The sequence below is a fragment of the Lathamus discolor genome, chromosome 4, assembly GCF_037157495.1.
Source record: "Lathamus discolor isolate bLatDis1 chromosome 4, bLatDis1.hap1, whole genome shotgun sequence".
Lineage (NCBI taxonomy): Eukaryota > Metazoa > Chordata > Aves > Psittaciformes > Psittacidae > Lathamus > Lathamus discolor.
Window position 1 is genome coordinate 97171701 of NC_088887.1, and position 144179 is coordinate 97315879.

The 144179-nt window shown below is 43.0% G+C and overlaps 2 protein-coding genes across 18 annotated transcripts; one reads left to right on the top strand and one right to left on the bottom strand.

The window, feature by feature from the left end:
* Positions 1-30294: 30294 nt before the first annotated feature.
* On the bottom strand, positions 30295-37178 carry CCDC122 (coiled-coil domain containing 122). The gene is made up of 4 exons (XM_065675825.1): positions 37065-37178; positions 34429-34827; positions 33093-33209; positions 30295-30459 (listed from the first exon to the last, which is right to left on the bottom strand). Exons 1-4 carry the CDS (start codon positions 37176-37178, stop codon positions 30295-30297), a joined length of 795 nt encoding a protein of 264 aa, XP_065531897.1.
* A 908-nt stretch (positions 37179-38086) lies between these two features.
* LACC1 (laccase domain containing 1) lies at positions 38087-100096 on the top strand. Of its 17 annotated transcripts, XR_010612378.1 has the most exons (11): positions 39292-39736; positions 42982-43578; positions 44913-45094; positions 45584-45749; positions 47618-47843; positions 48276-48454; positions 56942-57151; positions 58685-58817; positions 61274-61338; positions 63622-64418; positions 65223-66673. XR_010612378.1 is itself a non-coding variant. In XM_065678201.1 (7 exons), exons 2-6 carry the CDS (start codon positions 43011-43013, stop codon positions 48448-48450), a joined length of 1317 nt encoding a protein of 438 aa, XP_065534273.1. In that variant the 5' UTR covers positions 39292-39736; positions 42982-43010; the 3' UTR covers positions 48451-48454; positions 48549-50322. The 17 variants fall into 17 exon arrangements, 2 of the variants coding, with proteins under 2 accessions (XP_065534273.1, XP_065534272.1); XR_010612377.1 differs by lacking the exon at positions 58685-58817; XR_010612383.1 differs by lacking the exons at positions 56942-57151; positions 58685-58817 and adding an exon at positions 99410-100096 and having other exon boundaries at positions 39293-39736; positions 65223-65294.
* Positions 100097-144179: the final 44083 nt, after the last annotated feature.

The following is a 144179-nucleotide window of genomic DNA, read 5'->3' on the forward strand; positions in this document are numbered from 1 at the left end:
ACAGCAAGAGAGTTTAATTGCCTGCTACAAAGGACACTGACACAAAGTTAAGTGCTTGAGCCTGCAGAACCCTGACATTGGTTGCCCATGTAAACAAGGGTGGCTGATGACATTTCTTCCATTCTTTCTTCCATTCCAGGTGCAAGTCCACACAGGGAATGGACCAAGCATCGTGAAACCTTATAAGCAGCTAAACCAACACAGTTTAAATGCCTTCTACAAAGGACACTGACACAAAGTTAAGTCATCGATCCTGCAGAACCCTAACATTGGTTGCCCATGTAAACAAGGGTGGCTGATGACATTTCTTCCATTCTTTCTTCCATTCCAGGTGCATGTCCACACAGGGAATGGAATAAGCATCGCGGAACCTTCTAAGCAGCTAAACCGACACAGTTTAAGTGCCTGCTACAAAGGTCACTGACACAAAGTTAAGTCAAAGAGCCTGCAGAACCCTGACCAGTCTTACCCATGTGAACAAGGGTGGCTGATGCCATTTCTTGTCCTTCCTTCTGCCATTTCAGCTGCATGTCTAGACAGTAAAAGGACCAACCATTGTGAACCTCTCTACGCAGCTACACCAATAGAGTTTATACGTCTTCTACAAAGGACACAGACACAAAGTTAAGTCATACAGCCTGCAGAACCCGGACATTGGTTGCCCATGTAAACAAGGGTGGCTGATGACATTTCATCCATTCCTTCTTCCATTCCAGGTGCAAGTCCACACAGGGAATGGACCAAGCATCGTGGAACCTTCGAAGCAGCTAAACCGACACAGTTTAAATGCCTTCTACAAAGGACACTGACACAAAGTTAAGTCATCGAGCCTGCAGAACCCTGACATGTGTTGCCCATCTGAACAAGGGTGGCTGATGCCATTTCTTGTCCTTCCTTCTGCCATTTCAGCTGCATGTCCAGACAGTAAATGGGCCAACCATTGCGAACCACTCTACGCAGCTACACCGATAGACTTTATACGCTTTCTACAAAGGACACTGACACAAAGTTAAGTCATACAGCCTGCAGAGCCCTAAGAAGTGACACCCGTGTGAACAAGGGTGGCTGATGCAATTTCTGGTCCTTTTGCCATTTCAGCTGTAACCCCAGACAGGAAATTGACCCACCATCGTGGATCCCTCACGCAGCTACAGCAAGAGAGTTTAATTGCCTGCTACAAAGGACACTGACACAAAGTTAAGTGCTTGAGCCTGCAGAACCCTGACATTGGTTGCCCATGTAAACAAGGGTGGCTGATGACATTTCTTCCATTCTTTCTTCCATTCCAGGTGCAAGTCCACACAGGGAATGGACCAAGCATCGTGAAACCTTATAAGCAGCTAAACCAACACAGTTTAAATGCCTTCTACAAAGGACACTGACACAAAGTTAAGTCATCGATCCTGCAGAACCCTAACATTGGTTGCCCATGTAAACAAGGGTGGCTGATGACATTTCTTCCATTCTTTCTTCCATTCCAGGTGCATGTCCACACAGGGAATGGAATAAGCATCGTGGAACCTTCTAAGCAGCTAAACCGACACAGTTTAAGTGCCTGCTACAAAGGTCACTGACACAAAGTTAAGTCAAAGAGCCTGCAGAACCCTGACCAGTCTTACCCATGTGAACAAGGGTGGCTGATGCCATTTCTTGTCCTTCCTTCTGCCATTTCAGCTGCATGTCTAGACAGTAAAAGGACCAACCATTGTGAACCTCTCTACGCAGCTACACCAATAGAGTTTATACGTCTTCTACAAAGGACACAGACACAAAGTTAAGTCATACAGCCTGCAGAACCCGGACATTGGTTGCCCATGTAAACAAGGGTGGCTGATGACATTTCATCCATTCCTTCTTCCATTCCAGGTGCAAGTCCACACAGGGAATGGACCAAGCATCGTGGAACCTTCGAAGCAGCTAAACCGACACAGTTTAAATGCCTTCTACAAAGGACACTGACACAAAGTTAAGTCATCGAGCCTGCAGAACCCTGACATGTGTTGCCCATCTGAACAAGGGTGGCTGATGCCATTTCTTGTCCTTCCTTCTGCCATTTCAGCTGCATGTCCAGACAGTAAATGGGCCAACCATTGCGAACCACTCTACGCAGCTACACCGATAGACTTTATACGCTTTCTACAAAGGACACTGACACAAAGTTAAGTCATACAGCCTGCAGAGCCCTAAGAAGTGACACCCGTGTGAACAAGGGTGGCTGATGCAATTTCTGGTCCTTTTGCCATTTCAGCTGTAACCCCAGACAGGAAATTGACCCACCATCGTGGATCCCTCACGCAGCTACAGCAAGAGAGTTTAATTGCCTGCTACAAAGGACACTGACACAAAGTTAAGTGCTTGAGCCTGCAGAACCCTGACATATGTTGCCCATCTGAACAAGGGTGGCTGATGACATTTCTTCCATTCCAGGTGCAAGTCCACACAGGGAACGGACCAAGCATCGTGGAACCTTCTAAGCAGCTAAACCGACACAGTTTAAATGCCTGATACAAAGGACACTGACACAAAGTTAAGTCAAAGAGCCTGCAGAACCCTGACCTGTCCTGCCCATCTGAACAAGGGTGGCTGATGCCATTTCTTGTCCTTCCTTCTGCCATTTCAGCTGCATGTCTAGACAGTAAAAGGACCAACCATTGTGAACCTCTCTACGCAGCTACACCAATAGAGTTTATACGTCTTCTACAAAGGACACAGACGCAAAGTTAAGTCATACAGCCTGCAGAACCCTGACATTGGTTGCACATGTAAACAAGGCTGGCTGATGCTATTTCTTCTCCTTCCTTCTGCCATTTCAGCTGCAAGTCCACACAGGGAATGGACCAAGCATCGTGGAACCTTCGAAGCAGCTAAACCGACACAGTTTAAATGCCTTCTACAAAGGACACTGACACAAAGTTAAGTCATCGAGCCTGCAGAACCCTGACATTGGTTGCCCATGTAAACAAGGGTGGCTGATGCCATTTCTTGTCCTTCCTTCTGCCATTTCAGCTGCATGTCCAGACAGTAAATGGGCCAACCATTGCGAACCACTCTACGCAGCTACACCGATAGACTTTATACGCTTTCTACAAAGGACACTGACACAAAGTTAAGTCATACAGCCTGCAGAGCCCTAAGAAGTGACACCCGTGTGAACAAGGGTGGCTGATGCAATTTCTGGTCCTTTTGCCATTTCAGCTGTAACCCCAGACAGGAAATTGACCCACCATCGTGGATCCCTCGACGCAGCTACAGCAAGAGAGTTTAATTGCCTGCTACAAAGGACACTGACACAAAGTTAAGTCATCGAGCCTGCAGAACCCTGACATGTGTTGCCCATCTGAACAAGGGTGGCTGATGACATTTCTTCCATTCCAGGTGCAAGTCCACACAGGGAACGGACCAAGCATCGTGGAACCTTCTAAGCAGCTAAACCGACACAGTTTAAATGCCTGCTACAAAGGACACTGACACAAAGTTAAGTCAAAGAGCCTGCAGAACCCTGACCTGTCCTGCCCATCTGAACAAGGGTGGCTGATGCCATTTCTTGTCCTTCCTTCTGCCATTTCAGCTGCATGTCTAGACAGTAAAAGGACCAACCATTGTGAACCTCTCTACGCAGCTACACCAATAGAGTTTATACGTCTTCTACAAAGGACACAGACACAAAGTTAAGTCATACAGCCTGCAGAACCCTGACATTGGTTGCACATGTAAACAAGGCTGGCTGATGCTATTTCTTCTCCTTCCTTCTGCCATTTCAGCTGCAAGTCCACACAGGGAATGGACCAAGCATCGTGGAACCTTCGAAGCAGCTAAACCGACACAGTTTAAATGCCTGCTACAAAGGACACTGACACAAAGTTAAGTCATCGAGCCTGCAGAACCCTGACATTGGTTGCCCATGTAAACAAGGGTGGCTGATGCCATTTCTTGTCCTTCCTTCTGCCATTTCAGCTGCATCTCCAGACAGTAAATGGGCCAACCATTGCGAACCACTCTACGCAGCTACACCGATAGACTTTATACGCTTTCTACAAAGGACACTGACACAAAGTTAAGTCATACAGCCTGCAGAGCCCTAAGAAGTGACACCCGTGTGAACAAGGGTGGCTGATGCAATTTCTGGTCCTTTTGCCATTTCAGCTGTAACCCCAGACAGGAAATTGACCCACCATCGTGGATCCCTCGACGCAGCTACAGCAAGAGAGTTTAATTGCCTGCTACAAAGAACACTGACACAAAGTTAAGTGCTTGAGCCTGCAGAACCCTGACATGTGTTGCCCATCTGAACAAGGGTGGCTGATGACATTTCTTCCATTCCAGGTGCAAGTCCACACAGGGAACGGACCAAGCATCGTGGAACCTTCTAAGCAGCTAAACCGACACAGTTTAAATGCCTGATACAAAGGACACTGACACAAAGTTAAGTCAAAGAGCCTGCAGAACCCTGACCTGTCCTGCCCATCTGAACAAGGGTGGCTGATGCCATTTCTTGTCCTTCCTTCTGCCATTTCAGCTGCATGTCTAGACAGTAAAAGGACCAACCATTGTGAACCTCTCTACGCAGCTACACCAATAGAGTTTATACGTCTTCTACAAAGGACACAGACACAAAGTTAAGTCATACAGCCTGCAGAACCCTGACATTGGTTGCACATGTAAACAAGGCTGGCTGATGCTATTTCTTCTCCTTCCTTCTGCCATTTCAGCTGCAAGTCCACACAGGGAATGGACCAAGCATCGTGGAACCTTCGAAGCAGCTAAACCGACACAGTTTAAATGCCTGCTACAAAGGACACTGACACAAAGTTAAGTCATCGAGCCTGCAGAACCCTGACATTGGTTGCCCATGTAAACAAGGGTGGTTGATGCCGTTTCTTGTCCTTCCTTCTGCCATTTCAGCTGCATCTCCAGACAGTAAATGGGCCAACCATTGCGAACCACTCTACGCAGCTACACCGATAGACTTTATACGCTTTCTACAAAGGACACTGACACAAAGTTAAGTCATACAGCCTGCAGAGCCCTAAGAAGTGACACCCGTGTGAACAAGGGTGGCTGATGCAATTTCTGGTCCTTTTGCCATTTCAGCTGTAACCCCAGACAGGAAATTGACCCACCATCGTGGATCCCTCGACGCAGCTACAGCAAGAGAGTTTAATTGCCTGCTACAAAGGACACTGACACAAAGTTAAGTCATCGAGCCTGCAGAACCCTGACATGTGTTGCCCATCTGAACAAGGGTGGCTGATGACATTTCTTCCATTCTTTCTTCCATTCCAGGTGCAAGTCCACACAGGGAAGGGACCAAGCATGGTGGAACCTTATAAGCAGCTAAACCGACACAGTTTAAATGCCTGCTACAAAGGACACTGACACAAAGTTAAGTCAAAGAGCCTGCAGAACCCTGACCTGTCCTGCCCATCTGAACAAGGGTGGCTGATGCCATTTCTTGTCCTTCCTTCTGCCATTTCAGCTGCATGTCTAGACAGTAAAAGGACCAACCATTGTGAACCTCTCTACGCAGCTACACCAATAGAGTTTATACGTCTTCTACAAAGGACACAGACACAAAGTTAAGTCATACAGCCTGCAGAACCCTGACATTGGTTGCACATGTAAACAAGGCTGGCTGATGCTATTTCTTCTCCTTCCTTCTGCCATTTCAGCTGCAAGTCCACACAGGGAATGGACCAAGCATCGTGGAACCTTCGAAGCAGCTAAACCGACACAGTTTAAATGCCTGCTACAAAGGACACTGACACAAAGTTAAGTCATCGAGCCTGCAGAACCCTGACATTGGTTGCCCATGTAAACAAGGGTGGCTGATGCCATTTCTTGTCCTTCCTCCTGCCATTTCAGCTGCATCTCCAGACAGTAAATGGGCCAACCATTGCGAACCACTCTACGCAGCTACACCGATAGACTTTATACGCTTTCTGCGTAGGACTCTGACACAAAGTTAAGTCATACAGCCTGCAGAGCCCTAAGCAGTGACGCCCGTGTGAACAAGGGTGGCTGATGCAATTTCTGGTCCTTTTGCCATTTCAGCTGTAACCCCAGACAGGAAATTGACCCACCATCGTGGATCCCTCACGCAGCTACAGCAAGAGAGTTTAATTGCCTGCTACAAAGGACACTGACACAAAGTTAAGTGCTTGAGCCTGCAGAACCCTGACATTGGTTGCCCATGTAAACAAGGGTGGCTGATGACATTTCTTCCATTCTTTCTTCCATTCCGGGGGCAAGTCCACACAGGGAATGGAACAAGCATCGTGGAACCTTCTAAGCAGCTAAACCGACACAGTTTAAATGCCTTCTACAAAGGACACTGACACAAAGTTAAGTCATCGAGCCTGCAGAACCCTGACATGTGTTGCCCATCTGAACAAGGGTGGCTGATGCCATTTCTTGTCCTTCCTTCTGCCATTTCAGCTGCATGTCCAGACAGTAAATGGGCCAACCATTGCGAACCACTCTACGCAGCTACACCGATCGACTTTATACGCTTTCTACAAAGGACACTGACACAAAGTTAAGTCATACAGCCTGCAGAGCCCTAAGAAGTGACACCCGTGTGAACAAGGGTGGCTGATGCAATTTCTGGTCCTTTTGCCATTTCAGCTGTAACCCCAGACAGGAAATTGACCCACCATCGTGGATCACTCGACGCAGCTACAGCAAGAGAGTTTAATTGCCTGCTACAAAGGACACTGACACAAAGTTAAGTCAAAGAGCCTGCAGAACCCTGACCTGTCTTACCCATGTGAACAAGGGTGGCTGATGCCATTTCTTGTCCTTCCTTCTGCCATTTCAGCTGCGTGTCCATACAGTAAATGGACCAACCATCGTGAACCTCTCTACACAGCTACACCGATGGAGTTTATGCGCTTTCTACAATGGACAATGACACAAAGTTAAGTCAAAGAGCCTGCAGAACCCTGACCTGTCTTACCCATGTGAACAAGGGCGGCTGATGCCATTTCTTGTCCTTCCTTCTGCCATTTCAGCTGCATGTCTAGACAGTAAAAGGACCAACCATTGTGAACCTCTCTACGCAGCTACACCAATAGAGTTTAAACGTCTTCTACAAAGGACACAGACACAAAGTTAAGTCATACAGCCTGCAGAACCCTGACATTGGTTGCACAAGTAAACAAGGTTGGCTGATGCTATTTCTTCTCCTTCCTTCTGCCATTTCAGCTGCAAGTCCACACAGTGAATGGACCAATTATCGTGGAACCTTCGAAGCAGCTAAACCGACACAGTTTAAATGCCTTCTACAAAGGACACTGACACAAAGTTAAGTCATCGAGCCTGCAGAACCCTGACATTGGTTGCCGATGTAAACAAGGGTGGCTGATGCCATTTCTTGTCCTTCCTTCTGCCATTTCAGCTGCATGTCCAGACAGTAAATGGGCCAACCATTGCGAACCACTCTACGCAGCTACACCGCTAGACTTTATACGCTTTCTACAAAGGACACTGACACAAAGTTAAGTCATACAGCCTGCAGAGCCCTAAGCAGTGACGCCCGTGTGAACAAGGGTGGCTGATGCAATTTCTGGTCCTTTTGCCATTTCAGCTGTAACCCCCGACAGGAAATTGACCCACCATCGTGGATCCCTCGACGCAGCTACAGCAAGAGAGTTTAATTGCCTGCTACAAAGGACACTGACACAAAGTTAAGTGCTTGAGCCTGCAGAACCCTGACATTGGTTGCCCATGTAAACAAGGGTGGCTGATGACATTTCTTCCATTCTTTCTTCCATTCCAGGTGCAAGTCCACACAGGGAATGGACCAAGCATCGTGAAACCTTATAAGCAGCTAAACCAACACAGTTTAAATGCCTTCTACAAAGGACACTGACACAAAGTTAAGTCATCGATCCTGCAGAACCCTAACATTGGTTGCCCATGTAAACAAGGGTGGCTGATGACATTTCTTCCATTCTTTCTTCCATTCCAGGCGCAAGTCCACACAGGGAATGGAATAAGCATCGTGGAACCTTCTAAGCAGCTAAACCGACACAGTTTAAGTGCCTGCTACAAAGGTCACTGACACAAAGTTAAGTCAAAGAGCCTGCAGAACCCTGACCAGTCTTACCCGTGTGAACAAGGGTGGCTGATGCCATTTCTTGTCCTTCCTTCTGCCATTTCAGCTGCATGTCTAGACAGTAAAAGGACCAACCATTGTGAACCTCTCTACGCAGCTACACCAATAGAGTTTATACGTCTTCTACAAAGGACACAGACACAAAGTTAAGTCATACAGCCTGCAGAACCCGGACATTGGTTGCCCATGTAAACAAGGGTGGCTGATGACATTTCTTCCATTCCTTCTTCCATTCCAGGTGCAAGTCCACACAGGGAATGGACCAAGCATCGTGGAACCTTCGAAGCAGCTAAACCGACACAGTTTAAATGCCTTCTACAAAGGACACTGACACAAAGTTAAGTCATCGAGCCTGCAGAACCCTGACATGTGTTGCCCATCTGAACAAGGGTGGCTGATGCCATTTCTTGTCCTTCCTTCTGCCATTTCAGCTGCATGTCCAGACAGTAAATGGGCCAACCATTGCGAACCACTCTACGCAGCTACACCGATAGACTTTATACGCTTTCTACAAAGGACACTGACACAAAGTTAAGTCATACAGCCTGCAGAGCCCTAAGAAGTGACGCCCGTGTGAACAAGGGTGGCTGATGCAATTTCTGGTCCTTTTGCCATTTCAGCTGTAACCCCAGACAGGAAATTGACCCACCATCGTGGATCCCTCGACGCAGCTACAGCAAGAGAGTTTAATTGCCTGCTACAAAGGACACTGACACAAAGTTAAGTGCTTGAGCCTGCAGAACCCTGACATGTGTTGCCCATCTGAACAAGGGTGGCTGATGACATTTCTTCCATTCCAGGTGCAAGTCCACACAGGGAACGGACCAAGCATCGTGGAACCTTCTAAGCAGCTAAACCGACACAGTTTAAATGCCTGATACAAAGGACACTGACACAAAGTTAAGTCAAAGAGCCTGCAGAACCCTGACCTGTCCTGCCCATCTGAACAAGGGTGGCTGATGCCATTTCTTGTCCTTCCTTCTGCCATTTCAGCTGCATGTCTAGACAGTAAAAGGACCAACCATTGTGAACCTCTCTACGCAGCTACACCAATAGAGTTTATACGTCTTCTACAAATGACACAGACACAAAGTTAAGTCATACAGCCTGCAGAACCCTGACATTGGTTGCACATGTAAACAAGGCTGGCTGATGCTATTTCTTCTCCTTCCTTCTGCCATTTCAGCTGCAAGTCCACACAGGGAATGGACCAAGCATCGTGGAACCTTCGAAGCAGCTAAACCGACACAGTTTAAATGCCTGCTACAAAGGACACTGACACAAAGTTAAGTCATCGAGCCTGCAGAACCCTGACATTGGTTGCCCATGTAAACAAGGGTGGCTGATGCCATTTCTTGTCCTTCCTTCTGCCATTTCAGCTGCATCTCCAGACAGTAAATGGGCCAACCATTGCGAACCACTCTACGCAGCTACACCGATAGACTTTATACGCTTTCTACAAAGGACACTGACACAAAGTTAAGTCATACAGCCTGCAGAGCCCTAAGAAGTGACACCCGTGTGAACAAGGGTGGCTGATGCAATTTCTGGTCCTTTTGCCATTTCAGCTGTAACCCCAGACAGGAAATTGACCCACCATCGTGGATCCCTCGACGCAGCTACAGCAAGAGAGTTTAATTGCCTGCTACAAAGAACACTGACACAAAGTTAAGTGCTTGAGCCTGCAGAACCCTGACATGTGTTGCCCATCTGAACAAGGGTGGCTGATGACATTTCTTCCATTCCAGGTGCAAGTCCACACAGGGAACGGACCAAGCATCGTGGAACCTTCTAAGCAGCTAAACCGACACAGTTTAAATGCCTGATACAAAGGACACTGACACAAAGTTAAGTCAAAGAGCCTGCAGAACCCTGACCTGTCCTGCCCATCTGAACAAGGGTGGCTGCTGCCATTTCTTGTCCTTCCTTCTGCCATTTCAGCTGCATGTCTAGACAGTAAAAGGACCAACCATTGTGAACCTCTCTACGCAGCTACACCAATAGAGTTTATACGTCTTCTACAAAGGACACAGACACAAAGTTAAGTCATACAGCCTGCAGAACCCTGACATTGGTTGCACATGTAAACAAGGCTGGCTGATGCTATTTCTTCTCCTTCCTTCTGCCATTTCAGCTGCAAGTCCACACAGGGAATGGACCAAGCATCGTGGAACCTTCGAAGCAGCTAAACCGACACAGTTTAAATGCCTGCTACAAAGGACACTGACACAAAGTTAAGTCATCGAGCCTGCAGAACCCTGACATTGGTTGCCCATGTAAACAAGGGTGGTTGATGCCGTTTCTTGTCCTTCCTTCTGCCATTTCAGCTGCATCTCCAGACAGTAAATGGGCCAACCATTGCGAACCACTCTACGCAGCTACACCGATAGACTTTATACGCTTTCTACAAAGGACACTGACACAAAGTTAAGTCATACAGCCTGCAGAGCCCTAAGAAGTGACACCCGTGTGAACAAGGGTGGCTGATGCAATTTCTGGTCCTTTTGCCATTTCAGCTGTAACCCCAGACAGGAAATTGACCCACCATCGTGGATCCCTCGACGCAGCTACAGCAAGAGAGTTTAATTGCCTGCTACAAAGGACACTGACACAAAGTTAAGTCAAAGAGCCTGCAGAACCCTGACCTGTCTTACCCATGTGAACAAGGGTGGCTGATGCCATTTCTTGTCCTTCCTTCTGCCATTTCAGCTGCATGTCTAGACAGTAAAAGGACCAACCATTGTGAACCTCTCTACGCAGCTACACCAATAGAGTTTATACGTCTTCTACAAAGGACACAGACACAAAGTTAAGTCATACAGCCTGCAGAACCCTGACATTGGTTGCACATGTAAACAAGGTTGGCTGATGCTATTTCTTCTCCTTCCTTCTGCCATTTCAGCTGCAAGTCCACACAGGGAATGGGCCAAGCATCGTGGAACCTTTGAAGCAGCTAAACCGACACATTTTAAATGCCTTCTACAAAGGACACAGACACAAAGTTAAGTCATCGAGCCTGCAGAACCCTGACATTGGTTGCCGATGTAAACAAGGGTGGCTGATGACATTTCTTCCATTTTTTCTTCCATTCCAGGTACAAGTCCACACAGGGAACGGACCAAGCATCGTGGAACCTTCTAAGCAGCTAAACCGACACAGTTTAATTGCCTGCTACAAAGGACACTGACACAAAGTTAAGTCATCGAGCCTGCAGAACCCTGACATGTGTTGCCCATCTGAACAAGGGTGGCTGATGACATTTCTTCCATTCTTTCTTCCATTCCAGGTGCAAGTCCACACAGGGAACGGACCAAGCATCGTGGAACCTTCGAAGCAGCTAAACCGACACAGTTTAAATGCCTGCTACAAAGGACACTGACACAAAGTTAAGTCATCGAGCCTGCAGAACCCTGACATTGGTTGCCCATGTAAACAAGGGTGGCTGATGCCGTTTCTTGTCCTTCCTTCTGCCATTTCAGCTGCATCTCCAGACAGTAAATGGGCCAACCATTGCGAACCACTCTACGCAGCTACACCGATAGACTTTATACGCTTTCTGCGTAGGACTCTGACACAAAGTTAAGTCATACAGCCTGCAGAGCCCTAAGCAGTGACGCCCGTGTGAACAAGGGTGGCTGATGCAATTTCTGGTCCTTTTGCCATTTCAGCTGTAACCCCAGACAGGAAATTGACCCACCATCGTGGATCCCTCACGCAGCTACAGCAAGAGAGTTTAATTGCCTGCTACAAAGGACACTGACACAAAGTTAAGTGCTTGAGCCTGCAGAACCCTGACATTGGTTGCCCATGTAAACAAGGGTGGCTGATGACATTTCTTCCATTCTTTCTTCCATTCCGGGGGCAAGTCCACACAGGGAATGGAACAAGAATCGTGGAACCTTCTAAGCAGCTAAACCGACACAGTTTAAATGCCTTCTACAAAGGACACTGACACAAAGTTAAGTCATCGAGCCTGCAGAACCCTGACATGTGTTGCCCATCTGAACAAGGGTGGCTGATGCCATTTCTTGTCCTTCCTTCTGCCATTTCAGCTGCATGTCCAGACAGTAAATGGGCCAACCATTGCGAACCACTCTACGCAGCTACACCGATCGACTTTATACGCTTTCTACAAAGGACACTGACACAAAGTTAAGTCATACAGCCTGCAGAGCCCTAAGAAGTGACGCCCGTGTGAACAAGGGTGGCTGATGCAATTTCTGGTCCTTTTGCCATTTCAGCTGTAAACCCCGACAGGAAATTGACCCACCATCGTGGATCCCTCGACGCAGCTACAGCAAGAGAGTTTAATTGCCTGCTACAAGGGACACTGACACAAAGTTAAGTGCTTGAGCCTGCAGAACCCTGACATTGGTTGCCCATGTAAACAAGGGTGGCTGATGACATTTCTTCCATTCCAGGTGCAAGTCCACACAGGGAACGGACCAAGCATCGTGGAACCTTCTAAGCAGCTAAACCGACACAGTTTAAATGCCTGATACAAAGGACACTGACACAAAGTTAAGTCAAAGAGCCTGCAGAACCCTGACCTGTCCTGCCCATCTGAACAAGGGTGGCTGATGCCATTTCTTGTCCTTCCTTCTGCCATTTCAGCTGCATGTCTAGACAGTAAAAGGACCAACCATTGTGAACCTCTCTACGCAGCTACACCAATAGAGTTTATACGTCTTCTACAAAGGACACAGACACAAAGTTAAGTCATACAGCCTGCAGAACCCTGACATTGGTTGCACATGTAAACAAGGCTGGCTGATGCTATTTCTTCTCCTTCCTTCTGCCATTTCAGCTGCAAGTCCACACAGGGAATGGACCAAGCATCGTGGAACCTTCGAAGCAGCTAAACCGACACAGTTTAAATGCCTGCTACAAAGGACACTGACACAAAGTTAAGTCATCGAGCCTGCAGAACCCTGACATTGGTTGCCCATGTAAACAAGGGTGGCTGATGCCGTTTCTTGTCCTTCCTTCTGCCATTTCAGCTGCATCTCCAGACAGTAAATGGGCCAACCATTGCGAACCACTCTACGCAGCTACACCGATAGACTTTATACGCTTTCTGCGTAGGACTCTGACACAAAGTTAAGTCATACAGCCTGCAGAGCCCTAAGCAGTGACGCCCGTGTGAACAAGGGTGGCTGATGCAATTTCTGGTCCTTTTGCCATTTCAGCTGTAACCCCAGACAGGAAATTGACCCACCATCGTGGATCCCTCACGCAGCTACAGCAAGAGAGTTTAATTGCCTGCTACAAAGGACACTGACACAAAGTTAAGTGCTTGAGCCTGCAGAACCCTGACATTGGTTGCCCATGTAAACAAGGGTGGCTGATGACATTTCTTCCATTCTTTCTTCCATTCCGGGGGCAAGTCCACACAGGGAATGGAACAAGAATCGTGGAACCTTCTAAGCAGCTAAACCGACACAGTTTAAATGCCTTCTACAAAGGACACTGACACAAAGTTAAGTCATCGAGCCTGCAGAACCCTGACATGTGTTGCCCATCTGAACAAGGGTGGCTGATGCCATTTCTTGTCCTTCCTTCTGCCATTTCAGCTGCATGTCCAGACAGTAAATGGGCCAACCATTGCGAACCACTCTACGCAGCTACACCGATCGACTTTATACGCTTTCTACAAAGGACACTGACACAAAGTTAAGTCATACAGCCTGCAGAGCCCTAAGAAGTGACACCCGTGTGAACAAGGGTGGCTGATGCAATTTCTGGTCCTTTTGCCATTTCAGCTGTAACCCCAGACAGGAAATTGACCCACCATCGTGGATCCCTCGACGCAGCTACAGCAAGAGAGTTTAATTGCCTGCTACAAAGGACACTGACACAAAGTTAAGTCATCGAGCCTGCAGAACCCTGACATTGGTTGCCCATGTAAACAAGGGTGGCTGATAACATTTCTTCCATTCTTTCTTCCATTCCAGGTGCAAGTCCACACAGGGAATGGACCAAGCATCGTGAAACCTTATAAGCAGCTAAACCAACACAGTTTAAATGCCTTCTACAAAGGACACTGACACAAAGTTAAGTCATCGATCCTGCAGAACCCTAACATTGGTTGCCCATGTAAACAAGGGTGGCTGATGACATTTCTTCCATTCTTTCTTCCATTCCAGGTGCAAGTCCACACAGGGAATGGAACAAGCATTGTGGAATCTTCTAAGCAGCTAAACCGACACAGTTCAAATGCCTGCTACAAAGGACACTGACACAATGTTAAGTCATCGAGCCTGCAGAACTCTGACATGTGTTGCCCATCTGAACAAGGGTGGCTGATGCCATTTCTTGTCCTTCCTTTTGCCATTTCAGCTGCATGTCCAGACAGTAAATGGGCCAACCATTGCGAACTACTCTACGCAGCTACACCGATAGACTTTATACGCTTTCTAGAAAGGACACTGACACAAAGTTAAGTCATACAGCCTGCAGAACCCTGACATTGGTTGCCCATGTAAACAAGGGTGGCTGATGACATTTCTTCCATTCTTTCTTCCATTCCAGGTGCAAGTCCACACAGGGAATGGAATAAGCATCGTGGAACCTTCTAAGCAGCTAAACCGACACAGTTTAAGTGCCTGATACAAAGGACACTGACACAAAGTTAAGTCAAAGAGCCTGCAGAACCCTGACCTGTCCTGCCCATCTGAACAAGGGTGGCTGATGCCATTTCTTGTCCTTCCTTCTGCCATTTCAGCTGCATGTCTAGACAGTAAAAGGACCAACCATTGTGAACCTCTCTACGCAGCTACACCAATAGAGTTTATACGTCTTCTACAAAGGACACAGACACAAAGTTAAGTCATACAGCCTGCAGAACCCTGACATTGGTTGCACATGTAAACAAGGCTGGCTGATGCTATTTCTTCTCCTTCCTTCTGCCATTTCAGCTGCAAGTCCACACAGGGAATGGACCAAGCATCGTGGAACCTTCGAAGCAGCTAAACCGACACAGTTTAAATGCCTGCTACAAAGGACACTGACACAAAGTTAAGTCATCGAGCCTGCAGAACCCTGACATTGGTTGCCCATGTAAACAAGGGTGGCTGATGCCGTTTCTTGTCCTTCCTTCTGCCATTTCAGCTGCATCTCCAGACAGTAAATGGGCCAACCATTGCGAACCACTCTACGCAGCTACACCGATAGACTTTATACGCTTTCTGCGTAGGACTCTGACACAAAGTTAAGTCATACAGCCTGCAGAGCCCTAAGCAGTGACGCCCGTGTGAACAAGGGTGGCTGATGCAATTTCTGGTCCTTTTGCCATTTCAGCTGTAACCCCAGACAGGAAATTGACCCACCATCGTGGATCCCTCACGCAGCTACAGCAAGAGAGTTTAATTGCCTGCTACAAAGGACACTGACACAAAGTTAAGTGCTTGAGCCTGCAGAACCCTGACATTGGTTGCCCATGTAAACAAGGGTGGCTGATGACATTTCTTCCATTCTTTCTTCCATTCCGGGGGCAAGTCCACACAGGGAATGGAACAAGAATCGTGGAACCTTCTAAGCAGCTAAACCGACACAGTTTAAATGCCTTCTACAAAGGACACTGACACAAAGTTAAGTCATCGAGCCTGCAGAACCCTGACATGTGTTGCCCATCTGAACAAGGGTGGCTGATGCCATTTCTTGTCCTTCCTTCTGCCATTTCAGCTGCATGTCCAGACAGTAAATGGGCCAACCATTGCGAACCACTCTACGCAGCTACACCGATCGACTTTATACGCTTTCTACAAAGGACACTGACACAAAGTTAAGTCATACAGCCTGCAGAGCCCTAAGAAGTGACACCCGTGTGAACAAGGGTGGCTGATGCAATTTCTGGTCCTTTTGCCATTTCAGCTGTAACCCCAGACAGGAAATTGACCCACCATCGTGGATCCCTCGACGCAGCTACAGCAAGAGAGTTTAATTGCCTGCTACAAAGGACACTGACACAAAGTTAAGTCATCGAGCCTGCAGAACCCTGACATTGGTTGCCCATGTAAACAAGGGTGGCTGATAACATTTCTTCCATTCTTTCTTCCATTCCAGGTGCAAGTCCACACAGGGAATGGACCAAGCATCGTGAAACCTTATAAGCAGCTAAACCAACACAGTTTAAATGCCTTCTACAAAGGACACTGACACAAAGTTAAGTCATCGATCCTGCAGAACCCTAACATTGGTTGCCCATGTAAACAAGGGTGGCTGATGACATTTCTTCCATTCTTTCTTCCATTCCAGGTGCAAGTCCACACAGGGAATGGAACAAGCATTGTGGAATCTTCTAAGCAGCTAAACCGACACAGTTCAAATGCCTGCTACAAAGGACACTGACACAATGCTAAGTCATCGAGCCTGCAGAACTCTGACATGTGTTGCCCATCTGAACAAGGGTGGCTGATGCCATTTCTTGTCCTTCCTTTTGCCATTTCAGCTGCATGTCCAGACAGTAAATGGGCCAACCATTGCGAACTACTCTACGCAGCTACACCGATAGACTTTATACGCTTTCTAGAAAGGACACTGACACAAAGTTAAGTCATACAGCCTGCAGAACCCTGACATTGGTTGCCCATGTAAACAAGGGTGGCTGATGACATTTCTTCCATTCTTTCTTCCATTCCAGGTGCAAGTCCACACAGGGAATGGAATAAGCATCGTGGAACCTTCTAAGCAGCTAAACCGACACAGTTTAAGTGCCTGATACAAAGGACACTGACACAAAGTTAAGTCAAAGAGCCTGCAGAACCCTGACCTGTCCTGCCCATCTGAACAAGGGTGGCTGATGCCATTTCTTGTCCTTCCTTCTGCCATTTCAGCTGCATGTCTAGACAGTAAAAGGACCAACCATTGTGAACCTCTCTACGCAGCTACACCAATAGAGTTTATACGTCTTCTACAAAGGACACAGACACAAAGTTAAGTCATACAGCCTGCAGAACCCGGACATTGATTGCCCATGTAAACAAGGGTGGCTGATGACATTTCTTCCATTCCTTCTTCCATTCCAGGTGCAAGTCCACACAGGGAATGGACCAAGCATCGTGGAACCTTCGAAGCAGCTAAAGCGACACAGTTTAAATGCCTTCTACAAAGGACACTGACACAAAGTTAAGTCATCGAGCCTGCAGAACCCTGACATGTGTTGCCCATCTGAACAAGGGTGGCTGATGCCATTTCTTCTACTTCCTTCTGCCATTTCAGCTGCATCTCCAGACAGTAAATGGGCCAACCATTGCGAACCACTCTACGCAGCTACACCGATAGACTTTATACGCTTTCTACAAAGGACACTGACACAAAGTTAAGTCATACAGCCTGCAGAGCCCTAAGCAGTGACGCCCGTGTGAACAAGGGTGGCTGATGCAATTTCTGGTCCTTTTGCCATTTCAGCTGTAACCCCAGACAGGAAATTGACCCACCATCGTGGATCCCTCGACGCAGCTACAGCAAGAGATTTTAATTGACTGCTACAAAGGACACTGACACAAAGTTAAGTGCTTGAGCCTGCAGAACCCTGACATTGGTTGCCCATGTAAACAAGGGTGGCTGATGACATTTCTTCCATTCTTTCTTCCATTCCAGGTGCAAGTCCACACAGGGAACGGACCAAGCATCGTGGAACCTTCTAAGCAGCTAAACCGACACAGTTTAAATGCCTGCTACAAAGGACACTGACACAAAGTCAAAGAGCCTGCAGATCCCTGACATGTGTTGCCCATCTGAACAAGGGTGGCTGATGCTTTTTCTTGTCCTTCCTTCTGCCATTTCAGCTGCATGTCTAGACAGTAAAAGGACCAACCATTGTGAACCTCTCTACGCAGCTACACCAATAGAGTTTATACGTCTTCTACAAAGGACACAGCCACAAAGTTAAGTCATACAGCCTGCAGAACACTGACATTGGTTGCCCATGTAAACAAGGTTGGCTGATGCTATTTCTTCTCCTTCCTTCTGCCATTTCAGCTGCAAGTCCACACAGGGAATGGAACAAGCATCGTGGAACCTTATAAGCAGCTGAACCGACACAGTTTAAATGCCTTCTACAAAGGACACTGACACAAAGTTAAGTCAAAGAGCCTGCAGAACCCTGACCTGTCTCTCCCATGTGAACAAGGGTGGCTGATGCCATTTCTTGTCCTTCCTTCTGCCATTTCAGCTGCGTGTCCATACAGTAAATGGACCAACCATCGTGAACCTCTCTACACAGCTACACCGATGGAGTTTATGCGCTTTCTACAATGGACAATGACACAAAGTTAAGTCATACAGCCTGCAGAGCCCTAAGCAGTGACGCCCGTGTGAACAAGGGTGGCTGATGCAATTTCTGATCCTTTTGCCATTTCAGCTGTAACCCCAGACAGGAAATTGATCCACCATCGTGTATCCCTCGACGCAGCTAAGGCAAGAGAATTTAATTGCCTGCTACAAAGGACGCTGACACAAATTTAAGTCTTATTGAGCCTGCAGATCCCTGACTTTGGTTGCCCATGTGAACAAGGGTGGCTGATGCCATTTCTTGTCCTTCCTTCTGCCATTTCACATGTATGTCCAGACAGTAAAAGGACCAACCATTGTGAACCACTCTACGCAACTACACCGATAGACTTTATACGTATTCTGCAAAGAACACAGCCACAAAGTTAAGTCATAGAGGCTGTAGAGCCGTAAGCAGTGATGCCCGTGTGAACAAGGGTGGCTGATGCAATTTCTGGTCCTTTTGCCATTTCAGCTGTAACCCCAGACAGGAAATTGACCCACCATCGTGGATCCCTCGACGCAGCCTCAGCAAGAGAGTTTAATTGCCTGCTACAAAGGACACTGACACAAAGTTAAGTGATTGTGCCTGCAGAAACCTGACATTGGTTGCCCATGGAAACAAGGGTGGCTGATGCCATTTCTCCTCCTTCCTTCTGCCATTTCAGGTGCAAGTCCACACAGGGAATGGACCAAGCATCGTGGAACCTTCTAAGCAGCTAAACCGACACAGTTTAAATGTCTTCTACAAAGGACACTGACACAAAGTTAAGTCATCGAGCCTGCAGAACCCTGCCATTGGTTGCCCATGGGAAGAAGGGTGGCAGATGTCATTTCTTGTCCTTCCTTCTGCCATTTCAGCTGCATGTCCAGACAGTAAAAGTACCAACCATTGTGAACGTCTCTACGCAGCTACACCGATAGTGTTTATACGTCTTCTAAAAAGGACACTGACAAAAGGTACGTCATACAGCCTGCAGGGCCCTAAGCAGTGAGGCCTGTGTGAACAAGGTTGGCTGATGCTATTTCTTCTCCTTCCTTCTGCCATTTCAGCTGCATGTCTAGACAGTAAAATTACCAACCATTGTGATCCTCTCTACGCAGTAACGCCAATAGTGTTTATACGTCTTCTACAAAGGACACTGACACAAAGTTAAGTCATACAGCCTGCAGAGCCCTAAGCAGTGATGCCCATGTGAACAGGGGTGGCTGATGCAATTTCTGGTCCTTTTCCTTCTTTATCTCTAACTCCAGACAGGAAATTGACCAACAATCGTGTATCCCTCGACGCAACTACAGCAAGGGAATTTAAATGCCTGCTACAAAGGACACTGACACAAAGTTAAGTCAAAGAGCCTGCAGAACCCTGACATGGGTTTCCCATGTGAACAAGGGTGGCTGGTGCCATTTCTTGTCCTTCCTTCTGCCATTTCAGCTGCATGCAGACTGTAAAAAGACCAGCCATTGTGAATCTCTCTACGTAGCTACACCGACAGATTTTATACATCTTCTACAGGGGACACTGCCACAAAGTTAAGTCATCCAGCCTCCAGAGTCCTGGCCAGGGGTTGCCCATGTGAACGAGGGTGGCTAGTACTATTTCTTCTCCTGCCATTTCAGGTGAAAGCCCAGACATAGAATTGACCAACCATGCTGCATTCTTATCCTTCATCAGTGCACCACATATTATATTTATCCTACAAAGACACTGACACAAAGTGAAGTCGCTTAGGCTGGCAGAGTCCTGGGCAGAGCTGCCCAAGATGAATAAGGGCGACTGCTGTCTATATTCTTATCCTCTCTTTAACAGCTGACACTCCAACAGGGAATGGACCAGAGCGTGGAGCACTCCGGTCCTCATCCACACAGCCAGACCCTCACTTCCTTCTCTGGAGGACACTGAAACAAAGTTAAGTTACTGAGACCTGCTGAGCCCTGAGCAGGGGTGACCCATGTGAGCGACTGTTGCTGCTGCTTAGTTTGTTGTCCTGCCTTTTACAATTGCAGGCCAAGACCAGGACACGACCACACAGTGGAGCACTCTTCTCCTCCACCACTGCCAGAGGTTAAATGCCTTCCACCAAGACAAAGTCCAAGGCTAAGTCATCCACTCTGGCAGAGCCCTGGGCAGCACTATCCATGGTGAGTCAGGATGACTGCTGTCTACATTCTTATCCTCTCTTTAACAGCTGAAACCCCGACAGGGAATGGTCCAGACCATGGTGCACTCCTGAGCCACTTCCTTCTATGCAGGACAGTGTTCTATGGGAAACTGAGCATCAAACAAACTTCATAACTCAGTCAAAAAATTAGTTTATAAAACTAACCTTGTGAGATTTGACTGGTACTCAGATTCAGCATCAAGATCAGTACTTTTACACGTCTCTTTTACATGAATTGATGGATGCTGTCAGTAACGTAGACTGTCATTCATCAGCTGCTGGATCACGATGAGATTATCTGCTGACCGTGGAGGAATCTTCGGATTTAGGAACCTCACTTTTCACTTCAGGTTCTGTAGTATAAAATAAACTCAGTCAGTGTTCTCCTTTCCCCAATTTCTTTTACTTCCACTCATGGCAGGCTGTGTCTGTCTCCCATTCACACTCCCTTCACATTCTACTATCCTTGTTGACGTTTATTACCTACACTTCCAAATTCATCCTCATTTTCATCCTCAGCATTTTTCTGGTCATTAGGCACTAATTTTAAATGTTGAGTTTACACAGAAGAAACTGGAAATTCTCACTGATGTGAGTATTATCGGTGACTGGTCAGAGATTTCACATGACCTGACTCAAATGCTAAAGATCTTTGGATAAGATTTGTTTAGGGGAAGATGTGAAAGTAGTGAATGGTGTAGTGATAGAACTACAAAGACACTGCTAGCTGGTCTCCATATCCCAGTAAATCAGAAACTAATTGTCAGTGTGCTAAAACACGAAAGACAAGAAGAGAATACAGAAGAGTGGGAAGGAAGGAGAGTCTTTATAGACCATGAAACCAAACCAGAATTTTTTCTTATGACTTGTCTGCAGTGACAGGCAGACTGCGGGGGAGCAATTGTTTTGCCATGGGAGAATTCAATTTCAGAAATGTAGCATGGAGGTCACACAGCTTATTAGAGTTTCTAAAATTATTCCTTGTGATCCTTTAACACAGAAAGTATTACTGCTCTCAGTACAGGGTAACTCAATTATGGTCTCACTACGATGGATAGAGCTGTATTAATTCCTGGCCTGGAGTCACTGAAGGATAACCGGAGATGATAGGTGGGATTTATGTCATGTAATTCTAATCACCTGCTGTGAGTTTAAAACTAGTTGCCCTGGACTCTTTCTGCAGGCAACAGAGAGAAATAGGCACTGCTAGAAAGTGAATCATGCCACCTCTCTCGGAGCCCTAGGATGTTCCATCTGACTTCATGTTAGTTATTCAGAAGGCTTTTCCCTTCCCATCAAGAAGGGAATCCCATCCCAGTCTTCCCATCCAGATCCCCTCCATGGCCAAATACAAAGGGCAAGGCACCATCAGAATGTCAGTTATTAACTTCTAAATAGGTGTCCAAGGCAGGCAAGGTGAATCCCCTGCACAGTAGCTGATGCTGCAGCTTATTGAGAGAATCATAGAATAGTTAGGGTTGGAAAGGACCTTAAGATCATCTAGTTCCAACCCCCCTAGGCATTGTGGTTAATCTCCCCTTGTTGATAAAAACTGTGAGTGAAGCAGATAGATAGAAAAAAGCAAATGAAAAATGGGAGTTCTATGACAGAAACTAAAAAGATGCTTAAAAAGCAAAGAGTACTCCACCAAGAAAGAGGAAATCTTTAGTTAAAAACATATTCTGGTTCACTGGCAAATGGAAGTAGCTGTTAGAAACAACCACCCACTGCTCCCCAATGCAACATATGGAAAACAGAGATTGAATGTAATATATAAATCAGAAACTTACAGCTCAGGAATTCAATAGGGAAAGCTAAAGAAATACGAAGAAAAATATGTTGCCAGCAATAAGGCATTAAAGGAAAATAAAACAAAACAAAACAAAGGAATTTTGAGCATTTACTATTAATGCTGTTGTGGCTGTGGTGGTTCAAGCATATACTGCTTGGATACATCTTATTTAACTTTAGACATCATAATACAGTTATTTACATCTGAGCTAGTGAATTGAGAGAAATAGAACTTTTTAGGCCACAATTCCTGCCATCCTTATGCAACCATATAAAGCAGTTCAGATGAAACATTCCCTGGAAGTGCTTCTTTCCCTCCATGATGGCAAAGGAAGAACCAACCAATGTAACTGGGAAAAAAACTGAGATGCCCAAGCTCTCCCCTGCTAAAATGTTTGTTTGTTTCTCCAACTGCATCAGTTAACAATGCAAATACATTAGCAATTAAAGAAGTCTTAGCAACAGTATGAACTCATGATTTGGAGAGACAGTAATGATTTAGTAGAGATGCACAAAAGGTAGATAGCGTATTTGTACTGCACCGCAGTAGGGTGTTCCGTCCCTTAGTAGTTGTGACATATATGACAAAACCTGAAGGTAACATTTTAATTGTGAGAATCAGATAACTTTTATCCAAATTGGTTGAGAAGATTGCTGGTCTGCTGATGTGAATTATATGTGAATGTCATAAAGTCAGGATTCAATGGATTAGAATACTGTGACAATGCTTGAAAAGAGAAAGGCGATAAAGTAGATGATTACAGGATGGTTAGCCTGAAACCATCTTCCCTCTCCTCTCAAAAGCTCCTGCTAAAGTTCAATCATATGCTCCAGAGCACATAGCCATAAAAGGAACCTTTAAATATGGGTAAACAACAGACTGGCTGTGCTATTTCTGGGCTTATATCACACAAAATAGGTGCTTAATTAAGTCTTTTAAATTATGGGTAGTTGTTCTAGGATTCCTTTGTAGTGACTGGAAAGAGACAGACCCTGCCATAAGGCACACAAGACCTGAATTGGCTGTGGGATTCCTTTTTCTTGTCAAGTATATTGGGAGCCTCAAGTGATGACATTCATACCTTACGTTCAAGTTTTCCAGAGCACTGACCTTGAGACAGAACTGCAGTTTCAGGCCAAAAGATTCAGCTGAGGCAGGGTTATTTAAGAAGTCTGAAAACACGGGTTTATACATATTGTAAATCCATAACTGCCAGCTATCATCAGGTTTAGTCAGCTGTAAGCCTGACCTAATCTTTTTGAAATATATTCTTTAGAAAACAGTAGGAAGCTAATGACCTTGAACAGAATAGTTCTTACTAAAAAAAGGGACCTAAGGAGAAGTAAGTAGAGAGGTGGGGTTGTTCAGCCTGGGGAAGAGAAAGCTCCAAGGAGACCTGGGGAGACCTTAGTACATAAAAAGTACTAAAAGCCAGTACCTAAAGGGAGCCTACAAGAAATCTGGAGAGGGACTTTTTATAAGGGCATGTAGTGATAGGACAAAGGGGAATGGCTTTAAGTATACAGATGGGAGTTTCATATGAGACATTAGGAAGAGGGTGAGGATGTTGAGGCACTGGCACAGGTTGCCCAGAGAAGTTGTGGCTGGCCCATCCCTGGAATGTTCAAAGCCAGGTTGTATGGAAGGTGTCCCTGCCCACGGCAGGGGGGTTGGAACTAGATGATCTTTAAGGCCCCTTCCAACCCAAACCATAAGATTTACATAAGATCCTATGTAAAATACTGCTTTTAGTTCATAAAAAAACATTTTTGTAAGTATTTTTAAGAAAAAATTCAAAGTCCTTATAGTTGTAATGGACTTTACATTATAACTCAGAGCAAAAGGTGGGAGGAAATTCTCCAAATTCTTTCTCTTTTAAAAACAGATCAATAATTAAGAATAAATAAATTGAATCATCCAGTTGCCATTCGCAGTTGTAAGAAAATAGGCAGCATCTGCTTTTCAAACTGCCTTTTTTTAGAAATAAAATAGGAGTATTCATTATGTTCTGCGGAAATATTAACTATTCTCACGGTAAGTACTGATCTTCAAATCGAAACAAGTATAAAAGGTGCCTTCACCATGTAGAAAGACATTTCACCACTAGAGGGAAATAGCAGACTTCATTGCCAGTGGGGGAAAAGAACAACTGCATGTCAAACTGTCGGTGCTAGTTCCAGTTCAGAAAAGTCTTCGTAATTTCGTGGAAAACACTGCAAGTGGTATGTTAATTAATATATGGTGTAGAATATAGGATAACACTGAAGCTTTTATGTGACATTTATTCAATAAGTATAGAATATATGGTATACAGTATTTATAATCAAATGAGAGATTAAGAAGCTTGCTCCTCTTGCAAAAATGTAGAATAACACTGAATTATGTAAAACTAGACTTTGTTAAATTAAGAAGCTACTACAAAATGTAGAATCACTCATGTAATTTCCTAACAGGAGAAATCTCTGTTCAACACAGAGCACTGTCCTTTGCTCATTATTGTAGCAACCATATTCAACCAGCATTATATTTATGGACATGATGAAGCTGTTTCCTCTGTCTGCTTTCATCCAGATGGGGAACATGCAGGGCAATTATCTTTCTTTTGGGGGGGTAGAGATTTTGTTTGTTTATCTTGCTTTACTCTTTACAGTCTGTGGGTTTCATTTTGTTAAATGCTAGAAAAAGCCAAGTGAAAGAACTGAGTGTAGTACTTTAAGTAGGCTGTGGATTGGTTTTGCACAATCTACATTTCTGAGGCAGTTCATTGCACTGCCTTAACCCTGACCCTGAAAAAGTGTTTGCCTCCTGCAAAGTAGGCAATTAAAAGAAAAATATTTCAGCATTGCTTAGAATTCCTCAAGAAGTCACTGCCTTGACATGATGCAGGGCTACATGTCGCAGCTCCATTTCAACAAAGGATCTAATAATTAGTTGACAACGCTATATTAATGCATCTCAGAAAAATGGGTAAGAGTTCTGAAAGTGGGGTTTTTTTCACCCTCAGCAGCATGACATACCATTGATGCACGGTCTGTCCATGATTTCTTCTTCCTCTGAAGCATCATGCATGAACCATAGTAGAATAGCATGCATTACTTGCTGTCACACTCACGCATATGGATTCCTGCAACTGAGTTTCCTGAGGGCCAAAGCAAACTGCAGCAGAGGCAAAGCACCGTAACACTGGTGCCTAGCTGCAGCCAACCTTCCCTCCTCTGTTGTGTATTGCAGGTAGCGTTGATGAGAGCAGGATTTTAGCAGGTATGTCTCTATTACCTCACACATTTCCTCTGCTGCAGCACCTGAGGGTTTTGGGTCATGTGAAAGGATTTCATGTGGAACATCAGCTTACAGCAAGGGGAAATCCTTCCCTTCAGCAGCCACCAGTACATTTGCGGCATCAGATGGTGCAATCCAATGGCTCTATTGTTTCCCTGTCAAATGTGGATTTTCCCCAGTACGTTCTTACTCATACTATATTGCTGGAACAAATCCAGTTTCCTGTGCTCCAAACTTTTGTTAAGCAGTGGGTAGGACTGGTTGGTTGGTAAGTCTTTCCACTCTTATTTGCTTACACGCTTTGCTGTTCAGCATGGGCAGTCTCTTCCACTCTTCTTCCCACGGCCTGCAGAGTCCTGAAGCCAGTTCTTCCCTTAGCCCCACACCCATCCTCAGAAAGACTGATAAGGGTTTGGCAGCTTCTCCTCTGGGAGCTGCATGAGCCTTGTGTAATAAGAACACAAAGTGCATTCACTGAGTTCTTTCCCGAAAATCATAAATCATTCTCCTACTGTCTGTGCTTGCTTGCTAAGGAAAATAAAATGCCCTGAGATCAACCTACTACTGTTCAACATTGTACCAAGAAAAATCAGCCTCAGCAGGTTGCCAGGATTTGTTGGAATTAGACATTTTTATAAAAAGCTACATACATTTCTTTTTTTCATGCATTGTACAGAATGCTGGTAGTTTAGAGAAGGCAGTAATTTACACTTCCTTGCTTTGGCTGAGTTTTTTCCCCAATGAAGTTTTCTCCCAATTAAGCACAATTCACGAGTAAAATGTTTATGCCTTTCCTGTATTTATTATCTGTTAAATAATGAATGTTAAATTTTAAATGCTGCACCTGGGAAAACATGTAAATACTGTATGATATGAAGTTCTGTTTAATCAGGAGTGTGCAAAATGTATTTGATCCTGTAAAATGTGGCGTTTACCACATCAAACAGCTGAAAACAGACTTCAGGTGTACCTGGTGACTAAACTTCTACAAGTTTGGTGGAGACTGAAGACAATCAAAGCTTCAAAGGTCAGAGATGAATCAACTCAGGTGCCAAGGTAGTTGAGTTAAACACACAGATCATATGTTTATCTGGGATGAGAGACTGTAGTTGTGGCATTGAACTGAGACAGTGATGTGGGCCTCTGTGTAGAAGAGAACATTTCCTCTAGCACTGACAGGAGTATTATGTACACCTATTTGTACTCACCTTTATTGAATTACATTAAGCTATTTCAAGACATGTAAAAAGACCCATAAAAGTAATGTGAGATACTGAAACTTACTGAGATTTATGAAAAGGAACAAGGAAAATGTAGGTCCAAGGTACTTGTTTGTTATGACTCAAATCATGTCGTACATGTGTTGATGCATGGAAACTGCCCTAATACCCAGAGAAGTAATGAACAACTTCATCACGCAAAGAGTTGTGGTCAATGGCTCGATGTCCGGCTGGAGACCGGTAACGAGTGGTGTCCCTCAGGGATCGGTGTTGGGACCGGTCTTGTTTAACATCTTTGTTGCTGACATGGACAGTGGGATTGAGTGCGCCCTCAGCAAGTTTGCCGATGACACCAAGCTGTGTGGTCCAGTTGATATGCTGGAGGGAAGGGATGCCATCCAGAGGGACCTTGACACGCTTGTGAGGTGGGCTGATGCCAACCTTATGAAGTTCAACCACGACAAGTGCAAGGTCCTACACCTGGGTCAGAGCAATCCCAGGCACAGCTACAGATTGGGCAAAGAAGATATTCAGAGCGGCCCTGCAGAGAAGGACTTGGGGGTGCTGGTCGATGAGAAAATGAACATGAGCCGGCTGCAGTGTGTGCTCGCAGCCCAGAAAGCCAACCGTATCCTGGGCTGCATCAGAAAGAGCGTGACCAGCAGGTCAAAGGAGGTGATCCTGCCCCTCTACTCTGCTCTTGTGAGACCTCACCTGGAGAATTGCGTGCGGTTCTGGTGTCCTCAACATAAAAAGGACATGGAACTGGTGGAACAAGTCCAGAGGAGGGCCACGAGGATGATCAGGGGACTGGAGCACCTCCCGTATGAAGACAGGCTGAGGAAGTTGGGGCTGTTCAGCCTGGAGAAGAGAAGGCTGCGTGGGGACCTAATAGCAGCCTTCCAGTACCTGAAGGGGGCCTATAGGAATGCTGGGAAGGGACTCTTTGTCAAGGGACTGTAGTGACAGGACAAGGGTAACGGGTTAAAACTTAAACAGGGGAAGTTTAGATTGGATATGAGTAGGAAATTCTTTCCTGTTAGGGTGGTGAGACACTGGAAAGGGTTGCCCAGGGAGGCTGTGAGTGCTCCATCCCCGGCAGTGTTCAAGGCCAGGTTGGATGAAGCCTTGTGTGGGATGGCTTAGTGTGAGGTGTCCCTGTCCATGGCAGGGGGGTTGGAACTAGACGATCTTGAGGTCCTTTCCAACCCTAACTATTCTATGATTCTATGATTCTATGATCAGTCAAAAAGAAAAACAAAGGTGTGATATTTTTGTTATACCAGAAGGTTTGGATTGTTTGTTAGAGCTGTTTTCAACTGGTAATAAAGTGCAAAGTTAAACTGTGACATTATAACCATGGTAATAAGTATCAGCATAAATTTGGCTGAAGTAATTTGTGCACCTGATACAAAATGTATTTTAATGCATTAATTGTTCTGCTTCAGAAATAATAGAAATTAAATACAAAACCAAGACAATATCAGTAGTAAAAGGCACATATAAGGGCAGTCTTAATGCCCAGAGATTTTTGGATGTTGTACCACTTTTGGGAGGATAGAGTAAGCTAAAGTTCTCAGTCAGACCTGACAAGTCACTAACTTTGGAAGGCTTGATCCATTAAATTCAGCAAGAAGACAGTGCATAAGTATTTTTATGGAGAGATATAAAGTACACTCAATTCACTGGATGGCTGAATAAATTGAAATTAGAAATTATGCAAAAGAAATGAAGAGCAGTTAATCACTGAAACTACCAATAACACACAGTAAACGCTCTGAATTTTCAAGTCTGGATCACTTTCTAAAAGATACACATGCATAAAATGCAAGCTGTTTTGATGTGCGTGTGGATAAACAGTTGTAATGTTACGGTTATGAATTATATACTTGATAAAATGCAATATTCTGTTATTAATTTTAAGATGCCTTTGTCTTCTTTTAAAAGAAAATCAGGTTAGAAAAATTTTAACCCAGAAAATTATTTATATCACATTATTGTTACTATAGCAGAGCATATTGTGGTTTTCATTTCTATATTATCATTTTAACAGAAGTAGCCTGGTTGATAATGTTGCAAAGGAAGAAGACCAAGCCAAAACCAAACTTGAGAGTCTAACGAAGCTGAGAGCCTTCATGAGTCAGCATATTGTTTAAAATAACTTTATCTTAAGTGAAATAACATACTAAGGGAAATGTAAATATACATGAATATATGAATATTCTAACACAAGTAATAACAGTATTGCACTATAAACTTTGCTTTTCTCAGCTAAAAATTTATAGGCAGTTTAACATTTTCCACAGTAAATGCTTAATTTTCTTAAATCTTCATTTTATATTCAGGAGTAGAGATAAATCTAAATCATTCAAAACAATACCTGAAATTAAAAGCTACTTCCATAGAACAGATAAATGTTACAGGTTATGTTCAGTCAGACCTACTACCTGTAAGAACAGAGAAAGTACTGTAAATTCCCCAGATGCCAAGCACATTATGAAAAGAAGGCAAAGAAAAAAGCCTACTGTTCATTTCCATTTTAACAAGCACTTTTAACAGGTCGTCATTTCTGTTAAGAATCACCTTACTGAACATTAAGCACTTAGATGTCAGCTGTCTAGTATTAGTCAAAATCCAGTAAATTAAAACACAGTAAGTTCCTCTGTAATCAACCATCAATAATGAATGCACTCTTATTTCTAGGCAGCGAGCTGCTCCCTTTTAAAGGCAGACCATATGTAGTATGGTCTTTACTTACTCATTCCACTTTGCTATCATGTATTAGACCTGTTGAAGTCAGATTATTTGAAGCACAGTTTTGAGCATACTTCTTCCTAAGCCTTTTATAGTGGGACAGCCTATGTCCTCCTTGTCCCCCAAGTTAGGCCATCCTGGCAGATCCATCATCTGTATGAAGTTCCTACACAGCAAAATACAGGCCACCAGAGCTTTCAGAGTTCCTTAGTAAGTTGCAATAATAAGGGATGTGGATAAAAGATCTAGAATTTTGGTACCTCAAGAAAGCACATATACACAGATACTAATTTCTCTGTAGGAGAAAATGTAGATCTCAATCTTCAGAGAGCATAACAAATAAAAAGGAAGTCCTTAAATCTTATTTGGTTTACTTCAAATGACTTTTGAGATAAAATTGGTACATATTTTGAAAGCACCTGGAAATGTTAATGATTTTCTTCCTGAAGAGCCTCTGGCTACAGTCAAAAATAAAAAAGCAAACTTATTGCAAAGCATTACAAATTGAGTGCAATCTAGTTCAGGTCACAAAATCAAAGGGAGAAAAACTTTAAAGAGAAATAAATCACTGAGCCCTGGCCCAGCTACCAGACTACTTAATAGGTTTAGTATTAAAAAAAAAAAAAGAAAAAAAAAAAAAAGGAGAAAACTCCTCAACCCTCCTCTGTTGGGAAAAGATTACCCACATTGTAGTTTGGTTTACATGCTACTTTGTAATGCTGCTACTCCAAGACACTTCCTTAGTTCTGCAGCCCTCTTCTCCAACTGCTGAATGTTCCAGTGCCATTGTCTTTTATTTGAATGGAGTTTGTTCAGCTGGCAATGTAAACGTTTTAGAATAGCATCATATCTTTTATTCTGTACCTAATAAAATGGAATAAAGCTCACTTCAAAATTTGCTCAAGTGAAACTACTTACAGAGGTGAGTCCAGCTCGCCTAAGTGTAGATTCTGACATTTGACCAAGTCATTCCATGTTCACTTTACAACTATTGAGGAGATACAGACATCTAGGAAGCCATTCATCTGAGTTATTGCAGATACCTGCTTTAAGACAGTATTAATCATGCCCCTCCCACTAAGGGTAGAAAAGCTCTGTCCTGCTAAGAGCTTAAGTGGGAGTTCTATGTGGGTATCTGCTCTGCAGATGTCCAAAATTTAACAAAGTAAATCCCACCCAAAGAGCCAGCACCTCACAGCTGTGGCAAAATTTCTGCATGGAAAATTTCTGGCTCTGAGGTTAGAGGTGAGAAAGGAAGAAATTTTCATTCTTTGACAAGTATGTTTGGGTATAAATTAGAAAACAAGTGAGGTAACCTAGATGGCTGCAGTAACACCTTCACTGTTGCACTGCATTTACAAAGCCAGTTTTTCTTAGAAAGGCAGTACTGTGGCAATGAAGCACTGTATCAATTTTGCCTTCACTGCTGCCTTATGTGGAGAAGCATAGCTGCAGACAACCCTCTGATGATTTGCATTCTGAAATGTAAAAGCATGAAACACTCATCATAATAAAATGGAAATAATGGGCATTCATTCACTCAGTGAAAATTTGGGCTTACTTACCCTAACTGGACTGGCATATGAGCAGCAGTGTATAATTATTCTTATGTCTGCTTATTGTAACATTGTTAAACTGTATTTAACATACACATGATGGCATCTAGCTGCATCAGAACTACATCATTGCCAGTGACTTCTGCAACTCTCTAACTCATGTTTTATGAACTATACTGGTGATGGATTGTCTTCCTTCATGTTGCCTGGCTCTCCAGTATAATCCTCCACAACTTTTTCAGAGAAGCTGTCAGATTCACCCATCTGAGTGAGTGCTTGCAGGATGTGAACATCACTAGGGGTTGTATGACACTGAAACATTATGATCAATATTATCTACTTTTCTTAGAAATGTGTTTCTAGCATCATTATTGGGACCTGTCTGCCACATCTGCTGAGGCAGGGAGTACTAATACTCTTACCAGACACAGAGTCACAGAATCACAGAACCATAGAATGGTAGAATGGTTTGGCCTGGAAGAGACCTTAAAGTTCATCTAGTTACAGCTCCCCTGACATGGGCAGGGACACCTTCCACAAGACCAGGCTTCTCAAAGGCTGTCCAACCTGGCCTTGAAGACTGCCAGGGATGTGGCAGCCACAGCTTCTCTAGGCAACCTGTGTCAGTGCCTCAGCATAAGCAGTTCTGGGTATCTGTCTGACTCATGTGTAGTCACCTCTTATCAACCAACCAAAGTTAGGTGTCAGAAGTCTGCAGCTGAATCCCACCACTGCAGCTCAATGGAACCTCATCCATGTATCTAGTATCTCACTCTGCTTCTGTGCTTATCTATCTTGAGTATTCTTTCCTCAGTCGTGCTGATGACTGCTGGGTATTAATGTCTCTGACTGTTGACTGTCAGTTTTTATATTAAAAATCAGACTGCTTTCCAGAAAGTACTTAGTAGAAAATAATAGAATGAAAGATTCAATTTATAAACCTGCTTCTTTTTGAGACAAAAAGATCGTATAATCCAAGCAACTGAAGAACAGGTTAACCTTCACTGTTTAATTAAATTTGATAACAGAACATTATTTTTAGGCTGTCTAATTTCACTTTTGGTGTAGAGAGCTTTCTTAGGAGGATATTGCCTTGATAATAAAATATTTTCTCATATGCTGAATAGCACAGACCTAAAGTGGCTGTGCTTTGCTTTAACTTTTAAAAATTCTCTTCTGTTCCCTATCACATGAAAAATGATTCCTTTTACCTCCTACATTTTACAATGGGCAATAGAACTAACATGACATCAATGAATCTTTATATTTTCAAGCTTCACCCATTAAATTTTGTGGCATTTATTTAAACTCACAAGATGAATGATGTGAAACTTCCAAACTGAAAACTATCTAGACATACAAAGTATTTCAGTAAGGAACAAAATTTAAAATATGGTGCAATTATTTAAAAAGAGAAGGTTTTAACTATTTATCAGTATTTTATCTTGGCAGCTAATTAGGAGCTGCTGCGTTATCCCTCATTTAATCTCAGCTCAAATTAGGTTGATTCATGCAGGGTCCATTTTCTTGGTGCAATTGATTCTTTCATTGATGAGTTATCAGGAACCATGAAACAAGTCATGAATAATCAAGCCAGCAATGTAATTTAAAGTATTTCAAAAGTATTACGGAAATAAAAGCCTGTGCATTTTGCTTTACCATCGTTTAGTGACCTCTTTTCAAGACATCATTTCAGAAGTTCACAGCTGAATTCCTTCTTTAAGACTCAAGAAAAAAGGTCCTTAACATCAATTTTTCTCATGATAACAATTGAGTTCTGAATTTTAGTAAGACTTATCAGTATAAAGAATTTAAGACAGTATGGTTATTGTACGTACTTGCATGGCCAGCAACAGTGCATAAATACTTCAAAATTAATTTGCTCTACCTAAGTTCCGTCAGATGAACAGAATGTAATTATATTTTATTCAAATGACTTACCTCAATTTCTTTTCTAAGCTTAGCATGCATTTTTCTCTCTTTGTCGAGCAAATCTGTTTTATTACTGATGAACTCTTTCAATGTCATGATTTCCCTTTGTAAAAGCATAATTTCTTCCTGCAGATATAAGTCAAGATACAGAAATCCCTTAAAAAGTTTCAGCGCATCTATTAAGCTAATGTAAAATGTCACATTTTAACAGTCTTGCTTCATTAATATAGATGAGATAAAGATGTATAATAAACAGTCTCACATTAACATAATTAATAATTAATAAATTACAAATTGAAATTGAAAATAATAATTAAAACAATCCATAACATGGCTTACAAAGGTACACATAATTAGGAAGATACACCCTTGATCTGAAATATGCAAATAACTACAACAATACAGGAATTTGAACTCATTTTGGTTGTCTTAATTTTGTTTAAAATGCAATTTATTGGAAAATCAAAGAATATTTAACGTAATCATGTAATGTTTGAGATAGATTTTTCTTTCTCATAGGGAAGTACAACATTAATAAATCTCTATTTAATCATTATTTAAAGATTTGCTTGTACAACCAATTTTTCAGCAATTTACATGAGAAGAGTAACACCCAATTTTCGGTAATGCAAGTTGTGTCAGAGTTTCAATCTGTGACCCCATTCCAACTTCATAATTGGTTTTGTTCACGTAATGGTAAAGTTTTATGAAAAGATTGAAAGATTCTTACTTTAATAAGTATTGCAATTAGGGTCAAGTAAAAACAACAGTGTAGGCCTAGAATACCAAAACAAATTTCTTTTCCTTCTCTCCTTCCTTCTGTTTCCATCTCATCAAATCTACCTCCTGTCGGCAAACACTTCAACTGTAGTTTGTTACCTGACAGCAGCAGTAAAATACAGTGATCTTGCAGGGAAAATGGAACAACGTGGCAATGTTCCACAGAATTCTAAAGAGTATCCATTTAAGTTTATCCAACAACCAATAAAAGACCATAAATAGTTTGGCAATCATATAGTTTAATCATATAGTTTATAGTTTACAGCACTGTAATTTTTTTCATACCTGAGTTCACTTGATCACATAGCATGAACCTGACTTTCACAACAATATTCACATAGCATGAACCTGACTTTCACAACAGTATACAGGTAACAATGGCTTATGATTTTTTTTACTGCATACATGTCAAACATTATTTAAATAATGTAGCATTATAAACTACCTATAGTCTCCATAGTCAGTGCCTCGTAAAGCATAAATATATTAGACAAAATAGTATTAACTAAACTATGCCAAAATTATTTCATGCTAAAGAAAAAGAATCGAAGAGGAAATATAGTACCTGCACTTGCTTTATAACAGATCTTTCTGGATTCTGGAGATCATGCATTAACTCCTCTTTCTTTGTCTTCAATTCTTGAACAATGGCTTTCTTTTTAGCAAGCTCCATCATAACTGGCATTTTACTTTCCATCTCCCAAAAGAGATGTTTATGAGCCTTTATTTTTTCCCGATATTCATTATTTCTTGCAAATGTCCTCTCAAACTCTTCTTGCACTGCTTCTGCATCAAGCCTCAGCTTTAAATTTTCAGAATATAGGGCTCTAACTTCAGCCTCCAGATTTTCACAGTGGTGTTTTGTCATTTCTATGGCATCATCTCGCAGATATATTTCCCTTTCTGTTGTCCTTGTTTCTAACAGAATAGAACCCATTTCTTTTTCTAGTTCCTGGAACTTTGCCTGTAAAATATTTCAGGGTTTTTTTTTAGTTAAACACTATATATTTATTCAAAACAGTCTTCTTTTCCACTTGTTTAACATGGCTTGAATGGAAGATGGAATTCCATCCCCTACAACCATCACCTTAGAGGCACAACGCAAGAATATTGTCTTAGATTTCTCCCCTTAGTTTGAGTTTAAATATGAAATAAAGTACCCTAGACATTAATCTGAATTCCTTGTATTTGCAAAACACATAGGACGTGACAGATCAAACTCAGCCCTACTGCTTGTTCAGAGCTGAATTCTGATTAAGTTCTAATCAGACCAAAAGTAACTAACCATGCCAAAATTCACCAACAAACCCAAACAAGCACACAGATGGGTGTTTGGGGTGATGGAGCTTCCTAGCCTGTTCTGCTGAGGTTTTTAATCCCACCTTTGTCACAGTAGTACTTTACTGTTGAATTAATCACAGCTAGTTTTATCTGTCCTCCCCCTTCTCCCTCCCCCTAAGAAATATGCATCTAGTCCTAAAAATGCCTCTGTGTCTCCTCACTGATGAGAACTGAATGACTCCAGGAAGCAGTACTTCAACCCATCATAAGATATCATAGACTCATAAAAGCATTTAGGTTGGAAAAGACCTGTAAGATTGTCAAGTCCGATTGTTAACCTAACACTGCCAAGTCCACCACTAAACCATGCCTCTAAGTGCCACGTTTACAGGTACATCTAAGATGGGAAGCTTCAACTGCTCCTTCAGAAAAATTTTTTCCCTCTTTGATGAGTACCAAGGGAGCCTAGATGACTAACACAGGCTTAGTATCTGACCTGTAGGTGATGTAAGATAGCTAGAAAGAATCCCACCCAACATAAGAGCCAAAAGCAGTGCATTAAGTGAGAAAATTAGCATCGTGATTTATGTCACCTATTATCTTCTCCCTAATGGAACCATTATGAGTGCTGTGAAATCTCTTACTCAATGTCCTGAACAGATTAAGACATTATTAACTGTTGAGAACAAAAAGTTTCTGGTTTCTGTGTAACTTTTAATTTGGAAATCTTGGGCTATAATTTTAGCAGTATTTCTATCACTGCCAGACACCATTTACTGTGGACAGGAAAGCAAAAGATGTTAATGGCAAAGATCTTCAGTTTTGGAAAGGAAATTACTGTTTTGCATGTCTTCCATGTCATGCACACAATAAAATAGGTATAAAGATGAAAAAAAACAGTTCTGCATTTCGACTTTAAGTTCCTAATTATTTAACTTTGCTGTTTGTATGGAATTTCCTAGGGTTTGGGCATTTTTGAAAGAAGTGTGTGGAAGACAAAGCACATAAATGATCTAAATTACCTGGGCTCTAAAGTCCTGTGAGTTTTTTTCTGAGAACAGATACCCTTGTTTAAATTGATCACAACTGTATTAGAGGATGGTATATACTTAGGAGAAAGCTTCTTGCAAAGTGTGTCCAGTCAATTGACAATCCTAAGCAGTTTTCGCTGCTCTTTCAGAGAAGCTGTATCGTCATGCAAAATTTCAAACATCAAGTGTTTCAGTTGGAAGGCTATTTACAAGTGTTATAATTGGGACTCTTACTATTTCCATCTGCATTCTCTCATGCTCAAAAATGCCTGAATACTATTGCATCTTCCTTCAGACTTAAAGGTAAGTTTCTCAATGAAAATTTGATCTCAACGGTTAAATAATAATTGAAAGCTTAATAAATTCTGTGAGAGATTAGAACAGAAATTATTACAGTCTCCACAAAACCTGCACGTATCCAGTGTTCTACAAAATATTACAAAATAAAGCCAGTATTTAATGACTATCTAAGATGGTTACTTCAAATGCACAGAAAAAAGTATTTTGTATTAGAAGTATGCTAAGATAAAATGGCAGTCTTTGTATTTTCTCTGGGTTTGCTTTATAGGTGTTGCTTAGTGGGTTTTGGGGTGTTGCTTCATTTTGGTTTTATTTTTTTCCAAACGTAAAATAAAGCTTCTGTTAAAAGCTGCAATAACGAAATCTTACTTGCGTTGCAACTTTGCTACTAACATCAGACATACAGAGTTTTGGCTAAGCCTAAACGCCACGCATAGGAACAGAACAGCTGCTCTACATTTAAACGCAAACACCCAGAAAAAAAAAAAAAAAACCACAAAATACCATCAGATTCTTTTTTCATACAAATACTTCCTCGTCTAATGAAAAATATGAAATTAATTAGGCTACTCTAAGCAAGGTTTATTACCTGCAATTGGAAAAGGACTGTTTTGTTTTTTTCCATCTCTGTCACCTGGGAATGCTGCTGCTCTGCAACTTGTTTTACAACTTGAATTAGCGAAGGAGAATTTTGCTTGGCCATTTTAGGCAAAAGTGCAGGACATGAAAAGAGTGAATTGTTTTATCTTCATTAATTTCTCCTGTTAATGAAAGAGAATAAAATGAAGGGCCTTCCTATGGGATACCAGATCAACACACTACTTCATTCAGTTCATTTTTTATTAACAAGAACAGGTTACCAATGGGCAGCTGCTCTAAGGCAGTGGTTGAGAATTAGAACTTTCTTGCCGAATTTTATAAAAATAACTATTGCAATGTTCTTCTGGTGTGTCTTCAGGACAGATCCTCAGTTTGTGAGTACAGCCATAGCTTTTTTAAGCACCTTAAGAGCATCTTGAAAGCATGAGAGCATGCTCTCATATTTAGCCCGAGTATTTAAACTATTGCGGCTACCATACTGCAACTGCTTGCTGTATTATTAAACTATGCTTAAGATAAACAACAAATCGAGAAAGCTGTCACATGGGAAGTCACAAACTAGTACCATTGTAGAGACACTCCCCAGCGATAAGAAAATATTTAGTATTATTTTTGTACCTCTTTGGATAGAAAATTAAATTCTTTATTAATATACAAATAAAATCTGTAATATTATATCAAGTGACGGCCAACTCTCAAGAACATGCACTGAGTCGGCACCAGTGCATCTTCAGGGCCAATACATTAAACGGTGCTCAGACGACCCACAAACTGTGCCTGAAGGCTGCTAGTCCTGACTGAAACGGGGACACTGCAGCGCCAGGCCCCCCGGCCCCACAAGGTCACCCCGGCCCGCAGCGTGGCGAGGAGGGCGATGAAGGCAAGCAGCGCCCGCCTCCCGCCCACAGACACAGCCGCCCCGCCTCAGAGCCCGCCCGCCGCCGGCCAGGGAGCGTCAGCCAAGGCCCGCCCGCTCTCCGGGGCGTTGGGGCCTTAGGGAGCGTCGGGGCCTTAGGGAGCGTCGGAGAAGAGCGGCGGGCGCCGAGGTGGCGGGAGGGGAGCTCGGCCGCTAGCGGCTGCCAGTGGGTGCTGAGAGGCGGGAGAGGGGCGGGAGGAAGGGGTCGTTCGTGGGAGGAGATGGGGGAAGGACGGGGGGGCAGCTCATCCTGCCGGGAGCGGGGCCTGTAGCGGCAGGGCGGCCTGGCTCTGCCTGTGCCGAGGCAGTTTTGCTTAGCTTCATTTAGCTTCCGAGTTCCCGAAGATACGTAATGGATTGTATTAACTGCATTTTCTGTCATAATTTGCTAGTATTTGATATAATCTCTGCATACAATCTGTTTATTTCATCCCTGTTTTGAAATGGCAGGAGCTGAGTATAATACTTCAGCTGGAGACGTTTCAATATTGTTCTGTATGATGGATATTTTCTGACCTTTCCCTTACCCTTTCTCAGCATTCTGCACCAAAAAAATAACCCCAGTAATTATTTTTCCTCCTTTAGCCTGGTTGAACTGGAGAAAATGGTTGTGTTGGTCTCTCTTCATCAAGTCCCCCTGTTAATTTTTAAAGATCTACTTCAGCCATGTTAGACAGTGGCATGGAAAGCCACAGAAAGAACTGATTTCTTCAGGTTTCATCGAAATAGGTGCCTGTGTGGGGAAGGACAGGACACTGACATCTCTTCCCTTTGGGAGGAACAGCCAGGGGGATGTAACTCGCATCCCTCTGCTCAGTGATTGGTGGAAGGGAAAGCAGAAGAAATGGTGGGGGAGTGCAAAGGCGTGTTCTGGACCTGGCAGAAATGTAGGTTTGCTGCAGGAAGGGGAGACAGAGAACAGCAATTCACAGGAAATCACATTTTATGAATTATCCTCTGTTACTGGAAAAAAAAAAAAGCCTTTTCGTGTCCCTTTCTTCAGTTGTCATACACTTACTTGTCATGACTATGATTTTGTCACGGCTTAGAAGATGTGTTTATTATCATTGGATTCTTGGACAAAGCCTCATATAAATCCCTCAATCCCTCCCCCCCCCCCCCCTTGCCTTTTGACCATTGGCCTGTCAAAGCATTCAGACTCTTTACAAAGGCCTACAAAATTTGTGGCTGCTCCCAGAGGGAACTAGAATCCCCATTTTGGGCCTGTGCCCTGAACACTTGCCTCGTAACATCTTTATCAGGGTTCTTCCTTCTGAATATGCTTTTTCTTGACTGACTGCCAAATTCTGCACTGGAGCATGCAGTTACAGCTCAGAAAAAGAAACTGCAGAAGTTTAATTTCTTTGTGTTCTCGCTCTGTTTTGCTATGCCGTATGTTTCTGAATCTGTCCGAGATTGTGCAAAGCTGATGCATTGGAATGTATGATGACAGCAGTGAGTTACATGGCAGGGTTAATGATGCTTCCGGGTTTAACACTACCCAGGCTCTTAATCATATTTGTGCCTTTCAGTACAGTCTGTTATTTCCTGTTGATACTGACAGCAGCAAAGGAGGGTCTTGTCATAAAGCAGAAATACAGGTTCCCACTACAATCTTACCTAGAATAGGAATTTCCATCTTGTACAAACCAAGACTGACACTGAGAAGTGAGATATATAAAGCTGGTGGTGTGTGCTTATATCAGATGAGATCTTTCAAGAGTTTAAGAGGATTGTGCTCCTGTGTAAGTAAATTCCTGTGTTTTAAATTTTGAGTTTATGAAAACTGCATGTTTCTTCAACCTTGCCTAAATACATCTAAGTTAAGAGAGGCTGAATGTTTAATTTCAGTCCTGTTTAAGACATTTTTACGTATTTCTTTTTCCTCCTTTTTTTTTTTTTTTTTTTTTTTGTCTTTGCTGCAATTTTGTTACAAATGTGCTCTTATCCCTGCACATTTGGTCTGCTTTAATGATCTCTTTTCTTTCTCTTGGGCATCTCTCTCTGGCAGGGTGACAATAGCATTCAAAGGTGCAGGAAATTGACAGCAGTCTTGTGACCAGCGGGGAGGTTTTAGAATTAGATTTCCAGGGCATTTGAAAGTCACTTTTTGGATCTTTTTTCTATCCTGGGCCGTCTCTTCTCTGCAGCCTGGTTTTATTTCTTTCATTGTTTCTTTTCTATATTCACTTTGCTTTTCTCCTTTTCACTATCATTGTCTTCCTCACTTATGCTCGCTTCTCATTAACTATCATTTTCTTTGATTTTCTTGATGTCTGTGCAAGAGAATCTTTTTACCCTTCAAATATTTGTACTGACAAGAGTTTCAGGGAGTGAGTGAAACAGCTAATGGGTGGTCTTGATTTCAAGTTTATGCAAGTGTTTGTTTTTGCATTGTGTACTGAAATGAGCAAATGCACATAATCTTTTCTGATGCGGGTACGTGCAGTGAGACTTCCCATGGAACACTGGGACTGTAGAGCATGTTACTTTAAAGCTGAATAACCGTGAATGCATTTCTCATAAGCTAAAACACTGCTGTGCTTGGCAAGCCTCTGTTTTGAGGAGGGGTTTGTTGGGGAACTTAGAAAGCAGTCAAACAGTTTTATTATGAGTGTAAGCAGTTTTACTTCTGACACCATTGACCTCACTAGAACTCTTGTGATGCAAAACTGAAAGGTGAATCAGTCCCATTGTTTCTTTGTGTACATCCCCATAATTGCCCCAGTGGACTTTTTGCAGTACACACACAGCTTAATAACAGAAGCAATTGCCTCTCCCTCTGTAAACATTTTCCTTCCACCCTTTCTTTGGTGGTACTTTTCTGGGCAAGTATGAGGACAGCAATGAGATATACTTCCCTTCCACTATTGACGTATCTGAAGTGGAGGAATAATCTGTTTTCCCACTACAGCTCTCTGTTGTACTGTCTTTGCTGGGGCTCGTAGCTATGCCTAGATAAGGATCATGTCGTACTCATACAGGTCTCCCACAAAGAGTGTCAGGGTAGGGAAGGAAATACCTTGATTTCCCAAGTCACGGTCTTTGACATGAGTCTGTTTTGACAATGTTTTCTTAGCAAGCTCTTGTCTCTAAAATCTGTTATCAATCAGCTTTGTGTAAATAGTACTCTGAGCAGAATCAAGAAACATAAAGTCCTTGGCAGATGCTTTTATCTGCTGTCACATTTTGATACTTTCAGTTCACCTGTTTTGATAGTCACTAATTTATCTTTGTAAGTGTTCAACTTGCAGAAAGCAAAACATCATTTTCATTCAGGAATATTTTTCTTCCAGTCTGGGGGAAAGAATAATTAAGAAAATAGAGAATGTTTTCTGTAAAGCCTACTCTGAATAAACAATCCATTAAAACCAGAAAGGTCTTTGATCTCTCATTTGAGTGTAGAAACTGGGAATCCATTGTGAGCCATAAAATGCCAATAAGGACACCAAGTCCACCATAGCGGTAGGCCTCAAGTACACACAGAAGCAGTACTTTTGCAGGATAATGAAGTGAGGCTAGAGCACGTGTGTAGTTACAGGCAAATGAAGACTTGGGACAGGAACATGATGCAGGCATTCTCTGGTATGGTTAGCTCTGGTAGCAGAGCATGATTTCAAAGGCTTAAAAGATTCTTGAGCCCTTTGTTGTTGCAAAGATACTAATCTTCCTGCAAAGGAATCAGTATTCATGCACAATTTGCTACTGTACAAAAAAATTGTGGTGTTAAAGAATACTCTTAAATGTTTATGGGGTCTTACAACTGGTAATAAAGCTGCATGTATTCCTTCTAGATCAAGCACTGTGCTTAGTCATGAAATCCGAGTTTTCTGTTCAAGCTTCCCAAAGCAGAGAGATCTAGTCTTTTGTTCCAGAACTCTGGAGGCTTGCACTGGGAACTGAAAAATTATTGGAGAAAATAATATAAAACACTTCTGAAAGGATATGTAAAATAGGCTCTCATAGTGACAGAGAAAGGAAGAGACGGATGAGTTTCCACAGGCAAGCCTAGCTGGGCTTGGATCAACAAAGTTCAGAAAAGGGAAAAAATTCCACTGAAACTGGAATTATACTATGGGCCACAAGAAAGGCCCTGAACTATAGAGTTATTTTGGATAAGCTTAACATGTCTTGATGTCGGAATAGAGAGTGCAGCTAGCGTAATGAAAATGCTGAGGCAGGAAGTTGTGCACATTATATTATTTTCATTATATATGTATATTATATACATTGTATGCAATATTCAATGTATGCATATTATTTTCATGTACTTATGCGTACTTCTTGCATTGGTAAGTAAAGTTTCAGTAACCTGTGCTGACTTCCTGTTCATGTTTGCATGTGGAAAAGAACTATACCAGTCATATGCCCGGCCACACAGAAGTCAGAAATTAGCAAGTCAATACTTTTGATATCAGAAAAGGGAGAAGTGAAAAGAGCTTGTCAAGGCCTGTGGGAAAGATGTCCTTGCACTCACACCCCACAACCGCTGTTACCAGGAGGGGTAGCAGACATAGGCTCCACCTCAGCCATAAGTGTGTAAAATGCCTCCAAAAAAATTTTCACAGAAGCTTCTCTAGTCTCAGCAAGCTGAGGGACCTCTGTATATGGTTCCTCTCATGGGAGCTTGAGGAGGGCCCAACAGTCAGAGGTCAAGAAGACCCATTAGGCTAATATGGGTTAATTGTTTGAATAAATCTAATATTATGTATCATCCCAGACCTGCAAAAAGCCTGAGGTAGACAGGGTGGAAGGGAAATATCTAAATACCTTAATACATACATAGTAATTCCCATTTCCGCTACTTTTCTCTTGCTGCAGTTTATTTTGATGCAGTGAGGAAATCCTAAGACAGTAATTACTGCCGTGCTATCTTCTCTATAAAGTATCACTAAATGATTTGCCTTAATAACTTAATTCTGGTTTGGACTAATGATGCTGTCTTGCCTTTTTCTTTGTTTTTCATGTTTTGTTACTGACTACTTGACAGTTGTGAAAATCTTTTAAGTATTCTGCAGTATGGTGGAAGCAGTACTGGTAGATCTGTTCAGCCTACCAGCCAACTTTCAGAACAACATCCAAGAACTGCTACGTAACACAGTGGAAACTATTGAGAAATGTTCTTCCATCCCTCCTCCATTTGTTTACGTCATGTGTTGCCAGAGGCAAGGAAGTGAAAGGAATGGTGAAAAAGAGTCCTTTCTTGCAGCTCTGAGTGGTTTTCAGAGTCTGAAGAAAAGACTGGAGATGGTACATGCCCCGAATACAGCTGCTGCTTTGTACACCATCAAACAAAGCCTGGATGAAAAAGACCTAAGCATTATTAAAGTTATTGTACCTACCTTAAGAAAAGACTTAATGAAAGTATATATAGATCATCTTTTTACAGCAGTCTATCAGTTTGAATTTGAGGATTTACAGATGCCATATGATTGTGAAAACCTGAAGATAGCTAGAACTCACAGTGAAAGGCAAACGCTTCCTATACAGGACATGGCACTCATCCAAAGTGAGATTCAGAAGTACTTGGAAAGCCTGCCAAGCCTCAAAGGGGAGCTCACCATACTCAGATCTTCTCTCATCCCAGGTAAAGAGGATCCCAGCTAACAGATTTTAAAGAGACTAGTTTCCAAGCATAATTCTTCAAGGGAATTGCAAAATGGGTAAGATTTGGAAATGTCTTCAGGCAGCAGATAACTCTAGGTGATGTTGTAATAATGTATGTTGCCTATAAGAGGGGGAAGTGTCAATAGAGGTACAGCAAAAGACTGACAAGGCCTGGGGCATGATCAGAGGGAAAAGAGGTCCAGGTTTAGTGAGAGCGCTACTACAGACAGTAAAATCTCCTTCGTTCTGTGTGAGAATTAGACAATTTAGAGAGCTGCCTTTATCTTCGGAAAGGCTGGACAGGAGTTTCTCCTGGTCTGCAGCCTCAAGCATGCCTTGTTAATCAGACTGGTGTCTCAGTGTCCCTGCCATGGCATGACTTTTTACTGCAGCATGTCTCTGTAGTGGTGTGATTTTCAGGTCTTATACTTCAGAGTAATCAGGGGAAAGCTGAGGTTTGCTACTGCAAAAATTTGGAACTGTCTTTCCCCAAAAATATGTCTGAAATCATCCAGAGCATGAAAGGAACATAACTTAAAGGCATCTCTGCCTTCATTGTGCTTCAAGGTTTTCACTGGGACTTTGAAAGGATCACACTACGTAAGAGATTTTTAATCTTAACTCTAGTTATGTCACTTGTCAGCTGTTAAGATAGCAAAATTAACATCTGTGGGACTATCTTCTGTGTTCAAATTGGACACACAAACCCCCTCCTCCCCATCACCCTGCACAGCAGGGTTTCCGTTTGGTACATGAAGCCACACTAAATAATCCACATGGTAAAAACAGAGCATTTTTCAATAACACTAGCAATTCGTGCTGGTTTTAGTGTGCCTTAGAAAGATGTTTGAGATTCTGTGAAGTCTTGAGGACTAGTACTTCATTTGCCAAAAAAGTTGGGAGATTCCACCTTAGAACATTTGTTTAAAAATCTCTCATTTTCCTTAGTGAATTACCACTTCTCTAGGGTTTGCACTACGACTCTGCAAAAAGTCAGGCTGTACTGTAGGTTACCCTGCTCTTGCAGGGGGGTTGGACTAGATGATCTTTTTAGGTCCCTTCCAACCCTTGGGATTCTGTGATTCTGTGATTCTGTGATTCCTTCTTGCTCAAACCCCTCAAACGTGGCCTCAGAGGATTATGGTTATGAGAAAAAAGGAAACTTAGAATCCTTAAATTTAAATGCCATAGCTAAATACAACATAATGCAATACTCGACTGGCTGATTTCAGGTCTGTTCAGTATAAACCCATATAATATCTAGAGTGGTCTTGCGTTGAAAGCAATTTTTTGTTGTCCTTTTTGCCTTGCCAGATGATCTCTTCCTACATGGATTTACCACAAGGGCAGGTGGGATCTCCTACATACCAACTCTAAGCTCCTGCAATCTCTTCAGCAGTTCCAAGCGGAGGGACCCACAAGTTGTTGTTAAAGAAAATCTCCGCCGGCTAGCTAATGCTGCAGGATTTAACCCAGAGACTTTTCACAGAGTCAAGGTATCTTATCAAACAATGGATTTCTGTAAACAGATCAGATCTTCCTTCATGTATCACTGGCTGAAACTGAAGGCATTATTCTAATCTTTCTCATCAAGAACTTGTGAGAAGCAGGACAACTAAAATATCTATGCTGGCAGTTTATCTGTGGGAATAGCCATCCAAACATCAGCCATTTGGCGCTATATGGAGAAGCGGCACTGTTTCTTCCAAGTACATTCTAACATTTATCTTACCACAGACTAGAAAAATCAGATAAATTATCAGAGCAATTTCTCTCGAAAGAAAAATGTATCACTCCTATGGTGCCTTTCTATTGATAGAGCTGCATGACATTTGAACAAAGGAGTGCTTGATTTTCACACATAATCTGTTGATGCAGAAATGTTTCATGCCAGAGAAAAATCTTTGCATTAGTCAGAACTGCAGGGGTTTGGTTAGTTTTTTTTCTGACATATCACTATCCGTGTTCTGGTTTTGTCTTGACAGGTTGATCATGCTAATGCCGTGTGCATTATGGGAAAGACAGAGCCTGACAGCTATGATGGAATAGTTACGAATCAGAAAGGTGTTACAATAGCAGCTCCAGGTGCTGATTGCATACCTGTGCTCTTCGCTGATCCTGTCAGAAAAGCCTGCGGTGCTGCTCATTCTGGTAGGAATTTTAAATCACAGAGATCAAAATAACTGGGAGACCACTGAAAGAAAGGGAGTTATGGACTAAGGAATACAAATCAGCAATGAAAGGAACACTGAGAGAAAATGAATAAATGCAAGATCACATAGCAGTGTAGACCCTGACCTGCTAAGCCTGCACCCTGCCAAAACAAGATTAGACTTGAGAATAGTTTGTTTCCCAAGCTATGCATTTTTAAAGTGTTTTATAACTGTAATAATTATTATTTATATATCTATACATTTTTTTTTCTGATCCAGTAGCCAAACCAAGTAATTTTCTTTGTGACCTATCTTACTTCCTACATAAAAAATGGCTCTAAAGAAAATGCCCCCATTAATCATTTTGGATCAGAAGAAATTCTTGTCTGTAAAACCTAATGAGATTAAAAGTAAAGAAGGATGGTTAGCACAACCTGGGGTTATGTCTGATTTCAGAAGATGTCCCAGCTGTTGGGCTAGAACACGTATCCTATGGGGAGAATTTTCTGTTGGGGCTATTTCATTTTATAAAGACGTCTGTATTTATAAGGTGAAGGAGACTGTACAGCTGAGAGTTTCTCCTCAGCTTTGATGCCAATACACCCCTTGATATGGCAGGAAGCTTCACCTCTGCCTGGAATTTGTGAATACCACCTAATTCATGCAATTCTTCATGCATTCAGTAAATCAGCCAAAATAAATTCAAACTTGTGAGTCATCATTAGATGACCAAAACTTTGACTTCAGTAAAGTTGGGTGGGGGTGTGTGTGATCCACCCATTGCCTAGCAAGCTTAGGTTAGAAAAGGTGAGAGGACTGAGAATTGTGGCCTGTGTCTGGAAGGAGAGGGGCTTTTGTAGTTTTTAATGGGAAGAAGTGATGAGAAGAATTTTATCTGCTCTTGAAATTTTTTAAGAGTTTTACTTTGCAAGTGTTCAAACCTAATTATTGTTAAATACTTTGATCTGTAGTTGCTCCTTTCTCTGCTGCCTCTTCATTTGCCTAGTCCTTGACACACTACATTGTTTCCCCAGCCCACACCACTGCCTTCTCCAAGCATACCTCCCACATCTAGCCTGAATTCCTGCCTTGCATCTCTCAAGTTTTGGCCTTCATTCCCACATCACAGTCCTTGCCAGGCTTCCAATTATCTTAAGTCCTTTCCTGCCTGTTCAACCCCACCTCAGTTCATGTTTAACTTGAACATGTTGCTATGTATACAAATCAAAAACAATTAGGTATAAGGTCACTCGGTCTTTGGATGTGGAAAAGCAGAGGAAAAGTAATTAGCATATGCTATCCTTCGTTATGACACACTCCATGTGCAATACAAAGCTTCCTGGGAATCAAACTGAGATACAAGAACTCAAAGCTGGGCTTTCTTCTTTCCCAGACAGTACCATAGTGCAAAACTGGGCTGTCTTCTACCTATGCCAAACAATATCTGTAGCTTAAGCCTCTTGTTTTTTTTTTTTCTCTAAAATAACACTAAAACCATTTTCACCATATCACCATAAGAATAAGCTTTTGACTGTAGCGTATTTCTATTGTCATATTCCCATTTAAATGTTTCAAGCACAGAAGAGCTGTAAGTTAGGTTCTAATAGCCCAAACTAGGACACTGGGAAAATGGAATTCTGGAATCCTAATGTAAACACTTCTCTCTAGTTTCCACCTCCACTAAATTACATCAGCAGTCAATGTGTTGTAGTTTTTTAAAAAATAATTATTTGTCATTAGATATATTTATTTCAGATGCAAAGATATCTATTGGTTTCTACCTTTAAAAATAGCATATATTTTCAATACTATAAAATTAAAGAGACAATTTATACGATTTTTTCCTCAACCTCTCATTTCTCACAGGATGGAAAGGCACATTGTTAGGAGTTTCTATGGCCACAGTAAATGCTATGGTATCTGCATATGGCTGTAACTTGAAAGATATCCTTGTGGTGCTGGGCCCGTCTGTAGGACCTTGCTGCTATAAACTTCCTCATGAGTCAGCGACAGAATTCCACAGAATTGATCCAAAGTGTGTGAGACTATTTGACTCTGCAAATCCTTATATTGATATTAGAAGAGCAACACGGTAAGCCTACTGCATGAACAAAGACTAATTCCACATTAGTTATCAATGACTATTTTGCTATTGTATTATCCAGCACTATTACAGTGAGGGTCCTCACCATCTTAAAGTACTCTCTAGTATTTTGCAGATCAACAAATGATACCTTTGAATGAATGGTATCTGCTCTCTTTTGCTGGGTTTCAACCATTATTTTGCTTTTTTACTGTTAGTTTATGGATTATAGACAAATATTCAAATGTGTTTTACTGGCTGCAGAAAATTATTCTAGTCTAATACTGGAAAAAAGAAAAAAAAAAAACAAATGAAAGACCAATCACAACATTAGCACAGTTTGTTCAATTGGTACTTGAAGTGCTGTCTGAATGATAGTGTCTTAAGGAATGTGACAATGTACAAAAAATATTATTTTCTGTTTGTCTTTCTTCCTTCAAGGATTCTTCTTGAGAGGGGTGGGATTCTTCCTGAGAACATCCAAGATGATTCTGTCACAGACCAGAACGAAAATATCACATTCTGCACTGCATGCCACCCTGATAAATTTTACTCTCACTTTCGTGATGGGACTAACTTTGGGACACAGATTGGCTTCATATCAATCAAAGACTGAGATGGTAACTCTTACTCTTGAATAGTATTTAGAAAATAAGTCTGGTGCATTGTCTGGCATCCCTCTCTTCTCATAGTTCTTCTTTTTTCCTTTCCCAGACCTGCAATGAGGAATAATGGGTCTTAAAATTCTCCTGCTTCTTCTCTTCCCTGCCATTCTAAGGCAAGAATAAATGTCTGAGGTGTGGGGGCAGTAAGTCTTGTCTGAGACAGGGTGCAAAGGAAACAAGGGCAAAGCCCTTCTGCAAGGCCAGATGCAAGTTCCAGTTTTTTTGAGCCTCCTTGATCAAATATTCCCCAGAAATCTCACTGACTTAGGGTGGTGGAAGCACAAAAACCCAGTCTTCATTAGCTTTCAGGTGAGAGCCTGAAAAAAGTGACAGAACTATGACATACTGAAAGAAGCATTACATTACTGATACAGGAAGGGAAGCCTATATTACACATTAATTGTTAGAGAACACCCAACTTCAATAGTTTCAGCAGAAGGTTATTACGGAATTATGTGCCTGGTTTTGTTTCGGGTTTTTGTTTTCTTTGGGGGGTGGGGATTGTGGTGGTGTTTTTTTTTTTCCTTTGGATTAGTTTAAAGAAGACATCCAAAACACTTATATCATTTTTCCTATGGAAAATAACTTGAAAGTGAGAAGCAAGGAGATACTGGGAAGAGGGGGAGATATTGAAAAAAATTAACCCTTTACTATTTTGTATTTTTTGATTGTAGAAAAAGTAGGACTAAGACTCTTACTATTATATGACATGTATGTACATATTTCCTTAGGATTTTTTCATTTAAACTATTGATGCTTTGCTAAGGTCTATTGAGACAGTCTTAACAATGTGAAGTTATTTAATACATATCTAAAAAGGGGAGTGGATTTAACTTCAGTTAATTTTTCTGACCAAGCAGCTGCTTTCTGGGAGCTGAGAAGCTAAGGCAAAGCTTCATAATGCTGTAATGCTACAGCTTTGGAGTTACTAAATTAATAAAAATGCCCCACCATAAGAAAGTACCCTGGTGCTGCTTAAACTCAGGCTGAACTGAAGGACTTCATCCCTGGCAGTGTTCAAGGCCAGGCTGGATGGTGCTTTGAGCTGCCTGGTCTAGTGGAAGGTGTCCCTGCCCATGGGAGAAGGGTTGGAACTGGATGATCTTTAAGGTTCCTTTCAACCTAAACCATTCTATGATTCTAGGATTCTGTCTGGTTTACTAAGCAAATTCTAAGTGCACTGTTTTCTTTTGGCCATAAAAAAATTTCCTCTGGATGTTACAGTAGATGTGATAGTTCCTCATACATAGACAGTGAGAGATTCCTAACAGTAAACCAAAGCTGACTGTAACTTGAGAAGTTGCCAAGCACAAGCGTCGGGATAACTGCCCGCATGACGTATTTTCTATTTTTGTATTCAACGATCTCGATCAGTTCTGGACTTCTATGTCCACTAGAGGTCAGTGCTCGCTCACGCTGCATTTCCAGCCCTGGCTGCACTGCACGTAGGGGTTTTCAAACCACGTATTTTGGAAAGCGCCGTACAGCATATGCTACTACTTTTGCCTATACATACATCTGCCGAGTTATTCTGGCATCAATGATTGAAGCGTAATCTATTTTTCATCTTGTTGGGCTGTGATTTAGAGGTGAGCAAATCGTATCTTTCCTTGTCCTCTGAGAGAACAGACATTTTAAATAACTTTCTTTTACCTGTGAATGGTATTTCCCCAGAGGAGAGCCTGGTTCTGAGTATGTTACCTTCTGACTGTAACCACCTGCCAAAACAAAACTTCTTTCAACTGTCCTGTAGAAATATTATTCGTCTTCTGCTGTAGCACCACAGGCCTTGACAGTAAAAATTCTTATATTTTCAGTTACCACTTAAAAGTGTCGTTGTTGCTTTCATTATTCTCAGTTTTGTATCACTGTGGTGATGGTCACAGCTGGGTTCAAACTGGAGATTCACGCTCCGGTAGGGGCAACACTCCCACTCCTCAATGCTGCCAAGCACGTTACTGCACACTACTTGATGGTGTGTGTGGTATGTATATGTATGATACATATTAATGACTTATTCCAAATATAGGATAATAAAATTGTATGGACATTGACAGGATTATCTTGCTGCACTAGGTGAAAAAAAACCCAGCAGCCTACCTTTATCTTTTAATTCTGTCTGTTTGCACTGGTTGGCATCTAAGTGTGAACCACTTTATGAGCACTGATGGATGTAGCAGTGAAGTGAGTAAGGTGTCTCCTTCTGCTGCTTCTGCTGTGGGGGCAGTAGCCCCACGTAATCTTCAGTCCCTGCACCTGAAGTTCTGCCAAAGCTCATCTGTCAGTGCTCTTTGCTTAGCTCTCTTCCCTTGTGGATTAAGAGCATGCCATCAAAAGCAGCTGAGTTACTCAGTTTTGCAGGACTGCTTGATAGCTAAAGCATCATAGAACCAGAGAATGCCAGGTTGGAAGATACCTCAAGGATCATCTGGTTCAACCTGTCTTGGCAAAAGCACTCTAGACAAGATGTCCCAGCACCCTTTCCTGCTGAATCTTAAAATTGTCCAGCTTTGAGGAAGTGCAACTTCCTGGGTGAGATTATTCTAATGGCTGGTTGTTCTTATTGTGAAAAATTTTCCTCTTGTGTCCAACCAGAATCTCCCTGGGAATAAGTTGTGCCCATTGCCCTTTGTGTTTTCTGTATGACTCCTTGTAAAAAGGGTGTCTTCATCTTCTTTGTAGCCACCCTTTAAATATTGGAACATGGTGATAAGGTCTTCCCTGAGCGTTTTTTTGTCAAGTCTGAGCAAAGCCAATTCTCTAAGCCTTTCCTCATATGGCAGGCTTCCCAGTCCTTGGATCACCTCTGTGACCTTAGCTGCCCATGTGCCTGCCGTTAGCCCATCTCACCTCAAGGATGGTTTTAAACTAATGCATTTAACTTTGCAGCAAGTAGAAAGACCTTGCAGCCATGCTACTTCAGTTCAAATGCTCAACAGCATGTTAAGTCACAGTAACATGATACTGATAGCAAGCCCTGGTTTGTTCATGCCTGCTCAAGAATGACAGCAGTGACTTTCTATTTAGAAAAATACCACTTACAGGTTGTGGTAGCACTGTGCAAGCTGCACAGCATGTCAGAATGGGCAGAAACACCTAAGGCTTTACATTTAGAAGACAAATTGTTACCACAATTGTTGTTCAGTATTTCTTTTATAATGAATTACCTAGACTGTAAACCTGTCAAGACAGGAAGCAGCCTTTTGTATATGGATTACTGCAGTAGAGAACTCCAGGACCAATAAGAAAATAATAATCATGTTCAGTCCCTAAACAGGCTAGGCTGTGTATCATACAGACTTTTTTTCAGTATTCCTCTCTACAAGGCATTTTAATTCTCGTATTAAAAAAAAAAGAAGAAGAAGTTTAGAAGAAGGGCATGATAAAAAGGAGACAAGGCTGTTTCACAATTCTGTTTATTCACTTTTCATTCCTGTTGCTCACTGAAGGAGCCAAGCAGAGCAGACCAACCCTGATTCACCACCTCTAGGAAAGCTCTTAAATGCTTCATAAATTTTTCAGCTGTACCTACCTAATGATCAGATCCCATTTATTAACCTTGCCCATAAATTTGTAAGCTGCATTTGCCCTATATTTTTATTAAATAACATTATAAATTACGATAGTGGTATGCCCTGAGACAACCACAAGACATGATCACATTGTTTTGCTTTTGATAGCTATTACTGTGCAGTTAACATTTGTTACTATTGCAGATTCTGAATACGGGTCTCTTTATTTACGTTATATATTTGAATGCAGTGTACCAAAACACGTCTGAGAAAAGCTTTATTCACTATTGCAGTAAAACAGGGCAGCTCCAGCACATATTTCTGGTTCCAGTGCTTGGGGAAGCAGTGTGCAACTTCAGAGGCATAGATTAAAGCCTGAGATAATTAGTGAAATGTTTGTTCAAACTGTGGCACTTACAGGTATTGCACAGGTGAAAAATATTAAGCGGGTGAGATGAAAAATGTTTTTTAATATATTTGTAAAGTTTCAGTCCACTGGTGACTGCTAGTCTTTCTCTACTGACAACCTGAGGAAACAGACTGGGGGCTGGACAGTTGTTAGTCTGAGTTCTGTGGTTGACGTCTGCATTTCTGAGCAGCTGCAAACTCAGAAGCTGTGGGCACAGACCTTCAGTAAAACACCTGGGCACATCTCAACACACAGAAAGTGTATCGTTGCTCCTAAATTACAAGCATTCAATTACAAGAAGGTGTTTCCTTTCCCCAGCAGTAACCAAGTTTGCCGAGTAGCTGTCTTTGCTTTCAGTCTTATTTTCCTCATGTTTATCTCCTGTGCATTGCTTTTTCTGTCCAGCACTACTCACAATCACCCTAACAAGGCTTGTGTTGTTGGAGGAAACAGATGCCATTCTGCACAGAGCAGCACCAGTGTTGCTTGCTTTTGTATGCATGTGCCGTTGTTTTTTTTTTTAGCAGCCATTTGAAACTTTTTGTCCTCAGCACAGGATCTTTATCAGTATCATTCAACCCATTCCCACTTTACAGATTTCTGCAAGAGCTCCAAATTTCCAGGCTACACAGCAAAGAAGTCAATATTCCTGGATTCCCTCACTGCTGTCCTCATTTCCACTCCATGCACATACTTGTCCTGAGGCTCAGAGTGGGTTCAGTGTGCTACTCACCTTGATGTCATGTGTGTGAAGCTTTTGTTCTCTGAGTACCAAAGCCCTCCCTGAACTCCAGCCTCTTGTGCAACAATATAATAGGGCAGTGCACTGATGGGACCAGTAAATCCTATATGTAACAGAGGAAATAATATATTGACCTGCTGCGATGTTTACATACCTCTAAAGACTGATAGCAAGCTCTGCCTGTAAGGCTAACTTGTTCTACTTTCCATTTCCAGTAGATACTATCCCATCTTTCCAGATGAATGATTCAGATAGAAGTGTATATAGATTTAAGAACTGTCCTGATTGGGTATATTCTTATATCCAGGATGTTGATAATATTTGTTCAGTGCCACACCTTTTTATAAGACTGAGACATTTTGCTTCTCTGTTTGCTTTTAATACACAGTGCCTGTGGCTGTGCTGCTAAAGAGCATGATTATGGATTTCCCAAAGGCATGCAGAGAAACAGGAAGCTAGCTTTTAAAAGTGATCCCTCTGATCTTTCATTAGTAATCGTTTAATTTACAGTAGCATCTCACATTACAAATGCTTGGCTGGCTCTCTTTGTCTATGAGCTCTCAGGGGTCAAGAGAGGCCCACAGAAGAATTTCTGGAGCGTGGTCCCTGGAGGACAGCAGGGCTGAGGTCTCTCTCTTCCCCTTCTGCGAACATGGCATCATATCTCCAGGGCAACCTGAATTCTGGCAGTCATGGGAGCAAGGACTCAGCATGGATTTCCATTTGATTCCTGCAACAGAAAAGAGATCTGAGACCAAAATCAATATATGACTAAAATATGAGAGTTCATTTTCACAGTTAATTTCGTCTAAGTGTTCATTTCCTCTCTTCTTGCGCAAATATAATTCACTACTTACTAACTACTCCATTTGTTTTTCTGGTGTTGCCTCTTCTACACATATTGAAGGCCTAAACATCTGAAATAAATAATTGCAGCTTAAAAACTTGAGGTCTACATACCCTAAAATCAAACAAGCATTTTATAAGGAGGCTGAAAGCAATGTTTGCATTTCAAGAGCTATAACTTAACTATTACTCATGTGATGCAAATTTTTTAGGCAGCAATTCATAGTTCTGGTCAGATGTTTCAGTTCAAAGGGATTTTATCAATGACAACTATAGAAAACCCTGCCTATCTGAAATAAATATCTAAGCATTTCTCTTTGAGGCACTGAGCTCTACCCTAAGGGAATATTCAAACATACGTTGCTGCTAAAGGAAAATGTCTTGGTTCTGCTTTGGTTTTCTTTGTTTGAAAGCTGTAAGCTTGATTTTCCTGCACAAGAATGAATCACAAATAACTCAGACGTGAAAATAAAGTTGTGACAGGTGGCTCAAACCCTTTTGGCTGGTTTTAATAAGTGCTTTTAGTAAGTGCTTCATAAAATTAGCATTAAATAAAACAGGGTTATGAAGGCAATTTTGTTCTGACTCTCTGCTGGCTGTCTTCTTCATATCATTCCCTCAAAAAGCTTTCAGAACATGAAAGGTGAACAGAGCAAGATGCTCGTTAGAGAGGCTTCTTTAGGCTCGTGGATGTTTGTTGCTATATTTGGTGCTTAGATCTTTCTCAGTTCCCTCAGTTACCATGCAACTTTGATCCTTAAGTTCCCCAAGCACTGAAACATCCTAGCTCACATAACTCCATACTAGCTATGGCAGAAAAACAAGTGTAGACTTGATGGTATCGTTTCTTCAGCCTGTCTGGTGCTGCCACAAATGACATTATGATAAAATACCACATCGCAACGTTGAGATATTTGGAGAAAAATTTCCTGAGCAGCCCTTCATTTGCTTGAGATTTTAGGGACTATAAGTCAATAGCATTTTTTTTTTTTGCTTTTCACAAACTGGGGACATTAAAGATAACTTTGCATGCGCTTCTTATCTAGCACGTCTTTATCAGAGCAACATGGGTCAAGTTTTAGACTCTTGTCCGTTGTACAATTATATTGCTGTAATTTCCTTTAAGAATGGCTTCTTAAGAAGAGACCTGACTGCATATGCGTTGGCCAGGAAATGCAAAATGCAGCTGACTTCTCTTCATTGTTTTTGTGTGACTATTTAACATAAAGTCTGTCAGAAAAGGCAGGCACCATAACATGGGAAAATCAGACTGCTTGAGCTAAAATGTTCTCCTAGGAGAAAGGGTAAGGATTCAGACCAAGCTAACGGCTAGTTTCAACATTTTTGTGATGACACGTTTCAATCTGTCTTTTGGAACAACTCCTCATTTCCTGTTTTGAATATTAAGAGCAATCTGAAATAAAGCATTTAAAACTGAAGGAGTGCCATCACAAATTCAAACAAATATTGAAATCTCAATTCATGCTGAAAAGAGAGAGTCTGTCTTCCACCAGGCTCATCTTTCTATTTATGTATATCTATCTGCATGAGCTAATCCTCTTATTTCTTCAGTAAATATTTCCTTTGTAGACTGTAGATTGTTATGTTCCCTTCAGTAAATGTTTTGCTAAGTTCTACATGCAACATTTAGCTCCACTAATGTTTCCTAAGATGATCTGTCCAGCTCTTAATTCTCTAAATTCTGCCCTATTAATGTCCATTTGATGATAATCAGTTTTCACTTACATGCTCTTTTAGAAGGAGAGTGCCATTTGAACTTTGTAGAGGGACCATTTTTCTGGTAGGCTTGCAAAGTTGTGCTTCTCAGTACAAACAAAGCTTGAAGCAGCCTTAGCTGAATAATGTTGATGTCCCTCAATTCCCTCCTTTTCAAGAGTCATAGTCTATTGCACTTCAATTAGGATCTGTTTTAGGCTTCCTAGCAGTAAATCACAATCCATCACAATGTTCCATAAGCAATCTTCATGATAGAGGCTCAAAACAGAAAGTGAAAAATAGTTGGTATGTTTGAGGCTGACACAAGACTTATGGTAGGAGAACATTTTTAACCTAAGCAAAAACTTTTTAAAAATCTGATGCTGGAAAACTGACACGAGGAAACGAAAACACAAAAATGATTCCACAGCTGTTGGGGGGGGGAGGTTTAGCAATGTGTGAAACTGAATGTTCATCCCTTAAATTATATCCACCACAGGACTGAGTGCCTTTGTATGTAATGATTTATCCCCAGTAAACTGGGCTAAGGCTGAAAGAAAAGAATGAGGTTTTTGCTGAGGTTGTTTGCCTGCTATAATGAATGATACCAGAAAGGGGGATACAGCCACATTCCTTTTAGCAAATGAGTTAAAGAGTGCTCAGGCTAATGATGAACCATTTTCTACTGAGCCAATATCTGAGACTGAAAAAACAGCCAGTAATTCCTTGGCTCTGCAGCAGTCTTGGAGGCTGTTATAAACAAACAGAAGCAGGGAACAGAAATCTCCTTTGGGATGCAGCTAGCCTGAAACAGATATCCATGGTGAGGCACTGTTGGATAGAAGAGGCAGGAAAAGACACCATGATGATGAAGACATTTCTACACCTGCTCATTAAAGATCTAGTGCAAGAGCTTATCCATGTGAAAACATGGCCCCCTACCATATTGTCTGCATGATCTATGTGTAGTTATTTGCCACAGTTGCTAAAGCTACCAAGGTTATTTGTGTGGTCAGGATTTTTCTCCAGAACCTGTAGAGGTTGAAGTATTGAATGCTTATGGACATGTCCCAGTTCTCCTCTCTCTTCATCCCTAACTTAAATACTGCTATAGGCATATCATGTACTCACAAGCTTCAAATCTATGCAAACAGGGAGCACCAAAGTTAATTGTGTGCAGGCAGATAATAACCACTGTATATGTTGTGTACGTGCAGGACTCTGGGACCTTGCTGAGTTCAGAATAATTCCAGTGAGGGGCAAATCTGCCCTTGCCCACTGCAGATGTATTTCTGGACTGAAACTATGGAAGAGAAGCTGCTTTTTGAAATTTCACTCAGCTTGGCTAACAGCCCAATTCTGCAGACTTGGAAGATTTTCTGTCATAATATTTCTCTGAAGCTAGCTGTGAGAATAAATGGCATGAGGTATGTTTGGCTCAAGAGCTGAGAGTTTCAAATTTTTGAAGAATCTTGTCTTGTTTGTTATGGAGCAAATCCCAAACTTCTTGCTTAGAAGTCCAGGCTCCCTGCTGCTATGGGGCCCTGTCTGAACAGCTTGGCTTAAAGGGAGCAGCACTCTCATGTGTGAATACTTACATTAACATTTCTACTCTCAACCGTACTAATTATTACAGCAAAAATAATTTCACAGTGGACAAGGCAAATTGACCTCCTGGTCAGTCCTGGGTGGGCAGACAGGATAAGGGAATAGGTCAAAGAAGACTTTTTTGCACACTACATACAGTATATTTTGCTCCAGTCTGTCCAATGGGAATTTACTGAGCATCTTGAGTACTATTTCTTTTGGCGCAATAGTTATTTCTGGTACCCTTGATCTTACCTAGCCCCTGGGGACATGCTCAGACATTGGTACAAGTAGATCCTTCAGTATTTGGAGTGATCAGTTGAATATCCTGTTATTACCACACCTCTCATAAGAAAGCATGAAGAGAAACTTCTAATCTGTGAATTTACAGTGGTTTTATTATTCTGTGTGGGTAATGCCACTATTTGGGACAGTAGTGCCATGAGCATAGCTGACAAGATGGTCAACTACGAAGACATGGCACAAAGATCTGAAGGGATCCTCTTCTAGATATGTAAGATCTATAGACCAAGAGACCTGTAGAGTTGTGCCAAACTTTCAAGCCCTGAAAGTACCATCCCAAAATTTTGAAGCTGTGACACTCATACCAGATATTCTCAAAGCTGGGGAAGGAGAGGGGGAGATTTCTAGGAGACACCCAAAAAACCAAAAATCCCATGGCTTTGACTAAGATGTTTTGGGGTGGCATCTGCAGCTGAGTTTGGGGTCATATAGGGCATCCCAAAAGCACAACATCTGCAATGAAAAAGCAACTCCTTTTCACTAAGTTGTGGGTCACAGAGTTGTTCTGGGAGCTGTGATGTAATGCCCTGTCGTATTTTAACACTGGCTCTGACTGCTGTTAGGAGGCCTGTTGTATGAAGTGCACACTTTTTTAAGGGATAGGAAATGTCAGAACACATTTTTGGTCTAGCAGGAAGCATGCTATAAAATATTTCTTCTGTAAAGAGTCAAAATTTCCAGGCAAAGGTAAGGCCCTTTGTTTCAATAAAAATCAGTGTTGTTGTGGTAATGTAGTAATTACATTCTGAGTTACCGCTTTGACAAAATCAACTTTGACCATTTTGTTCTCAAATTCTGTCAGAGTATGCAGTTTCTACAGACCATCTCAGGAAATTCTGGACTGTTTCCTACTTCCTGCCTTATCCACTGTGGGAAGCAGCATTTTTATTCTCATTTGTTTATAAAGTGAGCAGAGGGAACAATTTGAAATTGCTGTAGCATTTTTTTTCTCCTGTTTGCAGATTGCAGTTTTCATAGGTGTGTTTTGAGTTGGACAGTAGTTAAAGTTTTCAGCTTTGAGGACATAAGTACAAGCAAATGTTTTGTGGAGGTCATTGTTTGTGTTTCAGATTTACTGATCAGCTGTGATTAATCAGATTAGCCCTTCGATTGGAGGAGTGAGAGTTACCTTTCCCCATGTATAGCTGCTTGGAACTGGAAGCGTGGTTATGGTCATGAGTTCAAAATCCTCTTGATGAGAGAGTAAGTGCCAACAAAAATGAATAAAAACTTGTGAAACAAGAATATAAAAGGTAAAAACATTACCAAAGAGAGTGTTGAAGTGAATAGTCCCAGATAACTTGGAGTAGAAAATTCAGTTTGTTTATAGAGAGTGCATCTACCTCTGTAAAAACAGGAGTATGGAAGCATTGTTAGCCAAAGCCTGGTGGTGGTCTGAGGACCTTACAGGAGAAAGGCAGTGCTCTGCCTTGTTTGGTGTGGGTTTGCACAAAGCATAAAGACCACAGAATGCAAAGGGCCATTTCCTTTGTCCCTCTGTGCAAAGCCTCATCTTACTAAGAACTGGAAGAGAGCACTAGTAGTTCACTTGATCCAAAAAGTTTTGGGGGTAAAATGTATTCTGGTTAAACTTGGAGGGCAGCATACACTCTCTTAAGGTACCCCAGCTTGCCCAGTGCTGCCTCCTTCTGCAGGAAACACAGAGACTCCTTGGGTAGGTGGTGCAAATGTGGCAGTATTTTACTAAATGGGGAAAAAATGGAACTATACTGGACTAAAGGCTGGTCTTGACTGCAAAGCTTTATAATTAAGTCAACAAGCTCTGATCTTTCAGCTGCCATAAAGGACGTATAAACTGGAGTTCTTTGGTGTGTTGGCTTAAGATTGGAGTTCATCACTTCCCATGGGAGACCTAATTAGACTGATGGCCATGAGGGACTCATAAAAGGTCAAGAGGAGGAGAAGCTGCAAAATGAAGTGTGGACTAAAAGACAGAAGCCACCTTCTGAATACTATCCTACTGAGTTTGGCTAGTGACCTGTTGGAAACAGAGATGACTTGGACACTCTTAAGCACTCTTTTCTGCCTTCAGGGGTTATCCAGGAGGATTCACAGGCTGACATGACTATTAAAGATGAGATTCTGATGAAAGCGTACCCTGAGTTATCAGCTCTGCTGTTCCAGCTGCACTGGAACTACTTGGGAAATTGCTTCATACTGTTAATTTAATGAAAGAAGCTTCCTTCATTTCCTCACACATGCATGTCTAGATCAATATTTAGCTTCTAAATCAATGTACTTCTTTGTTTGGGAGCAAAGAACTCTGACATTTCTTCCATTTTTGTTTTACAGTGTCCTCAGTATTCTAATCTGTTAAGACAAATTAACCAATTAGTCCTTCAGTGTCCCTGAATACACCTGCATTCACAATTTGGCCTGCAGAGCTGACACTCAGAGTTGAGCTTTGCCAGTGGTTCTGATCTTTTCTTACTGGAAACTTTAGCACATCACTCTGTTACATTTCCTTAATATTTTCAAGTCCTTATTTTTCCCAGCAAGTGATTACAGAGAAATCTCCCATAACCTCTCTCTTATTTCTTACTTTAATGATGGGCACTGCAGTTTTCATTCTCCATTATCTAGTATCCAACTCTATTTTTTCAGCATATCTAGTAAAACTAAGATGATACTATTGTTCACTGGTGATGCTGATGGTACAATTGAAGCCTCTACACTGGGAACTCGATGTGGATTTTGAAAGCTGTTCTGTGAGATGAACCTGGAAAGCCTTTATTTTCATCAGTTTATAGAAGGGTTAAATTAACCATGAATGAAAACAAGCATTAGTACTTTTGTGCAAGAATGTGGAAGGTGGTAAGACTATTTTCATGAGAGATATTTTGAGTTCATGAGAAATGTTTTGAGGGGGAGCATAGAATTATTGGCAGAAAATGTGAAACATAGCAATGAAGTTGAAGGTCTCCAGTATCTCAGAAGAGTTTGTTCTGTGCTTGAGAATATACAGACAGGTCCAGGAAAAAAGATAGATTACTGGAATTCAGAGGAAGTCGTGGAACATACAGATTTCTCTGCTCTTTGAATAGAGGTGACAACTCATTTGAATGCATATGCTTCCATCCATATTTTTATCACTTATTTACATGCATAGGCACACACTTTCAACTATGCATCTGTGTTTATAAATGCACACAAGAGCCATGCATGACTCTGAGCTTGGTTTTGTTAATGTATATATCAGGCCAGACAGACAAATAGCAATAATATTTCTCCTGCTTGCTCATTCTTGGATTGCTCATTTGCATATTTATGCAGCTCCTATTTTCTCTTTAAAATAACCCCCTGTGAAATGATCTGCCTAGGCTTTCACAAGGACACAAATCACCGAGCTTCTGCTTTTTCGATTAATTCTATCCACTTCATTTTTGCAGTTGTGGACTTTCCTGAATGTGATGCTATGCCATCATTCATTTGCCTTCAGCAAAGGCACAGTGGCTCCAGAATGAACTCTTAATTATGCTCGACATTTCAATGCCATTCATAACAACACAAAACTTGATTGAATATCAACTTTATTTACTTTGTGAAGCTGACTTACAGTACTGTCACTTACCTAACAGAAACAGGAATAAAATAGGATGAGTTTTAAATTTTATTTATTTATTTATTTATAACAACAGGCATCACAAAACTGCTAGAAGAAGAAAAGAAATTGAACTAATCAAAACAGGCTGTAACTTAAAACGTAAGTACATTCACAGGATTCATTACACAGTCCCATAGCCATGCAGTTGTGACCTATCTGCTCTTTCTATCTGCTTTGTACTCAGTTATGCTTGTGCTTTATATAGACTGAAAGACCTACAAGGAAAGAGTTATATCCTGGATTGTGAGACAGCCTTTGTGCTATGGTTCCAACAGCAAAACACATGTTTGTACCAACATCAGATTATACCAAGAGGTGTAAATCCAGCTCAGCTATCAAAGGAAGGATAAACCCAAAATAGAAAATAAATTAGTGGCCTAGCGTAAATCTTCCCACTTCAGCACTAGTGCTGGATATAAATTTTCTGATGGAGAAAAAAGCTTTCCTGGGAAATCCCAGCATTTGAACATGCAGTACTTAATCTGAAACATCTAGGGGTTTGCTGAGCTACCAAAGAATACACAGATGGTTGTTGCCCCATGACCAGGGAACCAAGGACAGGATATACTCCCTCCTTTATAGCCCTCCCTAATGGAGGATTACAGAGAAAGACAGAGCCAGACTAACCTGGAGTGAAAGAATCTCATGCTGCACAGTGAAGGAGCAAGGAGCAGCAGTTAGCAGTTATATAAAGGGAAATTCTGTAAGGATCTTTTTCCTTCCCAGTAAGGGTGTTGCCCAGAGAGGCAATGATATCTCCAGCCATGGATATTTCAAAACTCGGCTGGACAAGGACCTCAGTAACCTGATCTAACTTTGAAGTTAGCCCTGCTTTGAGTAGGGCTTTGGAGCTCCAGACTAGCCTAAGTAATTCTGTGACTCTGACTTCAGACAGAGGAAATTTTGATATTTCTACTTGATTTAGTCAACCAAGACCTCCTTTATAGTCATTAGAGAGAACCTGGCTGCCACTCATTTTCGTCCTAAGCTATTTATGTCCAAGAAGTTGCACCCAGAAGGGGCTGTTTCTTTCCACTGGCCATAAAAGGCATCTAAGCCACGTAGCTTAGAGATGGGCAACTGTGTGGTAGACAGCTGCATTTAGATAAGAGGAACAGCACCTACTTTACCTCCTGAGAAGTTGTTTTTGCAGTGGGGATCCAGAACTCATAGGCTGCTTGACCTCAGAGGAACTTAGTGGGATGTGGGAACCATGGAAGCCTTCAACAAATGCTCAGTGAAATTTGTATTCTCACTTAGATATTCTGAATATTATTTTTTTTTTTATCTATATCATGATTGATCCTGAAGGGCTTTGCAAAAGTCCTTTTATGGTATGAATTCAGCTAAAACTGATTTAACGATTTGAGTGAACTAGTACATCCTCTGAGGAGTTTTCAGTTTGATTTCAGTCACAATCAAACAAAAGAAGTTTTAGAACAGAGTTCCCATGAAATTCTACTCCTTGGGAAAGTTGCAGTGCCCAAGTGAGGGTTGAATGCTGCAAACATGTTCTTGAAGCTGTTATGCTCATATTCGAATGAGATGGTCACTATGTTAGTTTTGCTACCATGTCTGCAAGAAAGGGAAACTGCAAATGAGAAATATTTGCGTCATTGTTAGTTTGTGAGCCTAAGAACATAGAAGGATCACCCTGATTTGTGTGTGGTTAAAAAAAGTCATTATATGTAAAGAGATAATTCCAGTGTAATGAAAACAAGGGTAGAGTGTGGGTACCTAACAAATACCATGCTGAACATCTGACCTACATCTGTTACCTCTGAAATGCTGGGTTTTCTTAATAAGCTGGTTGTGAAAGCTAAGGTTATTTTCTGCAGCCAAGGGACACTCTGCCAAGAATGGGCAGAGTCCTTTTACTGCCTTTCCTCTGAACTCCGTTTTGACTGACAGGAGGCTTGGTATTCACCAACACAAGTAACAGACATTTCTTATCAGCACCTGGAAGCAAAGCCGTTAAGATCCTTTTTTTTTTTGTTGTTTTCTAGGAGGTACTGGTATGTCTCCCACAAGTGTACACACAGTTTTAATTAAGATGTGATGTTTACTACCATCTTTCTGAGCCAGAACAGGTGTTGCGCTTCAGCAAAAGGCTCTTCCAAGGCGACTGGAGAGGCCAGTGACATATGGAAATTAATGAGATTTTTGTAGTCAAATTTATCTCAATATCACTTGCCACGGGGACATCTTGATTCCTTAGTGCAGCCTTTGGGAATCTTCCACAATCAGTCCAATGTTATTACTAAAAGTAATGATAAAACCAGTTCTCTCAAGGTGCTTAGAAATGTTAATGTCTATAAATAACACATTTGAGTGGTGGAAAAAGACATCTTTATGCCAGTAAGTGAACTGTTTTTCTCCTAGATGAAGAGAGAGAAGTTACCTTGCCCAAAGTGCCAGAACAAACTGGTAGGAGCAGCAGAAATAGTCTTGACCAGCATTGGAGCATGGGTGGATGCCAAACCATGCACTTGCTTGGTGGATGGGCTGAGACGTCCATAAGAAGCCAAGGCACGATGCTGTGCTGGGCTTTGTATCCTTTGCTCTCTACATGGTTAGCCCACACTGAAAAGCATACTCCTTAGTTCAGCCTGGCAGCCTCCGTGTTGTTAGGACTAGTGCCAGCTGTGATCTAAAACCTGGGGACTGTGTCCACCTGGCACTAAGCCCCAGCTTCCCCATCCTGCCTGCCAGCAGGACTCCTGGGGGTGCATGTTGCCCAGATATGTGGGTTGGAGTCTCCCAGAGCACAGGTAGCATCACCACACATGCACAACGTGCCATGCATCCATATCTTGGGGAAACCAGCCTCTTCTCTGTGTGGACTATGAGCTGAAGGAGAAAACATTTTATGCTATTAATAAGAACAGAGTTTGGTTCCTTGGTTCTGAAGCAGATAAATGTCAAATGTGTAAAACTAAAGGAGCACTTGTTTTGAAGACAGATCAGCTGCAAAAAATGAATTTGCTTTGCTTTCCAGATCCTCCTACAAGTCCCCAGAATAGTTGGTGTGGTTTGCAGTTACAGCACCCTATTTCTGAGCATGTTTTCCTCTCTCTTGTGCTAGGAAAGAGACAAAAAAAGAAGTCCTTCTCTGCAACAAGAGAAACAAGAGGCTCCCTACATTTCATGTGGGGAAAATCAAAAGGTATTATATGCAGGTATGACTGCTTTCACAGCTACGTGCATCTCCATCACAGGATGAAGAGGGGGTTTGTAAATAGCCTGGTGTTCCTGTATTGACATTTCCTCTGCGGGCAGTGCTCCGGCTTTGTGCAGGCGCCTGGCACTTGCACACAGCTCTGCTCTGTTATGGAAAGCCAGGCATGCGTGAGCTGATTGCTGGAGACAAGCGAGGAAAAGGGGGACCTTGGCGAAGACGAGTCAGTTGGGGACAGGGAACACTGTGTCTTTTGTGGAGCGGTATTAAGAGGGAGAGGGGGGGCACAATGATGCTTGCATGGCATCCCCAGAGGCAGACCTGCTGGAGCACGGCAAAACCGTGCAGCAAGAAAATGAAAGCCTTGGGGTTAAATACAACTCCCATGCAATTGTGGAATACAAGTTCTGGGGAGGAAGGGGGGGTGGGGGTGGAAATCACACCGTTGCTGCTATGGAAACCAAATCCTCCCCATCACAGGGAGGAGATGTGCCAAAGTCCTGGGCAGCCTGGTTGCTGCTCACATCACAAGCCAGACTCCCCCTGCTCCCCACCTCTCTGCTCTCTCCTAAGACCTTAACAGTTTCAAGGCCCTGTGTACAGAAATGAAGGGTTATGAAGCTGCAGCAGTGTTCAACCAACCTTCCTGGCAGAATATATTCAGTCTTTCTCTGAGAAATGCCAGAGGCTTTCTAGTTATTATTTTCCATTACAGGAATGTGCAGACATTTTTGCTCCCCCCTGAATCGGGTTGAGGGAGAAAAGGTGTTCAGAAGGATCACCTGTGTTTCATGTCTCCCTCCAGGGCTTTTTCCACTGCTGAGGCTGGATGAGAGATACTGGCTGGAGAATTCATTTTGGAGTGGGGCTCCTGGGTGTGAGTAATCTAGCAGAGGAAAACATGCTTCCTATTTCTGCTGTGTCCTTGTCAGAAGAAACGAGAGCAGGGTTTTACTGGCAGAGGTGGTGGGGAGTGGGGATCAAGGAAGAGAAAGGAAAAGAAAAAGGCTGATAAGGGCTAAGCAGGCCTCCCATTAGCAAATCTCGGTCTGTGCCTGCACCAGGCTGTGGGCTATGAAAAGTGATTGCTCTCCAAGCCCTGGATATAGAAATATCTTGTTGAGGTTTTTTGTTTGTTTGTTGATTTGGTTTTGAACAGCAGCTGTGTTCATTGCAGCATGTGTGCTCATGGCCATTTTGTATTCATCAGTTTTCTTACACCAGAGCCAGAGGCATGTTGCTCAGTGGGTTACTGCAGACAGGAAAGCTGGTAGCTATATATTTGCTGCACCATCCATATACAAACACTATATTTCTGAGAAACCTCTTAAACAGGCTAATCTGCAAGTATAAGTAGAGCTCATGGCATAAAATCATCATAGCTGTTTGAGACCCCTGCTTGGAGGGAGCGCTGGTATCTGCTGGGATGACAAGAGTATCTGCTGAATTCCTCAGGAGGTAAAATGACATTCCCTATATTAGGACCAAAAAGCCAGGTTCTGTGCCAGTAGCATGGGACGTTACTAGAAGCTGGGGAAACACATCAGGGAGGCATATCTACCCTATTCTTTTATTATTCCCTTTGTATCCATAATTAGCTGCTGAAAAGACTGAGTACAGCTATTCTGCTAGTCTAACACAAATCCTTCTGTGAAGAATAGTGCCACTGAATTAAATTGCACCAGTCATGGGTATCTTATTGTGGATTACCAGCAAATATTTACAGGATTTTGACTTCATTGAGGTTTGCAGGGCTTCAGTATTTGTCTAGCTCTGGATATCAGCAGAGGTAACCCATGTACGTGATTGTGAACACCCTGCTTGCTGCTACCAAAAGTTTTTGGGAGCACACTGGCAGGCTTGTGGTACATATTGTAAGGCTGCAGCATATTTTAACCGTGTCTAAAAGAAAAAAAAAGCATCTGAAGACAGAAAGAGAGACCTGTCTGAGTCCCAAGAGAGGGGCTGGAGCTGGGAGGAATTTCACTGCTCTAATGATCAGCATCTTCTGCAAAGACAGCAGCAGGAAGAATGTGAAGCATTTGTCCTATCTGCATCGTTCCATGACAAGAGATTCCCCCTCTGTTATGAGCCCATTTTGGTTACAGTAAAACTCCTGCATGCCTCACTTCAGTGATTTTCAGTGAAAGGTCAGGAGGGGGTGGGTGCTGGAGCAGCTAATTCAGCAATTGTACAGTGCCTGCTCTTAGGTTCTTGGGGTTTTATTCTGTATTAAAAAGAAGAAGCTGTTGTTTACTCCGAGATTACTGAATGTCCTCTATTCCCATGATACCTAGCGGAGGCTGACAATTATTCTCCCTGGGTTCTCCCTGCAGCTATTTTCTTTGCTGGCGGGGAGGAAATTGTTCATGTTTCATTTGCGCTACCGTTGTTCCAGCTGCCAGATCAGGGATGTTTGTCCACCAGCCTTCACCAGTGGCAGAGGCTCCCCTTCAGACCTGCCATCTGTTAGTGTTATTCCTATTATCATCTGAGCATTGGCAGTGCCTAGATGGATGTCCCTCTCTGCTAGGCACTGCTAGGAATGGCACAGGGGACACAGTAGAGACAGGTAAGGGACACAAGGGGCTGGAGAGTGGGACTAGCCTCTAGGCAAGCTGGGAATGGGGCATTGAGCTAGCTGCACCCTCCTGTCTCCAGCCTCTCTTGTCTTTTACTGAAATGCCTCCTTAAATATCCACTGGAAGTGTTCATGGCCAGGCTGGATGAAAATTTCCCATCCTTGGAGGTGTTCAGTGCCAGGCTGGATAGGGCTTTGAGCAACCTGGTCTAGTGCAAGGCATCCCTGTCCATGGCAGGGGGGTTGGAACTAGATTATTTTTAAGGTCCCTTCCAAACCAAACTATTCTAGGATTCTATGATTCTGTCTGTCTTACTAAGCAAATTCTAAGTGTGCACTGGGTTTTTTTGCCCACAAATAACAGCTGCAGCAAAACACAAGGGTCTGCTAGCCCCTAGTTTACAAAATTAAGCTTCTTATAAACATCCTCATACTGAATCCTTGTATCATCTGGCAAGATAAAAATAAAGGACAGTAATTTTCATTTAGTTTCACCCAGCTCTTAGCCAGCTGGGATTCTCTGTAACACGAGGTACTCACTGGTCTATAGGGTGTTTTTTGGTTGACTGTTCAGGGAGTCCCACATGAGCCCTTTCAGTCCTGGATGTTTAGATGCTACAGCCTCAGTTTGGGCTCATGCTGAGCCCCTGTTGTACCAAATGAAACCCATCGCTGTCCGACCAGCCCTTGGCACTGTGCTCGGATGCATCCCTTGCGCCTGGCCGTGCTGAAACCCCTGTACGGAGATAACACCGTCATTTCCCCGCCGGCCGTTCGCGTTCCCTTTGTCCGGAGCTACCGGCGTCCCCCCGCAGAGCCTGCAGTGCCGGCGCTGCACCGCTGAGCGGCACCGTCCGCCCGGCGACGCGGGGCCCGCCCGGGCCGGCTGCTCTCGCCGCCCCGGCGGGGGATGCGCACACATGAAAACAGTTTCCCCCACCCCAAGTTCAGCCACGGAAGCCAAGAGTCTGTGAATTCGAGGGGCACACAGAGGTCTGCGAAACACGAATGCGTGCATCACTGGTGTTTGCGAAGGGGGGATTGATAAATCACTGCCAAGGGCCCAAACACGGTGTCCAAACGGCCCCAATCCCAAGGGGTATTTCATCCTTCACAGGAGTGTTCTGATTCTGTGATTTATAGCGTTTGGATCTGGTAGGAAGTGGTTTTTTGTTTTGTTGGGTTTTTTTTATTTGGTTGGTTTGGTTTGTTTTGTGGTTTGTTTGGGTTTTTTCCCATCCTATCTTGTTTTCACAGAATGGTTTGAGTTGGAAGAGGCCTTAAAGATCATCCAGTTCCAACCCCCCAGGAGCACCTTCCACTACACCAGGTTGCTCAAAGCCCCATCCAACCTGGCCTTGAACACTGCCAGGGTTGGGTCATTTTCATTTTTGAAATGACATTTGTGCTTCCAGATGTTCAAATGATTCAGTATTAAAATGTTCTCAAGAACGCTGTCTTTAGTTCCTTGGGTTTTTTTTTTTTTTTCTTTTTTTCTTTTCTTTTCTTTTCTTTTCTTTTCTTTTCTTTTCTTTTCTTTTCTTTTCTTTTCTTTTCTTTTCTTTTCTTTTCTTTTCTTTTCTTTTCTTTTCTTTTCTTTTCTTTTCTTTTCTTCTCTTCTCTTTTCTTCTCTTTTCTTCTCTTTTCTTTCTTTTCTTTCTTTTCTCTTCTTTCTTTTCTTTCTTTTCTTTTTTTTCTTTCCTTTTTTCTTTTCTTTTCTTTTCTTTTCTTTCTTTTCTTTTCTTTTTTTTTCTTTTCTTTTTCTTTTCTTTTTTTTTTTTTTTGAGATGAAACTTGCCAGCCAAAATTTTCAACTCTAAAATAATTCAGTGTTTGCTGTTTGCCATGCTATGAGCAATATTTCTAGCAAATGGCTTTATACTGGTAGATCTCTACATCGTGTCTATTTTAACTTTCTGAAAATTATGACTGGTTTTCTAACAGGGAAATGTGGGTATTTGATGACCAGCAGTTATGTTTTTAAGCTAATTTAATAAGTCTTAGGAAGGTTATAAAAATAAACTGGTAAAAAAGAAACATTTCAAATCCTGTCAAACAGAAAGGGGATCTGTACTTTCCATTAGTTCAGCTCCTTCATTTTATGGCCGCACATCATCACAAGAGCCCTCCCACTCCTGATCTAGGCACTGCAGTGGCTGGTGTGGGGGTACTTGAGGCTATGTAGGTAGACATACCAGTGTCCTGACCCACACATCGTGCAGCCAAGGGACCCACCTGCAGGACACCACCTCTCCTTTCCAGAGGACGCTGTGGTGACAGGAATGACCGCAGGGGTGCCCCTCCATCTCACCCTGGTCACCATGTGTGAGTCCAGCTTCAGGAACTGGGAGTCTTCCAGATTTACCAGTTTGCATGTGGCCACTCTGTCTGCTCTGCCTGGCAGAGCCACTTCCCTCCTCCACCTTTCCCAGCCCAGAAGTGCAATTTCTGTCTTAATTTCCCTGTGTGTGTGTTTTGAAGCAGTCAGTTGGGTACAGAGCTTTGCCATTTCGGAGAGCAGGCTTGCTCCTGCAGTCTAGCTCATCACTGGTGCCTTTTTAAACAAAGGACTGTTAGTCCTTCAAGCAAGAGGGAAGAGGATTTGACAGTCCCGTTGTAAAAAAATGGCTTTACTTTACATACATTTGAAGCAGGTAGCTCTGTTGTTGACAGCCAGAGCTAGAATAAGCCTGAGGAATGAGTAGTTTTTGTTGCTGGATGACTTGATATATGACACACACACACCAGTAATCAATGCCCATAAGTCAGAGCTTGGAGGAAGGACTCAGAGCTACATCATCCTGGGGACACCCCCAGGCCCAGCTTCCCAAAGTTATACAGGGTACCCACTGAATTCACTAGCATTACATACTCTGTGGAGACCTTGCACAAAGATCAACTGCAATGTTTTAATTGTATTTGCTCAGTGTTTCAGCAAGTTAAAGGTGGACAGGGCCAGGCTGACCCTAGCAGTCACGAGCTTCAGGGACACCCCATGGGCACGTATGGGAGTCTATGGCTGCACATCCCTGCTGTATAATAATGTACATTGTTTTCTCTGCCTTATGTGTTTTAAGGAAAAACAAAACAAAATAGACTGTGTCCTTTCCCTCTCTTCTCCAGAGCAGAGTCAAATTCTTGTAGCTCTGCTTTTCTTCCCTCAAAGGCCTTTGCGCCAAGACTGGTGGCACAACAAACAAGGCTTTTCTAAAGAAAAACAGGCAGCAGAGAGTCCTTTAACCAGTTCGACCCTTTCACTGCCTTTGAATCCAGAAAGGCTGATCCTTAACAGTTGTCCTGCCAAGCCTAAATGAGCTGTGTCAGCTTGGGTTTGGACGCTTTCCCTCTTGGTCCTGGGCATTTTCTTCTGCAATCATTGTAGGGCATAGGCAAACCAGGCAGCTGCTGAAGGGAGCTGATGGCCAGACCTGCAGAATGGCCAGTCACCGGTGGCTTTGCTAAGGCTGCAGAACCAGGTGGCCTGTTGCAGACAAGGCTGCGGTGGTGAGGGGTGTGTTTGCACGTGGAAGGAGAGGCAGCCCCTTCCCACATGGCCTCTCATGCCCCACAGAGCTTCCAGGAGCAGCCACCCCCACCAGCTGTGCCTCTTGTTACTGTCAGAAAAGCCAAAAGAAGCCTCGTCTAACTTCTCACCAGCCTTGAGCCTGATGTCCCGGAGGGGACGTTCCTCCCTGTGACACAGCACACTGTCTCTGAAACAGCCCTGTGCATATGGACACCCCTGGCTTAGGAAAACAGCTGCCTTTTTCCCTCTGTGGTCTGAGCAATATGAAAGCAAAGACCATGGTGCTGGTATGAAAACAGCAACTGGCTGCAAATGCTTTACTTGCCCAGGGATCCTGGTGCAAGAGCTGGGGAGAGACTGCAAGAGCTCCCTGGCCCCATCATGCTCCAGCTGTCCAGGGGGAAGGTGTGGAATCACCTCCCACACCCTAGCAGCTTGCTGGTAAAGACATATTTGTCCCTTCTGCCCTTGTATCCCGCATCTCAAGGGCTTCCTCTCAGATGCAAATGGAGGGCAAGGGAATGACATAGCTGTCTGTCCAAAATTACTTGGGAGAGGAAAAGTCCTTTATGTGCACTGTGGGTTTTAGGATTTCCTTTGCATGACTGGAGGGCCCATTTGAGGATATATTAGGGACTGTGCCAGCACGTCGTAAAAAGCTGGATGTGTCCTGAGGACCCTCCCTGGAGGTAATGACAAGTGATGCAAATTGACAAAATCATAGACAGCATGTCTAACAAAGCACACTAAAATGAACATCTGCTTTTTTGGCAGGAGCTTTAATGTAAATAAAGTAAAACTCAGTTACCTCTGATTTCTGCACAATCATCGTTTCTTTCACATATCACAGCTGAGAAGGCAATTTGAGAGGGGAGGAAGAGCTCACTCCTAATACTGTGGCTGAAACATAGCAGTAACAGTAGAAAAGGGTATTCTGTCTTCTTAAATTTTCAGGTTATGACTTGTTATCTTCTCAAAAGCCCAATACAAGTCATTTCATGGCTCACCTGGAATTGCACAATCATGGGATAATTTATGTTGAAAGTGACTTCACCAGGTCATCTTGTCCAACCCACTGCTCAAAGCAGCATCAGCTACATCAGCTTGAAAGCTGCATCAGCTACATCAGCTTGCTCAGAGCTGTGTTCAGTCCAGTTTTGAGTGTTTCCAAACAGGAGATACCACATGGGACACCTATGACAATATTTTACCACCTTCAGAATTACTTTCTTTTCCCTGGCATATAATCAGAACATAACATGTTGCAGCATGTCCTTTTCCTGGTTATGTGCAACTCTAAGTCTTCTCTATACCTTGCTCTCAGGTAGCTGTAGCCAACCATAACAGTCATTTCCCCACAACAAATGTCAGCCTTCTGTCATATGCCGTGTGCTCCAGCCTCCTGACCGTCTTGTTTGCCTTCTTCTGGTCTCAGTCTCAAAACTGGAGACAATACTCTAGACGTGGTTTCACCAGGCTCTGAGCAGAGGGCAGTGACCACTGCCTCTGAGCTGGTAACTACACTTCTGTTGGCAGCCCCAGTATGTAGCTGGCTGTCTTTGCAAAAAGGGCACATTGTTGGCTCATATTCAACCTGCTGTCCAACAAATCACTGCCATCCTTCTCTGATGAATCTGCCAAGAGTGCACTCCATCCTATCATTCAGGTCATTGATAAAGACATTAAACACTCCTGTCTAGACCAGAGGGGCACTGCTGTTCCATGACTTGGCTGCCAGATAGAGTTTGGATGACTCTTCACAAGCCTTTGAACCCAAACATCCAGCCAAATTTTAGCCCACCTTATTGTCCTTATTGTTATGATGCTATAGGATACCGTGTCAAAAGTCTTTCTGAAGTCAACATCCATTGTTCTGCCATTGTCCCCTGAGCCAATCGTCTCATCATAGAGGAAAACTGAGTGGGTGAAGCATGATCTGCCCTTTGTAAATCCACACTGGCTCTTCCAAATCACCTTGTCCTTTTTTGTGCCTGGAAATGTTCTCCATAACCTTTTCAGAGACTGAAAGGTGAGACCAACTGACTTGTAACTCCCTAGATGCTCCTTCTTGACTTTCTTCAAGAACATATTTGTGTCACTTGTCTTTTTACAATCACCAGGAGAGTCCCCTGATTACCATGACCTCTGAAAGATAATAAGAAATGAACTTGCAGTGACACTGGCCACTTCTCAGTCCCATCTGATGAATCACATATTATCCTATGGACTTGTACATGTCTGTTTGACTTAGGTGCTCCCTTTTGCTGAAGGTCCTGCTGCCACAACTTTGCCACATTTGTTAACTCTGTAGACTGAAACCAGCAACTGCTGCCTACCAACACCACAGTCACATTAGCATGCTACTAAAGTCAGTGTGATTTCTCATCATCCAGACAAAACTTTGTGTCTTACAAGTTTTTTGATGTCCAGTCAGGAGCAGAAGTTCAATTATAGACAGCAGTGGGGAGTGTTTGAATGTTTACTTCCCAAAACTGCTCTGTGACCTGGTTTTCATTGTTTGTTAACTGGTGTCCCAACTTTTTTTTCCCCCAGCAAAAACCAGAAAACTGATTAAATATCTTAGAACCATGGCATGCAAAATACATCCAACTCTTGGCTAAGTAAGGAGACTCTTTGTCAGCTCCAGGCCTTCTATCATGTCATTCAGATGCTCTCTGCAAGTGTCCACAACCTTCATTGTCCTCTCACCCTGAAAACTGAGTAATTCTGATGCCAGTGTGCTGGTTTTGAATTACTATGTGGTGATGACTGCAGAACAGGAGCAAATGGCTGCTAAAAGCAGAGTTATACTCAGGAAAAGAAATTAGCTGTGAGTTGTTAACAAATGCACACACATGAGATCCCTTGGAATGTTCGGAAGAATACATGTTACTTTCCTCAGATTGAACGGTTCTTAAATCCATAGAGGATAGGACTCAGTAACACCATATGGTCTTGGTTAAAATTAGTTTATATTGTAACAAAAGCAAAACCATCCCACTGAAAGCAGCCCTTGGACCAGTCATCTGAGTGCTTCTGAGGGAGTGAGAAACCTGAATTTGATTTCCTGACCCACCATAGTGCGAGTCACTTTGTCAAGATACCTTACCTGCGTACCTTAATAGCTTTGAGAATTTGGGCTTTCACTTACTCATCTGCAAAATCATGATGTTGGTAATAACATCTCTGTGCTGTGAACTACTTGGATACTGTGCTACTGGGAAACCTATCAATATCATAATAGAAATTAAATAGAAATGAAATTGCTTTACTTCAAACCGGTTTATCCTAATCTAAATGCAACCCTTACAATCAATACATATCCTTGCTCATCTTTAATGTAGTTTCCTACTCTGAGGTTGTTTGGTTTTTTATCCTTCTTCCAGTGAGTACTGCCAGAAGGGTCACCTTAAAGAAACAGTTTCTTTAATTCTGAGGGAAACAAGATTTATCCTTCCACTCCCTGACTTCCACTTCAAGAACTATTCTGACTAAATCCATGTAAATTAATACAGCCTTAATACATGCCAGTGAAATATTATATTAATTTATATCACAGCTCAATGTCCTGACTGTATTTTACCATCAGGAGCATAAGTCTTTCTTCTGAAAATCCATTTCCAAAATTATAGCCATGGTACTGTTGGCCATGGCTGGCTGTTAGCCATGACCATTGCCTGGCTTTTGAACAGGATGGGAGCTATGCCAGGGAAGTACTTATTGCAAATAAAGAAGAATTTGACTATTTAGAAGAACAATTCCTATTGTAAAACTGCATCTAATATTTCTATGCTTCTATAATCGCATAATGCAAAAGCAATGGCGTGGGATAGACAGAATAGGGGACCAGTGGTCAGAACATCTGGTTTCTGTTCCTGGGTGTGGTGTCCCTTTCTTCAGCTCTAGCATGGGTGGTCACTGTCAGTTTGTCTCCTTGAAGAGATGTTTTTTTGATTACCTGCGGGTGAAGTTGTGGAGAATGTGTGGAATCAGCGCTGAGGTACTTGATAAAAAACAGGCATTTTTTTCCTCTTCTTGAGGCCTGTTCCAATCTTTACAAAACCAAAGATGTATCTGGAACCATGGTTTGTAAACAAAGGTCGAACACGGCTTGATTAGAGAAGTTGGAGACCTATTCCTGTTATTAGAAGGGGTTTTCAGAAGCCATTCCCAAGCCTAAATCCATTCCTGATATGGGGCTCCATGCTTCTGAGTGAAGCACACCAAGATTAATAAGGCATTATAAAGTCTATCTTTTATTCTCAGTCGTAACTTCAGAGTAAACAGATTGCAATACTTTGCATGGGGAGGAGCACAAGCTTCAAGAGCTGGTGAGCCATCAGAGATGGTAATTGGAGTTTCTGGCTCTGGACAGACACACACACACAAATCCCCAATGCAAACAGAGAACAGCCTGAGCTGCAAATATGAATGTCATTGCTCCGTGCTCATTTTCATTTCTAGCCGGTAAAATAATTCACTATGTCAATAGTACATGGGAGGCATAGATGCTGATTTACATTCCTTTGTAAAGGGTTTCAGATGATTATACTTCCCTCACAGCCAATCCTATGCTAATGGGAACTCTCTGATTCCAAAACACTGCCAGGATTAATGTTCGTGGACTCTGCACCGGGGTAAATGACCTGTGGCATAGCTTTAATTAAGGAAGACAGCCACATAATTAGAATAACAACAGCTTACTATCAATTTCTGCAGCAAGTCTCAGCCCCTGGGTGACACGTCACTTGTGTGCACCGCCTGCATGTGGGTGGACTACTACATGAAAGGCCGAGAAAAGAAAGCTTTGTCATTTCTAAATGGATATTACATAAACTGCACCCTTTGTAGAATCCCTGAAGCAGCAGTTGCAGCTTATTATTGCAAGAAGAGGAACAGAAACTAGCATTGCACAACACAGACCTGGGGAGAGATTTGTATGAACTTATCCCCGCTCTTTTGGCCTGCCTGTCTGAGCAGATGTAGTAAAAGATTTGGTGATGCTTCAGATCAGGAGCTGGCAGCTCTCTGGAGAGAGAGCTACACGTCAAAATATTCAGGTGCCTGACCCCCTCCCCTCCTCCTTACTTTGTATGGCATGTTTTGCAGTGACAGAGCCTAGCTTGGGTATTTTAGACTTTTTACTTGCCAGCTATAAAAATTCTTGTGTGAACAGGGAGCTGTTTAGAAAAATAAGTCACCATTATCCATTAACCATTGTGCTTTCCAGATAAAGCTTTGCATGGGGGTGGCTGGCTTTCAGCAGCCTTGTAGTGAAGAAATTGGATGTCAACCATCTCTGGCAGTGCCTAGCTTCCTTTTGTGTGTTTGCACCATGGTCAGATAAAGGCCTGCTCTTCAAACATAGCCTGTGGACTCAAATTCTTTTACAGCACAGATTCTTTAAAACTGCATTTTAGAAACACTCCTCCAAGCCCCAAATCAGGTCCTACAGAAGCTCCTGTGGGCCTTTGCTGTCACTTAACCTCTCCTGACATATCATGACTATAACCTCCCGCCAGCTCCTGTCCCAGTGATCCTAGACAACTCTACTGCTCTTCTGACCCTCACCCATCATCTCAGAATATATCTATTTCACTGCCTTGACAGCCTGCCCAGCTATCCCACACAGTCATGAAGCAGAAGGAACCTTCTACGGTCATCAAATCTTATTACACAGCAGGATCCACAATGATGGCATATGTCTAACTCGCTCAGAGAAAACTTTATCTACTGCCTTCCTAGAAAGTCTATTCCCATGCTTCACTGTCCTTGCAATTAGAAGGATTTTTCTTCATGTTTCAACTAAATCTTTGCTGCTGCGTGTTAAACCTTGCCCTATCTAACATGAATACTGGAGGAAAGATTAATTCCTTCATTATTTGCAGCAATCTTTCATGTGCTGGAAAATAGTTACCACGTCTCTTCACAGATGTTTGGTCATTCTCTTTGGTCTACTTGATGCCTCTTCAGTTGATTCATACCTTTTCTAAAGTGGACTCTATCTGCTTTTGTTGCTTTTGACTTCAGCTTCAGGTTTCCTTGGATTTTAGATTTATTCTTTTTTCTGTCTATGCACACAGGAGCTTGTAGACCTTACAGAAATAAAAAGTTGCTACAACTATGGCATAGAAAGTAACAAGGACAAAAATAATTACAGCAGCATCTTACCTGTACAATGACCCTTCAGTGAATAAGGTGGTACAGGCATGAATGAAAGCAGTCAGGCTTTTCCTGCAATGTCCAGATGAGCTGCCTTATTGTCAGGCCTTCAAACCTTAAAAAATAACATTTCAGAGATCTGGCTACAACATGACACAAGGCTGACTGATATTCTAATTAGACTGGTGGACAACAGACTTGTTCCTACAGAACAGGAAGCTAATTATTTTTGTTCATAATAAACTCTTTGGATTTCACTATTAACATCTGCTCTTTAGCACTGGCACAAGCACAACACAGAGACAATGAATAATTATGTTAACACTCCAGTGTTACCAGAAGTGGGGTTTTATTCTAAGGTAAGACTGCATTAGCCAAGATTGTAATAAAGAACAAAGAGTTAAGTGTAGTAAACTCAATTATGAGTTGTGTAACTGTGATTGCTTCATACAGAAATTTACGGAGCCTGTAGCTGGCTCTCCTGATCCTCTGTGACTGGAACAGTGTTTCTGCTTGAGTAGGACAGGTCTTCACTATAGAGACAGGCCCTCAATGTCTTCTTGGTTTGTTTGTCTACCTAGTGTATAGAAAACAAAACTGTGCTATGATGTAGCAATATAAACCAACAAATAAGTTTTTCCTAAATGACATATTGCTGCGTATGAGCTACTTAGTACTTACTACCTCCTGTCTGGCAGTTACTCTAAGGCAAAGTCAGCAGTTCTATGATCTCAGACAGTCTTGTGTGCAGTGCTGTGTAAAAGAAAGGATCCAGGAAAGTACCACAGGTGACAATGTACTCACCCCCTTACTTGTATGTCTGTAAAGGAAGTTAAGATTAATTTACATGACTAGGTGTGAGTTAGAGCCAGAACTCTGCTTAGTTGAACACATTTTCTTTCAGATCACTCGGGTGATGACAGTCCTGCTTGTTCTCTCTCACAGACAGACAACTTCTCCCACAACTGCCTGGAAAGGACTCCTAGAGGAGTGGTTTCCAAATGTTTGAACCAGCATGCCACCAATAGCCTCCAAGCTTTCCATGTGTCTGTGGCCCATCCAGTAGAAAAGTTAATAATATTTACTATTAAACATCATTCAGCAGATCAGTTGCATGCCTTATGGGCCTGTGTGCCATCTGCTCAGTTTGTGAGCCAGCACTTCTAACCTCCCAGGACAAAAATCTGTGGGACGTGCCTTGGACACATATGCACAAGGACAAAAGCACTGAGGATAAGAGAGGGAAGGCTGTTTGCCACAGCCACGCTCACCCCTGCATTATTCTATATCGGATGTGAGCAGCCACTCCCCCAGTTAAGCAACTAAAAACGTGCGCTGTTAAAATGGGGGAAAAATGTAAATATGGCACCCATGGATGTTCAGTTCTTTGTGTACTTCTTACACCAGCACAAGCTGTCCTTCCCAAGGTGAAGTTCAGGCTTTTCTTTACTGGGGTGTGTGTACTTGCACCTCTCCTCTCTTTGGGATTCCCCAGCTTTCATCTTTGCTTCTTCCTTGCTTTAGGCCATATGCATGACTAACCTGTCCTTCCAGCTTAGATACATTAAACATGACTCCTCCCTGAAACCATCAGCTGCAGTCCTCAGACCTGCCAGGTCATGTGTGTTTTAGCATGAAGGTCCCACCTGGCTCCTTCCCTATCTACCTTTGCTTAATGGATTTACAATGCAGAGCAGTGGTGTCTCTCCCATTCCATGATGTGCCATGTAGGTCAGGGGATCCTCTGATCTTCTGACAGCTGGGGTAGGTAAGGCAGGTTGTCCAGGCACTGCGCTGTTGTCCTGACTGCACCCTCTTCAAAGGAGCCCTCCTAGGGTGCACATGATCAACGAGGAGCATCAGGAGCTCCTCACCATCCCGTGACCCTGTGAGCCGACCAGATGTGATGGGCTGCAATGCCAGCTCACCTTCCTGAAGTTCAGATATGTGGCAAGTCAGATTTTGAGGTGCAAGGGGTGGCAGGTTAATGGATAAGCACATTCAACCACTTTGGTAAGCAGAGTTCACTGCCCCTGCAGTGCTTCTGGGCAGAGACAGCAATGTGGATAGGCATTTGGGCAGGATATTGAAGTATGGATCTCGTTTGTAGACACATGACCCTGCCAGCAGGCTCCTTCAGTGCTAATTTATGATGTAAGATACTGTGTTCAATGGATTATCTAAAAAATGTTGCTTTGTGAAAGAAGCTGTGTAATAAAGTAAAAATTATCTTGTCTTTACTGGGATACTTTCTAGGAGATTGAATTTATTGGGCATTCACTACAGGTCTATGAAATGTTTTACCTTGTGAGGATTAGAAAGTTATCACCATAGCTGAAAGACACTGAAAGTTCAATTTGTCTCAGCCTGCAGAAATCGTTTACAATAGATCAGGTGAACAATGGCTTGGAAGTTCCTCTTCCTGTCCGTTAACTATAAAGGGAGCTTAGTGTGACTGGCATACATATGTATGCTAGAACTTAAACAAACCAAATCTGACACTAAAAGTGCAATAAACAGAGCTAAATCTAGGATATGGATGTTCCTATGGCTCCCACTGCTGAATGAAGTGATGAGATGATTGTGTTGTGGGGTACGTCTGTAAATACGGACCCATTTTCCAGTAATGTCTTTCTGTTCTGCTCTCCATATCCCATATCCATATCCATATCCCTTTATTCCTCCATCTCCAGGTGCCCTGGGTTGTTATGGAGCACAGTACCAGGGGCCTGCTCTTCCTTTTCTCTGACCTCCTGGGAAAGCAGAAGGTCCCCCACGTGTGACAGACGTTTCCCAAGCAGGTGACTCTCTCAGCCCCAAGCCCACCAGCCAGAGGACCTATGTTCCTCTCAATTCCTCAGGAACTTGCTGCGGACAGGCAAAAGCAAAGGGAAATGCCTTTGGACTACTCCCCCCATGCACAGTGGGGAAAGCATTGAGGAAAAAAGTTCATGGCACCCATTTTGGAGGTAGATACACAAATTAAATGAAAAAGCCCAAATGTCATGGAAATGCTGTGTGTTTGTAAATTTTAGAGCCAAGACAATGTCTATTTGAACACATTTGTTTGAACATGTGTGTTTGCCTTTGGCCTCTGTTCTCAGGTCCCCAGGGAGCGCAGCCACTTATCCCAGCATGGGCTGGATTTATATGTCACTAGGTCATGGAGGAAGCATCTCTCCCCCACTTTGCTCTGGGGTGGATGACTGCCACAGGGGTGAGGAGGGAAGAAAGGGCCCCTTGGGTTTTTGCACTGCTCCCATGGTTGACTCTGCTCTCTGCCCAAGGAACAAAACACTGGGCTGTGTTCATATAGATGAAGTGAACTGACTGACCTCCACCACGATGAGACAGCTCCGTGTTTCCCACAGCTTGGCAGGATACTGTTTACTCTGAATCAGAGGATTCTGGTCTGAAGTAATTGCTTCATGGGGAGCAGCAAAGTCAGGTGAGGAATACACATTACTAAAGGAGGAGGATAAACTATGCTGGTATAGATTGTCTTTGCCCTGATTTCATTGATTCACAACAAGATGAATTGCCTACCACATCAGTAAGAAAATCACTCTCCCTTTCCATGAAGAAGTTAATCTGATACTATGCTATGTGTGTACCAGGATCTGCACTGAGGTAACACTGGAGAGGATTGTTGGACTTTGCGATTTGTGAATCTGCATTTGGTACATGGTGTCTTGTTTAAAACAGGCACTTTTTAGCAAACATATATGTCTATTTATTTTTACCCACAAAAAGAAGAAAAAAAAAAAAAGAAAAAGGGGGGGGGGAAGACATCAATCCTTAGGAACAACAAAAATCTAAATATAAGCAGCTGGAATTGATCCTTGTACCTACTCCCTCTTCAACTGTTCTGCCATTGCTTAAAGACACCATTTCAACCATCCAACCCAGAGAAATGTGGTGGGAAGAGTTTTTTTGCTCCACAAGGTGGGTGAACTCACTTGAGCAGGTAGGTTTCAGGAATAAAAGCCCCCATGAAATGGCAACCAGTGTAGAATCATAGAATCATAGAATAGTTAGGGTTGGAAAGGACCTCAAGGTCATCTAGTTCCAACCCCCCTGCCATGGGCAGGGACACCTCACACTAGATTGTGTGCTTTTGCCCTGAGATGGAGTCAGGCAAAACCCCTTCTTCCTCAGTGGCTGCTTTTCTCTAAGCTGAACTGACAGTGTTATGAATGACAAGTCAGCACCAAACTGGAGATAAACTGGATGGAGGGTATTTTTTCAGTTTCTGTTGTTGCCAAGATACGTGAACATCTTTGCTCTGCACTTTGTCATGTAGAATAGTGCAAAGGACTCTGAAAACAGGTAGGAACTCTGTCAAACCAGAGTGATGTTTTTTCTCTCTCATCAATAAATCAGCCTACACAGAAGCAGGGCAACAAAGAAGCAGTCCCACTTTCTAAATATATTATTTTTTCTCCTTTATCTTGCATTGAACGAGAAGCAATTCTGCTGCCTTTCAGGATGGTGCTGGTGTGATTAGCCTTCAGCCTAGCACCCTCCTGGTTTTTCTCTTTCCTTGGAACAGGTTACAGTGCCAAAGTCATCTCTTTTGGAAGAACAAAGAACAGAATGATAAGCAATTTGTGTTATGAGTACTTTTGCAATGCTTTCTCGTCCCAGTTCCCGACATCCCCACATGACTCATTCTGCCTTCCTGCTGGGAGTGCTACTGGTCCTACATGTGAAATTAAACTCTGGAAAACATTTCACAGCAAGAGCGGTTTGCTGTTTGGATTCGAGCTCTTCCTTTTGTAAGAAGGCATGCCTTTATTTTGTGTTTAGAGGCTAACCGGTTTCACTTGCTAAACCTGCTCTTATTTATAAGCAAAGTTGCCCTTGCAAAATATGAATCATCAAAGCTCAGGGACTGAAAGGGTAGATGAGGTTACCCACTCCACTCTTTTGCCAGGGCAAGCTCATACACAGCTGTCTGTTCTGTGTCCGGTGTAGTAAACATCTGAAGCAATCGGATATCCAACACATCTTTGGGAGACTTTTGGCTGAAGAAGCAAATAGTTACTTCAGTCACATTTCTCATAGTTCTGCCTTTTCAGATCATGTAGCATCTGTATAAGCAAAACTTGATTTCGAACCAGCATAAATACAAAGCTTACAAAGAAGAGGAAAACAAATGGCTCAACAAGCAGCAGGCACTTTGTTAGGTGTAGTGAAATGGCTGAAAAGGCAGGCTTTTTCTGGAATCTACACTAACCTCTTATCCACTTAGACCTCCCTGTCATTCATCCATCTTCAGCATTCACTGTAGTTTGTTAAAATTAAAATAGGGGTTTTGTTCCTGTGGTCTATCCATGAGGTTTTTCCTTCTCCTCTTAAATCAAATCTAACAGAGAACTCATTTTACTTATACTCAGATCAAGTTCTCCTTGAGAAAAGACTGTCCATTTTCAGTACCACTAATGTGGGCTTCAATTTACTTTTGTTCTGCTCTGGATGCATTGGATTCTCTCTCTCTCAATGCAGCTGATTTAATCTCCTTCTCTACCCTGCTTGAAGCATCTGGGAGCAATTGGAGTGAATTTATACTCCTCTTTGGTTTCACACATTTACCTCATTTTCTGACGATGGCTAGACAGATGGAGAGTTTTGGGTTTTGAGGGTTTTTTCCTAGAGTTCTTAGCATGGTGGCAGCTTCAATTTTTGTGTGATTTAGGAGGTTTTGGTGTGATTTAGGAGTTTTTTCACCTGTTAGCTGTCAGTGTCAATCTTTTCCCTGTGCCAGAAATGTTCCTTTCCTCCTATGACATTAGCTGTAATATATGTCGCAGTTTGCATATTGTTTAGAACTGTGCTACAGCTTCATTCTGACTTGCTATGAAAACTCAAGTTACCGTATCTTGCTTTACAACTTCATTGAGCCAAGCTCTTCCATGTAGATATAGGTTGAAATACATGGTTACATTTGGACAAAACAAATGGTCTTAAACACATGTTTAATTATACAGGTAAAGAAGCTTTGCAGAGTTGAGACTAGACCCTGCAGTGACAATAAACAGTTTAAAACACAGGGCTATGAGCCTCATTTGTATTTTTGCTTGTCCCAAGGCCCTTTCACAAAACAGGGTCACTGCAAATTAGTATTTTCGGTCTCTCATTTATCTTGAGCATAATAAAGAGACTCAGAATAATAAAATCAACCTCAGACATCCTGGGCAATAGAGATGTACAAAACAGCACTGGTGAGACAACACCGGGTGGATTTTATTAAACTGTGACTTCTCATTGAGCTCTGGAGCAATTAGGTGCTCTCAGCAGATAGGCAGGGCTGGAGGGGTTTGCTTAGAAGATTTTTTTTTCCTGTGCTGTTTATTAAATCATAAATCCACTGCCTGGGATCATAGAAACGTGTGCAGCCTTCACCACATTCACTGCCCAGGATCATAGAAGCGTGTACAGCCTTCACCACATTCACTGCCTTTCGGTTTGCAAGGGACAGTCACCAATGGCTTTTTCACACAGAATTTCATTGTACAAGAATATGTGTTACTAAATGTATTCGGAGAACGTTTTAAAGCAATTTGCATTAAGAAAAAAGCATGCGTACAGTAACTTGACTACAGAAATACATATATGCAGTAAACATATGCAAGCATATATATAAGTCTCATAATGCCTCGACAGAACCAGTCTGTATCCTTCTGTTCTGTCGATGTATGAGAAATGTAAGTCACATTTAAGAAAGGATGATGTGTCCTTTTTTGGCCATGTTGGATTCCATAGCATTGGATTCCATAGCATCCTGCAGACATAGATGGGTTAGTGTTTGTTCTCATTTTGTTTTCTAAGTGGCACTGGCAATCTGTGCTATAAATTCATGTGGTGCCTGGAGGGTCTCCTTCATTTTATTCAGCTGAGTTTCCCACTAGCAGTTCTGGTTCAAGCTACAAACCTGCAAAGCAAACCAATTTGTTACCTAGACAAATTGCAGAACTAGGATCCCACAAAAGGAGCCCAGGAGATAGTGAACATATTCTGAAGCCCTGAAATTAACAGAAGGGCAAAGAAAGAAAACAGGCTTAAACGAAAATAAGAAAAAGTATGCATTTTTAGTTTCTTTTAGTGCTATCTATCTTAGAATGGAGCCATCCCACAGCTAAACCAAAACCATTAGAAACAATTAGTTCCACAATAGGGGATACCATCTATCTGCAACTGTTTAAGGTTAGAAACATTGCCTCTGCCTTGAAACAGATCAAGACAGAACCATGATATTCACTGGGAGGCTGTGTATTTATATAAACATATACATGCATGCACGTATGTATGTGTATTAGTGAAAATGGATTTGTGTGTATGCATGAGTTTATAAATGTAGTTGGTATTTCCTGACATGTATGTTTGTATATCTAAGCCAAGTAAAATAAATTTGTGTGTGTATATGAAATCCAAATACATAATTGCATATATAATTGCTCTTACTCTCCCTGTGGACATTTCTATGCTTATTTTCCAAGGTAGAGTGCCAGTTAAAATGATAAGGTTGGCTCCTCTTCTTTGGAAGCAGGACCAATAACTTGATGCTGGCTCCGATACCCAGTGACAAATGTGGTGGTGCGTCTATTGAGGAAGCACTCCAAATGCTGGCGGGTGCAATAAAGAACAAGCAAAGATACCACCAAACAAATGTGCATCAAGCACCATCCAATCAATCCAACAAATGTGCCACAAACTGATGGCAACTCAGAACAGACATAGCTCTCTGTCCACCCTCCAGCATACCTGTACAGCTGGGTAAGCAAAACAAAAGCAATGTAACATAAATTCTGCTCCCTTCCTTCAGTACTGCCACCCTGGAGTTGCCCAGACCAGCTTAATCCTGCATGGAGTCTGCATTGTCCTCCCATTCGCAGGGTGTGGAAGTCCGGAAAGGGCACACTCCTAGCCCCATCTTCACACTCATTAGCCAAGGTGTTTTTGCCAGGCTTACTCAATCGTACGGGAGAGAGCTGGCTCAGGAGCTGACAGCAGAATTACCAGGGAGTTTCAGAGCACACAATTTACACGTGAGTTTACAGGGCTTCAGGAAGTGGGGAAGTTGTTCTCTATAGCCACAACCAGATTTTTGTCATGACACTTAACTGGAAATAGAGCAACAGCATAGATGTGACCAGGAGCTACCAAAGGATTAGTAATGGCTTACACACAGCCTCAAATTTCCTGTGCAAGTGCAAGCTCTGCCTACAGGAGATAACACCAGCAGTATTTTTCATTCTAAAATGGCCTTGTTGGCATTACAGAAATTCTCACTGGCCGTGCTGGTGTGCAATGGTACTTTCTGACATTACTAGTGGGAACTTGATGGGCAAAAAAAACCCATTTTGAAGCACCGCCATTAATCTCCCAACTGTAAGAGCCCATCTAATGATTAATCTCTCATCTGGAGTTGTTCTGTAAGCGCTAACACACTCCTGGAATCATTCAGCTTGGCTCAGCTCCATTCAGATACTGAATGAGCATCAGCATATTGAAAGGAGCATCTGGTTGATATAATAATTCAACAAAAGAAGATTTTCTCCTGTGAAAAACTAGGCTGCAGGATAATCTAAAGTGTATTTAAAACCTACATCCAGAGGAAAGCAAGGCAGACAGGTAAAAGTCTCAAACTCCTGAATGTAAATCAAGTCTCAGAAGGCAGGAAGAAATAGTGTCACAGCTAGAATCTTCGAGGGATGGTCATTACAGTAATTGAGTGGGTAAGAGATGGATGGATGGATAGCTGCGTACTGGACAATCTCTTTCTACTAAATACCCTTTCCTAATACTGGGACAAAGTCCATTAATATCAATGGAAAATTTCTTATTGACACAATGAGCCTCAGAACAGGCTTATCATTACTATCTACGGACAAGAATTAAACTTCAAGCTTTCAATAATACTAAAGAGATAGTACAGCTGTCTACACTGATGTACATGAAATCAGACATGCCAAGAGTCCAAAGAACCATTGATTCTTTGCAATTGCTCTGTCTGCCAGTAGAAATTGGTTTCATTTTATGAAATATCCTTTGAAGAGAGAATCCTGGGGGTCTGTTTAATCAGGTCTCATGGATTTCCAGGGGATATGAAAGTACATGGAAGACAGAATAGTCTTGCAACTGGTTTCTAGGACATAACCCAGAGGATCAGCTTTGCTGGGTGCTAGCAATGCTCAGTACCACTCCATTCTGGATTTTGTGGCTGTACAGAAAGCTGCGCCATTGCCATGCAACTGAGGATGGGCAGAAGCGAGAAAGGCGTTCCTAGTTCATTCCCAGTAAAAGTTAAGCCCATCTTCATTTTTAATTATTCCATCGACCTTCTTTGCCCTTTTGGAGTCCCTGGTTTCAGGAAATGGAAGCAGAAGCTGCTGTCTCTTCTGAGCCAGGCCTTTGGTGGCTCTCAATACACAGTCCCTTCTACCAGTGCCAAATATTGGCTATTGTGAAAGATCAAATCAAGGTGAGATTAGATGCCCTGGCTTAATTGCTGCTCCAGCTTTGCAAAGATCTTCCTTACAATTGTAAGACTTGTTTCTAAAGGCAGGAGGACTCTAATTAATTTTCAGGAAACAGACGGAGAACTGGGCTTATTCTTTATAAATTGTACAGGATACTGCTAAATGCTAAATGCAGTTTATAGACTGCACTAGCCTTGACAAATAGCTCTTTCTAGCAGATGATACTGCAGCTTTTAGCATCTCTGCTGTGCTTTGCTAGATCACTTCTTCAGGATGGGTTGAAACCCAGGAGAGCTGGCAGCAAGGTCTTGATGGCCAAGGAGTTCCTGTGGCTGCCGTCCACACTGCAGTGCAGGCACCCAGGGCTGCACAGCCTCCCCATGATGAAGCACACCTGAGCGCAGGACCTTCATCTTTGCACAGAATCACAGAATGGTTTGGATTGGAAGGGACCTTAAAGCTCGTCCAGTTCCAACCCCCTGCCATGGGCAGGGACACCTTCCACTGGGCCAGATTGCTCACAGCCCCATCCAACCTGGCCTTGAACACTTCTAGGCAGTGAGGGACAGAAAGGAACAGCAGTGCATGTGTCACCCTTATCCTCTGCTGGGTGGTTTCTTCCTGTGGTTATAGAGGATGATTATATCTCTTATCATAAGAGAGGGTGGAGACACTTTTGAGATAGACAGGAGGTTATTGTTCTTCAGGCCAGGTAAGAGGTCCAAATTACATCTGGGCGCCTGTTGGCATGATCAGTGCAAAGGGACAAGACAGCACCTGCCCAAAGTTTATAGTATCTGTGACAGTTAGAGGCTGGGTGGAAGAAAGGCCGGTGAGCAGAGGCACAAATATCTGATGGGAACCTCATGCTCAAGATTTCCTTTCATTGGAAACTGGGATGGGGAAGTAAAGAAAGGGAGAAGGACGTGTGATGTGGGAACCTGTGCCCCATCAGAAAGTGGTGCACAGCTTGGAGCTCACTTGGAACCAGAAGCCCTCCTAGGTCCTCCCTCTTCTAAAGAAACAGGAGGCAAGGGAGCTGCCTCAGGGTCTGGGACCTGACTCAGATGGCCCTGGTCATTTAGTGGTACCCAGCCCTTGTGCTGGTGCTTCCAGGGGTTTCCCATAGTTGCTACAGGGGTGTGCCCTTTATGGCTCATCTGCTCCATCTTGCCCAGTACTTAAAACCACTCAGATCCAGAGTGGCAGTACTATATCCTCATCCCATCATCAGGATATCTGAGAGTTTCAGCCCTTATTTGACACTGTTTGTTGTGACAATTTAATAAAATACTGCTGTATATTTTTATACATTTTTAATGCTTTTGTTAATGTTAAACGGAACACAATTGAGACAACCAAGACATGAACTCAAAGGAAAAGTTCAGAAGCTAACGGGAGCTTTTAAGCCTTAGGAAATGCTGAAATGGAAACAAAGCAGGAATTGTTAAACATGTAGGAAATAATTTCTGCTTCAAATTCATTGAAGACATTGGAATTATTCCAAAGAGCTGGTCCATTAAATCACATAAGAGTGGCTGCGCTAAGTCAAATAAAAAGCCCATCAAGACAGTATCATGTCTTTCACAGTTATTGGTAGCAGCTGCTGAAAAGAAATAAAGGAAGCAGCACAAGGAGAGGGACCTACCCAACCTCTAATAAAATCTGTGTGTTAGGGACTTCTGGAGCTATTCTCCACACACAGTGAGTCTACCTTACCCTTTCAGGCCCAGTGCTTACACTCTCATTCACTGACCTGTTTGTACGTTTGGCATTCCAAAAGTTTATGGTGGTGAATTTATGGCAGTGAAAAATTTATGGCAGTGAGTCTCCTTGCTGACTTATGCACTGTGTGAAAGTGTGTTCCCTTTAGTTTGCTTGAAAGGTTCTGCCTGTTCATTTAATTCAGCGTCCCCTGCTCCTCCCCTGCAGTGAGCAATTCCACACTTTCTGGCCTATCTGGAAAGCTGCATGACTTTCGATTTCACCTCATTCTCTTTTCCAGACTGAAGAATCCACTTTCTCTGTAAATAGGAACAGATCACCTTTTTGTCTTCATAGAGTCATAGAATCGTAGAATGGTGAGGGTTGGAATGGATCTTAAGACCATCTAGTTTCAACCCCTCTGCCATCTGTGCCTTTCCTATAGTTTGACTGTAAGGCCCTGAAGAACGGAACAGAATCCTGCTTCATCCGTATAAAGCACCTTGCATGTGAGCATACCTTCTTCTGACCGAGCTGACATTAGAGACAGTCAGGAGGAAAGCAGATGCAGAATTTCTGTAGGTGGAATTTATGCAAATGGGTACAGTTTCTGCATTGCAGACTGGAAAGAAGATCATTTTGCCATCTTTGCTGCTCCATCAGTGTGGCACCTATTTCTAGGTACCACAGGCAATGCAGCGGCATGGTGACATTGCATTGTTCAAGATTGGACAGGGCAGAATTAATAGCAGGAGGTGCTTTAATGAAAACTGAACACCAGGAAAGGGGTGGTGTGTTTGGATTTGCTTTATAGCCTACGATGCAAAGCAGGTAGGAATATCCTGAACCAATTCCAGCTACATTGCACGGCAGCATCCAAAGATATCATCACTAAAGAGCCCTTCTTTTATTCTCCAAGCCATGCCTCGGTAGTCAGGAGAACTTGTTCCGTGGGCCTGAAGCCAAAAAGGCTCAGCCATGTGACTTTCCGAAGCTGATGTTTACTGTCCCTTGTATCACAAAGCTGCTGCCTGGAGAGCAGCTGGCCGGAGGTGTCTGGAACAATTCCAGCCACCGTTTCATAAGAGACTCTTTCTACGTCTCTGCTTTCCCACAAAGGCTCATGTTTTATGATTGCTGGTGGGCAGGAGGCTGATGAAATGCATAGCCGATCTGAACACATAAAAGGGTAAGAGGCAAGACTTAAAAATCATACCAGTCATGGTTAGGCCTGTGAAATAAATAACACACACAGTCATTGTGCAAGGAGGAACAACAAATTCACTGCCCCTTCACCGGCTGGTTTCCTGTCTGTGGTGTAATGGGTGGGAGTCTGGGTGGTAAATTTACACCTCACTAAAAAACAGATTATAAATTCATTGTCCTCTCCTCTCCTCTCCAGAATTAAGGGCTGGATTGTACCAGAGTCATTTTGACTGCACAATTATTTATTTATTTTTTAAGGCCTCAAACTTCACTTCCCCGTGCCTGAGAACTAAGGTTTTCTGAAACAGAATACCCCTTTGAATCAGAAATGGGGTGAAACACAGTAAAGTGCAGTAGCGTCAGCTTTGACACCCTGGAAAACTGTGAACTATACCTCTCTTCTGGTGGTCCCCAGTTTGTGTGGAGGAGTTCAGGAGTGAAGCCAAATGAGCCAACACCTTGCTGGTTCCCAGTCTCCGTAGAGAAATGAGAGATTGGGATCTCCCGTGCTCTCAGCCTTGCAAACACCCTCCTAAAACAAACTGAAAAGCAATGAAAGCTGATGAGCCAGTATTTACACATTCCTGCCAACATCAGCCACATGTGTGCTGTGTGCTACTGTCTCTGTGCCGCCTCCTTTGCCCATCGGTCACTAGTCGGGGAACCTCCTAGAGGATTGCAGACCTGCTGTGCAGCCCTTTCACCTCCACATGTGATGGTTGGCACCATCATATGTGCTCTGTAGCCCACCTGCATGGATCTGCCTCAGGATGAATGCCATGTCTGCCCCTTCCATCCACAACGTGTTGGTAATGTTGCCTGTGGGTCACTATTGCTCAGGTGTCATCTTGAGGCTGACCTGAAGGAAAGCAGATTACAGAAGTGGTTTCAAAAGCTGTGTTGTGAATGAAAGTCAAAGTCCTTCCCCTCTGACTCTCCTCTGATGCTCACAGCCCATGCCAGCAAAAATAAAGGTATTGCTTAGGGTCCAAGTCCCAGTTGTACAAAGGCCAGTTTATCCCAATCAGTTTGTTGAGGATGCCTCACCTTGCTATGATCTGAACACCAGAAATCTAAGAATGCTCAAGAGCCATGGGTTGCCTAATACATTTCTTGGGGAGTCAACAGGAAGGGAAAGGGCTGGTAGGGGTCCCATTGCTTTTTAAAACATTAGGGTTGTGCAGGTAAGAGACAGAGAGGTTGCATTTCTGGCTCTCTTCCCCATAGGACATGCAGAAGACCCAGCAGCCCCATCACAGTGTGAAGGTGTTTCTATGGAGCATGCTCAGCTTGGGAGGTAGGTCTGAGCTGCTTGCAAGCACCCTCATCTGCTGACCATCTTCTAGCAGATGAGAAATGGACTTTAGCATAAACACGACCAGGATCTCATTTTCCCAAAAGGATTTCCTCAGAACTTCCCAAATACAAGGAAATAGTTCAGATGAGGAAAACATGATATTTTAGAAGAATTCTGACCTCTCTGGGCTACCTCAGCTACCTGAATATTGCTGTGCTTTGCAGTGGTGAGACAGCTACCAACAGAATTGCTCCTCAGAGACAAACAGAGGCAACAGTGTTTATTTCAGTGGTTATGGGGAGAGCCTGTATATATGATTCATGGCAGATATGCTTATCTACTGGGAACTTCTTTGAGTAGCTAAACTCATTCCAGTTGATATGTTCACTGGAGATGATAAGTGTAAAGAGAAACCAAGTGCACTATATTTATTGCTGTCTGAGTCCTAGTGTTTTCCACATAAAGAGACACGAAGATGCTGCTTTGTAATCTTCTGTCCTCCTGGGGACAGAAGGGAAGTACAGTTGCTTTTAATCGAATAAGCCATTGTCAGTGCACAGCCCACAAGTCTCAAGCTACCCTGGCAAGCAGCCAGACAAACAAGATTGCTCTGTTTTGCGCCTCAAGTGTCATTGAAGTGTGACATACTAGCAAGAATAGCCTTGGATGGAAAATACACCTTGACCTATGACTCACCAAGCTGGGGAGCAGAAATCTCTGTCCTCTCATTTTTACAGTCTGGGAGAATCTCTGTTTCTGATAGTATGGACCTCATCTCAGCAGTGAAATTGCTTTCTGAGCAGCCTTCCTAATTACAGCACATACAGCCCTCTGCTCCCTTTCACTGGTAATCACCCAAACACCTTGTGGCTAACAACTAGATGCAGCTTTTGCTGCCGTTAGAGAAGTACTAGCATACTTTGGCATTCTGTAATATAATGAGGGGGTTTATTGTTCTTTGCATAAAGTTGACCATGGACGTCTGCTTTTTATTTTGTATTTCATGCCAGCCCACCCATCTGTTCTCCTTCTCTGCGGTGTAAGTAAACAAGGTAGGTTGGCACCTGATTACCCAGCGCTGGCTCATCTCTTGTTGTAGGATTTTTATTCCTTTACACAACCTTCAGATATGTTTGATGCTGTGCTGTTCTGTTCTGTTCCGTTCCGTTCTACTCTATTCTATTCCACTCCAGTCTAGTCTGTTCTGTTGTATCCTATCCTATGATATTCTATTCTTCTCTATTCTATTCTATTATACTCTATTCTAATTTCCTTGCCCTTCTGTTTACGTCAGGTCAGATGATGTGTACTTCAGACCCTATAAATCAGATAAATCAGATGTCTTTAAATCCGATATTCTATAAATGCGTTCACCATGGCAAAAAGCCTCCTCTTTTTCCCACCTCCTTATTAAGGCCTCATCTGGAGAGCTCATTGCTGCCATGGGGATGCATGCAGAGTCCCTTCCAGCTGGTGTGCTGCTGATTCAGTGGTACTTACAGAAGCTGCACCACTCATTGCCAACTGTTCTGTGGATTAGATATGCAGGAATTGCCATGCCAGAACAGGCTGCTGGTCCATCTAGTGGCTAATGTAAGACTTTTTAGAGAAAGACATAAAAGGCTTGTAATGAATCCAATTAGTCAATATTATACCAGTGGGGGATATTTCTCCCTGACCTCAGCTGGTTATCAGATTATGTACCCTGAAGCATGAGGATTGATAGCTCTTGTCATTTCAGTGTATCTGGAGTAGCTGCAGATGCTCTATTTACTCATATTTATGTTTAGGAACACACTGATGCAGCTCCTCTGGTTTCAGTGGTGTCAAACTAGCAGTGAATCAGACAAATCTATCGATTAAAGACATGTCTTTGAACATGGAAGAGTAACGTCAAGCTTTGATTTGTTTTTCACCACACTAGAGGAAAGATCTGTTCCTACAGAAGAGCATTGCTTACACAGCAATATTCTTCAGCATATTGTTTCAATGTGGGCACAGCAATTCAAAAAAACCCCAAAACAACAACAAAAACCCAAACAGCTGGCGTTTACTGAGGCACACTTTACACAGGGGCAAGATCAATCTGAGGAAAGTCCATCCCAAGTGCCTACTGTAATATTGATATGCTCCTCAGACTCCAGGGGTTTTCCATACATTGTTAATGAAGAAATGCTGCTCAGAAACAGTGTACCTCTTTAACATATTGCCATGATATTTTCAGCTGAATTCACCTGGCATTAAGAAGTAACACAATAGCAATGAAGATAGATCTGAATTTCCTCTCAAATCCCAATATTTATTATGAATATGACTTTCACTTGTGAGAAGGGATAGTATATGTGAGTATGTGTTTCATGGATTTACAGGTCTGGCATCAATTTGGTCTACTGTTTACGATGAGAGATTGCCAAGAGCTGTACACAGGGACCAGTTTCTATGATGAACTGAATCAGTCTGCTTTGTGGTGTTCAGGGTGACTCACTGGCAGGTGTGTGGGGACATAATCCTGCATATTTCTCCCAGGTTTTGCTCAGATTATTACTGTAAGTGTTCACTGGTTTACAAACCAAGTCCTCTAGTGACCTTCTAAACCACGCGGCCAGTTTTACGTCTGTTCCCTGGTGGGGACTAACCCAAATCTTTTGACATGGGTTAGTGGTGGACTTGGCAGTCCTGGGGTAGTGGTTGGACTTGATGATCTTAAAGGTCTTTTCCAACCTACATGATTCTATGATGCTATGATTTTAAGTCGTCTAGGGGCTTTGAGGAGAAATGCATGTACAATATGCGTTCCTATTTTGGGAGAATATCCATTTTTAAAAGTGGTGCATAGTATGTTTTTTGCATTACTGACATTCATTTTTTAAAAGATATAGAGGCATGAGGAGAAGTGCTGTATGAATCAGAAGATGAAGTGTTTGCTATAGAAACTACCTCTCATGCAATTAATCGTGAAACATTTGTTAATATCTGGTGAACACCTGCATATACTCTTTCTAAGAATAACATTTAATTCCAGTTGCTTCAGGAGAGACATTACAGAACCATGCCTCTTTCTTACGATGTGGTATATTTGCATATAAAACAAGAGCCTGGTGCTTGGAAGAGTTCCTAAAACTTTCCTAATTCATCATTTATCCTTACTTAATGTCTCTGAGTTCCATGTGTCCTTCTTCAACGCCTTTGAGCTCATTCCCTGATAGGTCATTATATTGCAATGCTTTTCTGCAGCTGTGTCCCCCCTGCCCCGTTCATGCAGGGCCTTTCTTCTAAGGCCCCTTTTCAGGGTTTCAGATGGTCATTTACACTTGCGCCAAGGGGGTGCACAGGGTGGATATTTGCCTCATCTGCCATTACCACAGTGACCTCAGAATCCCTTTCCCTGCTGCAGGAGGAGAGGCTATTCCAGAGACCAGCCCAGAGGCCAGACCTGTCCATGGGTGCACGCAATGGTATGTCCTACTGAGACGCATCCACCTCCCTCCTTCGGGAACTGCTTGCAGCAGGCCATCTGGTTTGGGTTGCCCCTCTGTGGAAAGCTGGGCGACAGAAAAGCTCAGAGTTTGTTGAGCACCTGGACTAGGACATGTCTGGAGTGCCTCCAGATGAGGATCTTGGAAGTGTGCCCACAGACAGTAATATAGATACAACTGTAGAGAATCTAAGTTAAGCTCCTCTTCTGAACTACCATCTGGAGGAAAGTCTCCCCTCCTGTGCTGCAAATTAAACCTAAATGCTGCAGACAAACAAAACCAGCCCACTATAACCTAGCTATGAGGATAAGTGGGACTTGCTGGAGGCTTGGACACACTTTCCGTTGGTGTCGTGCTGGGATAATAATCAGCGTCTGGGATGCCCTTTCATCCTACGACTCAGCTGTGCTGAATCCTCCTACTCTAAAAATTGGATGAATAATCAAAATGTGGACTGAAAATCAAAGACGATACAGGATGGTGTCTGTATCCTTCTCACAAGCATCCATCTTCATGTGCTTTCAAAGCGTTTTGGCACGTATTACCCTGAAATGTTTGTTTTGGCTCCAGCAGTTAATGAAAACTCATCAAATGCAGAATTATATTGACTCTTAGATGCATGCTATCTCTGTTAGTTGTCCTTCTCCATTCATTTTCATGAACATAAAAGTTGAGAAGCAGAGCCTTAGTTTCTGATTTACGTACTGCCTGTTCCGAGCACAAGGATTTCTGCAGAAGACAAATTGCAGCAAACGAATCCTGAGCAGAGTGCCAGTGAAGCTACTGGAGTGACCCCAGACACGAATTTGTCCTCCCCCTGTATCTACTTTGACTTTTTGCCTATGTACAAAGGGTTTGGCTGAAAAAGTCCTTGGCTTGAGTATGTCTAAAGTTCAGTTTATTTTTACTGACTTGGGTCCTGCAGGACTCCTAAGGATTGCAGGCACCAGACAGCTGTGTTTAGCCTTTTCTGTTACAGTAACGTCAAGGAAACCTATCATAACTGGCAAGCCTTCTGAAAACATGAGTGCTCATGGATTACAAAAGGAGAAAACAGTCAGATTAAAATAAACTGTTACCAGACAAAAGGACACCCACCCTTTTCCCCTAGAACTCCTTCAAAAAACAGGGAATTTGCTTTGATCAGACTTTAAGGTGAGAGCAGATCTCCTGGAAGTTATCTTCAAGCTAACAAAATAGTGATAAGCAAAGGAGGAAATGGAGCTAAGATACGGTATATTTGTTAAAAGCCAAAAATCTGGCCATTGCGGCAATCTCTTCCAAGATCTCTCAGAGATGACGTTACAGAAAGAGCCTTGCTTAGCCCTGAACAGGATTTGCATTCTTGCACAGTTGGTCTGTTTGTGTGGCTTTGGGATTACATGGAAATATTCCCTGGAGGAGACACAAAGAGGCTTGAAAATTCAGCCACCTTTAGTTGGCTTTCCTCTTGCTGGGACAGAGCCGAAGTATAGAGCGCAAGTGAAAAAATCCCCAAACAAAACCCCAAATCACCAAACCAGCAAAACAAAAAACCCTCACCCAACAAAAAGTCACGCAACCCCCTCCTGTGCTACTGCTCTCTATTGAGGCTTTGAGCCACTGGGGGATTGCAAAGCCGACACATGCTCATGCCCATGCCCAGACTTCTTGAGACACCAACACAATGAGCTTCCCAAGGGAGCACTGCATGCCATGGATAAAAAGGCTATGAAAAGCAAAGAGTTGTGGAGAATTTGGCCCACTTGGACAATGCTACACTAGCGTGAATTGCTTTATCAGGTCAGGCTGGACAGCCTGCTCACCTGGAGCCAGGCTGCTGTAAACTTAGCTTCACCATTCAGTTGACAGAGGGTTTGTGTTAAGCAGCTGGAAGACCCCTGTGAAAACAAGCCTTTTATAGTGGTTCCAGGTTTAAAATGAAGTGAGATGAGAACCTCTAGTGAAAGAGCATGGCTCCAGCAGCCAGCAGGAGAGATGGAATGTCTCCCTGCCACCTCCAAGAGTAACCCCGTCCATAAAAAGGTGCCTAGGAGAGGTGGTACGAATCACCCTTGTGGAGTCCCTCCCTCTTTCTGTAGACTGCAGGAGGAGCACATGAATGCTTTTGACTGTTTGCTCACCTTTTATACCCCTAAAATCTGAGTCTGGTGGACCAACTGAAGGAAAATGCCTTACTGCCCCTGCATGTTCCAAGGTCCTGGTGCAGATAAGCAGAGGACTCCACTGTGTTTTCGGTTAGGGCTCCTCCACACAGCTATATTTAGTGAAGAAGCCCAACAGCACAAACAGGATTTGCGCGTGTGGTTATCTTGTTTGTCTGGATTTTGAGTAGCAGCAAATTGCCTGATAGGACATTCAGAGGAAGGTGAAAGCAAACAGCCTCCATCTGGAGTTTCTCTGGTAGAACAGATTTTTTCATCTCAGAACCCTGCATAACCTAAAGTCACACGGAGAAAAGGTCAGAAGTGGTCATGGCTCTGAGAGAAATCGGATGCTTGTAAGCTGCTCATCAGCAAGGACTTTCTGCTGAGCACATGATTTCCCCAGTGCAAGTTTTGTCCTGGCTGTGTTAGCTATAATGCTTAGATAAGAGCTACAAAATGTAGATAGTAAAAGGACTTTATGTTTGAACTTGTGGCAGATACTTTAAGGATAACTCAGTTCTTCTCTGGTGTATTCAGGATAAGGGAGAGAGTAAATGCCAGTCTAAGGATGCTATCCTGAAACCATTTAAAAGACAGGGAGACATTCCTGCAAGTAGTTTGCCATGCGTCCTGAGCCCCAGGATTCCTTGGATGATGTTAGTGTTCAGGAGATGGCCTGACCCTTTCAAAGCTTGCTGTTTATTGGGTCTGATCCCTATCTGTAATTGTGAATTAGTATTCTATTAGTTTCTCCCACTCTTACTTAAAAAGTGCTTTTCTCAAATTCCGGACGATGTCTTGCAGCTCCTGGATCTTGGGATAAGGTAAAGAAGGGCATTTTAATGGTGCCATTTAGTACTCTTTCAATGTTATGTCAGTTTTTGGCTTTGCTTCCCTGACTTGGCAGCAGGACAGTTTTGCTTCATTCCTGATTTCTCTCAAGCTCTTACGAGGCACTGAGTTTGTGTGGTCAAGGAAGGCAAGACAAGGAAGTACCAAGAGTTGTCATAGTCGTTGGCACGGTGCACCATGGCTTCATCGCCACTTCAGAGCAGGAGTAGGAGCAAAAAGGCAGTATTAGCAGCATGTACACTGTAGAAAGCAGTGAAACAAAGCTCTTCATCCAGCCAAGGACCACAACCAAGTTAGGAAACAAGGACAGTCCTCACTTTCTTTTGCAATCCAATGGTCTACACAGGCATCTTGCAGCTCTTGCTATGATTTTCCAGTTGAATGTTCCTCCTTACATTGCTACATCCTTGCCTTTCAGACCTTTCCCCATCCCATCCATCCATCCCATCCATCCCTGCCAACTGGCCCCAGGCAACTCAAATGACAGGCACAGGAAGGATAGCCTCTCCCCATCCAGGTGCAAAGCAGCTGCTGTTCCCTCACCTTTCCTAGCCAACCATCACACCCACATCCTGCTGCTGCTAAGCAGAGCAGCACAAAGCCAGTGGATTTGCATACATCTGTGCAAGCTTTCTGTGAGGTCTGAGGGGCTGAGTTTCACTTCAGGTTTCGTGTTTATGTGGAGGCAGACAGTGGTGGATATCACCAAGTGTGTGGAAGTGATGTGTTTAGTCACTTTTGCTTGCCAGGTTGGGAATTCCTCTGTTGGATAATTCACTGGCTACTTGCATAGATTCAAAGGTTCCCTTTAATGGGACTAAAACTATTGTCAAGACTTTGCTGCTTTTGGCACTGATACCTGTGAAGGAAGTCTCTGGAGTAGTTCAGTCTATCGAAGAAATGACCAAGGTGGGGGGGGTGGGGGGATGAGGGGGGGATGGGGTGGTATGGTATACTACCACTTTTCAGACAGAATAAGCATTACTTATTCTCCATGTCCTTGGAGGACAAGACAAAATTGAAGGGTCTTATATTATCGAAAGAGAGGTTTTACCCAGGTACAAGGGAAAGCTTTCTCGTGGTAAAGATGATAGTGGGGCCTTGGAATACATTTTTAGGGAAAATTGTGTAGCCTCCATCATGGTGCCAGAGCAGGAGGTGGCAGAGGTCCAGAATGGATTAGATCAATATCTGACTCTGTTGGTCAACTGTGGAACAGGCATATAGATGGACCAGGTAACCTCTCAAGTTCTCTTCTAGCCTTGTTTTCTCTGACTCATTAATAATAAGTAAATACATTGAGTATTTTGCAGCCCCTATCAGATGGTTACAGAACTTCCTTGTTCTGCTTTTCAGAGGCCAAGATAATACTTCAAATCCCTTATCAACTCATAGCACAGAAGGTTTTGCTCAGATAAGCCCAATGTCAGATTTCCAGGTGATGCTGCTCTGCAGAGGAGCCCAAGAGCAAGGCAGACATCAGTCTGGTCTTATGAAACCACACAGTTCTGTCTTCGTCCCTCTTCCTTTTCACCATGGGAGAACAACTGGCTGATCATCTGTGAGCTGAAATCCCAAACCGCATTGGACACTGGTTTCACTGTGAAGGAGCTGATGAAGTGCCAGACTGCAGCAGCAGCTGCAAAATAACCGAGGCTGCTCCTTCAGCGTCATTTGTGGAGCTGGGAGCATTTAATTAATTACCAAAAATAATATTTATAATATATAATAACATATTATATGAATCCTTTGATCTTGATCTTTTTGTGCTCTAAGTCACGGGTACTACCTGAGGGACTTCCACAGGCTCAGAAGGAGCTATCATGTTTGACACTTGAGTTTGGACCACAAAAACCCAGCACACATGCATAGCCACGTGCGCAGAGGCAAGCACGCCTGTCCCTGGTCACTCCCTGTCAGCAGGAGTGGCTGTTACCCCAGGGTGATGTTATCTCCTGGAGCTGGGGAGGGTGCTGTGTGGGCTGGTAGGAAGTGTGAAGCAGGGATCCTGCCTCCGGTGTTTTTATTTCCCCATTCTCAAGACAAGCAGGGTCCAGCCCCATGATTACCATGGGGAGTTAGAGGTAAGTCATGCTTCTGGCCATGCTGGAGAGCCTCGGCAGCAGCGCGGCAGCAGCACTGCAGGAGCCTCAGCATCCTCTTTGACAGCGCCTGCTCCCCCGGGACAGCGGGAGGAGGGTGCTGGCAGGTAGCACATCGCAGCTGACACGGCACACTGAGCCCCCGCAGCCTGGCAGGTGGATGGGCTCAGCCAGATTGCCTGCAAGCCAGCAAACAAATCAAGCGCAGTCAACAGTGTCTGCAGGCAGCTCTGCTCCTGCAAGTGCTGGGTTTATTTCCAGCATCAGGGGAGCAGTGCTGAGGCTCTGCAGACAGACAGGGGAGAGGGCAGCTTGCCTTTGTTCACTCTGATTTCTTATAGAGACATCAAAACAGCCTTCCATAGCACTGGATTAGTTGTCTTTGAAGAAAGCAAAAGCAGCCTAATTAAGGAGTCATGTCAATACATATTTTTTCCTTTTTTTTTTTTCTTTCTAGGGATTAATCTGACTCACCAAACATGGTGTACAGTCATGTGTTCCTTGCAGACCAGCTTGTTTCTCTTTACCCATCACAGCGCGCAGCCCTGCACTGTTCTCTAGCTGTGTAACTACAGCAGTAGCTGGTTCTTCATGACTTTCCAGGATCTCTGTCAGCCATCACGGAGCTTCCTCACAGGGAAACGTTCCCTCCCCAGCAGGCTCACTGTAAGGAGCCCACTGCTCTTGGTACAGCTGCTCTGCATTTACACCAGGAAGCCCAAGATGCCTGGAATAAACTCTATTTGGCAATGACTGGTATTTCTGCTTTAGTGGGCAGTGGTGGCATTCTCTGGGGGATCTCAAAGACTGGGGGAAGGCAGGGTATCTTCCAGTCTAGCTGCTGTTTACCATTTGGTATTTATTTGTGGCAATAAATAACAGGAGAACTAAGTCCATCCTGTCCCCTGGGAGCCATTGGCATTATTTAAAGTAGCAGAACAACTAAACCAAAACCAGGAACAGACTCTTAAGGGTATCATTCCTCTCAGTAACAGCACCACAGTAATCCTCAAGCCTTGCAAATAGCCTTCAGCATTGTACATCAACCTGTTTCAGTGAACAGTCACCATGACAGAATGCCCCAAAGAGCACTAATCTCTGGTTACTTCCACTAGTAAAAATGTTTAATGAAAGTCCTTCTACACTAAGGGAAGCTTGCAGACACAATATCTTGAGGCTAGAAATTAATCTGATTGTGAAGCCTTTGACCCAGCACGAGGTGGTGGACAAATCATCTTCCAAGGAGGTAACAGATTGTTTCCCGGAAGCTCCCACAAGTACCTTTGTGCAGCGGTCTGACATGAAGCATCCCACAAGTCCGTATGGACTGCAAATGGGAGTTGGTATCAGTATAATAAAATCTACACATTATGTGTGAATTTCCCCCTCTGCTGCTCAGCTCACCAGGGGTTTCATGTCATCAAGAAGAGAAGGTCCAATCAAGGACAGGTTGGTGTAGATGGCTTTAGCAGAACACCACTGACATTTCATAGGAAACACACAAGACTTGACCTGACGTCTCTTAAGGAAGAAGAGCAATGACATCTGTCTGTGTTTTCCCTAACTAGTGAATGCAAACCCTGCATACGACACAGGGACCATCAGATGTAGTCAGTCATTGCTATGGACTAAGCACTGAGTGCTCTGGATGCTTCCCACCTGGATGCTTAGTGAAACACATGCAATGGCCTGTGCCCGGTTGCAGTTCTTCACAAACCAGCTATCAATGTGTAATTGTTTCAGACATGACCAGCATGGTGGCAGGGCTGTGCAGGGCAGCTGGTAACTAGCGATGGATGAATGTCCGTGTGCAGCACCATCTGCATAGCTGGAGCTGGCCTAGCCATTTGTTACTCTGAAAGAAACCCTGGGAAAATATGGAGCCCCCTGTGTTCCACTGATCCACCAGGAAAGATGAATTGACAAGCTGGGAGCATCTCATCTAAAGATACAACAATATAGACTTTGGGTCAATGGCTTGACTGCTAAGGCCATTACACTTCTACATAACTTCAGAAAGGTTGTGGGTTTTTTTACAATGGCTGAGCTGACAAAAGGTTTTATTATCGTTATTACTACCTGACCTACCTGAGAAGTCATCTAAGCTCTAGCAGCACCAATTTCCAGATCGGGGCATGAATGATAATTACGATACAATGATAAGAATGTCAAAGTTGTTAAGGTGTGATCCAATTTCAGGCCACCATGTGGGGCAAAACCCACATTACTTGTGTCTAATTAAAGATATGCACTTGGCTACAGATGAAAAGAAAATGATAGGTGATAATAGTATTGACACAGATACTTCAAGAAGGAGGGGCAGGAACAGTTCAAGCTGGCATTCACTGCAGAGAAATATCTGTTAAATCTCAACCGAAGCATTTGCCAGTGTTGAGCCAGTTGCTGCAGTAGTAACACCTTCTTGAGGGGTGCTAATAGAAGTTATTAAAATATAAAGTAAATATTTACAAATGTCATTTTCATAAACAGGCACGCGGAATGCACATGCAAAAACTTGTTCGGGTGCAAACGGTGAGTACCTGCAGACACAGAGCAGCTGCTGGTACACGTGAGGAGCTGCTGGAATTGAACCTTGAACACAAAAATGTTCCTTTGCATGGTTAAATGTTGGCTTCGAGCAAGCACCTGGGTTTGATGCAATTAATGGATCTGGTGGGTGCTATTCCAGTCACCCAAACACTCGCAAGGCAGACCTACAAAGTAACTGAAAAGGCTTAGTAAAGGGTTTTCTTCTGAGTGAGTTTTATGGCTTTATTTTCCATCTCATTTTAGAGCTTTTCTGGCTTATATGGCCATGTCTCTAGCTCTTCAATAAACCCACAGAAGTTCTGATTTCTCCTTTTTGGTAATTAGAATTTGCAATTCCATAGTAATCATTTTTGCACAGAAACTAGGGTTTCAGGTCTGCTTTGCTCAGGGTCTAATGAGGATGGAGAGGATCAGCAACCACCATGTCATCACCGCTTTGGGAAACAGTGTGAGTAAAGCAGAGCAGGACAGTCCCTTCTTCCACCTGTGTGCTGGCAGGAGACCTGACCAGCAATCTGTATGGCTCAGGGTGAGAAGCCAGCGTCTGACCAGCAATTGTGCTTCATCTTGGCTCTTCAGGATGCCAGGTTATGCCCTTCTGCTAGAGTCTTAGTCTTAAAAGTACAGCAATTAAAACACCGATGTTAGCTTCCTGCCTTGCAACACTGGTTTCCACACCACACAGAGTGTTGCAGTTAATTGCTGTAAAGAAACAGAATTAAATTGTGGAAAATAAACTCTTTCCCTCGGGTCTAACTTGCCTGGCAGAGACTGCAGGTATTAGCTTCTGGAAAGCTGATTGCCAGCCACTGAAACAAGTTACCACATGTCTTTCCCCTCTCCCCACCCCTCTCCTCTGCAGACATAATCACAGTGGCTTGATGCTAAGGTTCTGAGGAGCTTGATGATGAAGATTTATTCAGGCTGAGCAATGTCTGCCATTTCACTAACACACCCAGGCAGTGTCTATCGAGTACTCTTTGGAAAATGCCTCTGGAAACCAGGAAAAATCTAGCATGTTCAAGAGATATCTGGAAATCTTGCAGTCTTTCCTTTATTTCTGTCCATGACAAATTGTTATAGAGAGACACTATAGAAGGTGTCGATGAATCATCTTCTGCTTTTGCTGTTGTCCCGGGCTCAGAGATAGTCTGCAATAAACAACGGCTTCCTTTTGAGGACTTAAAGTGATGACTGTATGTTTAAGCTCCAGCAATAGTCACGGAAGGAAAAATTCCCATGTCCTGGAAATGGGAGGCGGTATGGGTAACCATATGAGTAACCCAGCATGGGTAACACTGTAAGGTGTTACCAATTCTCTCATCAAACACAGAAATCCCACCTCAAGTGCACTTCTCAAGCCTGGAGAAATCCCAGCAGTTGAAGCATACTAAGACCTGGGACTCAAATGCTGCCCAGATGTGGGTAATATTAGCGGAAAGAAGTTGAATTCTGTCTTCCAGGAATGGAGTTGGCAGCAGAACTGGGCAGCACACACATTTCGGGAGGAAGAGCCTGCTGCTTTTCAGCACTTGGAGGCTCTGGAAGGTGCTAGTTGAATTTAGCTTCCAAAAAGTATTTTGTAACACTAGATTTGCACTTGCACCACATGTAAATCTCGAGTTTCCCTGTTAGCAGATCATACCCTGCAACTGCATGTACATGGCTGGAAAGCTCTTCAGAATCCCTCTGATTGCAGGGCCCATTGCCATTGATACTGGGGTGAAGTGTTGCAGGTGAGTGTTAGATACAAAACAAGTTGCTACAGCTGCATAATCACTAAGTCAGTCATGTGAGCATCACTTGTGGGCCCGTATACCTAGTCTATCTCCTTTTAGAGTGACCAGGTGGCATCTACACAGCACAGTTCCACGAGTACTCCATAAACTCAAGGTATATCAATAAGTGTTACCTTCCTCAAAGCCAGAGGATTTGGGCTCTGATGAAGCTGCATCTCCAGGATAAGCATGGCTTTCTGTTTTCTTCATCACTCTTATGATCCTGCAGATCCAAATTTGTTTTCTCTCCACTTTCTCTCAAAAGAAATAATGTTTACTCTGTTATCTTCAATGCTCATCATGCTCGAGGTTCCCAATTTGTGCCAGTCAAGAGGTAAACAGCCTGGGAAATGTCTTAGAAGCAGCACTGGGCTTTAACAGGTTGCTCCCTTGGAATGCGTACAAAAAGTTTTGAAGGATGAAAACTACCAGTAGTAGGAAAAGATGAAAAATAGTAGGAAGAAAAAGCTTAGAGTCCCACAAATATGGATTCTGTAAAATGCTTAAAACAAGGGGGCCTTCTAGAGCACAGGGGAGCCAAGAGGTGAAAATGGATTGACATTTCTGTGTTTCTTTTTTGACACTCCTAGAGTTGATTAAGTGATAATTAGGCTAGAGAGTGTGCCAACAGTCACTGCCTCATGCTACTCCTTTACCCCCTCAGGACTTGTCACCACTGAATAGAGGGTAGAAATGATATTAGAAATGCCTACAGTTTTGAGACTGTGTAAATTAAGAAGCTTGAGCTTTTTAATGTTTTATGGGTGATTTGAGGCAAATCAAACTTCCAGACTGTTGGATTTCTTTTTTTTTTTCCTTTATTTTCCTCAGAAATGAAAGGGGATTGGGTTACATGCTCTTTTCTGGTAGGATCCAGAGTCCGCAGAGCTGGTGCATGGACCTCAGTTGTGTCTCTGTTTCTGTAGACTTAGTAGTGGAGGTACACAGATGTTTTCCACACACAGAGTGCGAAACAGGGACAAATGTCAGTGTATAACACTACCTCTCCCAGGGGACAGGCAGTGAATAATACAATACTGACAATATCACAAAGTATTTTTCAGTGCATCTTCTGCTGCACAGCCAGGATTTCCAACCCGGGGCTGGGGGATGGTCAAACCATTTCTTTTTTTTTTTTTTTTTTGTTCTGATTCAGAAAAAAATCTTTTTTTTTTTTTTGTAAAAATCTCACAAAAAGAAAGATTCATTAAAGATGTCCCCCACTGGTTGGAGAAATGTAGAGTTTAGGAAACTTTTGAATAACCATTTAAAAATTCCATAACCAATTAACTTGATTTCCAAGTGAATTTAACTTTATTTTAACTTAAATTTCAGGTTCTTTCATAAGGTTGTTAATATATTACTTCTAATTTTGTGACATTTTATGTGCAAAACAAACACTTTTTTTAGAAACAGCTATTTAGAAAACAACTTATTTTATAGTAGTCAAAATACTATCAAATATTCAGAGTGTAAATAACTATGAATGAATAAAAGCAACCTTACGTTCTAGAAGTTAGTGTCTCCTGTTGATTTGCAAAGAAATAATTTGTTGCATTGCTCAGGGAAAGATGAGCTCTGAGCACAACATCTACAAGGGGTTTAACTCAATTAAAATATGAGTTAGGTGCATAAATATGAACTATGTATGTCTGGTAACAGCTATTTCCAATTTCGTAGCATTTGCTTGCTACTATTACCCATATAGCTTAGATAATGATATAAGCTCCCAGGCCATTTCTATCCTGTCTTTTTCAGGTAAATTCTATGAAAAAATATAAAATTGATAATCCCTTTATAGTTTCTGGGACAGAAGAACATGGGAATGACAAACAGAACAGAGTATGAGTGTGGCCTAACTAAAGACATGATAAAATTTGAGCAAATATTTGGTGGAAGGTGCTAGTGTACTTACCTGACTCTATTTATTCCCCATTCCTAGGAGCATTCAAGGCCAGGGTGGATGAGGGACCAAGCAACCTGATCCAGTGCAAGATGTTCCTGCTTATTTCAGTGGGATTGGACTAGATAACCTTTAAAGATCCCTTCCAACCCAAAGCACTCTATGATTCGTTCTATTAGAAAACATGGTCAATTCACCACTCATTAAATTGAGTTTCATTTTTTTAATATATACTTGTGATTGATTAACAGAGGCTTCGTTTACATGATAAAAGCTAAGAAATACTTTTTCAAGACCAAGCCAAAAGTACCAGGAGCCTGATTCCTTTTTATCCTTAGCTCCCATTGATTTTGAATTGTCAGTTTTCAGTTACCAACTTCAAGCGAACCTTTGCTTACATGTCACATCGCCCATGAACAGGTGAAATGGGACTTGCCTCACCTGATTTCTGATATCTACAGTACAGGATTTTATCTCCAGAGGGACCAGTGAGTTTTCTTGGAGTTGATGGAGAAATCCAGCTACATCTGCAGCACATTTTGGCTCTCCTGCTTGCATTTACATTTCCCTGCTTTTAATGTGTTTTGTTCCTGATTAACAAATGTAAAACACAGCCGTGCAGATGCTGCATGTTTCTTCCTAACACTTCAAAAATGGGTAGTATGGCCCCAGCTAGAGCCTTGGCTGCTACCTCAAACTGTATTATTTGGGTTCTTTTTGCCTGAGAGGTTATCTGATTCAATCTCACATGCATCAGGCAGGACAACAGTCCACAAGTGCCCTCAATTCAGCTTGCTGCTGAATGCTGCCCCAGCAGACTACTGGAGCTTATGAGAGGTGAGGGAACACACGGTGCTTTAGGAGTCTCTTAAAAGTGCCTGTAGCTACCAAAGGATATGCACAGCACTTGAGGCCTTTGCTTTCTTTACTTAACAGGCGTTGTAAATCAACAGACCCTCAGGAGGCTTTTTCGTTTATTTCCTCTACTCTCTTCAATTGTGAATTTCAGTGTTCAGCTATTATAATGTTGAAATGTGAAAAATATAGCTAAGAGGTACCTTTAGCTACTGTAGCTGTTGGCTTACTCCTGGGAGAGGCAGGACTGCGTAATTTATCTGATGTTTCTCCTGAGTAAGTAGAGCATATTTTCAAAATCAAAACTCCAGATAGGTTTGTGGTAACAGTGTTGAGATTCCTGAGATAGTTCTGCACTAGTGCCATGGCTGTCTGTCTGATAAACCCTGCTAATGCTGCTCTTGGCACCCTCCAGCTAGCTGGCAAGTGGGTGTATTCTCTCAACATAGTGTTCCTCCAGTACCAGAGCTGAAAAGGAAAATGAACCTGGGGGCACAATTCAGCAGCCGAGAGCCTGTGGAATGCAAAAGGAATCCAGACATGTAATTCCCTGGTAGCCCTCTGGAAAATCCCTGCCTTGCTGCTCTCAGTAGCTACAGCACGTAACCCTGAGCAGCTGGCATGGCCAACAAGCACCAGAACAGCTGGGAGGGTGCATACCCATGGGGCTTTTCTCCTCGCAAATGCTTTGTCACGCAGCAGAAGTGTTGTTCCAGGAACCTGCTCTTTTTTCTGGCAAACCTGCGGCGAACAACACTGGTCTCAGAACTCATGAAAAGAATGAACTAAATAAATATAAAAAAAGAAATAAAAATAATTAGAAATAGAATAAAAATGGAGGGATACAGTTACTGAAATCCTCTGTGAAAAAATCCTGGCCATTCTAGCAGGCATGACATGTTGGATTACGATCCTTCCTTTAGGTATCTCACAAAATGGGCAAGAGACACATGTCTCTGTGAGTAGTTGTCTCTCTAACATTGCCAGTAAAACCCTTTCTACAACCCACAGGGATCCCCCAAAGGGCAGTTCACCCCATCATGGCATAGTATCTAGGAGCAGCAAACTGAATCACTCTCTGCCAGGCTCTGTCTTCGATGTCGACAAGGAAGGAGCCAGCACCTGACTTTAAATGACCACATTTGGGTGAGTGGAACCCACCCTCCCATGCATATACACATTTAGCTCACATGGTTGAAGCATATGGACTGTTGTGTTTATAACTTCAGTTCTCACCATACACCAAATAAAGCAAGTCTAGTTAAAATATACAGAGCAAAAAAGGGATCTTTCTCCTCATGTCACCACCCTTCTTCATCACCACTGCAAACACCACAGATATCACTGTATACAAGCAGCTCAAGTGGCCCCAAGATGTTGCAGATTTGCTCTCACTTCTAGCTAGAGAGTATTAGAAGAGCAGTCATGCCTCTAAAGCGAAGGTTAACCATCACTCAGTAAGCTCTTGATGGGTGCCAGTGGCTTTTAGACCAGTAGTTTCCCCAAAGAAAATGAAACTCTTTTAGGAACATGCAACTTTAGTGTCAGCTGATGCTCAACCAGTACACAGACAGATGCTAATGACTTCCAGAAGGGAGAAGGGTGTCAGACTCAAAAAGCCCCTAAATTTCCGGACTTATATGAGACCAATTTCATCATGGATCACCATTAACACCCCAAAATAACAATTATTGTCACATATAGGACTGGTAAGGAGACTTAGCCATTTAAGCTGTTAATGTTCTTTTTGTATAAAGTATGATTGTCAGTGTGTGTGTTGCAGGTAATGCCTTATTTATTGAACAGATTGCAATATGAGATTGGAGTATGACTTCACCAGGTGGGAAAGCATTTTGTCCTAACAAAGGTTAATGACTTGCTGGTAGTTCAGCCAACTCATTATCAGCAATATCTGATTGCTACCAGGATAGCAGAGGACAGCCCCTGCCCACCAAAAAAGCCATCAGCATCCCTAAAGAGTTGAAGGCAGACACTAGCCTTGGGGCAGGAGTGTGGAAAATGCTTCCCAAATAAATTAGTATAGATAATCCCAGGAGTGAAGAGTGACTTGAAGAGAAGCCCAGGGGACCCCAGGGAAGGGGAAGCAAATGAACTGAGGTTTTCTGTCAGGAAAGAGTATTGAAGACATGAACCTTAGGTAAGAAGTAGATCCTTAAGTATGGCTCATTACCTGGGAGTGAAAGAAAGCTTGGAGCTGATCTTCAGATAAGCAAATAACTGCTTGTCCTTTTGTCTGCTTCCCCTATCTCTATGTCCTTTCAGGGTCATGTTTGCATTTAGGTTGTGTAAATAAGCACAAGCGTCAGGTATATGTTAGGCTGGTGTTAAGGATGATGAGAATGTGTCTGAGGCACCTGGCTAACAGCAAGCCATTCCTTTCTGCATGGCTGCTGCAACCCTTAGCCTTACACACTGGTGCCCCAGCCATGGGCTGAAATTAATTTCTGTGAGGTTTAGACAGCAAAAGAGGGCTTCCTCCCATAAGTGCAGAGGCTGTGCATTTAGGAATGAGATGGAGGAGGATTTGTTTGGAAGAAAAGCTTTCCAATGACTTGTATTAGTTGGGAAAGCACATAGCTCTGCAGCAAAACAGTGACAGTGTCCGTACTCCCAGGATTTTAGTAACAGACATATGTTAGCATAAAACTTTGCATTTCAAGTAACAAGACTGCAATGAAAGGAATAATCATGTAAAAGTGGAAGTTTGGCTGATTTCCTTTCTCTATAGCAATTTTACAGACAACAGTTCTGCACGTTGGCATGGTTTAGCTCATCAAGTGTATGACAACACCTTTAAGGTAGGCATGACTTCCTAAGTCTATAAGAATGTCTCTAAATAAAAGTACTCTCATTTGCAGACATCGGGAGTAAGTACAGCTCACGCGGAAATGCCTTGGAAAAAAATGCAACTGATCATACCTGTACTGTGAGTTTGTGTGTTATTATACTGACATCTTGATCCCAGACAGCCAAAACTTCAAATCAATCGTAGCTCCTTTCCATCTCTTCTGGCTGGGACACATCAACATGTGTCGGATGAAGCCGTACCAGATGAAACCCAGGTAGTGGGTCTGGCTGGGATGGGGTTAACTTTCCCTGTAGAATCCCAATATAGTGCTGTGCTTTAAACCTGTTGCTAGGGGGTAACGAACACTCATGTGCACCACCAATGTGTCTCCAGCACCCTATCAAAGGGCCAGTAGGCTGGGGATGGGCAAGAGGTTGGGAGGTAACACAGCCGAGACAGCTGACCCCTGCTTACCAAGGGGACATCCCATACCAATATGACATTGTGCTTCACAATGAAGGTAAGAGAAAATGGGGGAAGGAGGATGATTTGTTATTGAGGCACTTGCCTTCTGAAGCAACTGCCATGTATATTGAAGCCCTGGTTCCCAGGAAGTGTCTGGACATCACCTGCTGTTGGGAAATAAGAGCATGTATCTACTTTGTTTTTTCTTTGCTTACACATACAAACTTTGCTTTCTTTCATTAAACTGCCTTTATCTCAACCCATGAGGTTCCTACATCTTATTTTCTCCCCATCCTGGTGAGGACAGGGAGCGAGAGAGCAGCTGGGTGAGCATCTGACAATCAACCAAGGTCAGGCCACCACACCAGTTACAGTACATTTGATCTTGAATGAATGAGTGTGGTGTTCATCATGTTCCCAGATGAGTGAACAGTCCTTGTTCAGAAAGCCAGCTTACAGGTGTTTTAAACTTAAAACATATGCATGGCAGAGAGAGAACGTCCATCCTGTGTTCAATGGAGCAAGACTGCCTATATAGGCATGTATCAAAGTGACACTTGACTGTATTACCCACTGATTTCTTCACAACAACAGTGGGTATAGCCTCCTGTTCTACAAGGGCAGCCAGAGGAGTGACACGAGAGGGAACCATCCCCTCCCTCAGACCTTTCCTGATGACCCCATCAGAATTCTGGAGCACCCACCTATGCCCATGTGTATTTGCCCTGACCAAAAATATGAAGAACATAACGGGATCCATTTTTAGCTCAGCGCAACTGAAGCTATGTAAAGCTAATACTGTTAGAGGCAGTATTTAGTACCATGACCTGAAAACCCAATCCAAATATGTCCTTTGGTTGTAGGTTGTTTTGGAATATTTTTGCTTTTCAAAATGCAGCTTCTTTAATGCAGATGTTGTATGATTGAGGGACCTGCTCAGAGACAGGAGGTGAGAAATCCACCAAGCATGTAGGTAGGTGATGTGCTATTAACTGAGTAATTGTAACATCCTAGTTCCTCGTGTCCTTTATTTATTGAGATGGTATTTTCTCCTTCCTCAGAGGGTGGTGTGTAGAATGCAGGGAACATCTTAGAATCATAGAATCATAGGATAGTTAGGGTTGGAAAGGACCTCAAGATCATCTAGTTCCAACCCCCCTGCCACGGGCAGGGACACCTCACACTAAACCATCCCACACAAGGCTTCATCCAACCTGGCCTTGAACACTGCTGGGGATGGAGCACTCACAGCCTCCCTGGGCAACCCATTCCAGTGTCTCACCACCCTAACAGGAAAGAATTTCCTCCTTATATCCAATCTAAATTTCCCCTGTTTAAGTTTTAACCCATTACCCCTTGTCCTGTCACTACAGTCCCTGACAAAGAGTCCCTTCCCAGCATCCCTATAGCCCCCCTTCAGGTACTGGAAGGCTGCTATTAGGTCCCCACGCAGCCTTCTCTTCTCCAGGCTGAACAGCCCCAACTTCCTCAGCCTGTCTTCATATGGGAGGTGCTCCAGTCCCCTGATCATCCTCGTGGCCTCCTCTGGACTTGTTACAGCAGTTCCATGTCCTTTTTATGTTGAGGACACCAGAACTGCACACAATACTCCAGCTGAGGTCTCACAAGAGCAGAGTAGAGGGGCAGGATCACCTCATTCGACCTGTTGGTCACGCTCCTTTTGATGCAGCCCAGGATATCTTCAATGACCTTTGATGATTTCAGCTGCTATAAAACTCAAAATATTAATGGAGCCTTGCAATGTTGGCTCAACTGAATGAATGACTTAAAAAAAATAACATTAGGAAGTGCGTGTTCCAGATTTCCATTTGTACTTAAGGTCTATGTTAGAGACCCATTGGTCTTATTGGTGATTTTTCTTTTCACTCCGTGGGATTGACTCCATACGCCTTGTACTCTTTTAGCCGCTATCACAGCCTGGAGGATTTCCTGCTTTCACCTCTTTGACATAAATATGTAGCTGGAGCCTACTTGTGAGGTCCTTGGCTGCCTGGCAAGCCTTCAAAATGAAGAGGGCAAAGTGGAGGAGTGTAGTTCCCTTGTCTGTTAGGATTCCCATAGCAGAAACACCGGTGGTTAGAGTTTTTCTCTAGCACAGTGGTCTTCCCAAATGCTGAAAGACACTGCCTGCCTGTGAGTCTGTGGTGGTGAACCTCACCCCCATTCCCCAGCTCTCTAGACCTTTCATGCTCATGGAGGGTAAAACCCTAAACACAACAGCATTTTGGAGACGAGGTTTCAAATCCAAATATGCAAAAAGTAACTGGCCTTCCCTGCTTAAAAGGCAGCAAAAACACTGAAGAAGCTCAGCTCTGATCTCAGCCCTCACGTCTCAGGCTTGCTGTAGTGAGATAAGTCATTTAAACATGCACAGCCTTAGAATAACTAGGTGTTACTCACTGTGTTGTGGCTCTGGGCACCTGTTGGTTTCAATATCAGAACCAGAAAAGGCTTGTTAAATGACATGATGTAGTCCATTTATTTTGGTCAAGATTTTTCAACCATGCAATTTCATTTGCCTGTGGGTGACAGGTTATACTGGACAGTTCCTTATTCAGCCTCAGTCTTCTAATGCTGTAGATCATAGCCTTATCTTGTTTGTTCCACAGCCCTCCTCCCAGTTCACCCTGCTGCACCAGCATACAGTTGCTTTATTTTTAGATAATTAACCTTTTCTTTTGTCAGCAGTAGATGAAGTGCAGGGCTTCGAAATTGACGTGCTGTTGTCTCTGACTTCTCTACATCCCCGTGGGGGCTTTCAATCACTGTTAGAGCTGAAGTCTCGGTCTGAATCCATGACACAAAGCTACCTTGTTATTTACTCTAAGTAGGAATGCAGCAGAAATCAATGAAATGGATGATTATTATTACCCTGAACTGACTGGAACTCAGATGCTGAATGATACGTCCAAATGAATTTTTAAAAAGGCAGAGGTGCACAGCGGCTGCATAATGCCAAGTTACACTTGAAGGCACAGCTCTCGTTAGGAGGAGAACATCTGACTGTAACTCAATTTCCATTGCCTAGTTAACAGGAAAATGCATGAGATTTTATTGACTAAAAATTTTCTCAGGAATCATGTTAGTTAAAGCAGCACCTAAATACTGAAGTAAAAGGCAATGCACAAGTCTTCAAATAGAGCCAAGAAGATAAGCCATATCCTACGGAGGTCCTGTCCTTCATGCCTAATTTCAACAAGCATCCCTGGCTGCCTGCGCCAGCCCATCTCAGTGGCAACACACAGTGACAGGGAGCAACAGTGCAACGGGAGGGTGGAGAGAGGCCGTCACCTCAACCTTGGTCTGTACGGCCCCGTCTGGACTTTCTTTGAGCCATCCAGAAGCATGCCTGACTACACTGAGTAATTGCATTTTGTTGTGGCTGTTATAAAGTACATTGGAAACGTGTTGCTAGAAGGACACATCAAACTTCTGCATCTCAGTGTGTACTTTTTTCTGTTTTGTTTCAATTTAACAGGCCAAATGAGACATTTCAATGGGGAGCTGTGGCTCTCTAGTTTTTCTGTTTTCTTCAATGGGCTGCAGCATGTGCGTTAGGGAGGGAGCAAACTCAGGGCTGCCACAGGTTCAAAGGGAGGGTTTTGGTCTGGCTGGTTCATCCCAATGTCAATCCAGGGTATCATCTCCTCCCTCTAGGACATTTTCCAGCAGCTCATGAAAAGGAGGTTCATCTCTAGGGGAGCATTTGGTGTGAGGGCAATACCTGATGAGAAACAGCAGTATTTCTCAGCAGCACTTTGTCCATATTGTATCTGTTAGTCACATTCCCATTGCTACTCATGGGACAAGTCTGCTGCATTGCTCAGGGCTCCTGTCGATCTACCCGAGTGGGTATCTCTTTCTCATTGGCAGTGGCACTTAAGGCCTGATTCTGTATAAAGCACCTAGGAGCTACCCAAGATTTTGCAGGATCAGTCCCTGGGTCTATGGACAGGTTCCATTTCACCTTTGCTGGGTTCCTCTTTTTGCATCCCTGAAGTCAAGTAAAGCAGCCCCTGATCAAGGAAAGCAACGCGATACGTCAGGTTTCATTGTCACCCTCTCCAGTTCCTGATAAAAGATTGGTATTGAGCAGCTCAGTTCTCACAGTTTTCAGCTTTCGTTGGCCTTTGTGCACAAAACAGTGTTTAAAATGTTGCTATGACTTTTGCCTGCAAATAAGAGAATTCTGTGCCTCCAGCAGAAGGTATGAAGTATTTTGTTTATTCGGGGATAGATAGCAATCGGGAATGTTAGGCTGGGTTTAAAAGCCTTGGACTTTATTAGGGAAATTGACTTCAGTTTAATAGGAAAGAAGGGGAGGGGTGGAAGGGGTGAGAGGAACGAAAAGGAAATTTCAAACAAAAATGTTCCAAGACCTCTTATTCATGACTTTAGCTTTTGCCTGTTGAGCTTAAACAACTTTCCATTAACATTCCTTATTGAGTACTGTAAATGGAAAAAGCAAATAAACATTGGTCCTTGGCCCGATGTGTTGTCAGTGATGCTGTTCGTGATTTTTCTTTCACTCTGTCAGTGAGAGGGAGGGTGCCAGCAGCACAGCTAGTTGCCAGCCTAGTCAGGCTGCGCTGCATCTTTGTACAAAGCAGGCAAGAGAAAAAGCTTTCTTTCACCTCCATGCTGTCTAGAGGTAGGGGCTTATAAAATGCACTCTAAAGTAAAGAAACGGTTGTCAAAAGCAAGCCTTCTGCCACACATCCTACACTCCCTTTCCTGAGCTGGTCAAGCTCTGTTTTGCAAAGTCAGTAGGGTTTTCTGGAGTCCACCATTCTCATCTGAAGACCTTCACAGCTGTAATGAGCAAGAATATCTCTTTAATTCCCAGTCCGCATTTTATTGAGTTACTTGTTCTTATGCCAGAATTCTTCATAGTAGTTCCTTTCTCTGTCTTTATTTTTCATGTTTGCCCCGTCCTCCCTGGCTTGAAATGCATGGACATGAGTTATACCCCTTTTCAAGACATTACACTGAACTAGCTAAACTCTAGTAGACCTTTCTTATAAAAGAATGTCTCATCACCACACCCAACTCCTGAGCTGGACTCAGCAAGCTCATTTCGCTAACTAACTGCTTTACCCACTGTTCTCATAAGTACTTGTACTCTTCATCTCTCGACTAGGTATTTGTCCTACTACTGACATTACTTTTTCCATTGCTGTATCTTTCCTTGCCTTGCTTTCTTCTCTTGGTCTGCTCAAAATTACAGGTAGGAAAGACACTTCCAGTCTTACCCTTATGCTTTTTCTATGTCAGGATATCTGGAGGGAACTCTTGTCAGCATAGACTTGGAGAATCATATCAGGGCTGGCTGAAGTTAAGGCAGGATCAGCTACATGCTGTAGTATTACTTGGACACAGAACACACCACCCTACCATGGCGTGAGGCCAGAGCACCTGGAGCTTGCATGAAGTGCATCATCAACACTCAGATTATCTTTCCACATCTCTTTTCAAATGCCAACACACAAATGACCAGTCAGGCCAGCACATCTTTCTGTACTATTGTGATTTTCAGTCGATATTTTGACCCTAGCTGGTAATGTACTCCAGTAATGGGTTCATATAGATCTTTCCCTCTGATAAAACTCTCACTCGAGATTCAGGACAGGAGAGGCAAAGAACAAGGGAATCTCTCTGTTCTTGATCATAACCCAAAGAAATCAGAGTACTCAGTAAGTAAAGTATGTGTGCCTTTGCTGGAAATTATTTTACTTTGTATGATCCTGCTCTGCATTGTTTAGCAAAGTTTCTTCTTGAATTGTTTCTACCCAGTGGGGAATTATTGTCTGAATCTAGGCTTCTTAATTGGAGATGGAAGTCTTCTCTAGACTCTTGACATTAAAGTATGAACGTAGGTGGCCTTGTGAGCACAAGGTGACAAAGCTCCCTATATATTTAGTGGAAAGTAAGAGCTTGATTCAGTTGCTTAGGTGTCTGGTACTGTTTATGTTGCCAGACATCATCTAAGACACCTGCACTGTGCTTGCAGATATGACACTGGACCTACAAGAGACCCATACCTTTCTGGAAAAGCATCTAAAAGGTAGATGGCATCCTCAAGGGTGTCTCAATGACGTTGGATGCCTACACTTCAGTAATAGAATCAGAGTGAAAGAGTGCAGAGCTATTCAGGTCACCTACACCAGACATCTACACCTGTCCTCTGAATAGGTCTGCAGACTCCACCGGCTGTCTTAATGAGCAACAGGAGCTGTTGTATTGGCAACAGCAGGAGTTCTGACACCCAACTCCCATGTACACATGCATATTGAAGGCACCTAAATAACCTGTGCCTGGGGCTGAATGTCAGCATATGTGCTTATCTTAGGATGGAGAGAGTTGAGGGGGTGGTTCAGAGCATCCATTAACTGGGTAAAGAATGTCTGTTGTTGAAATCAGATACTTCCAGTGAGATGGTATTTCTATGGAGGAGTGAATGAGAAGAGGAGGAAGACAGAAGAAAGCAGGAATGGATCTGTTGTACAGGATCTTGGGTAATTATAGCACAGCTGGTCATGGCAAATATTTGTGATGCATTATAAGTCAGATATATTTCAAGTAAAAGGCAGTATAGGCACAGGTAGGCTGGTAAGTAATATTTCAAAATTGATTTATTTATTCCAAAAGACAAAGCTTTGATGAATTGAGGGAGCTGGCTAGCAATGACAGCTGATATCAGGATTCAAATGTGCTTGTGTGAATTAGAACAACTACAGAAAATATCTTAAACTTCTATTCCAAGAAAGAAGAAAGAAAAACAAGTAGAGAAGGACTGCAAACATAACTGGATGAATAACCCAGGGATAAAGAACCCTAGGGAAAAAAAACCCCAAACAAGCCAGGGAACAAAGAAAGAAAAACAGGGAAATGGAAGCAAGTAAACTCTAAAATGTTACAGAGCAAGATTCTGCAATCTCCAAGTGAGCTACAGGCTACTCTCTCCAAGTGAGAAAAGGATGAAACCTTCAATGGCTGTCTAATAAACTGAAGAAGCAAGGAAGCTGAGCATTATGGAGTGAACATTAAAGATACTTCAACTTTGTTTCCAAAATCTAAGTGAATGTGTTGCCTCTTTCCAAGAACATGGAGAGGAAGGCAGTGGTTAATGCAAATGAGGCTACATACACAGAGATGATGTGCTTATGAAATGATGAACAGATAACCTCCATCAAAGGACTTTGACAGAACTGTCATTCAGCAGGCTTGGAAGCAGTTTTTCAATAAAATTCTCAGGTTAGAGGTGATATTGCAGAAACGGAGAACCTGAGAAACGTGACATGGGAAACCACAGGCTTGTTGATCTGATCTCAATCAACCACAGGCCCTTAGAGTGAATAAGAAGATGTGAATAACATGTAAATGAGACAAATGCATCATACCACACTAAACTGACCTTTCCTTGATAGGGTAAATCACTTTCTGAGACAAAGAAAATTAAGTAAATAATACCTATCAAAACTTAAGTGGAGCATTTGAGAGAGGCCTACATGGGCAGTTATTAGGTGAGCTGGGGAAGGGAATTAGCAGAAGAAATGTTACAGAGACTGAGATAAAGGTAAGGCATAAATGGGGCTAGTACTGAAATTAGAGACATTGTAAGGGAGGCATTCTCTCTGATATGGCTGGTGATTTCAGTATCTTTTGCCAACGCAGAGGGAATTCAGCATATCTGAATAAAACAGGATGTGGTTCAAGGGTACTTAGGTTCTAATAACAGGAGTTTCTGCTGTCAGCTGAGAGCTTTTCTGAAGAAAATGGCTGAAAGGCCAGCGGACTAGAAGCCATTGAAGTGAAAAGGCTGAGAAAAAGCCATGAAAAAGTCAAACGTGATGAATGTGATCTTAAAAATATCAATATGTACAATAAAAATGGGAAAGAAAATATGCCATTGTAGAAGACACTGGTGAAATTTCAGGTGCAATATCTCAATTAGCTACAATTAGATTTATATTTTTTTAGCTTAGTTACAGCAGGTGACCAGGATGCTTTACAGTATATTAGATTTGTTTGTTCAACCAGCAGTGGTTTTGCTCACCCTGGTTTTCTTCACATGACTCAGATTATATCCTTCACACACATGTCCCAGTAATTCCAGCTGGCACTGCCTGGCAATAGTCTGTCACTCTTGTCTCACCTCTGCTTTCTACATGATTTTATGTCCCAGATGCCAACCATGACTTGGCTGCCTAATGGTAAGTCATCACTGTGGAGTGACACATCATATTTGTAACTGCAGTGACAGTTACTTTAAAAGTGCCCCTGACTCTCCTATGCATCGCATTGCAGGAGGAGTGCAGATTACAGTACATCCTAGGCATGCTAGCTGTACTGGGCTTGGCAGGTTCCCATTCAGTCTTTTGCCCTTTCCCTTTTCTCTTGATCACCCGTCATACCCTGATATGACACTGCAGGACAAAAAAATCCACCTTGGCTGGCTTTGCAGATCATTTGACTTGATGGTATGTCATCATAAAACCATCCTAGAACATTTGCTACCAAAGGTCAGTGTGAGAATTTGTGTTAGGTGTTTCTGGGTAACTTCATAGAAGAAAATGACAAAGAATGTTTTCAGGTTTTATACCTTAAATTGAGATTCTTGAGATCAGGCCAGAAATAGCTATGAAATCACTACAGATTAAATTAATGGCTGGCACAAGGTTTGGTGTAAAGGTAAACCACGGGAGACGTAGCTGCAGAGATCTGGGTCTCCTGGTGCACCAGGCTTCTTCAAACAAAAAGCGTTAGAATAGAAGCCAAGAGCAAAACTTGGCAGAATTTAGCTACAAGAAACACAGGCCCCACCTAAGAAATGGAGGGCAGTCTGTTGAAAGCAGTGATGAGCTCCCATTGCAAGTGCATGGTTAGGAGAGCTAAAAACGTAATTCTTGCTTGTATAAACAGGCAGATGATGAGTAAGAAACATGGTTCACCCCTATAGAAATATATCTGATGCTGTTAGTCACAACTTCAGTGTGGATGTCATAAGGGAGGAGACAATGAAGAAAAGCAATAAAAAGTACTCAAGTGCTGGGAAAAATGCCTGCAAAAGAGAGGTTGAAAGTTTAGCAAAGAAAGAACTGGGAATTGCCTGTACTAGAGTATGCAATTACATGAGGTCAGCAAAAGGTGCTTCCATCTGGTTGCGACACAAAACGGGAAAAGATACTTGAGGGAAGTGCAGGTCCCTGGCCCCATTGTCAATGTATATGGGTGAACTGATGCCTACCTAGAGGTGGCCCAAGCACCTAAGCAGTGGTTCCTCTTAGTCCTAAATTCTGTGAATCTTTGAATCATACTGCAAAGACCTTCCTTCATTCAGGGTTTCCATCCCTCACCAGAAGACAGAGCAGAAGTCCTCTGGAAGGCTGTCAACTGACTTCAGGGGCTATGGGCCAGGGCTACAACATAGTGGTGACATACAGAGGGAAGTAATAGCTCTTTAGAGAATTATCACATAGCAGTAGTGACTCAAAAAGGATCTGTCCTCCTAGGGCTGTGAAGTTAAGATTGTGAAGGACAGATCAGTGCTGCGTTTCCAACCAAACAAGATTTCAGAAACCTCACCCCGTCTACGGCAGCCCTTACAGACACTGGATGGCACGCTGAGGCTCTGCTGACAAGACTATCAGCATCTCTGAGGAAATCAGTTCTTCACATTAATTTTCTGTCAGGCAGCTTAGGACCATTCTCTTCTATGCACTACCTTTGATCTGCAATTTCATTATTTTGCCAGGGCTTAGCTCGCTGCATTGCCATTTCCTCAGGTTAAACCATGTGGGCTCTGTTGTGCTGCACAACTGGGGAGCTGTGTTTCCCCTCTCAGCCCTTGCACAAAGCCTGAAGGTCAGAGCAGTTACGAGCTCCTCACTGGGACTGACTTGCTAATTATCATCTTCAATTTCATGTACTGTTTGGATCCATTTTGTTTCTAAAGAAAAACTTTGATGCTGTATTTAACAGAAAAATTCCCATTCATGCTCACCGGCTCTTCAAATCTCCTTTGCCACAAGAGAAGAGATGCATTTTTTCAGGAGGCAGCTCTGTGCTGAGCTGTTGCATTCACTGTTAGGTGCTATAGCAGCAAGAGTAGATTACATCTTTCACTGTCAGGGCTTTAAAACAGTCAGGTACCTCTACCTGCTACAATTCACTTGTGCCACAGTAAGAGGATGAGGAAAAGACCCTAAGTCCAAGCCTTACACCACAGTGGGACATGAAAACCAGTCAAAGCGGCACAAAGCCCCTGCTGTGGTTACTGGTGGAAGGTGACAAGGGAAGATGCCTTCTGGAGATCTCTCACTCTCCACAGCCATGGTGGTTTTCAAATGATATGCCAAATTTATGCAATTGCACCAGGTGTTAGAGATAAGTTGGTGAATCATGCAAGGACAAGAACTGCACCAAGAGTCTAGTACATTCCTACCCCATCAATTACACCAGAATTTCATCCATTTTGTTTCTTTCAAGACTGTCATAGGACCATGCATATGACAAGACAAACTGCTTAATCCTAAATACGTAGATGTTTTAGCCTTCTTTCCCGCATGCACGGCAGAGAGAATCAATTCCTTGCAGCATTCTGGTGCCTGTGGCCAAGAAACATTGTAGGTAACCTCTGTCTGGCAGCATCCACCATCCAGGCTTGTGACCCTGATTTTCCTCAATTATGTCATCAGGATGATTATTTTTCCCCCATTCTGCCTGAAGACACATCTCAGATCCAATCTGTCCCAGCTGAAACAGCTCAGCTTGGTCTGGCAAAGACCAGCCAGAGGATTTCATTACACTGGATGCTTAACTCTGATGTTGAGTATCTGTATGAACCCCTCCTTTCTCTTTGTGTCTCTAGACATGATGCAACCTCGTTAATACTGTGCTCTACTTCCTCACCACACCACTGCAGAAGACACCCTTGCTAACATCATCATCAGCTGTTAGTGGGAAAGTATCCATGGGATTCCTCCAAATCAAGAATATTAAAGGGCAGAGAGGCTCCTGCTGCTGCCAGGAAGAGCTCCTCAGATGCTGGTGCATCCAAAGGTTGAGACGTCAAAGTGCCAGCATGTGACGGAGCTGGGCTTGGAGCTGCACATATGGCACAATGATGCCATCTCTCTCTGGTGGGTGGTCTTCACTGGGGGTTCTTCACAAAAAGCATCAAGGTTTTGTCCCTTTCTGTCCCTTGCTGTGGAGAAAAGGGTCAAGAAGCAGACAGAGAGATAAAATAGCTGAGTATCAAGGCATCTGTGGTCTCTCTTTTTTTTTTTTTAACCAAACCTCCAGGCTTTTGAGACTTCAATAAATCCTCCTATTTCAGCATCATTTCAAAGCAAAAGTAGGAGTCCTTGGTCTTACTTATGACCTAACTGCTCAAAAGTGCAATTCCATTTCCCTGAAAACTCAGACTAAACAGTTTCAAGCCTCTAGAGAATTTACCTTAGCTTTGCCAGGTTCTGAACTAATCATGTGTAAAAAAAGGTAAATTATATTTACTGAAATGCCTGCCCACCCTAGTGCCTGAAAAAGAGGTGTTACCAGGGGCAACTAAAAGCAGAGGCATTGTTGCCTTGGGGTAGTACCCCCCTGACACTCCACGGAGTGCCTTTCCCTTCACCACTGTGTACCACTATTTGAGAGCCTACTGCATTCTTATTTTGTGTGTATTCTACTGGGAATAAAGGATGAAGGAGAGGCAAACTGTGATGAACTGCTCCTGAAGGTGAGAGTTGAAGCTGCAGTCAGTCTGCTGCAGCCCATCTCCCACCCGGACCTGCAGCAAGGGTTAACGGAATCAGAGTCGATCACTGCAGTCCTCTGGAGTGCAGTGCCTGCGTGCTGCCATTCAGCAGCTGTGGCCCGTGAAAGAGGTCTGAAGCTTTTACTGTGACAAGAAAACCTCCCCCACAAAGAAAACACGGTAGCAAAAAGGTGAGAGCGTAAACTCTGACACCAGTGACTGGGAGCCATGTCTCAATAAGGAAGGCAGATTGTCTGGCCAGCGTGCTATTCAGAGGTGATCTCAAGTATTGATTTATTTCCAAGAAACCTTAATTACATTGTTCAAAGTCTTGAAAAAGAACGATGATCTTGGAGTTAGCAGCAGCCTGAGACGAGGCAGTAGATAACAAAATCCATCAGTGATTCTGAGCTGTTTTAATACACTTCTTGATGTGTTTCTCAAAAAAACCCAGAAGACAATCATCACCAGATATGCTCTTTTAATGTAACTAACCAGCTCTGCATGCTGGCATCAGCTTGTTCCATTACCTCCTCACATGGCTGAAGCTTTATGCTTCACTTATCTGAAAAGATGAGCAGATAGCTTCTACTTGCAGAACATCCTTTGGATTTTTATGGTGTTTTGAATTAGTGATGCAAATCTGATTCTGCTGAAACAGACCTAGACTCCATTACTGAAGGAGCACTTTCTATTTAGATTAACAAGGCTGCATTGTGTCACTGCCTGATGTAAGGTGCAGAAGTGCCCAATTTATCAGAATATTAAACGCAAGAGCCTGTTGTGGTTTCTCTCCAGCCTACAGAATGTACATTTGCAGGTCTGCAGCTGAACTCCCTTCATCAAACACCTCATTACCTTGGCAAAGTGAAGGGAAATAGCAACTTAAATACTTCAGGAATATACTGGTTATACATTAACCCTTGAGTCCGTGGCCATAGGACTCAGACAAGCACCACCGTGTATCTTTTGTTCAATACAAAATTAAACCAGAAAAAAAAAATATATTCATGTCGAGTTTGGGATGTTGGTCCTGACAGAAATGAGTGTGAGAGAGAAGGAATGATGTTGGCAAGGAATTCAACTGATACATATACTGGTGTACCCGAGAGCATTTCTGAGGTGTGTGCTCCCACTCTATGTTGAAATGAGACACGGGCATGTTCACCCACGTCTTCCAGGCTCTCGTGTCCCCAGTGGGTGTGTGGGCTGGACAAAAGCTGCTGGCATAGGCTGAAAAAGTCTCTCATCAGCATTTCCAAGGGAATACTATCCCACAGTATCCCACACACTATCCCACTGGCCAATTTAAACAGACACTGAGAAATCAAGGTTTTCTTTCTGTCTGAGTAAAAGCTTTGTAAGTGACCTTGTACAGTTATTTGTTCCTTTGTGGCTGGTCTATCTTATACAAATCAATGGGGATAATTTTTATCTACCTGGCAAACCTGTTTGAGGTGGAAGGACATTGGAAATCACAGATGGATATTTCAATACGAGGAAGCACTTAAGTACACAGGAGTAAACCTTGGGGTCTTCCAAACTAATACGCCATCCCTTCTGAGTCTCTGTTCATTTGCAGTGGGATTGCCAAAGAAGAGAGAACTAAATTACAAAATACCTCTGTGCAGTGGGGAAAATACATACTCTCCTTGGCACAGGTGACAAGGAACAGGATACAAGTCTCTTGAGGGTTCAAAACTGGTGTTCTAGCTGTAAACCCTCCTCTTCCTCAGAGGGATCATTACACAGGAATTCTGCGCACCTCAAAACACAAAATGCTCCCAAATTTATCTGAAAAACCTTTGTTGTTGTTAACATTTTAGCTGCGAAAAACAGGGAATGGTTGCCAACAATCAGCTGAGCAGCTGCCCCACTGAATGAAGAAGCTGGGTATGACTGCAAGCTCCGAGTTGGTGGCCCACATGCTGTAAAGCTCTGGGGGGTTCAGGGTTGATATACCTGCCACAATGCATGCGAAATAGCAATGCAGTGGACTGCTGTGTGCAAACCCAGAGCTGTTATGCAAGACTCACTTACTTTTCCAGAAGAGCTGTAAGCTTCAGTGAACTGTGTATCTTCTCTGTCTGTTGCTGTTTGTGTGCCTATTGATTTATCTCTTCATCCATCCCCCCAAAAGTAACTCACAGTTAGAGTCTTCTCAAATGCTGCACAAGTGTTTCCATGTCCCTATTTCCATTCTTACTGTTATTTCTGGCAGTTCACAAAATGCTGTCTGTCTATATAAAGAACTTAATTGTGCAAAACAGATAATTATTTGCTGGTGGCACTCTGCCTACTGGTTATGAAGATGGCCAAAAATCACCAAAAATTTAATTTTGGGGTAAAGTTTGCAACACAAACTGTGGATTTTTATTTTACTGGAACAAAAGTCACTGCATTTTCAAAATGTGCCTTCATTTGGATGTATTGTTGATCACCCATGTGAATAAAGGGGACAGCTACTGCAGCAAACAGTATGGGGCTATAAACAACAGGAAGGAAATGGGTTGTCTTGTTACAGAAGTAATGGGAGTAGGTATAGTTCAAGGCCCTTTCTTGCTTCTAGTCTGCCCTACAGCAGACTCTATGGGCATGAAAGGAGCAGAGGGACTCCTCAAAGGCACCCAAATCCCACTTTAAATCCTTTAGAAGCTCCTTACCAGTGCAGAAACATTTGAGCATCACAGGAAGTCCTGCCTGTGCAAGTGAGCTTTGGAGCCCTAACCTTGAAGATTCTTGGCCCAGATCCTTAGACATATAACTCCCACTAAAATGGGACTAAACAGGAGTTAGGGACATGATGAAGTGAAACTCTGGTATCAGTTCCTCATCTTTACTGTCTAACCCAAAAAGGTATGGGGACAGAAAATTGGGGTACTAACAATCACAATCATTGGAGGCCAAATCTAATGAAGGCATTCAAAGAGAGTAGGCAATAAAATTTGCTTGATCTTTGAAGGCATTATAAGCTCATACATTTGCTCATAAGCTCATAAGCTCATACCCCCTTAAAGGGGGGCAATTATTTTAATGATGTCCCTAAACTGGATCTGGGCAAGTGCAAGTGGCAAAGTTGTATTTCTGCAAATGCTTAAGACCTTTTAAAATAACAGATTTTTTTTAATTTGTGTTTATCCTGACAACATTAACTCAGTTGGCATCCTGGCAGATTGGGCTGGTGTAGAGTAAAATCTAATGACTGTGGAGGTAGATCAAAGCAGTTAGTGACTTCTGCTTAAGGAAAGGAGCCCATGGAAAGATGCAGTCACTTTTTTGGTGGTGGCTAAAGATGTATGTGATCCTTAGCCAGGCTTAATCTGCCTGTCTGGAAGATTTCCCTCAAGGCAAGTTTGTATTATGCAGAATTGACTAAGCATGAGCTGACTCCTCTTCTTTTTGTACCTGGTGTGATTCCCATTTGTATCTATCCTGAACAGAAGTACAAGACTATCCAAGCAGCAGCATAGCTTTTCTTCACTGCTTTGTCAACTGAGTGCAAATGACTGCACAAAATAAAAAGTCAAAAGAGTTAGGTGATATATCATAGCGTTAAGGCTCTGAAGAATGAATAAATATTGTGTTTTCTGAAACCATGACTCTTATCTCAAATGACCAAGATGAATTTCTCTTTTCCTTTCCTTCCTCCCGTACAGCCTTTTGGGCTCAACTGCCTGAAATGTTTCTTATCTCTGTTCCTAAAATGGACCATATCTCCTTCCCGTCTCCTCTTTCCCACTAGCACTCGCACAGCTGTACCCCTGAGTGGCAGGAAGCCCCAGAGGGGTCTGGTCTCATGATGATTGGCAAAAGAATCAGTGGTTCAGTTTCTGGTCTGAATTCACTGCTGACCCTGCTTTGATGATCTCTTGGGGATCCTTCCAACCCGAATCCTTCTCTGAGATGACAATGAGCATGCTATGAGGAGAAGCTCTGAAACACTGACTGGCATGTCTGTGGGGAAGCAGTTACTTCACAGATATTATCTTCAATCACTCTCCAGCATTAACCCAAACTGTGCATGCAGATCATAGCACGCTGGAAGCGCAGGCAGAGGCACAGCTGCCTAAAACCTGTCTTTTGCAAAGGCAATAGTGTCAGCCCTGAGAGAACTTTGGCCTGGAACACTGTTCTTGTCAGTTCTTTAAACACTGAGGGAGCTGCCTCCATTGAAGTACAGGGAGAGTGGCAAGGTGGAAAGACATACAGGACCTCTCTGAAATCAGCTACATGTGGATTTTATTACCATACAAAAATCAGGGAGCTGTGCAGCGTGCTGTAGCATGCCTGCTAGAAACGTGGCTGAGGGAAACAGTCCACTTGTAAACACAGCACGCCGGTATCCAAACCAGTCAAGAACACATGCACAGAAACCACTTACGCGGTGGAAAGGGAAGGAACAAAACCAAATATCCTCAGGTCTTGTTTTCATACAATTTAGAAACAGACTTCCTGTGTGATAAAGAAAACTCCCATGGAGTTTACAGTCCGATCCTAAGCTCCTTATACCTCCTAGTAACCTCAGCGGTGATTTGCAGAAAGGACCAGCTCCTCTGTCCTGGCCCAGGTGCCTATGACTGTGTTATGTTAATCAATGCAATCAGCTCTGAGATGTTTTTCAATCACCTGTCCTGCTGCTGACATAAATACTGTCAGAAGTGGAAAGGCACCAAATTAGCTAAGTGGTTCCCTTCATTTGAAGATGACCTGTGATTTCCACTCCTGTGAGACAACATGTCGTTCTGTAGAAGACTGAGAAACAAGGTTATATCCAATTATTTGCTAAAACCCTTTTAAACTCCTGTTAAGATTTAGAACTGAGAAGCCAATTTAAATTCATCACATTTCACTCATTGCTAATTTTATTTATGCTGCAATACTTTCAAATAATATTTAACTGGCATGCAAGCAATAGATGTGCAGATGGTAGGTGGGTAGGAGGATAATTTATGACCCAGAGCAAACTATAAGCCAGTTTTATCAGTCGTAAATGATGGCCTGTGTGTTTCAGACCTTTGACACTTTAAACTCTAGTTAACATATACAATGATTTAGCCCACAAGCCAATTCCACCCTGAAACAATACACTTTCTTGATTAAAGGGTTTCTTAAGGAAATATTTAATGTATCATATAACAGTAAAATTCTTTTACTTAGCAAATAATTCCGTATTTCCAAAACTGCTCCAAACCGAGGCTGTACTGGCAATCCCATATCTGCTTCATAGGAACCATATTTCTCCTTTTTAAAGTAGATTTTTTTAAAAGTAGCAATAAAATATTGGGAATGCAAAGAGTGCATAGAATAACAATATTTAAGCCTTCCTTGGAAAAACAAAAAGACCATATAAGTAGCTAGACATATTTTCGGGTATGTGGATGCATGCCATTATTTCATGGAAACCAGGATCTGGAAGGGATCTCAAGACATTTTCGGGGCTGGGTGTTCCCAGACTTGGGACATTTATCACTGGTGATATATAAAACCATTTCTAGGATGTTCATGAAGGCAGCTCACCTATTTCTTGAGATAAACCTACCCATGTAGGCAGCTGCGACAAAATCAGTAACTGGTGCTGAAAAAATGGGCAACTTTAAAGATACCAGGAGTGTGGGAGAGTGGTGGAAAACTAGAGAGCATGGTACTAGGAACTTCATTTGAATGGGGTGGGTACATGTGATAAGAAGAGGATAAAAGGCCAGAGGCAACTCTCTTGCTCATGATACTGTTGTGGCTTCATCAAACTCACTCAAAAATCTCTTAGGAGACTGGTCCCTAATCAGTTCTTGCAAAACTCAGTGAGGGTGATTGCTGTGTTACTTTAGTCATTTCCTTTCCAATACATTTCCTGCTGATGTCCTATTGCTCAGATCTTGATGCAGAAAAATGTGATGTGGGGGCTTCACACAGGTTTCCCTGCAAAAGCCTAGCTGGACAGCAATAGTTTTCCTGGCTTTGCTCATGCATCTGTGAGCAACTGAGTGTGGCTGGTTTGGTCTCTGTGCAATGACAGAAATGGAGGTCTCTTGTTCAGCCCACGGCATGGCTCTCTCCTGCTCTCCCTATTTTTTGTCCCAGGTTCATGTAGGCTCTGATTCAGTGACATCAGTGGAGTCAATGCTTACTGTTCTCAGAGCTGGGAAACCAACTCAGGTCAGTGTGTTCCCCAAGGTTCCTCAATTTACACCCGGGTATAGTGATGTTTAAATGCTCTTATGTGAAACAGTGGCTGTGCAGTGGTTCTGCTTGCAGAGAAGGTGACCAGGCAGAGTGACAAGCTCAACACAGCCTTTGCACAGGTGTGCAACAGCAGCAGCAACCCCAGGCCTTAGTGGGTGCTTCAAGTAACTTGTGGCATGCTACCTTTTCTCTCAGAAAGCTGTGTGATAAGACACATGTCTGTGTGAAGGGACAGGGCTAACCACCATAAGGATAGATACAGCAAGAGGTCAGCTTTGTTGTTCAAACCAGATGCAAATGTTTTCTAACCGCTATCTCTTTCTTATTTTATTCTTCCTGCATTTACAAACTCCTGATGTCCTTTTCTGTTATTATGGTCACTTTCTATGTCTACATTTTGTTTAAGCACCTCACAGTGCCTGATTGGTGCTGGGCGTTCTGTGTACCTGAGGGAAGTTGGCAGCAGCTCTCTCCATGAGTCAGCCTTGCTGGAAATGACGGCCAGGCTCTTCCCTTGTCCTCCCTGTGACACAGCAATCAGGGAGGCCTAAAAGCCAGCATCACTCATAAGCCCATGTTCACTGTACCCATCCTCAAGTGGTTGGCGGAGATGAGATGGCTCAGCACAGCAGCTGCCTGTTTTTTCCTGCCAAGTGGAAATGGGTCCAATGGCTTTCAAGCAGGCAGGTTTTACCTTGGCTATGTCCCTTTAAATCTAAGCATTTGCAATTCAGTAAAAGCAAAGTATAAGTGCAATGAAAGCCAGGAGTTCCTTTCAATATGGAAATGTTTCCCCAAGTGGCTCAAATTAAATTTCATAAGAAGAAATCCATAGTTCCATGAAATTTATAGATGCATTATAAAAAAGTATATTGCAGGTTACTTGATTTACTGTTGATTCTTTGGGCAGCACTCAGCAGAGTAAAAGAGGAATGTGATTTGGAAATACACTGGAGGGGATTCAGCAGTGTGCTGGCAGCATCAAGTTTCATCCAATTTGAGGGGATTTTCACTCTCCTTGGATACTGTAACTAGCTGGGCTTACTATCAAATTACATTTTGCTGGTTGTCCTGTAAATCTGAGAACTAGTGAAAATAAATGCATGTATAGTGACTTTTGCCTCATTTGTGCTTCCATTAAGCTTTCACTTATTCTGACACAATTTGTTTCTCTCTTACTGTGTCTATTTTTATCGGTTGTGTTTTGAGACCAAAGCTTCTGTACTGTGGGAGGACACACACAAGGGTCCATAGGGGAGTAATCAGAGGAGCACCATTAACTGGATTTCAAATGAAGCCTCTTTTCTGCAATCTCTTCCTAGATCTGTGCATGCATGTAGGTGAAGCTGGCCTTAGGTGATAGGCTATGCAAGGCTACGGGAGTTTTGAGTGTATCCAGCCCCTTAGCCAACACCTTGCATTTGATTGCACCTAAAAACTGCAACAGGTTCACAAGTCCTGTGTGCTAGGCGCAGCATCAGATGCAAGGACCAGCAGGTTACATGGTAGGTATTGCATATAGTGTAAACTGGAATTAGAGAGAGAGAGTGAGTGCCTGAGTGATTCTTCCTGGTGGATGTGTTCAGAACAGGAGGGGGAAGAAAAGAGAACATTCCTCGTTCATGAAAGGTACCTGAAAGTACTCTGTGTGAAGAGTGAGGGTTATGGACAAAAGCTCCTTAAAAACTGGTACTGTCCGAAGTTATGTCCACAAAAATGGTGCAGATAGTTGAGTATTGTCTCTTTCCCTAATCCAGAGTGTATGGACTAGTGCTCCTTGTGAGCTTACCATCACATTAATATGTATGTAAACGTCCACCAAGCTGGAGCAGATGTGTATTAGCTAGCTTGGGTAGAAGGGGCAAGTGACCATATTCACTTGTTTCTCCAGACACATCCTCCATTCACCCTTCGTTCAGCCGGAGACTTATCCAAGCTTTGCAAACCAAGATCACGAAAGGCCCCCTTTCTCTTCTCCACTCTGCAGGTTTTGTAGTGATGATGTTTTGCATAGCCACTTGGGCCACCTCTCCTCCACATCTACAGCTAGATCCATGGGAAGCAGACAGACTGGTGGGAATGACATTGGCAGTGAAGAAGGTGTGGTTACAGTCTCCCAAGGATCTTCTAGGATCCAAGGATCTTTCCATCATAGTAAACATAGAAATCATGGAATAGTTTGGGTTGGAAAGGAGCTAAAGACCATCCAGTTACAACCCCCTGACAGAGGCAGGGACACCTTCCTCTAGACCAGGTTGCTCAAGGCCCTGTCCAACCTGGCCTTAAACACTGCCTCAGATTGTAAACTACTCATTCTTTGGAGGCAGCTGCAGCCACAGGAATGCCGAGCTTCTATTTTGCCTCTACAGAGTTCCCCAATGAACGTCAGATTTATCCACGCTCCTTTCTGGGAGAGTAAACATGGGTCTGTCTGTACTCCATTTTCATTTTAAAAATGTCCTGCAACATCATCTGCAAACAGAGAATGGGAGATAAACTGCACTTCAGAGGTTCAAAACAAATGATATCAGCAGAGCAGACAGAAGAATCTGAAGCACGTGAAGGCAAAACACCAGGTAGGCTGCAAAAGATGGTGAGACCATGAAACCAGTGGCTGTCTTTGTTAGAAAGAAAAGCTGACTCTGCAAAGGATCCTTACCCTAGTAATCGTACATAGCTGCGCTTGCTTAATATAGCATGCAAAAAAAAGTACAAAAGCAAACCATGAAGCCTGCCTCGGAGATATCAGTAGCAGACACTTGAAAAGGCTGGGTGCTTGTTAATGTTTAACAAGCGAGTCCTCATCTGACTCAGTGGTGTTGAGCTTTATCTATCTAATCCCTATATTCACCAAGGGAAAAAGAACTCTATTAGTCTACAATAAATAAGTAAAGAGGAGGACCTGGAGGATCTTGCTGAATTTATTCTGCGTAATAGTAAAGGAGCCTGTTGTACAAAGGCTTCTTTTTAAGAGATGAAGCAATATTTTAAAGCGACTTAAACGAGTCTTGTTAACTCAAACACGATGCCGAAAGAGGTAAGGTTTGTCTATCCTGGGGTTTGCAACTAGATTTGAGAACTGTCTTCAAATTTCACCATTTCTGATAGACACATTGGTGGTAGAACCTGGGAACAAGTGAAGAGGCACCCTTTTGAGACAGTTCATTTAATCTTAAACAGAAACTCATAGCTCAAATCTAAGGCCAAGCCATGCCTTAATGGAATATTGCTGTGGGAAATTTGAAGCTTTTCTAGCTACCTTTTAAAAATCAGACTTCTGTCCTACTCTGTGGAAGATATAGCCTTATCCCTTCTATTGAAAATACCTTTGTAGAATTCTACCAGTTTGTTATCCCAATTTAGGCAGCAGGGCAAAGATACTCTCCATGTGGGATGACACCAGAGCCCTGCCTGACCAAAGATCTTCTTCCAAACTGGTTTAGACAATGAGTCTCAATCAAGTCTACTGGAGTAGGATCCAAAGTGCTGTATTCAGGGCTCCAATTTTAGGGCTTATTTGAAGTCTCACTTTTCATTGCCCAGCTCAGGAAGAACAAGTGTCACAGCTGCTCATAGCCATGAAAACACATGTCAAAACCAGGACCACAAATGCTCCTTCTTGGAAGCAGTCTGTGCCATGGGACATGATCCCCTGAGAAGCAGAATGGAAAAACATCACCCCTGTCAGAGGGAGAATTCGCCATTCCTGATGTTTGCTTTAACGGAGGTTTATGAAAGCCATTGCACTTAATGACGCTGGGGGTGCTATTTTTAGGCTATGGCACTAGGGATTCTGTTAGGTTTGTTTAATACAGAACAGTCATTTCCTTTAAAAGCCTGTGCATGGTTTTACAATTTGACTGCCCATCCATACTACAGCTAACGTTTTCTGGGGGGGGCTTTTTGGGTTCTGACTTTCATCTTTTCTGGTTGCCATGGTGATAGCAATACAAACAGCCCTAAAGGATGAGCTACTTCCCTTGGAAGAAGAACGTCCTACTGTATGCACCAGGACTGCAGAAATGCTTAATGTAATTTTGACCACATGGTAAGCTAGCTTGGTGGGTCATAAAGCAGAAAACACCATCTGGGGCCAAAGCAATGTCAGCTCCATTGAGGGAACATTTTATTTTATTCTCTTCCATTCTGAAGACCACATTTTGTTTCTCACTCCAGGCCAAATTAGGGGTATATCTTATGAAGAGTATTTTGCAGCCTGAATGGCTATTTATAGATTAAGTAGAATATTGCTGAAAGAAGTTTCTCTTCAGATTCAAATCTAAATCACCTTGATTATATGCTTTCAAAAACATGTTCCAGCCCTTTATCCTCCTGCTCACAGTGTTTTCCACACAGGAGGTTGAACAAAACTTCTGAGCCCCTCTGAAGAGGACTGATAGCTGTTAGCACACACTGTAAATGCAATTCCACATCTGATGAAACCGGGTGAGACTGTGCAAATAACTTGATCAAAGTGTAGGCAGAAGATGAGTGCCAGAGCCCAGAGAGGGCCCCTGCATGGACCACTTGGTGCCCGGTCCTGTGGTCAGACTGCTTCAACATGATACTCTTTGACAGCAAACACGTCATATATTTCTGGTTTCCAAAGCTGCTCTAACATGATCAATAAACATCTTCCTGTCAACAGTGTTCCTGTCTGGGAATAGCGTGTCAGTACTGGATGCTAGATGGTATAAAGAAACCTTCCTGCCCTAGGAAAAAAAAAATCTCAAACTGTGCTTGGGGATGGGTTTCCTGCAGGGATTCTGCATTATCTTGCTGTGGGAAAAAATTGTTGGACTATAGTTGCACCTGGGAATAAAAAAAAAGTGTTTGCTAAAACTAGATATTCAGGTTGGAGTCAGGAGAAATATCCTTGCAATACAAAGAGAGGCAACCTCATCTATTGTAATCTGGAGTCAAACCCACGATGTTATAACATCTCTTTTTCAGCATGCAAAGAGTTAAAGCAATATGCTTTCAACTGCCCCTAACTGGAGTCTCACGCCCTTCCACACCCGGTCCCTTGCCCTATATTCTGGCACTGTAACTGGTAACAAAGACTCTCAAGGAAAACAGAAAGAGCATTATTTATTAGCATTTGGAAAATGTAAGAGTAAACTTTGCTCCCTTAGGGAATCACTTGAGTGACACAATGGAAAAAAGCCTGGGGGCATGTCTTCCTGCACCCTCTGCCTCTACCACCAGTGCAGAGGCCCCTAGGTTTCTAAGGGAATTAAGTTTACATTTCATGTCGCATGAACAGGGCACATCTTGAAGAGATTTTTCTTAGCCATGAATATGTCCCCAGTCCACCTGGTGCTGTTAAGTAACAGGCAATTAAGTCCATCCTGAACCCAGTTTAGCAGCAAATATTCTTCATCTACCTCTGCAGTTCTGAAGTTTGTAATTTTATTATAAATTCTAAAAAAACCCTCTCAGATTTAGATGTTTTATTCAGTATAATCTCCAAGATAGGGAAAAAACCCTGAAACAACATTTTTGGATATATGTACATACAAGCTTAAACTTGCATATATCTTAATAATATACTAATAAGTATATTACTAATATATTTACTTTCTGTATCGTTTCAAGGCTGACATGTAGGGTAAAAAAAAATCATGTTATTCAAAAGTTTACAATATTTTGAAAATAACTATAAAGGTAGCTCCAAGAAGGTTTCAGTTCGGCATTAAAGTGTTTGTAGATTTGTGAAAATGGCAATTATAACGCAGCTTTTTTTAAATCTCCTTGGCAAAAATTTTAATAGCAGCAGCTGTCCAAACATGCAGCAAGACCCCTTTATATAATACACAATACCTACTGATTGTTTTCTTATTGGTACTTTATTTACTAGCAAATGCAGTTGCTCTTGCACTCTAGTCACATAGTGCATTTTGCAGACGATTGGCTTTTCTGTTTTAAAGAGCTTTGGCATTTCTGAGAAAGAGAATGGGAAGACTGAAGTAGAAAAGAGAAAAATTGATGAGCTCGTGTTCAACACAGCAGTTTTGTAATTACCATGAGTTCACTGCTCTTTAAAGAGCCACAAGAAAACTAATGCAGAGTGCATAGCAGCTCGGGGCAGAGAAGTAAATCTGATTTTGCATGCATGCAAATATCTGAGAGCTGTGTTACAACAGTGCCCCTTGTGACTGTCCCCAGTTTAACCACACCAAAGAACACCTTTGACATCAATCCCTGCCCGTTGGTCCTCATCAGCTTTCATGACCCCAAACAGAGAAAGCAGCACCGCATGGCCTAGGGCATCATGGTGAGATAGCCCTGCACAGGGACTCCTCCTGCATGCTCATCCCTGCTACAGACTGTTTTTCCCTTTCTCTGGACAGCTCTCCTTTGCCAAACTTAACCACTAATTTGGGGGGAGGTGAGAGAGGCCAAGCCATTACCACCTTGTCTTTGGTGGGCTCCTGACCCCTAGCACAAGGGGAGCTCCTGACCCCTAGCTCCCAATGGGGAGCACAAGGTACTGGCAGATTGAGACAACTAACTCTGGTAGTGCCTACACCTATTAGGAGTTAGTGCATCTTTGTGAGACCTTCCAGGACAGGGAGGATCCTTATTTAATCCGTGCTTCAGAAAGGCTTTGTGAAGTGACTGGACATGTGCAAGCTGTCACTGAGACTATGCCCTTCACACTGCTGCTGGGACATTCTGAAGCAAGGCAGACTATCACAATCTCAGTAGTACTGGAGTACCCATGCTGGCTAGAAAGGACTCCAGACTGTTCTGAGAAATTGGCTCTGGGAATCAGCTAGTTTTGACACATAAAGCTGATCAAAATAATTCCCTCTGATATTCACATTTCTGTCTCTCACACAAATGCTGGCTTTGGCAGATCTTTTTTCAGGCCTTAAACTTTCATCTCAGTAAGATGTACGAACCTGATGGGAACATTTTGCACCTGCTGGGGTAAGCAATGACTAACACCAGCCATACTGCAAATAAGCACCATGAAAAATCCCTACTGCTCCCCTGGTGCTGTTATTTCTATCCATCTACTGGATGGAAAGGGACAGAGTGGGTAAGTCACTCTGTCCTTTCACAGGTAAGGGCCCTTAGGTTTCCATGGTGTGACCCTTTGGCAGCTGGAAATGCTCTGTCTCTCATAGCCTCTTGTACAATGGTCTGGGGAATCAACCGGGACCTCTTTTTAGGAGAACTGGCTGGTGTACAGATACTCCTGTGCATGCAAAAGGATGGTCCATGCTCAGGCATCTCCCAAAGGATCCATGGAGTTAGATGAGGTTTGAAAGAGACTCTGGTTCTTATACAGATGTAATAAGAAAATAACCAGCCTATTCCCCCATTTTCTGAGGGGCTCCACTGAATCAGCAAGGCCACACACGACTATTTGATAACCACTTAGAACATAATTGCTTTAGGAATAACAGAAACAGGGAGAGAGGGAAGCAGAAATGCTTCCAGAAAAAACAGGAAGAGAACAAAGCATTGAACTCTGTAAAGAGAAGACGGAACAAGTGAGCCATAGCCATGCAAACATCAGCCAGTCTATTGCTGAGAAACTGAGAATATGTCTGGTCTAATTCCCACTAGACATGAGTGGTGGGCTTCACAGAAGGAATGAAAGCTCAGTAAGAAGCAGCATTAGGCTTAATTTTTCAGATGGAATTAAAATCAGAGCATTGAATCGTCTCCCAGAATGTCATTTTGTCCCCATACCATCACATTGCCCACACTGTTGTCCAAGATTTTCATATATGAAAGCAAGAGCTGTCTGAAGGCCACCAGGTTGTCAAATGGTGGCATTTGAACATAGACTAAAAGTAAGCCTTCACAAACTTTCGTTATCCATGGAGCTGAGACTCAACACTTTCAAGGAAATAAAAAGACTTGCAAGTTAGACATCGGTGTATGTTCCCACTCAGGTAGCCCCACATTCCCTCTCAGCCCTGTCTTGGCTCAGACGCCTTGGAGAACAGCATCGAGGAGGTAACCATAGTGACAAGTGCCTTAAAATGGTTCTAGTCACGATCATGTAAAACAAACAGCTGTGTAAGTCTGGCCTAATCCTGATGAAATCCTCCCAAGTCTGGCGAACTAAAGATAGAAAGACACCAAAAAAAAAAAAAAAAGAACAAACAAAAAAAAGCCATCCACCCCCTCAGAATTTGTTCTGCCTCAAAGAGAGGAGAATTTGTGCTTTCCAGCTAGATCTAAATTCTGCTTCTCCAGGAGACAGGGCCTGTGTGTCACAAGTTCACTGTTGTATTTTTAGACCCAGACACTGAAAGGTGGGGCCCAAATATAAACCTCATTGTACTTTGGCAGCAAACAGGAAACGAATGATACCTTTCGGAGGACAAGCTCGATTCGAGTTCTCTGGAAGGTTGGGGTTTGTTCATTTATTTGTTTTGCTTTTCCCAGACATTACAGTTTTCTCAGTACCTTCCTTCACAGGAAGTTCTTAATAGCTGTTCATCCAGCTATTATGACAGTCACAGTGTGGAGGGACTTAAAGGCTTCAAGTGCCTTTCTGGAAGGGCGTCAAGGTTGGGTTAAATAACCACTCTGCTAATTTAACCTGGGTCTTTTGCTACTGCAAGCCCAAAGTCATCCTTTGTGGGTCAAAATGTCAATATCTGCAGCTGCACTTTGCTTCTGAGAAAGGTGCTTGCATGCCTGTCAGCACTTGCTGTGATGAATAAGACAGAAGTACGGTACGAATAGGAGGGATTATGCAAGGTCTGGATCAGGAATTTGTGTGCAGGACCAGCTCCTCCCAAACACTGGCAGTACATGCCTCTGGCTATCTAAGGACCTGTGTTTGTGAAGGTGTAGTGTGCTGTGCTCCTAGGATCTTGCCAGGATCCATTCTGGCTCCATTTACGTATTTCTTATGCATGAGCATACAAGTTGACTTCCAACGTTCTATGTGTGAAAAACAGCCACCATGAAGAGGTGTTGATATGTTTGGAGTGCTACCTGCTACTATAATAGGAACGATTAACAGTGATAGAACATTTTCCTCACCCACGTACATAATAGCATCTCTCCTGGGATGGCTGACAATCTAATTGTGGCAGAATGCAGGGGGGCCTGCAGCACATTTCATTAGTCGCTATTGACTGGGGCGCTCTGTCTCGCCCTTCAGGAAAAATAAAAACAGCACAAAATCCACCTGACAGGAAAAAGGAAAAGCGTGTGCAGTACTTTTAAAACCAGCACAGACATAATTAAGGATAACAATGTAGCAGCAAATCGGTGCCACCGATGGGCATTCTCCTGTTGCACCATGCATAACAACATGTTTTCCCCAAGAGACATCTTTCGAGGTGCAAAAGTTCACCTGCAGCCTGGTAATTCACTTTGAGATGGGACTGCGATCACTTAATGGATTCTTCTGGTGCTGGCTGCTATGGTAACTGCTGCATCATGCTCTCCATCGGCTTGTTTTCAGGGGAGTGTAAACTGTAAGAGCAAATCTCAGATGAGTTTGTTACTGGAATTGAAATCCCAGGGTGGATTTGCAAGACTACACATGGTCTTGGCCCACCGTACTCTCCTTTTATGGACATGTTTGCTCATTTGGCTTAATTTTAATCCCCATCCTTCCGTATTGTGTGCTCAAAAACACTTCTGAGAATTGAAGTCTTTGGGGTTTGGGCTGGGTTGAAGGCACGTGTGGGAAGTATAAAAAAATCTCAGGGAAAATCCTAAAAGATGAGATAAATAGAGATTGGGTTAAAACACTCAGACCATCTGGCCTGGTCATCAAGCTCAAGGGCTGCAGAAGCAAAGCCCTTTTCAAAAACAAGCAAAGAAATGTCCTAGGAAACTGGGAAAAAGCGCTACCAAGTCTTAACCAAATGTAACCAAAGCAGGGGAGAATGGGCAAACTGCCTGGAGCCATGATTCAGAGACCTGGGGTAGAGATTCCTGACCCATCTGTTTTGTGCCAGCTTTGTCATGAGAGGTAATATTTCCCATTCCCTGGATGTTCTGCCTGCAGAGTGCAGCAAGGCTGGGTGTCAGGTCTGGGGCAGGATGGAGGACTGCAGCAAGTGGGAAGAGGGAAAGTGCAAAGGGAAAGAAAGGGGAAAAGGCAAGAGGGAAAGTGACAAGAGAAAGAGGCAGAATGCTGAAGGCGGATTTCAGCAATCTGCTAGAAGCTGGCATGCACGCTCCTGCAAAAGGATGGGTGAGACTGGGCTGAGGTCAGACTGTGGGAGACACGCAGGATATGGGTAATAGCAGAGGATGCAGGTTCGTGTCTGGGCAGGAAGCTGACCTTAGGGCTGGAAGGGGCCTCAAGAAATGAAGAAGGCTATTCCTCTGTCCACAGAAGGACCCTCCATGTCAGAGTTATTTCTCCCAAATGCATGCCTGATCCATTCTTAAAGATCTCCAGTGGCAGATGCTCCAGGACTTTTCCAGACCCTCCAGTTGTACACCCTCCTCTTCACTAATATGTTTCTCAGAGCTAGTGTTGAACCTCCCCATTCTTTTGCAGATGGATGAGAACAGACTGATCGTATCTTCTTTTCAGAAGTGTTTGAAGATGATTCAGCCTATTTCCCTGCATTCTTCTCTAGGATTTCTTAAAATATAATGCTGAAGTGTGCCAGTTGATGCCTTACCAGTGAGCTTCAGTAGGATTATTTCACAGAAGCTATATTTTTCTCAAGTGATTTCAGTATTATGCCATGCTTTTTCGTAGCAACATGATGTTACTGACCCATGATCAGCTTGTGATCCACCATTACTCTCCAACTATACCAACTGTATCATATAGTTGATTATTCTTCCTGAGTACAGTACCTTTTGTACTTGCTGAATAGCATTTGGACTTTTCAGACCAATTCTTCAATTTGTTAATGTAATTTTGAATTTTAAAGAAAGAATTAATTCTTTCTTTAATAATATGTCCCGTCACTTCAATCTCAAAATTTAATGTATGACCTCTCTAGGCTTTCATCTGTTTTGTTAAAGAAAGTACCGAATAGACATGATTCAGGACAGCACCTTACAAAGCCCTATTGAATCCTTCCCCTTTAACATGGGTCTACGGATAACTTCTTCCTGGAAATCTGCAGAAGAGATAGGAGAATGAAGAGGAAAATGGGAGTAGGTGGTTAGAGTTAAAAATCTTTTGAGTGGGGTAGTAGAGCTAAATACATAGGAAAATAGACTATAGTGGGATACCACTCCTTAAAGCCATAAGGTAAGATACAGAAGTGAGTGAAAGGACTAAATCAAACAGGCTGAAAATAAAGGGAGCCATGAAATGGTGGGTTCTCAAAACATTTAATAAAATCAGTGGATCAAATGATTTTTTTTTAAATCAATAGAACCAAAATGCAGACACGTATGTGGTGGCTGCTACATCAATCCAAAGGAAAACACTGTTTAAAAATAGGCAGACAAGTGGTGGTGGGCTAGTCCTACAACCGGGTCAGAGAGATCTGGCAAGGTTAAGAGTACTGGTTCATCCGGGACTGGGTTGTGCTGTTCTCTGTTGTCTGCACCTGCAAGTAACTCCAGCTATGTCCACAGGAAGAGCCCAAGGAGAAGGCAACATGGTCTGAGTGAGTGTCCAGTAGAGCACAGACCAGGAAAGTGAATTATTATAGAGTCACAGAATGGTTTGGGTTGGAAGGGACCTTAAAGACCATCAAGTTCCAGCCCCCTTGCTGTGGGCAGGGACACCTCCCACTAGAATAACTTGCCCGGAGCCCATCCAACCTGGCCTTGAACACTTCCAGGGATGGGGCAGCCACAACATCTCTGGGTAACCAGTGACTGAAAGTCATCTGTTATGAGGCATCAACATAAAAAGGTGAGGATCTGGCTTTCTTCTGGCTGCTGCACCTCTGCAACCTGCCGTGCGTAAAATCAGGGTTTTCAAACCAGGATCAGTGTGCATAGCCCTGAGGAAGACAGGCAATGAAGAAATAAGGTGTTATACCTCACATGCTGCCCTCCCCAGCTGCCCTTTTCCCAGCTGAGGCTGTCGGCTCCTGGGTCTGCTGTGGGTTTGAACAACAGGCCTTAGGTAAGCTGATGTCCTGGCTGTCCTCATCACATGGCATGAGTATTTAGGCTTTCTGCCCTCTGTGCTGTAATAACTTCTGAGGTGCAAGAATGCAGGGCTAGAGGAATGGCAGGGATGGACCACCACGATGAGGTGGGGTGTGTCATCACATCTGTCACTGGGATGCTGCAATGACAGGTCACCAGACAGGCATTAAGGTCATGGGTGGGGAAATGACCATCCCAGTGTTCCCAGTAACATGCACCTGCTCCTGACTATCCCAAAAAGTGCGGAAGCAAGGACAGACCTCAGCTGCTTGGGATTGGCCCCACACCACGGTTACTGGTGGCGATTCATATGCTCAGCTCCTGTTGCTCACCACGCACACGGGTCTTGTTCTGACGCACATTACTCAAAATAGAAAGTCCTCCTTAGCAACATGGTTGTCTCTGGAGTCACGTTTGGGCCTCCCTCAGCCACGAGACTGTAGGCTCGCCCTCCTTGGAGACACAGAGCTCCTCTTCCTCAGCCTACAGGTGCTGCCAGCATCCCGGGAAGCTTTCAGTCATCCAGAGCAGACACGCTGTGATAACAACTTCTTCCTGCCTATTCTGCCAATTGGCAGCTCTTCCCGGATGCCACAGCAATGGTTTTGCTGCCATGTCATCCCTCCCTGGGAGCTCTCCTGGTGGGCAGAGCAGGAGATGGGCCTGTGCCCTGGTCTGCAGCTGCAGAGGAGTCAGTGGGTGCAAGAGGTGATGTGGAACATCTGCCGTCTTCTGTGGTAGTGAAAGACAGCACCCTCACACTGCAGTCCTGGCATGGACTGTGCTGCTTTATGTCCTTCCAGATGAACATACAGAGAGGGACTCCTTTGCTCTGGATTATGCTGGCAACTGCCCACCACCAAAAAGAAATCTTACACCTGTTGCTTCAGAGACCTTGAACTTTCTACCATCCACTATCCTCCAAAATAAACAGCATATATAATTACGCAAACAAACAAGGCATAAGCTTTTTCAGTCCGTGTTCTATGCTTTTATGCATGTGTTATACCTCAGTGTATGAAAGAGACGAATCAGCCTGAAGTGTCCATTTTCCAAGATACCTTGGCACGGTTTTCTGCAAGATAGTTACGAGCCTGAAGCCATCTGTTATTTCCTGTGAAATATCTCTCCTGTCTGACAGGGCTGACTGCTGCCCTTCTTACTTCCTTTACAGATGCAGAGGGAGAAAAGGCGGCTCATGGCCACCCGCACTTTGAGCTCTGTTTACTGATCCCCACGGTTTCCTTATGAGACTCTGCAGAAAGGCAGTTTAGCTGGCTACATGCACTTCTCACTAATCCCCCCTCGCTGAACAAGATGCAGAATGGAAAATTGTGAAGCAGGAAAAGCAGCAAATTGCATCAAAGCAGCATTTTAAGAAACGTAAGACACGTTCTGCTGCATGCCCCCATTGATATACAGTTGTTTCTAACAAACTGCTTTTTGCCAGTCCAGAGCACAGGCATTTGTTTGCATGTAAGGCCATTTGTAACATCTCTAGAAGGGCGCTTCCTTCCTTCCTTCCGTGTCCCTGCTGCCTTTTGATAGTCTCCACTGCATTCAGAGCACCATTAATTAGCTGACTGAGGGCACTGACCCTTCTTCTCTATGCCTTCTTTAAATTGTTTGTGTTTCAGAGGAGCTAATGAAAGGCAACAGTGGCAATGCTGTAAGCAGGAGTGAAGCTGTGACATTGCTACTGCACTTCTTAATGCCTCCTTTGGGCTGCTTTTGTGCCCAAAAGCACTGCAAGTAGGATGGGAGGGCCTTTTTTCTTCTCCATTGCCCTTAGCCAACACTACTATGGGGGAAACCTTCATCTCAGTCACTTGGGCAGCTGGTTTATGGACCTGTTTGTATAACTTATGGGTGGGATGATGTAGACAAAGCATGTTGTGGCTGCTACATTGACCAGGCGGCCTGGAGAGCAGGCTGGGCTTCTGCCCTGTGGGAGGTAGAGGAGTTGCAGACCCCTTGGCAGGCACCCCCTAAATGATCATCTTCCACTGACCACCGTGGAAAGGGGGACTCTCCCCTTTGTGGAGGTGTGGTAGCAAATCTAGAGTCTGGTTCCACTTCATGGGATCACAGGATAATACCTGAGGGTGGCAGAGACCTCTGCTGAGAGCAGGGTCAGCTACAGCAGGTTTCTCAGGGCTGCATCAAGTCAGGTTTGAATATCTCCAAAGCTGCAGATGCCACAACCTCTCTGGACAACCAGTGATCAAACATCTTCATAGTAAAAGAGCTTATTATCCACAAGAGTTTCCTGTATTTTGGTTTGTGCCCATCACCTCTTGTCCTGTCACTCAACACTGCTGGGGACAGCCTGGTCCGGACTTCCTTACTCTACTGTCAGGTATTTGCACATATGGATAAGATCCTCCTTGAGCCTTCTCTCCTGTGGTCTGAGCAGTCCCAGCTGACTCAGCCTTTCCTGGTATGAGAGATGCTCCAGTCCCTTCATCATCTTCATGGCCCTTCAGGAGACATTGCTAATGAGGCTGCTGGTGACTGGTGGATCAGAGCTCTCTGTATTCTGCGTTCTGATCTGCTCCTCTTTTGTTATAACTGCTCTTTCAGGCTCTGGAGGAGCCTGGCAGGAAACTGTTCATACACTGATGTCTGTATGAAAGATCTCCCAGCCCATGCTCATGACGCTTCCCTGACAGCATGCCAAAGCTGGATCACTTGACTTGCCTTTTGTTTTCCTTTTTCTGCCAAACTCACAGACTCAGCAGCCACAGAAATAGAACCTCGAAGGCATGGAGTCAAGTTTTTGGTAAAGACACAGTAATCAACGTTCATTTCTTTATTCTTGTTTTGGCAAGTGATGTTACCCATTGCTCATATCCCCTACTACCTGTCTCCACTGGCAGTGTAACGAGCAGGGAGCTGGCTCCCTGGAAATTCATTCCTTTTTTGAGCTTAAGTGCTGTAATCACTGAATCACCTGAGTCAGGCAGTTATTGTAGATGGGCTGGAAACAGGTGGGTGATCTTTCCATGCTTTATTTCAATAGAAGTAACCATGCTTCTTTCTTCTTCATCTTTCTTGCCTATTTTAGGTTGTAGTTTCTGACAGAAACTGTCTTCTACTCAGTGTTAGCCTAATATAATAATAATAAAAAATCTGTGGTGATATACTATAGGATATATATGTTATATTAGAAAGATAGACAATTACATACTTACATACATGAATACAAGTACATATACACTATGAAGACTAGCAACCAAAACAGAGGTTCTTTTTCCCTTAAGATATTCCTATTAGGGGCACTCAGAGTGACTTGTCCCTGCCTTTTCTTAGATTAAATTACTAAAGGAGGCTTCTGTATTTGTTGCCTGTACAGAATAATGTTCATGAATCAGGGGCAGCTTCAGGACCTTCCAAGCTTCCTGTAAGCCATATCTGCACTGGTTCCAACAGCATCCACAAACACAGGTGTGCAAGGAAAGGGGTGTGCTAAAGTTGCACATTGCTGGAAGTCCAAACAAAGTGAAGTCAGACTGATTTTCCAAGAGGTTGCAATTTCAAGTCATTCATGTTTCAAAGCTTTCAGGCAAAACAAGACTTGGTAGTTTGGTAAATAGCATGACAGCTCTGTAAAACCCCGAGAGATTTTCCCAAGCTTAGGAAAGAAAGGGAAACCAGAATGGTTAGTTCAAGTAGAAAGTAAACCCCTTACTAGTCAATCTTTCTGATGGGAAAGGAAATTATTACAAAGACCTGGCCAGGGATGATCACATATTCTGTCAGAATAACTCCTGTGGGCAGAGACCCACAAACCTACATTATGAAGGGACAGAGGAAGAGACCACCAAGCCCGCTGGAAGGATTACAGTCCGCTGCTTTATAGCAATATGCTGCTTTGCCAACCCATCTGAAGTTACAGCATTTCCGTCATCCATGTAATATACTGAAGAGTTATTAAGTTTGAGTAAACCAAACACCAGTGGGTGTAACAGCCGTGTGGTAAGTGTTTGACTCAGATGTCTGCCACAGAACTTTAGATACTCATATATTTCTGTCCTCCTCAGTGAGGACAGCAAACAAGGCTGGAACTTATTGGTCAAGGCACTGTGTCAGGATGACTAAACACTTGTCCAGGCTGTGGCAGAAATCCCTGACTAATCGCTCCATGCTTGAGGTTTCAGTCTTTCCAATTGCTTTGTTCTCAGGAATCACTCACAGCAGGAGAAGATTAATATTTTTTCTGGAATAATGCCCTTACACTTCAATTGATCCAAGATTCGGCTAAATGTGTCGTAAGTGATACAGTGATACAAAAACACGAGGGAGCTGGTTAAAACTGCTTCAAACAACTGCTGTCTGCAGCCTGGGTATACTGACAGGGTACAGCACAGTTTCTGACAGGATGGATTGGATGCATCCTCTCATTCTGCAGATCTAGGTCAACGAGTCTTGTATCAATAAGCGATGCATGTGTTTAGCTGTTTTCAGGAGCTAGATCTTAAATGTGATACTGGAAATTCTCAGATGTTTGCACTGTTATGTGGAGCATTACTAAACAATGAACTTCATGAAGTACAGAGATTTTGGAGAAAGAGTGAAACGTAGCACAAAACCAGTCTGGGATGCCCTGCTGCTTATAGACTCTGTTCTTTCAAGCACAGCAAAGCCTCTCTCCCTGGGGTAACTGTTATTCTTTAAGGTCTCTGGAGTTACTTGGCTTTAATTATTAACTCCACTTATTTATATAGCTGGTTTTGGTTTATTTACTTTAAAAATAGGGGATTTTTCAGATGCTTCTTGGAATAGCAGTTCTCTGCTCAGTAAAGTGTAGTAGAGTTGTTAGTTTCCAGCTAAATGGGCTCT

What these genes read in the sequence shown, in the direction of transcription:
- CCDC122 (XM_065675825.1), bottom strand. Translation starts at nt 37,178, where the DNA reads ATGGCCAAGCAAAATTCTCCTTCGCTAATTCAAGTTGTAAAACAAGTT. An exon ending in CAGTCCTTTTCCAATTGCAG is followed by an intron (nt 34,828 to 37,064) that starts GTAATAAACCTT and finishes AATATTTTACAG; the next exon opens with GCAAAGTTCCAGGAACTAGA. An exon ending in AGCTTAGAAAAGAAATTGAG is followed by an intron (nt 30,460 to 33,092) that starts GTAAGTCATTTG and finishes CCATTTTATTAG; the next exon opens with GTACAGAATAAAAGATATGA.
- LACC1 (XM_065678201.1), top strand. Translation starts at nt 43,011, where the DNA reads ATGGTGGAAGCAGTACTGGTAGATCTGTTCAGCCTACCAGCCAACTTT. An exon ending in CTGCGGTGCTGCTCATTCTG is followed by an intron (nt 45,750 to 47,617) that starts GTAGGAATTTTA and finishes CATTTCTCACAG; the next exon opens with GATGGAAAGGCACATTGTTA. An exon ending in GATATTAGAAGAGCAACACG is followed by an intron (nt 47,844 to 48,275) that starts GTAAGCCTACTG and finishes TCTTCCTTCAAG; the next exon opens with GATTCTTCTTGAGAGGGGTG.